The sequence below is a fragment of the Bactrocera tryoni genome, chromosome 5 (genome assembly GCF_016617805.1).
Source record: "Bactrocera tryoni isolate S06 chromosome 5, CSIRO_BtryS06_freeze2, whole genome shotgun sequence".
Lineage (NCBI taxonomy): Eukaryota > Metazoa > Arthropoda > Insecta > Diptera > Tephritidae > Bactrocera > Bactrocera tryoni.
Genome location: NC_052503.1, coordinates 1,247,827 through 1,353,599, shown reverse-complemented (window position 1 = coordinate 1,353,599; position 105,773 = coordinate 1,247,827). Strand labels below are relative to the sequence as shown.

The following is a 105,773-nucleotide window of genomic DNA, read 5'->3' as shown; positions in this document are numbered from 1 at the left end:
AATGGTATCAAGTATATTTGCAATGGAAATCCATTTTTTGCAGCTTTATTTTCTCCATGAAAAAATGAGATCAAAATGCCGATGGGAATTTTATTAAGTAATGCCTCTGTGGTAGATATATTAAATAAGTTGGCATTTTTTAAATTCATCCTAAAGAACAGTAAAGCGTTGATAAAAAAATAACTTTAATTCGCTTAACCTGTGCAGCTGAAACCAGAGTATAGACTACTGATATTATCAAAAGGAAACAGAAAGTCGAATTATTTGTCTTAACGATCACCATTGACAATTAAGTTAGCTCCAACATTCAGTTGAAAAAATGTGGACCACTAACGTCTTAAACATGATATCTACATCAGATAGCACCTCTTTCTTGATATAAAGGTGCGTTGAAGGCCTCATCAGCCTTATTTGCATATACTTGTAGTCGGAAATGTACTTTATTACTAAAGATATAAAGATTTGATTCAACTTCGGATTAATTTCCCTTTTCATTGACGTTCGTCTCGTTCGATGGTCCGGTGAGTGTAATTCCAGCATCACATGGCTACCTAATCAAAATTAACCCCACAAAAAAGCAAATAATTGACATATTAAGATCAACCTACATACGAACATACATAAAATAAGAGGGTGCCAATTTATGAAACAATTTTTGAAACGATCTCTTGTTCTTTAATTGACACATTTTTTATCATATTTCGCATGAACAAACACTTTCATCTAAATATATTAGAAGTATTGCCATATGAATAAAAAGGAATTCCTTATTGCATCTGTGAGAATATTGAATCTACTACTAAAAAATGTTGCAATTGATAAAACGAAGAGGCTGCTAGAAAATGGAGACGATTATTCTATGAAGATGTGACTCTTACATTTCAAGTTCCTTTATTCCATACCCAAGTTGTATTATTCCTTACAACAACACAAATAGCTTATAATATCTAATGAAATATATTTGAATGATCTACAAATATTTAAATACCTGAAGATATGTATACCCGTATATGCCTTAAATGAAATCAATTGTCATATTATGGTATATCATATCAATATGGCATTTATTTGTAAACAATAACTTGTATAGCTAAACAACAAGCTTACCCACAACAATACGTGCAGCATGTAAAAGCTATTCGGAACATTGAAGTCGGGATTAAGTGTGTTTACATACTGCCACGTAGTCATATTTAGGACCTATGTATGTGGATCTACACCCGTTCATTGATGCGAATTACAAAGCAATAAATAAGCGCAGCAGCTTAAAACCAACATTTAAGGTGGCTGAAGGCATCTTCAGAAGCCCCTGTGCCTACAATCCCCCACCGCTCTCCCGTCTGGTTCGCAAAAGTACACAAGAAGCAGTTCAGGGGCATAGCGCAGCAATCGACGCATTACCACTTGATGAAGATGTTAACATTTCCGATTAAATGCACCCTCGAGCGTGCAATTCACACGTTGAGCAGCACAAACGGAGCTTGAAAAGCAAAGGTACAGCGTGCACACACAAATATTGCCATCTAAGTACAAGCTTACACACCCAAATACAAATGAGTGTGTGTGCGTCTATATTGGTTTATGAATTCACCCACTAGCAGTTGTTGATATCAAGCTTCAGCGCTCACTGAGCCGCAAAATTCTCGAGGGTGTGTTCAATTGTGTCAATTTAACGCCTGCCGCACACGGCCTGAAAATACACATACACACATTCAGACATATAATGCACACCCTGCCACTACAGAGGCTTATGATGAGCGCAACTGGCAGCGTTTGCCACAGCCGTCGGCAGTCTGTCACAACATCAACTACAGCAATAAAATCAACAGCAACAATTACGAGGGCTGAGCTATTGTTCACAGCTCGGATATATAAATACAACCTCCATATTTGCGCATATATACTTGCATACTGCCCTCACGGCACCCCTCAATCCACCCACTTCCTGCCATCCTTTAATTCACATTGCACCCGCAGCAATGCAATGGCATCAGCCTACACACCAAGGTATACGACATGCATACATATAGCAGATGTGTGTATGTTCGTTTGTATGTATACAGCATATTTACATATTTGCTCATGACACTCTTTGCCTTTTGGCAAGCCGAGAATATTAATTGCAACATGCGTGCAACATTCGGAAAGTGTTTAATTTTCTTGATTTAAGTCGGCTTAAAAGGGGTTAATTACAATACAACATCGCTGACTATTTGCCGCTGCGCTATTTGCATTTTATTGCTGAAATACGCCGTCAAATTAAGACAGTTTCATATTTCAAAGCGGCTATGCAAAGAATTGCTTCGCATTTAATTTGGCTGCAAAAATTTTCATACGAAATTTGAGCTACTGTTTTTGTTCTGGCAAGCTTTAGCCGCAAACTTTATTCATAAGACTTCCAATTGACAAAATCTAATGAAGGTCACATCTCATGTGTTGGTCAAGTCCTTGGTTGCTAAAAAGCATTCTTTAATGCAGAGGAAGCCTCTTCTTCTGCTACAACCAACTATTTTTATTTTTCACACTCAATGTATGAACTCTCTGAGACAGACGAGTCACTGCAATATATGTATTTTGTACCATGTTTATACCTTCATAAAGTTCATATAGCGCATTTTTCGAGTCAGGGTTGTCAAACATCGTCCCGAATGCGATGCCTAGGAGAGTTCATACCGGTTCGGATGGAGTTGGTGATATATAGTATACCACAAGTTCTGCAAAGACACCGAATTGTTAAAAACCTCTAAAAGCTGTTTTATACCCTGAAAATTTTGCCACAAAGTTTGTAACCTAAAAGGAAATGCCAGAGATCCTATAAAGCCTACATGTAAATGATCAGCGTGACGAGCTGAGTCGATATGTTCGTGTAGTTCCTCCGTTTATGACATATCTACTATATATCTGTACTTTTACACAAATCCTTTTCTCTCAAGCTGCTAATTTTTTGAAACCATCGACATCGGACCACTATAAAACTCAGGTTCTTGTAGGAAACCATTTTTTATTTGACAAATTAACTTCACGAAATATCATTTATTCAGATCGGATCTTTACAGCATATAGCTTCAAAATATTTTTCCGTATCTTTCTTAAATACGAAACTATTAAATATTCAAAGAGGCTTTCAGAACACTGAAAATGTGTTATATAATCCACTCTCATGAATGCACATATATAGAACATATAAAGGTTACTTCTTGCACAAATTCTTCACACGACTTCGCTTTAAAACCTCTTAACTTTCCCATAAAAGCTACTAAAAGCGTAAATTATAAGCCATTAACAATTTAATCAAATACTCCGGTCCAGAACTGACAGCTACTCAATTTGTCGCCACAATCAACTGGACGAGCAGATATCTGTATTTACATAAATGTTTCTGAAGCTATCAATAAAGAGGCAAAAGCGTACAGTGGCAGATGAAAAAATATGGACAGAACGCATGAAAAAATATGACAATGGAGTAAAATAACTGATTCTACGATATGTTGGCCGATATATAACTAGTTTTAGTTATCTGATAGTGATTGGTATTTGAATTCTACTTACACCATTATCAGAGCCAATCAGAATGTAACATCATTCAAATGGCCTCCACGACTTCTTTTGCAGGAACGAATTCGATGAACCTAATCTTCGAGTATTTTTTCGACTAAATCAAGTCGTATGTTATGAAGAGCAAGTTCAATATTGACTTCTAGGGCTTGAAAAAGTCTGGTTTATTGCTAAAAACCAATGACTTCAAACAATCCCACAAAAAGTAGTCTAATGGTTAACAGTCTCAATTCTTGGGATCGTCTTGGAATCCGCAAATTGCGGTCTTCAGCAATACTTGCCTAAAAGGCAGCAATATTTTCATTACTTCGAGTGGTTCTTTGTCTTATTAGCACTTGCATATTATGTAAAGGAAATGTAAGCTCGAAATTTTTAGCAATTCGACGACGGCGGACGCTTCACACGAGTCGTGCATTCACCTCAGTCAATGCTGACTCGTACCAAAAGATCTTAATCCTTTGCTAAAACGATGTGTTGTAGAGGCCGGAAATAGAAGTTGAGGACCCTACATTCATCAAACTCATCATTACCGGTGACGAGACGTGGATTTATAGGAAAGACGATGTAACCATCCAAAAATCTAGAGAATGGCGTTCCAAAAATGAACCGGAACCGAAAAACTTTAAATTTGCTTAAGGCACTGAAGATTATAACAAGTGTATAGGAAATTGTATTAAGCTTTGGAATGCTTGCATTGTCTCAGAATTTTAAATACGATAATAAAGATTTGTATTAAATCACGCGAAAATACATTTTTGTTCTGTCAGTCCGGATAAAATTCGATGTAACATATTTCTATGGACGTTACTGTATGCAAAGCACGTATCACATAAAGAACCGAACAGCAATAAAATTCGATATAAGAAGCTCGGCACAATGCAAACTTGGTGAAAAGTTGCAAGTGTAGTGAATGGAAACGGCTTGTTTTTGTGTTATGATAAATTTACTTTTTAAAAACCAATTTACACGTAACTATAAAAATGTGCAATAAATCCTGCCGCGGCCGCTGAAAGCCACCATAAAACGCTGCAGTTGCAGGAGATATGCATGTCGCCGTGCAGAAAGAGCTGTTGCGATCAAAAAGCAACAAAAACACAGGTAAAAAACCAAATCGCGATCGTAAAATGCCAATATAACCGACAACAATAAAAACAATAAAGCAACATGCAGCCGAAATGGGTAGCAGCGAGTAGCAGCAGTGGCATCACACTTTCGCAAGCGCCAAAATAAAACAACCATTATAAAGACAAAGGCTGAAATAGCTGGCGTTGTGGCAGCAACATTCGTGGCACCTAATTGATTGTTTTTCTGGCCGAACGCTGCCACACTATGCGTCTGCGTCCAGTGGCACGACAGCATCCAGCTTTGGGCGCAAACAAAGTTGTTGGCGGATTAACAATATTGAATATTTATAAAAAAGATTAAAAAAATTAAAACAATATATTGTTGTTTTTATTGCGCAAACCAAAGCTAAAGTTGAAGATGAAGACCTCAGGGCCGAGTTATGCGTTCGATTGACTTCTTGTTATCATTGGGCGTATTTTATTAACTTTTAAGAATTGCAACATCCAGTCGCAACAACACAACACGCTCTTACAAACACATTTATTAACGTTTACCACAACAACGCGTAATAATGCAACCGCGTACGTTGCAACAGGAGTTGCGCTGCACGACAACCATTGACGCGCTATTTGAGTAGCAATAAAAGTGGCGAGGCCTTCTGTGTGTTGCCACCAACACCACAGCGTTGCGCCAGCAGCTGTTGCCGACCATTGTGGCAACACGCCGATCAACTCATTGCCGCCACCAACGGGCGATCCGTACACATTGTTATGGCCGCAAGCGCAAAAAGTCAAGTCAGAAGTCAATTAAAAATGCTTCTTCATTGTGGCTCTACGTTCTGCAATCGCTTCATCGAGAAAGTATGCAATGTTTGCTGCTTTATGATCTTTATTATCGGGAATATACAGGTATGCTTTTGAGTATGAAGTTGGTGTGGTTGCATTATTATTTTGCCAACTTTCAATAGTGGGAAGTTGACAGCTTTGTAAGCAGATTGTAATGGAATTGAATTTACGATTTTGTATGTAAATACAACGTATTGAAATTAAAACACGCTTGTCATAACTGACATGTCGACAAAACGTGATAATGTGAAAAATCCAAATTTTATGGGACAAAATTTTTAAAACTGACCTTCTATAATCTGGTAAATAATTGATCGTAGGTCTGTGTTTGGATTTTTTTATTGTTTATTTATATATATTTAAGAGGTTATATTCATTTATGCTTTTCAAAAAATCGATCTGTGTATTTATTTGAGAATATTGTCTGAACATTTTAAGCTTACCCGGGAAATAGTTTCGGAGATATGAGTGTATTTGTAAAAAACTGTTTAACTTTGGAGCCTATAATCGGCTCAAAACTCTGTTTTCACAATCGGTGAGGATATTTCATTGTTCAGAAAATGTTTAATTTTCCATTACTCTACCAACCGGATAATCTTACTAAGACCCTCAAGCGTACATTACGAATTAAAGCAATCGAATGATTTATACCTCAAGCGCCCTAATAAAGTATAGTCAGAATTATTTGAATTGCATTGTAAGTACATTGAATTAATTTCTATAACACTCGACCAAAGCGAGGTGACAAGTGCTCTAAGGCGGCTTAAGAACACGAGAGCCCCAGGGGCCGATGGATTACCGGCAGATCTGATTAAAGTCGGTAGCGAGAAGCTGAAAATGCCACATCGACAGATCCCGCGCATCTTAGGAACTCATCCCTGTTGGCAGTATAAATTTTAAAAAGTTAAGCTAATCTCGGAAGCAGGATAGATTTCACCAATATTCTAAGCCTGGAGATCAAGAGCAAAATAACTCTTGCCAACAGGTGTATGGTGTGACTTCTTCAACCTGCTGCTGGAGAAAATAATTCGAGCTGCAAAACTTAATCGAGCAGGTACAATCTTTTATAAGAGTGTACAGCTGCTGGCGTATGCCGATGATATTGATATCATCGGCCTCAACACCCGCACCGTTAGTTCTGCTTTCTCCAGACTGGACAAGGAAGCAAAGCAAATGGGTCTGGCAGTGAACGAGGGCAAGACGAAATATCTCCTCTCATCAAACAAACAGTCGTCGCACTCGCGACTTGGCACTCCCGTCACTGTTGACAGTCATAACTTTAAAGTTGTAGATAGTTTCGATTATTTGGGAACCAGTGTAAACACCACCAACAATGTCAGCCTGGAAATCCAACGCAGAATAACTCTTGCCAACAGGTGCTACTTCGGACTGAGTAGGCGATTGAGAAGCAAAGTCCTCTCTCGACAAACAAAAACCAAACTCTATAAATCACTCATAATTCCCGTCCTGCTATATGGTGCAGAGGCTTGAACGATGACAACATCTGATGAGTCGAGGCTACGAGTTTTCGAGAGAAAAGTTCTGTGAAAGATTTATGGTGCTTTGCGCGTTGGTCACGGCGAATATCGCATTCGATGGAACGATGAGCTGTATGAGATATATTACGACAGTGACATAGTTCAGCGAATTAAAAGACAGCGGCTACACTGGCTAGGTCATGTTGTCCGAATGGACGAAAACACTCCAGCTCTGAAAGTATTCGACGCAGTACCCGCCGGGGGAAACAGAGGAAGAGTTAGACCTCCACTCCGTTGGAAGGACCAAGTGGAGAAGGACCTGGCTACACTTGGAATATCCAATTGGCGCCACGAAGCGAAAAGAAGAATGACTGGCGCACTGTTGTTAACCCGGCTATAATCGCTTAAGCGGTCTCTACGCCAATTAAGAAGAAGAAGAACAGGTGTTATTTTGAGATCGATAGCCAATTGTGAAACAGATTCCTCACTCGACGCGCAAAATCATTATCCCCATCTTTTTATACGGCGCAGGAACATGGATGATGACGATCCGAGATGAGAGGAAAAAGAAACAACTTGAAGCATTCAAGAGAAATGTGTTTCGCAAGATCTTTGGAGCCGTACACGTGAGTGAAGAAACAAAGATACTGGAACCGCAAACTGTAAGAGCTATGCGGTAAGGCCATGTCGTTAGTATGAAAGATACTCCAGCAAAGAAATCCAATGACTCAAGACTCATGGATATACACCGGAAGCAAAGGCGCCCACGCATACAATATTAAGACCAAGTACATGGCTGCTTGCCTGCCTTGCCTTTAGTGTTCTCGGCTCAGACCAACCCACGTTTGTCCCTACTTTTTTAAATCTACTTGATCCCTTAATTCAAATATTTAAATGCACTCTTTTCCGCTTTTAACCCAGCATGTTCAGTACATCCTTCAAATTACTACAAGTCCTTCGCTAAAGCACCCACTGTGTGCCATTTGCTCCCGACCAATTGATTTGCACCCATAACTAGAACGATATTACAGCTGCCGCAGTTGCCACTACATTTGCTGCCGTTTGAGGGCGTTTCTTGGCTCTGCACATGCTGCAACAAAAAAATTCAACTGCAATTACAACAACATAAACTGCACTTGCATTGCGATAATTTATTGCCGATCAATGTTGCAGTTTTTGCAACACATAAAATACTCGCACAAACGAAATGTCTTCATGCGAAAGCATTCATGTTGCAAGCACATATCGAAGTGTTTGTTAGTTTGTGCCCGTAAGTAGTACCACTTGGCTTCTTGGCCTCCACCTCCAATTGGAATTTAATGGAAAAAGTTTTTTGTTTATTTTTTTCCTCCACTCAATCAGCCACAAAGCAACTTCATTTCATCGCTTGCTACATGCAACATGCAACATTGGATCAATTTTTATTGAAGAACAGTATTGCCGAAAGTGTTCTGCTGTGGCGGTTGGGGGAGGGAGTTGTTAGGTTGCAGCAGCATGGCTTTGAGGGTATTAAACGTTTACAAATTGATTGCCTTTAAGTAGCTTGTGGAAAGGCGAGGCAGTTGGGAGAGGCATATTTGCGCTCAAGCACTCTACTCTTCTCCTTTTCCTTCACAACGTACATTTGTAAAAGACAATTGCAATATGAACCGCTGAAACAGAAGCAATGCTATAAATATATGACGTTATTGCTGTAGGTGTTGCTTCCTTTTGATTAAAATGCGCTAGTGATCTTATAATAATCCCAAACGTAGAGTAATCGGTTCGAAATGAAACCAATTTCGTCTGTTATAGAAAATGGAATACTTAGGTTTATGTAATAGAAATAGTGTAATGGTTGAAATTATATATCGCCTAGTCAAATCAGGTTCGGATTTTGCCATTTAAATGATCATGGAGTGAGGATCGTTTTCAGACTCGTACTTATGAAACCCTAAAAATAATATAATTTCAGGCATATTTTTACAAAAGAAGCGGTCCCGACTAAGTTTATTAGTTATCTTGGCATTTCGAACCTTCAAAAAGGCTCCTTCGTTTATAATATCTCGGCGATCCTATTTGGACTGTTAAAACACCGATATTCTGTGATGTCCTTCTTGGTATAAGTCCAAGGTTTTTTTCTTTGACTGATGAAAGCTGGAAAATGGAGAAGAAAGTGTCGAAATGTCAAATGTTTCTTCCAGACATTTTTTTCACTTGATGTACTATATATGCCTCTTGGGCAGCATCCGGTTAGAACCCCTACAACTACGGTAGGAAAAACCCTGCTTTGAGCAAGTAGTTTAATGGACCTCTATCGTTCAATTCTAGGTGATTTCCAGCCAAGCCAGTGATTGTTGTGGACCAGTGCTCAATAAACTCACCCGAATACCAGTCCCATGTACGAGATCGAAAAGGAAATCGAAGGCTAAAGCATTGGCTAAAGATATTGGACAAATGTCCATAAAATGGTACTATCGAAAAAATTTGATGTCGAAGAGAAAACCCGTTTCTAAGGGATATCTTTATAATACTGATAGCTATAGCCCGTTCTAAATCCGTAAAGTAGTAATTTATATGACTTCACAGCATTGTGTTAAAGAAAAGAAAAGAAAAGAGCTTCACTTAAGCAAAAATATGTATAACTAACTTTGAAAAGCAATATTTATAATAAATTTCAACAGTAATACTTTAGCAAAATATCCATCCCATCCCATAATCGCTGCACCGATTACTTCTTAAACTTCCTGAAAGCATCATTGCATAAGTATATTTCCACACAAACACAGATGTAAAACGGACAAACAAGCATCGTTTTACCAAAATGACATATCAATGCACACCTCCGAGGCATCAATACACGCTGACAGTATTCAACCGGAATGCGGTTGCAAATCGGGCCTCGCCTCTACTTTTGTAACATGAAACGTTGCGTATAAAAATTTTTCATTTCGAATTTTACATGTTATTACAAAATTGTTGCACTTGCGGATAACAAGAAGATGCAGCTAAATTGCTTAAAGAGAGGACTAAAAGTCATCTGGTTGTATAACCCGATTTCCATGTTGCTCGCGATAATCGATGCCGCGAGTAAACGATTTGTTTATACCTTGGCGATGTTTGCTCAATTTGTTTGGTTTCCTTTTTAATTTAAAAGGAATTATCTACGTATGTCAATCGATTCCATTTAGTTTTGGTGTTGTTATTCTTCATACATTCCTTTTTAATTACTTACTGCTCGAAATCATCTTGTTACTGCGAATTTATTGGATTACTTAATCAAGAGTTTAATTTACACGTTTAAAGACTGGAAGTAACTGCAATGCTGAGCCTGAATTGGAATGCGATTGTGAATATTTAGTGAAGTTGCTTGGTATATAGTAGCGCGTTCCGATAATGGTGTCTTATCTAGAATAGCTTTGCATTTGGAAGCTCATCTTAAAACCTCTACAGAAACGTAGTTGGACTTGATACTCTGAAACCAAAAAGAAGGTAGAAATGGTTCGAAATATGTCAAAAGTAAAGAATAAGTCGGAGACCCTATAAGGTATATATAAATGATCAACGTAAAGCCATATGCATGTGTCAGAATATACGTGAACTAATCCCTCAGTTTTTTAGGTTTCGAACTGAAATTTTTCACACGTCTTTTTCTCTGCAGGCTGAAAGAAAAAAAAGAAAAGGCTGAAAAAATAAAAGATCTTCATATAATCTTTTTTTCTTATTAAGTAATCTTAATTCTTGACAGTTCATCAAGTCAATCAATGTGGCTAGAAATAACAAAACATTTCATTACAAGGCCAATGAACTGTTTATGAATATAGGGCACACTCTATTTCTTAACTTTGGGACAGCGGATTCGTTATTGATACTTGTCTCTTAGAACTTCTTCAGCCATACAATTGAAATTCTTCTTCTTCTTCGTCTTTATTGACTTAGACACCGCTTACGCGATTATAGCCGAGTTAACAACAACGCGCCAGTCGTTTCTTCTTTTCGATACGTGGCGCCAATTGGATATTCCAAGCGAAGCCAGGTCCTTCTCCACTTGGTCCTTCCAACGGAGTGGAGTTCTTCCTCTTCCTCTGTTTCCCCCGGCGGGTACTGCGTCGAATACTTTCAGAGCTGGAGTGTTTTCGTCCATTCGGACAAAATGACCTAGCCAGTGTAGCCACTGTCTTTTATCTCGCTGAACTATGTCAATGTCGTCATATATCTCATACAGCACATAGTTCCATCGAATGTGATATTCGCCGTGGCCAACTCGCAAAGCACCATAAATCTTTCGCAGAACTTTTCTCTCGAAAACTCGCAACGTCGACTCATCAGTTGTTATCATCGTCCAAGCCTCTGCACCATATAGCAGGACGGGAATTATGAGTGACTTATAGAGCTTGGTTTATGTTTGTCGAGAGAGGACTTTACATCTCAATGGCCTACTCAGTCCGAAGTAGCAACTGTTGGCAAGAGTTATCCGTTGGATTCCAGGCTGACATTGTTGGTGGTGTTTACACTGGTTCCCAAATAATCGAAACTATCTACAACTTTAAAGTTATGACTGTCAACAGTGACGTGAAAGCCAAGTCGCGTGTGCGACGACTGTTTGTTTGATGAGAGGAGATATTTCGTCCTGCCCTCGTTCACTGCCTGACCCATTTGCTTTGCTTCCTTGTCCAGTCTGGAGAAAGCAGAACTAACGGCGCGGGTGTTGATGCCGATGATATCAATATCATCGGCATACGCCAACAGCTGTACACTCTTATAGAAGATGGTACCTTCTCTATTTAGTTCTGCAGCTCGAACTATTTTCTCCAGAAGCAGGTTGAAGAAGTCGCACGATAGGGAGTCGCCTTGTCGGAAACCTCGTTTGGTATCGAACAGCTCGAAGAGGTCTTTCTCAATCCTGACGGATCTTTTGGTGTTACTCAATGTCAGTTTACAGCCGTATTAGTTTTGCGGGGATACCAAATTCAGACATCGCGGCATAAAGGCAGTTCCTTTTCGTGCTGTCCAAAGCAGCTTTGAAATCGACGAAGAGGTGGTGTGTGTCGATTCTCCTTTCACGGGTCTTTTCCAAGATTTGGCGCATGGTGAATATCTGGTCGATTGTTGATTTTCCAGGTCTAAAGCCACACTGATAAGGTCCAATCAGTTTGTTGACGGTGGGCTTTAATCTTTCACACAATACGCTCGATAGAACCTTATATGCGATGTTGAGGAGGCTAATCCCACGGTAGTTGGCGCAGATTGTGGGGTCTCCTTTTTTATGGATTGGGCATAGCACATTTAAATTCCAATCGTTGGGCATGCTTTCGTCCGACCATATTTTACAAAGAAGCTGATGCATGCTTCATATCAGTTCTTCGCCGCCGTGTTTGAATAGCTCGGCCGGCAATCCATCGGCCCCGCCGCTTTGTTGTTCTTCAGGCGGGTAATTGCTATTCGAACTTCTTCATGGTCGGGCAATGGGACTTCTGCTCCATCGTCATCGATTGGGGAATCGGGTTCGCCTTCTCCTGGCGTTGTGCATTCTCTGCCATTCAGCAGGCTGGAGAAGTGTTCCCTCCATAATTTAAGTATGCTCTGGGCATCGTTCACTAGATCACCTTTGGGGGTTCTACAAGAGTACGCTCCGGTCTTGAAACCTTCTGTAAGCCGCCGCATTTTTTCGTAGAATTTTCGAGCATTACCCCTGTCGGCCAGCTTATCAAGCTCTTCATACTCACGCATTTCGGCCTCTTTCTTTTTCTGTCTGCATATGCGTCTCGCTTCCCTCTTCAATTCTCGGTATCTATCCCATCACGCACGTGTTGTGGTCGATCGTAACATTGCGAGGTAGGCAGCCTGTTTTCTCTCCGCTGCGGCGCGGCACTCCTCGTCGTACCAGTTGTTCTTTTGCACTTTCCGAAAACCAAGGGTTTCGGATGCAGCTGTACGTAAGGAGTTTGAAATGCCGTCCCACAGTTCCCTTATACCGAGTTGTTGACGAGTGCTCTCAGAGAGCAGGAGTGCAAGCCGAGCAGAAAATCGTTCGGCTGTCTGTTGTGATTGCAGCTTCTCGAAGTCGAACCTTCCTTGTATTTCTTAGCGTGCGTTTTTTGCTGCACAAAGGCGGGTGCGAATCTTGGCTGCAACAAGATAGTGGTCTGAGTCGATGTTAGGACCTCGGAGCGCACGCACATCTAAAACACTGGAACGTGTCTTCCGTCCATCACAACATGATCGATCTGGTTGGTAGTTTTTCGATCCGGAGACAGCCAGGTAGCTTGATGTATTTTCTTGTGCTGGAATCTAGTACTACAGATAACCATATTTCGGGCCTCGGCGAAGTCGATCAGCCTCAACCCATTTGGGGATGTCTCGTCGTGGAGGCTGAATTTACCGACCGTCGTGCCGAAGATACCTTCTTTGCCCACCCTGGCGTTAAAGTCGCCAAGCACGATTTTGACATCGTGGAGGGGGCAGCTCTCATAAGTGCGCTCCAAGCGCTCATAGAAGGCATCTTTGGTCACATCATCTTTCTCTTCCGTCGGGGCGTGGGCGCAAATCAGCGATATGTTGAAGAACATCTCTTTGATGCGGATTGTGGCTAGACGTTCATTCACCGGAGTTAATTATAGTACTCGGTGACGGAGTCTCTCTCCCACCACGAATCCCACACCAAACTTGCGCGTCTTTATATGGCCACTTTAGTAAATGCCACAAGGATCTACTCGTCTCTGTCCTTGTCCCGTCCATCGCATTTCTTGGACGGCCGTGATGTCAGCCTTTATTTTTACAAGAACATCAACCAGCTGGGCAGCGGCACCTTCCCAATTAGGGGACCGGACATTCCAGGTGCATGCCCTCAATTCATAGTCCTTATTTCGTTTGCCATGGCCGTCATCAAAAGGAGGGTCTCTCATCCGAGGCTGATTGTTAATTTTTATTGGTAAGATTTTTTACGTGGCGGGTCCCAAACCCAACGCACAACCCTGCGGAGGGGATGTTTCGCCTTCTCACTTTAACTCGCCTTCAAACGGATGTTCTTAGGCTACCCAGAGGATACTTGGTCAAAGACCGGAAGTCGTGAGCTGCTTGTAAAAGAATCGTTTCTGGCCACTCCCAAGTGAATGGCGATCAGAGAACTTTCCTCACTTGCGTGAACTTCTACACATGACTTCGATTGAAATTACACGAATAATATTAGAATGGGCTACACCATCCGATAGAAATAGCTTCCATTTCAAAAGAAAATAGACTTTCGGGTCACCCTATGCCTGAAAGCGTTATTAGAAAATCGTGATTTTTGTACCCATTAGTAAATATGTTACAAGGTGTCGGCTCTCCCACTTCCGATACAATATTTTTAGAAACCATCAGTTGTAAAATTTAGAAAATTTAGTTTCCATTTATTGAAATCTTCTAATATAATATATCCTTAAGGTTAAGAGTAAATTTACAAAGAGCTACCTGTACTTAACTTCTCTATATTTCCTCTAATTTTTATTATTAAGTCGTCGCATGACGTAATATTCGCAAGAGCTTTCCAGCCCTTCGTGTCATTCTCAAAGGAAAGCTTCAAAGCGAATATTTACACAAAATATAAGTGATGAAGAATGCGATAAACAAAGATAGAAATCACAACAACGAAAACAAACATAAACAAACACGCGACAGAGTACAAACATAAGTGAAAGCACAGAGAAAGCTTTACTGAGATAACCAAAAAGTGTAACGCGCATGTCCTCAACCACAATGAAAAACACAACAACAAACCAATCTAGCGAACGTCAGATAATACAAAAACTGTCAAGTGGTGGAATTTAGCAAAATAATATTACGCATACGACACGTTGATTCAGACTTCGTGCCACGTACACGACGGCAGCGCGGGGTTAGACGGCCACAGTGGATTCATTCAGAAAAGCTACAGTCGTGCAATGAAAGCAAAAGTTTTTTATAACACTGAAAATTCTAATGGCAGTGAATATGTTGTAACTGTAAAGTGCTCGTACACTCATCGTTAGTATCCGACAAACATTCACGTTGAAGCAAACGCCAGTGAAAACAGAGCTCGACGCATTAACGGTTTCTGAACGTGGGCGGCCTTAAATGAACGCACACATTGAGCCTTAAGACGTTGAACAAAAGAAACCAACTTAAAGAGTAAAGTGTCACGTCGTCGTCGCAGCCTTGCAGCAACAGCAATTAATTAAGTGCATCACCGCCACAAAGGCAGCCGTCTTCGGTCTTCGGACATCGGTCAAAGCGGCTGGCAGCAACCTGGCAGGGGCGGGCTGAATGGTCAACAGTCACTCTACCACGTAGAGCCGTTATATCGATTTAATACGAGCTGTGCGGCGCGGGCTGTGCGGAAGTTGTGCGGGGCATAATTAAGGCAGCGCAACATCACACAAGACTGCAATGTACGCCGCGACAACGGTAGTCGACAACAATACAGCAGCGACCACTAGCAATCGTGCAAAAATCAATTATAATTGAGTAATCCAATTTGGAGGTTTTGCAAAAATACGCCGGAAAGTAATTATATTCATCTAGTTTATTCGCTTGGTGTGGACTTTAAAGAACTCTCGCAGAAGCAATTAAAATGTTGCTGCCCCAGAAGTCGCCCGCTGCCCATTGGCGCTCCTTTGTGGACCTAATGATGGCACCAGTGTCGCCGAAAAATCTTCGTCTGTCGGCCATACTGATTGGCATTTACCAACTGGTGAGTGTTCCTTCCAAAAACAAACTCAATGAAAGTTACATAGACATATGATCCTTTAGCTAAAATATTTAGTAGTTGTTAAAGTTCTAAAAATATGCAGACTAGCATATACCAAAGCTAGTTAGTAGTTATGAGTGTGTATGTGTATGTGCGGTGCAACACAGTGGCACTCCCATGTAATTTGATAGCGAGTTTGTCACTGCAATTGCCACCAAGAAACTTTGACTCAAGTTGACTCAGTCAAATGGGACTAATTGCAGGTGAAATTAATGGACAAGCACTACGAACAAATATTGTAACTTAGTTCTATGCTTTTGTGTAAGATAGTACGCACTTAACTGTTTAGCTTGAAAATCGATTATTATATTAATGACAATGAAATGTAACCATTATTTGTTAATGATATAAATAATTTCATAACTAGCCAAAACTATAACTGCCATCACTAAAACGGTATCTAATTCCCGAGCGCACTTGAGCAAAGAATATACAAATAATTTTCAAAAAGTTATTGATATTAATGATGCTCTCTTCGACGTAATCTTCCGTAAATTTGTATGTAGGTTAGGTTAGTTGGCTGATCCCTCAGAATGCACGGTCCTTTGTGAAGCCCCACGAAAAACCCCTGCATTTAGATATCAGCTAGCGGCAAAAAGCCCTGAATCACAAATCTACTTAGGGTTTTTATACCCTGAACAGGGTATATTAAGTTTGTCACGAAGTTTGTAACACCCAGAAGGAAGCGTCGGAGACCCTATAAAGTATATATATAAATGATCAGTATGTTGAGCTGAGTCGATTTAGCCATGTCCGTCTGTCTGTCTGTCCGTCCGTCCGTCCGTCCGTCCATCCGTATGTCTGTATATATACGAACTAGTCCCTCAGTTTTTAAGATATTGTTTTGCAATTTTGTAAACGTCATTTTCTCTTCAAGAAGCTGCTCATTTGTCGGAACGGCCGATATCGGACAACTATAACATATAGCTGCCATACAAACTGAACGATCGGAATCAAGTTCTTGTATGGAAAACTTTCACATTTAAAAATGTATCTTCACAAAAGTTGGCACAAGTTATTTTCTAAGATAATTATGTAATATACGAAGAAATTGTTTAGTTCCGCTTACTATAGCATATAGCTGCCATACAAACCGAACGATCGGAATCAAGTTCTTATATGGAAAACTTTTGCATTTGACAATATCTATTCACGAAATTTGGTATGCATTATTTTCTAAAGCAACAATGTAATCTCCGAAAATAGTGTTCAGATCGGCTAACTATAGCATATAGCTGCCATATAAACTGAATGATCGGAATCAAATGCTTGCATGGGAAACTTTCGCATTTGACGTGGTATCTTCACGAAATTTGGCATGGATTACTGCTTAAGGTAACAATATAATCCTATTAGCTTCGGTGCAGCCGAAGTCAACGTTTTTTCTTGCTTTTTTTTTCTAGTTCACCTAAATATCTATAAGTATGAGATCCGAGGTGTTTTTGCCTTGATCTGGCAAAGCCATGATTCTATCTCATCTTTTTCTAGACAGCTTATGCAAATGGCATCCGGTAAGATGTTCATCTTTCCGCGTAAATCCCGATCAGACAGTCTCCAGTTGTCCACCTACCCGTTCCCATTCTACAGTTATTGAAACTGAAGTACCTTTCATAGCAAGCTCGTCAGCCTTACAGTTTCTTGCAATACCACTGCGGCCTGACACCCATACCAGTATAATCGTAAAATAACTCGATGCTAGAGATAAGGGGTCTAAACATCCCTTCACTAGTCTTCACAATCATCCAAATCAAGGCTAGTATCGCTGCCCTATCGGAGTGGATGGTCATCACTCTGAAGGGATGGCAGTGTACACCTCCACCAACAGCCATAGAGCTTTTTGTTACAGTCTTGATAACTTCGAACAATGCTTCTGCTTTGTGGCAGAAAACATCCATCTTTTCAAATTAAAAGGGACCGGGTAAGATGACTCAGACATCATTATGTTGTTATTTTTCATCCATTTGACAAAGCAAAGGTTATGTGGACAGAAAAAAGAGTGAAGAATCACAATGCATCAGCCTTGAATTATTTTCAACAACTCAAGCACTTCACAAAAAAGAATAAATTGAGATAATGCTCTTTAGTGCCCGGATGACCTTGTAACCCTAAATCAATCTCACCATAAAATATCATTGAGTCGACTCTTCTCCAGGACTAATTTCTTTCCCTCTACAACATTCTTACTGTTAAATATACCATATTTTGACTAAGAGTAAAGGCATTGTAAACTAATGTTTCAAGCTTCTGAGTCACCAAAATACATCTTGCTATAATACTTATTTCATTCTTAACAAATACAAAATACTTATATAAGTTACTTGTGTGTTATTTATAAAAAATGTTCTTTCATAAAATTTCCAGCTTGTCGCCCATTTGTTACTCTTCCTGGTGCTTTTGGGTCTGGCTCATGCCGAACAAATGAAAACTATGCTCGCAATGGATATTGAGGATCAAAAGGATAATGGCTTTTATGACATGTCACCGTTTCGCAATCAACTGCGTCTGCGCACCGCCTCCCAGCTCGTTTCCGTTACCGAAATGCTGCTCTACATACTGACGGCAGTGGCTTCGGTTTATCTGCTCAGCACGATTGCTCTTTTTGCAGGCATATTTAAGAATCGGTCGGAATTCGTACTTCCGTGGTTGGTGGTTGAGTTTATTTTCATTGTATCGGCTGCGGTGTTGGTATTTTGGTTACAGAATGAGAAGTTTGTCGATATCATTGGAGGCAAAATATATTACTGTGAGTAAGAAATTGTATTTTATTAAGAATAAATTAAATTGGATTAAATTTGTAATCACTAATACTTTGCAGTTATTATATGCTTCACGGTACTGTCTTTCGATTGTTTGATGTGGTATATCATACATTCTTTTTATCAAAGGCTACGGACCATGAACAAATTGCGTGAGATTGCCACTGTCGCAATACCCTGCCCGCCACCTGGATCGGTGAGTACATAAAAACCGTGTTACAAACATTTCAGTATGAAATAATTACTGGATCCCCAATCATTATGACAATGTCGAAATTGACCCACAATTTGTTTTCCGCTGCTGATCTCGTTACTATATCCATCACTATATATAATTGCAGTCCGTTCCAGAGAAGCGGATGGACGACTCGTATGAGGCAAGTTTTCGAGGACTTCCCGACCTTCACGAATCCTTTGTGCCGTTCAAATACGTGTGCCATAATTCAATAAACTCCCTGAAACATTTCTGTAACGTTTTCAACTATTCCGTAGCCTTGATCCCATTGAAAACACAAAAACACGTTGTTCAATTTTTTATTTTCATGGTAAAAATTGCGAACAATCTTTTTACGTCGTAAACACACACTATTGGTTTAACTAAACATATGGATTTAGGAAAAAAATGATCGATGATCGACAGGTCCGGGTCCGATTTGATCAGATGGTATTTTTCCAATAAAATCACTTTTTGATATCCGGATATCCATTGTTTGATTGTATTAGATGAAATATCATCTGCGGTTATCTGAATATTCGATCTATCATGTGCGGATAGCTGAAAAATTTTTGAGGAGACTACCTTAAAAATTACTTAAAATTCCAAACAATTTGCTTTTATATTTAAATATTATAACTAAAAATATTTATTATTCCAAATATTCCCCCTCTTTCAGATACCCTTCCACTTCCGGCGCGAGAACATGTATCTTGGCAGCAACGGCTATAAGCATATACTCTCTGAATCCCCCGATGGAAATTATTAAAATAAATGTTGAATAAAAAGCAATTGCAACTCAAAGAGATTTAAGAAAGTAAACACGAAATCTACAGCACCTGACACTCTATAAAATCCCGTGATTCCTTCGGCATGCGCGATTTCTTTACGACACGCTTCACAGCTTATTTGTACCAGCAACTCAGTGGAAAAAGAGAAATTTTAATAGAAAATAGAAAGTAAAAAATAATAAAACAAAAACTACATGCAATATACTCGGCCTTATTACGTATTACTATTATTATTGTTGTTGCTGTTATTGTGATATTTTGCTGGGAGCTAGGAGAAAGCTTTAATATACATACATACCATATGTACAATTACTTATATAAATTAACAGCTTTAATTGTATATTATTTATTTTTTGTTTTTTTTTTTTTTGAATTTTTTAAGAAATTTCTTAAAGCAAAATAGTAGAAGAATAGTGTCTTCAAGTTTTTTCTTCAAATGCTTGCTTTAATAAGGCTTTTTCAACTTCCATTTGTATTTTAAAAATTCTCACCTAGTAATCATGTTAGATAAGCTATTTTATAAGCAACTACAATCTATGTACACACATACATATATATTCTTATATGTACATGGAGTGAGTAGTACATGCTATTACATGCATAAATACATACCAAAGTATATGAAACCAATATTTTTAATCTCAGTGCAAAATTTGTACGGAATGATACACGTAACTGTAATTAAATACGATTAAATACGAATGTTTTTGCAAATACATACATATGTATGTATGTGCATATGTACATGTGGTAAGAGGAGTGATATGTATTGTGGCATGTGTATTCATTTGGTGAATGAAAAATTATGCTAAAATAAAGGAGCAGCAAACATATGTACACATAATAATTGTAATAATAATGTTATTAAGTCAAACGCATGTAAATGCTTGGTTAACGCTATTTTATTCAATTAAACCCAATAAAGTCATGGAGACGAAATTATGTCGGTTTATGTGTGTTATTTGAATTATTTAAATGAATAATGAAAGAGCGGAAGAAAGTGTGGAAATGGAAGTATAATAGGCTACAGTAGTCCGATCTGAACAATTTCTCCATCCATGACTAAATTCCTGAAGATACTTTGTCAAACAAAGCAATTTTTCATACAAGGACTTGATTTTTATCGATAAGGGCGCTATACTCTATAATGGTCCTATATTGGCGACTCCGACAAATGCGTAACTTCTTGGGGCAGAAAAATGCAAAATTGATATCTGGAAAAGTGGGGCGGTGGCTGCCTTTTAAAGGGTATGTGTTAATTCGTTAGCCTATTTGAGTTTCAGCCTGGCTTATAAGGCTCTAAGTGGCGTTGTAGTGAAGCGTTTTTTTTGAAATCAGTAAAAATAATGCCTGGGATATTCTTTACATCATCATTCCTACTAAATTTATGTTTCTGTATCTTTTATGAATTTATATGTTAAGAAAAATAAAATTTAAATGAAAAATATTGTATTCCTCTCCATGCTGTCTAGGCGGTCTCCCCCTTAAAATATCATTCTAAAATTAATCACAAAGAGCACCTCTGTCAAAACCAACCAAAGTATAGGCTGGACATATAGTGGAGAAGACACAGAGTGAAGAACTAGAAATATTGTGTATTAAGATTTTCCAACGAATAATAAATTTTTAAAATAACTAAATAGACTTCTCTTCCAAAATTGTGTGAGAAGAAGAAAAAAATGTATTTCAAGCACTTGCACTCTGTGCAGTATTTTGCAAAATAACACAAATCAAATGTTAGTTCAAAAAACATTAAGCATTGCTTTTTGAGGGAATAAGGGAAAACACTTTTGGACCGTTTTTATACAATAAAGCCTTAAATTTACAAAAAAAACGGCGGAAGCAAAGTTGTAATACAATTGGAGAAATTCAAGCCGAGATTGGGAGCGTTTCAATTGTTCAGTCCAGCAATAATTTTGCTTTTATTAATTATTTACTTGATAATGAAACAACAACGTTTTAGAACCACCCTTTTCAGCAGAAGCACCTCAATATGCAGTGCAATGCCATAAGTTATAGCCTACTTTTAGGAGAGCGTTCTTGCTGCAATTGCAAAGTACTCACAACAGAGAACATGAAACAAACTCTGCTTCGCGTGCTCTCTAGCATGCGCATAGCTCAACTACTGAGCTCATATACGTACACTGTACATAAGATGATAAGCGGTTCCATGGTGTAATGGTTAGCACTCTGGACTCTGAATCCAGCGATCCGAGTTCAAATCTCGGTGGAACCTAAGATTGTATTTTTACATACATATGTATATTTTATTTTTCTTTCTTCTAAATTACCATATTGTCCAAAATTAAATTATTCATTGACCACTAAATATGTTGTTGCTTTATTTTCCAAATCCTACTTTATTCAATATTTCCCATAAAATGTATTCCTTATATCAAAATCTCTAATAATATTGTTAGAATATCAAAAATATCGTTTCAAATTCTTTATCCCTTCCTGCCACGTGCCGGCGGTGGCATCTTAGTCGTTGTGGTTGTTGTTGTCGATGTTGTACTGGTGGTAGTTAATTCGACCTCAGCACTTTCCAGCATCATGTCGGTGGCTAACTCGGCCACCGAAACGTTCATGTGCCGACCCGTGTCGGTGGGGATGCTGATTTGGAACTGCAGCAAGACAACTAGATAAGTGACCATGGTGGTGAGCAGCTGCAGGATAAATTCCATTAGTTCATATTATACCATTCTAAAGAAACGTTTCCACTCACGCCTTTGAAAAGATTTCTGTTCACATCGAAGAATCCACCACAATTGATATTCGACGGATTCATTTCCGTAGCGCGTATGAACATATTTATCTCCGTTTGCGCGTCCGAGTTCATCCAATTCAGTTCGACCATCAGCAGCTTTTTCTGGAAATTCGTGCGCACATTGAAGGAGGCGTAATGAGCTTTATCGCAAATGTAGAAAAGCAAAAAAACATTCCAAATAGCCGTTATAGCCAAACCGATATCCTTAATGCCAAAGCCTTCAGAGAGCTGTGACATGAGTCCGTAAACGGAGAGTGTGATGATGAAAAAGAGATACAAATTGATAAAAGTGAAAGTGTAGCAGGTCGCATTGCCGGTATCGCGTGTCAGTTTGCTCAAACGTAACCACAAGGCGCGATAATCGGCGACCATGGCGGCGGGACCTATGTGACGGAGTGCCTATATCACATAAAGGAGGCGGGTTTTCGGAAACTCAATTTATAAAAGCCGTCTTTTGCAAAACCTTTTTTTTCTGACTTACCCTTTGAAAGCGTTCGCCCAGTATATTGGCCGTCATGCTGAGACTTTCGCATATTATGAACCACCAAGCTCCTAGCATGGCAGACAAGTTGTCTAAGATGCAGTATGGAATTACCTATAATTATTGATGCAACAAAAATTTTTATTTTTATTTAGCTATTAAAATCAATTCTGTTGTTATTAGGGATAACCTTAAAAGTTGGGTGAGACTAATAATCAGAAAGCTACTTGACCAACATGGGTGATACGGAACTACTTATGTATTATGTATCTAGAACAGGAATAAATTTATCAAAATTAAGCAGAGATTAAGGTTATGTGAAAAAATTAACAGTCCCCGAGGAGAAACTGAGCTTTTTTCGGTGGGGTCAGAGAGTATGAAAACGATCACAACCTCATCAACGTATGAAACGTTCAAGATACATTAGTATTAGTATTATTTCTTCTCTCCCTTATGTTCAAGTACTGTCTTCTAAGACTCATTCGATGGTTTCTGAGGTAGAGATTCTTCAAAAAAATAAAAATCCTAATAATAAATGATGCGATTTCCACTCCCTTGACAAGTATCTGGTGCTAAACTAGGAAATATTATTCAGTTTTAGATTCTTCTGAGTATATAAAAGAATTCATAGGAAAATATATTTTCGAGGAAAAACATTTAATTATGATAATATAAGTTTTAACACTTCTTCGAAGTGTGAATGAATGAAACTTACTTGAATTATTTGAAAATCCGCCATCGTTATATGCGTTATGACGACCGATAAAATGGATAAAATCGGCAAAACCACCGCAATCATAGTTGTTTTGCGACGCAAATTCAAGGGCATGCTGTGACCTGATATTTGATAATACAAAATCTAAAAATTCAAACAAGAAGCAAACGAGTTTTTGGGGTTTTCTTTAAGCCTAAATTTATAGTTCAATCAAATTTACCTCAAAGTCGTCCCAATCATTCCACAACTTAGCGATTTTACGCGCCTCCCACCATAATATTGGAATCAATATTAGCGGTAAAATATTTACGAGAAATAAATAGGCAATTACGGCTTCCTCAAAAGGTCCACTCAGTGACGCCACAATACTTATACGATTTTTAGCAACATAAGTAACAAAAACCTGAGCAATTGAAAAAAATTGTGAATATCCAGATTTTTCTAAAATTTTATGATTAAAACTTACCGATAGAAGTATAAAGAAAGCAAACGAATAGCCGAATGCAATGGAATTTATGCGAAATTTGGCCTTACCAGGCTCCCGACGCGTTATGGGTAAAACTCCGAGCATATGCAAAAACCATTGAATTGGCGCAATATTATTGTAAAAAATATTCTAGATAAAATAAATTTGAAATTGAAGTTAGGCTATGTTGGGTTCGGTGATAGGTTATACCACTGTTTGAAAAATGGATAAGATATCTCAAGTATCTCAGGAAATTTTTTTAGCTTTATTTCCTATTCTTCAAATAATTTAGTTCCACTTACGGCCCGGAAATTTTCATTCAATGTGGTTATAGTTCCGACCGATGCTCGACTAGCACTGCTACTATTCACATCGTAAAACGGATTGTCCTCCTTATCCAGCAAACCAGTTGAGTACTTCCGTAGACCGTTACCCTGACTGTTAAAAGTGGGCTTGACATTTAAGAAGACGGTATCATGCTTTTTCCGACGATTATAACTGTTAAACATTATTTTGAAAAATAATTCCTAGTTTTTAACTTAAGTGCGACAGTAGTACTAAAAAACGTAAACCTTTCCGATTAATCACCAAAATCGTACTATGTCCTTGTTCATTGTTGTCTGACATTAGGAAAACTTGTTCCCTGAAAGAGGCGGTCAAGTGTGGACATAAAAAATGTATAACTTTTATTAGTGTTGGTATTTGTATTTTATACTTTTATTTACATTTGGCTCGTTAAACATCAACACAGTATAAATTTCATAGCCAGACACGAACGGTGACGCGAAGACGTTGCAGAAAGGACATTGAAAATTTCTTGGCGTGCAGCCGCTTGACCTTAACTCAGAATTGCATACAAACGCATATCCTAACGTTGAATAAAAATATAAGTATATGTATATTAAGGTTAGTGCATCTGAATGTAGGCACATACATATGTTAGTACCTACTAGCTTTCCTAAATGGTTTAATTAGGTAAATACTAAACAAAATTAGCCCATGTTATTTATTTATTTCACGTAGAATCAAAACTCATTCGGAAAGGCAACTTAAACCATTCGTGTCAGTTCATATACCGACTGGAGTCAAATCCGGAGTTGTAGAAGCTACATCGATATACCAAAGCTTTCAGTTCACTCCTCAGGAAAAAAACGTTTTTCATAAAATCTATTCGCTTGCTTAGCTATCTTTAAGTTTGTAGGACCCTCTATTTAATTTGCAAAATAACAACAATGATCTGCATTTTACTTCAATTATTTGGTAAATTACAAAAATCTTTCTTAAATGAGTTATTTGTCCTTTCAAAATACCAAAATAACATAAAGTAGATTATAATTGTTTATTAAAAAACATGTATCATTAATAATTTAGTGATATTTTTAACTTATACTTTTATCTCAATCTAAACATGTCCCACCCTGTGTTGGGATGTGCCATCAAAAATTCCTCTGGTCCCTCTTTAAAATACCCATATTACTATCTGTCATTCGTTATTTTCTTTTGACTTACATTCAAAATTTTAGCATAAATGTCAAAAGAAAATTCTAGTAAATTCAGCGGTAGAGGAAAAATTGAGAATTTCGTACAAAGTATTTGTTTGCGAATAATTTAGTTATAGAAGATAGAAAAATAACTCAAGTTCAACTATGGTAGACTACAGTAAATGGAAGAATATTGAAGTGAGTAGAGAGCACAAAAAATCATTACAAAAACTGGTTACTATTTCGTATGAATTTGTCAAATATTTCGAACAGATTTCCGATGATGAGGATGACACACATCCCAACATCGACACTCCTTCATTGTTTCGTTGGCGTCATCAGGCCCGTGTCGAACGCATGGCTGAAATGGAACGCGAAAAGGACGAGTTCAAAAAGAAGAAGCAGTCATATCAGGCTCGTTTGATGGATGTCAAAGAACGCATACAAAAGAAGGAAGGTGACGAAGCGGAACTTAAGGTAAAACATTTATTTTTTTAATTTTTGCCAAAAGCATGTCACTGATCTTGTCTGGCACCTTTTAGAAAGAGTTGGAAAAAATTGAAAAGGAGGGCAAAGAAATCGATCGGCAGGAGGATGAACTGATCAATAAAGAGAAGAAGGCGCCTTGGAATGTGGATACAATCAGCAAACCTGGGTTCGAAAAAACTGTTTTAAATAAACAGGCTCTAAGGAAACCTGATGAGAATCTCTCGGAAGAGGAGAAAGAGGCGAGAATGAAAAAATTTGTAAAGGAAAACGAAAAATTATGCAAGCAATATGGTATGCTACGGAAGTACGATGATTCCAAACGTTTCCTACAGCAACATCTCGACCTTGTTTGTGAGGAGACTGCAAATTACCTAGTCATTTGGTCCATAAATTTAGAAATGGAAGAAAAGCACGAACTTATGGCGCATGTGGCGCATCAGTGCATTTGTATGCAATACATATTAGAGCTTGCGAAGCAATTAGATATTGATCCACGTGCCTGTGTTAGTTCATTCTTCTCCAAAATTCAAAATTGTGTGCCAGAGTACAAGGAACAGTTCGAAAGTGAAATTAAAGGTTTCAAAGATCGCATAACAAAAAGAGCGCAAGAAAAAATCAAGGAAGCTTTAGCCGAAGCAGAGGAGGAGGAGAAAGCAGCGCGACTTGGACCTGGTGGACTGGATCCTGCAGAAGTATTTGAAACACTACCTGAAGTAAGTAAACAATCAAATTTTAAAAATGCAGAATTGTATTGAGATTTATTTTTGTTTAGAGCCTTCAAAAATGTTTTGAATCGCGTGATATTGAATTGCTACAAAAAACAATAACCGAAATGCCTGTTGAGGAAGCCAAATACCATATGAAACGTTGCGTGGATTCTGGCCTCTGGGTGCCAAATGCGGGAGATGCTGAAATTGGCGAAACTGAAGAGAAGGATTCCGATTCAGTAAACAAAGAAGCAGGGGATGTTAAAAGTAAAAGTGAATCCGGCGATGATAAGCTGGATAAAACGGAGGACGAGCCTATCTATACGGGCGTTAGTACCAATGATTTGGATTGATTGTTCGTTGAAGCCGTAAACTAACAATTTTTTTGAACAAATTGAAGCACTTTTGATTGGAAGTAGATGAGAGTTACATCATACAAAAATGTACAAGATAAATAAACAAAACAACAGATGTTAGAGAAAATGTTGGTCATGTCAAATATATGCATACATACACATTATTACATTTACAGCGGTTTTCCTAAATGTCTTGTGCTGTTCAAATTAACTTAAAAAGAAATTCGAAAAATCAAAATATTAAAGGCAAATATAGGTGTGTGTTATCAACTTAACCGCAATGATGCTGCTACATTGAACTCATTACAGAAACGTATAGCTTACCAAGAGCACGATTGATGGAATTTTTGTTCTCCAATCAAGACATTGTTTCAATTTTAGTATTGATACACAATAGATAACATTTAGTTATTATTTGTAAAAATTCATATAAAATGTTCAGAATGTGAGTAGACTTACATTATTTGTTTTTATTATTTTATATGTAAAAAAAACATTAACTACCATTCATTTCTTCATCTTTGTACGTACATATATTTAAGTTCCTTTTGAAAACGCTCTCAATAAATAAAAGTTGACCTTAACTAGCGAGATATTTATACTACCATAGCAAAAAGTGGAATATAAACAATATGAAGTGTGTCAGAAGGCAGACTTCCATTGGGTTTTAAAAGTTAAAGTCAATTGTGTTACCAGCTATCCATTCCCACAACAGTCGGGTTTACTTAGACAGAACGAACCCAGATTTTTATCCGGCTCAGAACTCTCAACTCGAAATGATTTCAGAAATAATTTCTGCCGCTTCAACAACAACAATCTATCGCGGCTTATTTCTGTACATCAATCACGACAACGTGTTGGATACGTAACATCTTATGCTTCTAGGTATTGATTGGTATTGATTACTTTGCTAAAAAAGTATAATTTCATTTGCCAAAAAAAAAAGAGTTTGGTCACAGCGACTATTAATCAATCAACATCTTCGAATTGTGTTATCGACCATGACGAATGTGAAAACAAAAACAAAAAAAAAGTTGACAAAATAGTGTTTAGATATTTTTGTTTATTTGTTTATTCAAATTTCAATTATTTTGAAAAACTAAGCTAGTCTAAATATTTGTTTATTACGCATGTTAATAGTGATTTATTGAATTTCGTTCCATGTCTTATACATCTGCAACTCTATTAGATTGTTATAAATATTTTTGAATTACATTAAAATGCGCGCTTTTCTCCTTCAACGCATGGAGCGTTGGCGTATAGTTAATTTGGTTATAGGTTCTACCACTTCTACTACAGCTTTGTATTTTTCATACATACATACATATGTATATGTATGTAAATTTTGTTATTATTTAATAAATGTATTAACATACTATTTAGCTTTAATTCTTCCATCTTTCGATTAAATTTCACAAATATCAATATAAAGTGTGTAACGAAATTTAAATATGTATGTGTATATGTAGTTTTTATATTTATAATTTTATAAGTATATTAATAATAACTTGTATTATCTATTACTGCTCAATTTTCTGCTATTTTTCATAAAGTTTTTTGGTTACATTTCTGTTACACGGTATTATTATAATTTTTTCGGAAATTATGTGTTTACAAACGCCTCTGTCATTAGTTTTAAAAATGTACTTTTATATTTAATTAGTTACAAAAAATATTATATCGAATACAGCAAAGGAGAAACAGATTGAAGTGAATAATTTTATATGCAAATCCACATAGCAATCCACTTCATGCTTGTCTACATTGCCAACTGCAGCTAGGGAAATCTGAAACACAGGTATTACTGCCAAGAAAACGTCAAGTAAAAAAACATATACATATATACATCTATTGCGAAATTTCCAGTTTTAATGAATTAGTGCATATTTTATCATAGTATATTTTGAGGCCCCGTGTTCCACCCATGAACTTTGGGAAAATTTATTATTATAGTATATATGTACGCATAACTTAGCTGTAGGATTATCGAATTAAAAATTAAAAGTATTTTTATCGTTCTTTTTTTATATATTTTATGTATTTAACATCAATATTTTCGTTTGTGTAAAATTTCGAAATATCGTTTGTGAGAAAATCATTAGGCTTATAATTACATGAAAGACAAGTAATTAAAAAGTCTTAAGAAAAAAAATACACGCAAAATATACAAAAGAATTATACTGAGAACGTAAATACATTAAACTAAAATCTTTAGAATACACATTAAAAAAAACAGAGTTACACGGCTGGGTAAGTAGGTGAGAAAATTAAATAGATAAACAGATATTATTTAAGGGGAACAATACAAAATTCAAATATAAGTATTTGTTTTATGCGTTCAAATTTAAATGCAACAAAGGGTGCTAGACAATATCTCATGTACTGGAAAGTGTTGCAATGTTTACAAAAATTATAGTTAAGAAAAGAATGTGCAGGAAATGAGTATGAGTTCCTTTTTTCCATTCGTATTAATTATTGGTTATAACTAACAAATTACAATTATGCAGCTCTCTAGTAATTAATGTATTTTCTTTACCAATTTACATGTCATTTTTTGTTTTAATTTTTTTATAAGCAAAAGTATGCAAATGCATGTTTAGATTTCTATTGCAAACTCACCAAGCAGTTGGTTCTTTCATAAGCTGTCACGCTTACACCAAAGTGGAGTCGAACTAAGTTTAGAATAAATGCAAAGCGTGGTACATATTTATTATTTTTTAGCCAATATCCAACAAAGATTTGTATCTGCGAATTTGTTGGGAAGCTAACTTTGCTCTGATTGTTTGTTTACTGTAATGTTACCGCGGTTATGCTAATTTACAATTTGCCTACATATGTGTAATAATTCGAATCTTGTATAATATATGTAAGGAAATCTTCAAAAGATTTTTGATATACATTTCTGGAGCTCCACTTTGGTAACGCTGTAAGCTGCTTCTGTGTTATACTACTGCATTTAATGCTTTTACCTACATATTTTTTTTTAACAAATACACATACAACACGTACGCACGCACATACATACACACCGTCCACACTCAACGGCTAATCTTTAACAAACGGACCCAGTGGCGTAGCGTCTTATCTATTGCCTTTTATTGGTGCTGGTATCGTTATTGCTGCAACTGCCGTCGATCTTCATCCACAACTTCATCAGTAGCCATCTACGTGCGACGCAATCATGACGATGAAGCTGATGAGTTTTTCGTTGAACTGCCACCCCCGCTGTTGCTGCGCTGTTTATCAATGTAAACGTTTAGCAAACGCACTTTGCTTGGATTCAACACCGACAATTTCGGCTTCACCCTTTCTTCGCCCATCACTATATAAAGTTTTACGATACAAAAAACGGCGGCCTTTCGCACCATGGATTCGCTATCGTCGGTGAGACGTGCCAAATTAGGGAATATACTGTCTAAGTGTAATTCGGTCAATTCGCCGCCGTGACGATCTGCCAACTCAGTGAGTAATTTCACAGCGCACAAGTTCAACGGATAACAACTAGTCGCAATAACAGGATTTACAATATTGATGGTGGCGTTCAGCGGCAATGATGATACGATGCGTGGTATAATCAAATCGATTTCGCGAGCCGTTTCCTTACTATGCTGGTAACAGTTTATTATTCGCAGCAATATCAGCTCGAGGAAATTGATCCAGGTTTCCTTCATTTTGGTGCTACGCACAATCTTTCCGAGCACGCTTATAACGGCGATCATTACATCGGCGGTTTGCGAGTCCAGCAGTCCCAGCAGCATTTTCATTATAGCACGAAAATGTTTGTTGGGGAGTTCGCAATTTCCTCCTTTAATGCAAATTTCCAAATTAGCGAGAGCCTGTTGAATCTGCTCTACCGACATATCGGCTTTCAATGCACATGCCACTCGTATAATTTCGCTTTCAGTTAAGCCGTTTTCGAGCAAAAGCTCACCGTTCGATGCGACGGTGTAATTACAACGCGAAGCGTGGTTTGCAGTGCCACCTACGACTGCTGTGTTGGCATTGGGTGTTGCTGTTGTTAGCACAATATTAGTGGTCATGCGTTGATGTTGCTCCAACAAGTTGGCATCTAATCGCATTGTGGTGCTTTCAGGTGTGTTCGATTCGGTTGTAGTGGCGGACTGTGTCTTTGAATTGGAAGAAGCGCACGAATCTTGCTGATCATGCAGATAGCCATTGTAGCCATTGGCATTGGAGAGCGAATGGTATTGCCTGGTATTGTTGGATGTTGCCTCCATGCCGACACCAACACCAACACCAAAGCAATTTCGGATTTCTTCCGATGTTTTGTGTATATTATGCTGCACATCTGCCTCCGAATAGAGTTCATGGTCCACGGAGGATTGCCTTGAGCGTGGACTGGTGGTATTGTATTGTGGCTGTAGCGAAGAGAAGGGTCCAAGCGATGGACTTTGCAATGGTTTGGGACTGGCACTTGAATGAGGTGAAGATGGCGAATTTGTGCCAGAAGTGCTGTTGCGTCGCAAATGCGACTGTATAATGGCTTTGGCGGTGTCTTGATAGCCCTTTGGAAGGCTAGACAGCAACTTAGTCATCTGTGGTGTGTTGCGATTGTAGAGTGCAATGAGACACTTACGCGCTTGATCACGTAGATCTTTGCTTTTTGGATCACCAGCTTGTTGAACAATTTTCAGCACAGCCTTATCAACTGCTAATGGTCCATCGTCAGATGGAAAGTCGGTGGACTTGCAATAACTGGTTGCCAAGTCTGTGAGGAATTTCAATATGGCTATCTTTGTTTTGGTGCAGGGTGTTTGTGCCGTGTCGGCGAGTATACGGAAGACATCCTTAAGCTGTTGGTCGGTTGGAAAATATTCGTGTACAACTTGTAATGTCTTACCGATTTTGATGTGCATTGAATTGAGCAGTTCTGTGCCAAGTTTATTAAATAGTCGCGTCAGCAATACGAAAAGCCAGTCCTGCAAATCGTTGGCATGCGCAAGAATCAATTCAGTAACTGCATCAAGAAACAGAGAATACACCTTTGTGTGTGGATCCATAAATAATTTACGGAACATGTCCAAGACAGCCTGTAGTTGTTGTGATGTTAGCTGATTACCATCGGCAAGGTATTGAGTTAAGCTGATAACTCCATCCTTGCGATCCGACCAATGCGTCGAGGCGCAGTACTGTATGATAGTGTCGATGTCATCGAACGGTGCGCGCGTGCAACTCCAATCTAATCTATTTCGTGAGCCTGACAACGAATAATTCGAATTGTTGCCTCGCGTCATTGACGAATCAAACGACCGCTCCGAACACACCGACGATGCCTCGGAGTCGTCGGACTCGTCGCGCGACAACAATTTACGACCCATTCGTAAGCCAGCTGTATACCCGCGCGAATACTCGCCATAATCAATAACTCTCTCTGCTTCTGGGGAAAGAGCATCGGCTAACGCCGTTTCCGCCTCACGACTTTGTTGTAAAATACGTGCTGCCGCTAGGGAACGCGAATTGCTACGATCAGGTGTTCTTCTTGCGGAGCTGGCCGAACTATTTGTGGCATAAATACTCCGTTTCATGGCGACACGGGTGGGACTCGTTTCGCGTGAACTGGTCAATGAACGAGGTATGCCCGAAGCTTTCTTCGGTATGGTTCCAGTTATTGGCCTATAGCCGTATTGTTCTCGCAGCTTGGAACTTGGTGAAGTGGAACGAGAACCAGGTTGTGACTGTGAAACTCCAGCTCGACCTCGTGTTCGTGGAGAAACGCCGGCAGCTAGCTGTCCTCCAGTGTTCGACGTTGACGTTGCTCCACCTCCCATATACCTTGGACGCGGTAAAGAACCGGTGGCAGCTGAAGTTGTTGTTCCAGAATTGGCTGACGCAGCAGCAGTGTTAACTGTACTTAACTTTTTTCGCGGATAGAACGAGTATTGGGCGCGAGCTTTGGCACGTTGAGCAGCTGCAGTATCCACAGCCGACACGCTACGCATTCCTGCCGCAGGCTTTTGTAGTGAACCTGGCGAACGTTGAAATCGAGTGGTTGCCGCTGCAGAGCGACGTTCCACTTCCATAGTACCATTGCCACCATCACGCTCCCGTTCTAGTGCACGTTGTGCTGCAATATCTAGTGTGGTGTAGATTTGATCAGCAAGATCAGGAAAGTGCCGTCGAAATTTCCAATAAGCACGACGAGAATGACGTCGTGCTTCATTATCTGCGTCACTTATTGAGCGTTTGAGCACATCACGTAGTTGTTGAGAACAGCGCTCCATCGTTTTTGTTTGCCACTCATCGAACATCAGGCAAAGCATTTCGCACAAAGTGGCACGAATGTCCTTGGATTTGGATTGTTGCAATGTTTCAGTAATGAGTTTAATCATTTTCGGCGAATGGGAATACTTTATAATATATTTGAGTGCAATAATCGATGAAGATGCAATAACTTTAGCCGAATTCTGAATCAAATTAATAAGCGCCTCTAGGATAGCCAAGCAGAATGGTTCGAGTTTGTTACGTAGTGTTTTCGACATGTAGGCTATTGTAATACATGCCTCCCGTATGACTTGCGAGCGTAGCTCCTCCTTGAGTATGTCAAGGAATGGTATTGAAAGATCTTTCAGCTGCGCAACAAACTGTGGTTGTGATTGTATATTCAGCATTAGTAATGAACGAACTTTCTTTAACGAATCTATGCGTTTCTCCCAATCAGCATTTTTATCGCTAATCACAACAATAATATTTCGATAAATATCATCCATGTCTTTTGGGTGAAAAATAGTTAATTGTGGCACAACTTCGAATGTAGACTCAAATATATCCATAGTTACGGCGCCAGCATCCCCACCAGCACTAGAATCTGAAGAATTTGGTTTTGCTCGCATCGACGCAGACACAGTACGTTTAACAATTTTTGTTGGCCGATCTCGCACACTGACGTTATCCGATTCATCGTGGCCATTGTTCGCCGACGCTGTGGTTTGCAATGCCGACTTCAGTAAAAGCCCCTCCGCTTTAATTTGATCGAATTTCTGCTCAAGCGAAGCTAACTTTGACGCAGGAACATCATCCATCTTTCGTAGATCTGCCCGCAAACGGTCACCTACATGCTTGTATATTTCTACAAGTGTTTGTATAGCTGCATCGCGTACGGTTGCTGTAGGATCGCCAAGCAGTGCACTAATAGGTTGTATGTAAGTGCGAACACTCAACTGTGAGGTGCCATATTCGTTCAATGTATTTACAATAGTTTGCAAAAACTCCTCACGAACTTTAGAATTCTTATGTTTAAAGCAAGATGTCGCTAATTTGTCGATTGTCGCTTGTGGGGTCAACACTTTGTACTCCATAACAACTTGTAATAACAATTGGGCTTTCTCACGCACAGTATCCTTGCTGTCGCCAAGACGGTCTATAACATGTGGGAGCACAGTTGCACTGTAAGCATTAAAATCAGGTCCAAGCCTTTTTATCAGTTCGGAAAATGCTTCCAGCGATTTTTGTGCAATTTTGAAATGACTACCGGTAAGCCAAGGCATGAGGCCATCGACAAGCATTCCCATGTCCATGCAAACAATTGAATTCGTCTCATCACTTAGGAATGTGACCAAGTCTTCGGCCAGAAGAGCTTTAACTCTCATATCCGCCTTGGGCATCATTTGAATGAAGCCATCCAAATCGTTTGGTTTGCGATACGCCATAATGCCGATTTTTGGAGTGTTGAAATTCTATAGACTAATCAGTAGTGCACGGCCACGGCAAATTGCCGCGTTGTTCAATCTGTATCGGTGCTGAAAATAATATAGGTGAAAATTCATATTAGAGTGACGCGATCAAATATGTATGTATGTATATGTAATATTTAACAAGAAAACAAAAAACTATGTTAATGTATTTTCTGTAATAGAAACAAAACTTTATTTCCTATGCCGTCATTTTTTTAATTCAGTTAACTTGTAATTTTAGTTGAAGCAGCAAGGTTTTCTTTATTATCTTAACATTTTTACACTCGAAATTTTTAAAAACCTTATGTTTTAAATATGTACTCAATGAGTATTCAAACCACTGACCGGGCGCCATTATTATTTATTTTATGTTAAAAATAAAACTAAAGATGCTGTTAATCACAATTTCCAATCAGAACGATTTATAATTCAAGCAGTTGAAAAACAGTATTTATGATTATTGCACTGAATATGCGCAACTGCTTCTATGTACAACCTGAAGCACTTGGAGCCAAATAAATTGTTATACGTTTTTATTTTATTTTTCACAGCACAGATAATAATTACCGTAGCTGACATCGACCCACCAAATTGTGCACCTTATGATAGGAGTGTGGGAGCGGATGATTTCGCCGAGTGAATCATCTTTTATCGCCTTATAGCGAAAAGTAAAGAAAACAGAATAAAAAGAGAACCACCGGCTGTGAGCACCGGTTGTTTCCCTTAGTTAATATATGTATGTACGTCACTATTATAGAAATAGTTACAAGGTGTGTACGGTCTAACCAGCTTTGATTATTTCCATTAACTACATATATGAAAATTAAAATCTTTTCTTTTCTACATCTTCTGCTGCTCGCGCACTTCACTATACTTTATTGTTTATCAAATCCCTTATTTGGTGAGTTTATAATTATTTAAAAAATGTGGGTATGGCGTTACTTTCCAACAACATGTACTTTCGTGTGTTTCAATATTTCTTCTTCTTTAATTTTATGGAAAATTATGTGAGCTTCTTTATCGAGAATCAAAAGACTGAGAATCATATGAACATTACATATATACATATGTATCTTCAAATGTTATATATATTTTCTTCCTAATCAACAAATTCTTACATTACCAAGCAACGAATTATTGCGTATACATATATACATAAATAGAAAATTGTATATACATTTATTTGATGTCATATTTAATGGAACTTAGTTTCATAAGTCTTTAAAAAAAAGTATAAGAAAAATAAATGAGGTAAGGCCTCAAGAAACATTTGCCGTCGTCATCGACGTTGACTGCGATCAACACCGCAACGTCGAATTTATTGCATACGCAATGTTCTATTTATAATCCAATTTTTTTGAATGTTGTGTACTTTAATTGAAAAAAAATGGCAATCGTTGCCGGTAATGTATTCCACCAACGGTAGTGTTGACACCGCACGCGCTGTATTGACAATTGGTCAAAGAAATGTCAAAGTAATTGTAAATTGGCTTCAATTGAACGAGAAATGAATAGCGAAAAGTGTTGTAGCCGCCACTGAGAAAAGCAATTGTATGCTTTTTAGCGCCTAAAGATAGAGTAATGTTCATATTCACTCCTTTATTTATGCCAAGTCCCATCATTGCTACGAGGTATCGAAGTCTTACCACATGTTTTTTCGGTTTCTAAATCATATTTTCCATATTATTAAATTATGTGGAAGCTGACACTTTGCGTCACTTTCTATACATATGATCTCATATCACAACATTCTAATAAAAATAAAACTCACCGAACAATAAAAAATATCTAGTATTATTAATGATAACGAATTAACAGCTGTGCCCCTTTAGTTGATTTGTGTATTTGTTACCGCTGTTTTTGCAACAACCCAATGATACTTTTTGATCCTTTAACACAAACAAGAAGTAGGTGAAATTGATTTTCCAGCAGGGCCTCTGCTTGTGACTTTCGCGCAATCAGGAACTTGCAGGGCGTTTGCTCTCTCCTTGATTGATACTTTGCCAATTCGTCGCCTTTTTAGTTTCGGAAAGGAATGCCTAACATTTATTTTTGTTTACTCTCTAACTTCTCACTTCTAAATATATAGAAATTTAGCCGACAAATAAAGGACGATTTTAAACATATTGTTTAATTAGATAAAGAAATTTCTCTATTATTTTTATGATTTTATGTATCATTATTTGACGTGCCCTATGTTCAAGACATCCGCTGTTGCTTTTACGGTATGTACTCACATTTAACAAATTCCAATGTCTCTTCTTCTCTTTTTTTAAGCGCTACGTTTCTTTCCTTCGCCTTCTACTCTTTTAAACTTCTGCTATGCGCTGTAAATTCTGCTGCTTCCTGTTTTTTTTTACTATACTTAATAAATATTCAGTTTATAGCCTTTTCAACAATTCTCTTGACTTTTTTACGGTAACTTTAAAATGCTCACTAAACAAAAAACACGCACTTACATTTACACAATATATGTTTATTTATTCTATTACTCTATTCGCGTTTTTCGTTTCTGCTTCACTCCCGTTTTCCAATAAGTGACGCAGTTGCGGCGGCTTCACCTTTTCCAAATTTCTACCTTTATCTTCAACGATACACTCTTTTGATACAATTATTATTTCTTCACTTTACAATTGGGAATAAATAATTTTTATCTAATTCCTCACAACTTGCCATAACTTTTTCACATATTTTCGATTCGTTTATGTTTTATTTTTTATTTTAAAATCGCAGTTTTCGCAGTTTTCGCAGCCACACATATAATTGTTGGATATTTGCTAGCTCTTCGTAAAATTATGTCATTTTCAGTTTCGTCCGTCAAAATGCTTGAAGACGAACCAGAGATTTGATAAATGTCATGAGTAAGATAAGTAAAATATACTTTTCTTTTTTGGCTGTTTTTAAAGGGTGAAAATATATTAGGGGTATTCGCTTGCTCTTGCAAGATTGCAGATTGCAAAAATACTATACCAAAATATACAAGGGCACGAGTGCACCCATTCCAAAATCTAGTAAATTGTTGTGAATGACTATTAAGCATGGCTATTGTGAATTGGCGCACCTTCTGCATACATTTTTAAGAAAAAAAACTGTAACAAATCTTTATATTTTAAATAGAAATAATAAAATCTATTTAAAACTTACCTTCCTCAACAATTTAACGACGTAATATGTCTTTATGTAAAATGACAGCTAAAACAGGGTTGCAATTATATTTTTACGTGACATTGCATGAAAATATAAATAGGTTTTGTCTGACATATTTTACAGCCATTGCAAATAATTTTCTGCGTGTATTTGTTGTTGTGCCGGTGCACCAAGACGAAATATATGCAATTCTTGCACCGTGCAAGGGTTTTGCAAGAGCAAGAGAATAACCCTATTGACTTCAATAATTTATTTGATAACTGAAAAATGAAAAAGAATTAATATTATTCCAAGCATAGACGTATATTCATATCTGGCACGAACTTAATTTTTGATAAATTTGGGAAAAGGTTTTAGAAATTAACTGCTTTGCGTCAATTAAGGATATGGAGGTCACCCTGTGTTCATGGGTAAGGATACATGTATTTAAAAGCAAATTAGAGCTAGCATCAATAAAAAAATTTAATAATTCCTGAATTTTTATTAATATCAATTGATAATAAGATGAAAAATACTATGAATCCAATTTTAGTGTCTTAACTTTGGCATTATATTTGTGTGTATATGTATGTTTAAATCCATTCCAATAATAGTCGAGCCTACGTAGCCGGAACTGCTAAAAGCTAAACAAAACTTATATCCGGCCAAGGACTGTCAGCTTGCCGGCATAATTCCTACCACTACAACAACTTAAACTTAAATTTTAATATTGATAAATATTCTTATAACCTACGATCCTACGTAGCCGGAACTGCTAAAAACTAAACAAAACTTATATCCGGCCAAGGACTGTCAGCTTGGTAGCATATTTGCTACCACTGCAACAACTTAAACTTAAGTTTTAATATTGATAAATATTCTTATAACCGACGAACCGGCTCCACTGAATGCCAAACAACTCTGCAGGATTATTCAAAAACGTTTGGGGCACGCTTTAAGTCGCATCAATAACATAGTCATGCACAGTCTGATCACCAGAAGTAACCACGATATTCAGTTCTTTGCAAATAGTTAAATTAATTTCTAATTAATTTAGAAAAAAGCAGTGAAAAAACTCTCATGAGAATGGTAATACATATATGAACACTTAATGTACAATCATAAAAGATTAAATTGAATTAAATTGAGTTATTATTCTAGAGAAAGGAAAGGAATATACATACATACATATATATGTGTATGCACACATGTACACATATGCACACAAGAACTTTCTTTTCTAATGACTGGAAAAATCTACTGCGATTTATAATATTATTTATTATCTTACCTTAATATTATACATATATGCATAGGCGTGAGTCCCCGGTAATAATTCAGCACTGCACACGGAAAAATGGATTAATATTGTTGAAGCGAGGCTGTTCTCAAAAAGACGTAGACATTAGAGAAAATTCCAAAACATGCTTCACTTTTGTTTTTTCCTACTTTTACTTTTAGCAAGAGCCATTAAACTCGAACGTCCTGTGCATATGAACATATTTCCACTTACTAAGCCAGAAAATATTCCTTATCTTCTTATTTTTTAAGACCTATACTTAAACACTTAATCATTTTAAATTTTGATTTTATTTGCCTGTTATTATGTCGTATTACTTTTTATATATAGCAAAAAATTACTTAGTGGGTACTTAAGCATAAGTTCAAATAAACCTTATATACATACATATGTATGTACATACTACATCTGGAAGTACAGATTTATGTATTTTCTTGTTGTAAATATAATAATGAATGAAATTATTCAAAACAACTAAAAAGTTTTGCAGTCGTCGAGACGACTACAGATAACAGTCTTCAAGCCTCTTCACTCACACTCACTGATGAACTTGATGAACAGCTTGAGCACGGCCAGATGGGTCTTCGGGACATCCCCAATCCAAACGTGGCACCCAACGCGTCACAGTTTCTGCTGCTGCTGTACCTGGGAACAACTCTTCGAAAATTGTACGATAATAATAGGCTTCCTTAGTAGTTGGTGTGTTAATAGGGAAACGTAAGGTAGCTGTAGCAAACTGTTCATCAGTTATATGTGAGGTCGCCACGCGACGTATGCTATCAATCCAGTCGTAGCCGACACCATCAGAAAATTGTTCCTTTTGCCGCCAAAGTACTTCGTTGGGTAGGTAATTATTGGCAAATGCAGCGCGTAGGATGTGCTTTTCAATACGGTATTTTTGCATATTATCTAAGCAGTTAAGATTGCCAGGTATCTTATCCTCCGGTCTGACTGACATCACATAGTTAACAAAGGCTGTGTCTAGGAAAGGCACTCGCAACTCCAGACCTTTGGCCATTGTGACTTTATTGGCTCGCAGGCAATCGGATACATTAATTAGTTCGACTCGCTTTACTAATTCTTTGTGGAACTCTACTGGACTTGGCGCTTTGAAAAAGTATAAGTAACCACCAAATATTTCATCGGCACCTTCGCCAGACAAAATCATCTTAATACCTGTGCTTTTAATATAACGAGCCAATAACAACATTGGCAGACTACAACGTACCGTTGTTACATCGTATGTTTCCAAGTGGTAGATAATATCACGTATGCCATCCAAAGCATCGTCTATTTCAAAAACTATTTCGGTGTGATCACTGTTTATATAGTCAGAAACTAGTTTCGCCGCTTTGAAATCAGGTGCATTCCGCAGGCCCACTGAAAACGTTTTTAATCGGAATGTAGGAACACATTCACGGCGCAATTTTGTCGCAATTGAAGCTACTAGACTAGAATCAACACCGCCTGAGAGCAGCGCACCAAAGGGAACATCACACTGCAGATGGGAACGTACAGCTGATTCTAATTTCGAGCGCAGAATTGTCAAATCCACCTCTTGGGTGGGTATATGTTCAATCCACTCCTCTTTGAAATATTTCTTACGCTGTAAATTATTGGCCGGACCTACTCGTAGCTCGCCGGGCTTAAAAAGCTCCAAATTGGGACAAAATTCAACAAGGCACTTCATTTCTGAAGAAACCCATACATTGCCATCTGAATCTTCACCAATATATAACGGTATTATCCCAAAAGGGTCACGAGCAATCAAAATATTCTTCGAGCGTTTGTCATAGAGCACAAAGGCAAACATACCAGTGATATATTTCAAGAGTTGCTCGCCATACTCTTCGTAAAGCTCAACAATGACATTGCAATCACTTTTGGGTTTGTAATGTCCACGCTTCTTTGCGATTTCCGCCGACTGTTCAAGGTAGTTGTAAATTTCACCGTTTGCTACTAACAACACATCACCGTTTTCCGAAACCAAAGGCTGATGCCCTGATTTTACGCAAATAACCGATAGACGCTCATGTATCAATACTACACCATGATCCGGCAGCACCTTTACGCCCGTGTCATCTGGACCTCGATGCCGTTGTTTACCACTTTGACGATAACCAATTTCTCGCAAAGTATGCATACTACCATGGAAGACTCTTGGTGCTATGGGCTCGCCATTTTTTGAAAATATTGCGAATATGCCACACATTTTTAATGAAATTTAATTTCTTTATGGTTTCTTCAATATAAACTTTTTGAATGCCCACATATGTTTGGTGCGGTAAGCTTTAAATGCGAATGAAATACATATCATGTTTGTATGCCCCTTTTATAATGTTTATAAAGACGCTCTTATGCCAGCTGTGCTTTGCATTGCATATACGGGGTTGTATTAGTGATTGATAATTCTCACATATTGCATCATACGCTGCTAACACTTTAAGTGCTGCACACAATGACGGCGACAGACTGCAGCAGCACGAAAATGAACTGAAAATGGCGTTGTGCATTTGGGAGAAGGCAGCGACATAACAATGGCCGCCATGTACACAAAACATCGCAGTTGTCCATTTTGTATGTACATACATAATTTCGTTGTGGCCATACTAATACCTTGCACTTCAATGAAATTTTAATATTTTGTTCAAAGTGAAATTTTTTATGCAAAAAATAAGTAAATAGGTAAATATTTGTGCTTTAAATTATCAATTGTTATTACAAATGACATAATAGAGCTATAATAGAGCTATTTAATGCTTTTATTTGTAAAATAGCGTCAAGTTTGTTAGAGCTGTGAATGATTTTACATTTTACATATTAGTGGCATCACCACTCTACCCCCTCTTTCTATCTTCCATTCTACTGTCAACTTTACTGTCGTCCTACTGTCCTTGACAAATATAGGAGGATATTGAAGTTAGCGAGAACGACAACTGTCGTCCTGCGGTCGTGTAGTCGTGCAGCTGTCAAAATAACTGTGCCCGTAAGAACGTGTGTATTTTAATATTTGACAGCTGTCGTTTGCAGTCTGTCGCCGTCATTGTGTTCAGCACTTTACCATCGAGCGCTATTTCCCTTTTGATTTGGCGCTCACAAAATCGCATATTAGAAAGCTGAGAGAAATCAAGTAGATTTTAGATTTTTCTTCTTTATCGCCGCCTATTGCCTATTACGAACAAGACATTTATTTATGTATGTTAATAGCACATTGATGAAGCAAGTGGCGATGCCACTTTAATTCAATTGAAACAAATTGGGTTGATTTTTTGTACTATTAATTAGAATAGGTGTATGGGTTCGGAAACATTATAATATTCTTATTTTCGTTTGCAAAAATGTACCTGAAAAAGAGATCGGAACAGGTTCTTCTTATCAATTAAAGGTCAGGTAAATCTAATTTAAAGTAAGATGTTCTGATGCATTAATTAAAGGAGTTTGATAAGGTACTTATTGTTGGATTTGGTAGGAAAAATTATGTTGTGGCGGCAACGCTATCAGTGCAGGTACTCACGAGTACCTCTCTTCAAGAGGGCCTGCTGAGCAGAATGTACATATATTGATACAGTGAAATACTAATACTTTGAACATATGTACATATGTATATCTATAAAGAACTGAATTTTTGGCACTTAGTTGAGCACATTTTAAGAAATAACTAAATGAAAATGTGTGATAATTAATCTATTTCACCTATTGTAAGTTATACATATATTCATTGAAAAAGCAAGGGTTTGACTTCAATATATTGACATACAATGCAATTCGAACTCTGTACAGTTAAAACTTATTGGCCACTCTTATAATTACATATGTACATATGTATGTATTATCGTATTAAGAACTTTCAAACACATAAAATTGGTAATGGCCAAGGGGCATTATGTAGTAAATTAAAAAAAGTTCAAAAATAGCTTTGAAAAATACATCATTATTTCTTTAAATTAATAATTTTTATGTATTATTTCTATATAAAAAAATTCCAGAAATTATTCTTTTTAATGCATATTATAAATAAGCTATCAATTTAAGATAGTAGTTAATAAGACATAATTTCATAAATGATTACATTTCTATTGCTTTATTTATGGTGAAAATTTGAGTTGAAGGTTACGTTACTTCAAGAACAGTTATCATAAATTCACCCTATGCAAAATGTGACCATCAATAATTTATAAGGAGCTATTAACCAGGTACTTAGATGTGATTAAAATTCGTCTGCAATCTAAAGTTTTTAATTATAGTCTACACGCGAACAATATTACAGATATTAGTATCAGATTTTACAGGTAAATGGTTAAATGTCTGGCGCATTTCTGTTTGCCAGAATATACATACATACATATTATGCCAGTATTAAGTTCGGTGAACTCTCTCCAAAGTAATCTTATTAAACTTAAGAACCTTACTGATATAAAAACCTGATATTAAATAAATTTATCGTTATCAATTTATTGTTGTTAAAATAGATTGTCATTCCGATCTTTCCCAACTTTGCTGAGAACCACTTTCGTATGATATTTACTATAACAGTAAAATACATATGTATATTCAAATATGTTTATTTGAAGAGGACAGAACTCAATAATCGTAATTGCGAAAATTATCACTAAACTTGTATAGTTCCACTCTTGCTTGCTTTCAGAAAAAATGCGAAATTTTTTTTTCTACAAAGATACCAATGGAAAACTCTAAGATTAATTACAAACGCGCCTTGGTTCATAACAAATAAAGCCATTCATTCAGATCTGAATATACCTTTTGTTAAAGATGAAATTATTTATATCCTTTGGCAGTCATGTTATTAGATGATAGTAATGAAACTATTAGACTCAAAAGACCAAATGTTCTAGATCTAGCATTTAGGAAATAAGTAAATCTTTAATTATATGTGTTACTACGATATTAAATGTATAATTAAAATTTTTATATAAACATTTGTATTTAGAACATATTGTTATATTGTATATTATTTTTGATCTCATGGGAGACCAAAAATATAAGTCAAAATATGGTTTTGTTATAAAATTTGCTTATTATTTACTAAAATAGATTGCAAATAAAATGTATTTAACAAAAAAACGAAAAAAAGGTGCGTAAATGAAGGAATTTTGACTCGGAAAGTAGTTCTGTCTCTTCGTTGCGGAAGGGAATATGCAGCGTAACCATCTCCCTTTTGTACTCTTCGAATTGGGTTGTCATATTATAATTTGTATATCTTATATCATGGTGTTTAGTCAATTTCTTGTGTTCATTATTGGCGTTGCATTTGTATTGCGCACAAAACTGGGCCAAAGTAAAATGAATTTTCTTTATATTTTTCTTTGCAGTTTTTCAATAAATTTAAATAAGTTTCTTAATAAATTTAAATAAGTTTTTTAATAAATTTAAATAAATTTAAGGAAATTTACATGTATTTTCATTTATATTCAATTATCAATAAATTTTTTTAAAATTTATTTTATTTATTTTTTATTTTATAAAAGCTTACATAATAATACAATTATTATACAAACGGCTATCGGCCGACTGGTTATGTTATATGCGTCGAAGAAGGTCGCTGTCTTTCAAAAAGTTGTAGATTTTCGAAATGTTGTTGCTTGAGGGATCCATCAATAAAATTATTGGATCAGTATTATTGAAGTTTGACAGTCTATGAGTTTGAAGTGCTGGACAATGTTGCAGAAGATGCAATAGATTTAAATCTGAATCACAAAATGGGCATTGGTTGATCTGAGTGCCATTTAGTATGTGAGCGTGTGTGATAATGGAGTGGCCAATGCGAAGTCTGATATATGGAATGATATAATTAGATGAAAGCGATGACGGAAAGGATGGTTTGATACGATTTGAATTTATTCTAGAGTAGTGGTGTCTGTAATTCATCCAATCAAGCGCCAATTTAGTGGATCTTTGTTGAATAATAAGCCGTTTTATATCACTCTTAACAAACAAGGCAGATGTAGTTGTTGGAGTGATGCACACCTCCTTAGCCACCGAGTCCGCAAAAGTATTTCCAATGATTCCAGAGTGACCGGGTATCCACATTATTTTTTGTCTATGTGCTAACGAAAACAACAGCGATCTAATGCCAATAATGACGTCATTGTAGTTACTGCGGTTTTTTAAAGCTTGAAAAAACGATAGACTATCTGTACAGATGATGAATTTACCAAGGTTTTGTTGGGCATACTGGACAGCTTTGAGAATACCCGTAGCTTCAGCGATAAAAATTGAACAAAATGGAAATAATAAACCATACGATATTCTTTGTTGGTTATCATCAACTACAGCAAAAGATGTATGCGACGATTTGGAGCCATCAGTATATATAAACTGCCAACCAAAAGATTTGAAGTGCGCAGATAATTCCAAAAATCGAGATTTATACACAGTGCTTGGAGTGATGGATTTGCGAAGAAAAGTAAGATCACTAATGAAAGAAGATTCATTTACTTTCCACGGTGGAATATATTTACTGCAAGGCAGCAATATTTTAAGCGGCAACTCATTGGTTTTAGCAAACAAAGCACTTTTAAAAATAGAAGACGGTATTTTAGGAGACCTCTTTCTGCAAAGTGATGATTGAAAGTCCTTTTTTATAGTAAAGTTCGTGCTGAGTATGAGTTTTGAATAAAGCTTATTTAAGCTATCTTCCACTGCATCTTTTAGAGAAGGTAGGCCAGCTTCCGTCAGTATGTTTTTAATTGGCGATGTTGGAAACACTCGAAGAGAACAACGAACTGAAGAATGATAGGGCGCAGCAAGCATCTTTAGATGATTCTTAGAATGATGTCCATAAATTTCCAAGCCATAATTAATTACAGATGAGATGAGGGCTTTAGTGACGTTGACCAGTAAAGCCGAGCCGATGAGTGAGCGCTTACATGAGAGGTATTTAATAATATTTAAATTAACAAAAAGTCTTTTTCTTATATACTGACAATGTTTCTTAAATGTATACTTAGAGTCTAATACAATACCAAGGAACTTAATACTATCTGTACACAAAATGTTTGTATTATCAAATGTGAGCGTTGGGATAGTACATTGATGTTTTTTACAAATATGAAAAAGTTTCGATTTAGGAAAAGATATTGATGTGCCTGAAGTAGAGGACCAACGAGAAAGACGCAATAAAATTTCAGAGAAAGTAATTGTTACTGAAGTCAAATTTGAAGTTTTTGAGAATAAAATTAAATCATCAGCATAAATCTGATGCCGGATAGTAACAAAATCTGATAGGAATCGAGAGCGGTGACCCTTGTGGGGTACCATTATCTAATGGTAGAACAGAGGATGAAACATTGGATATGATAACACTTAATTTACGGTTGGATAGGAAAGATTTGACAAAGTTAAAAATACGAGAACCCACTCTCCACCTACTAAGCTGTCTTAACACTACATGAATCCCAATCCTGTCAAATGCTTTTAGGAAATCTAAAGAAAGAATAGAAACATGATTTTTGTGGGACAGAGTATCAGAGATAAAGTGATCAAGGTGCAGGAGAGCATCCAACGTACCCTGCCCCCTCTTGAACGCAACTTGGTTGTGCGAAATGAGATTATTAGATTGAGCATACCAGGCGAGTCTAGTAGCAATAATCTTTTCAATCAATTTACCAAGGCAAGGAAGAAGGGAAATGGGACGATAACTGCTGACCACACCAGGAGGTTTACCAGGTTTTAAAATAGGAATAATCGCGCTAGTCTTCCAGAGGACAGGGTAGTTGCCACTGAGAAAAATACTATTGTAAAGTTTGACTAGACGGGATATAAGGAATGGAGGAAGGTGCTTGATGATAAGGTAAGAGATTTTATCAATGCCAGGAGTTTTGCCCTTGACTGACGAGAGGGCTAAATTAAAATCAAGTTCAGATATATCGGCATCTAAATATTCAGCTGATTGAGATAAGGTGGAAGGAGGAAGGTAAGGAGAGCAAAGAGAAGAAAGTTTACTAGAGGAAAAATCAGAAGAGAAATTGGAGTCCAAAGAAATATTGGAAAAGTGGGTGGCAAACTCTAAGGCTATATCTTTGGGATATAGTAGAGTGCCCCGAGGAGTATTTAAATAAGTGATAGGAGAAGAAGGTGATAAACCAGCCAGTCTTTTCATATCAGTCCAGATTTTTCTAGAATCCGAAGAAGAAGTGATATTATTCGTAAATTCTTGGAAACAATGAACCTTAGCAGCCTTAGCTTTATGGCGAAAAAGTGCATTGGATTTTTTGTAAGCTATTAAGTTTGCACTAGAACGTAAACGTTTAAATTGATGCCATGCGATCTGTTTCAGATTTCTTAGTGCAGAAAGCTCATTATTCCACCAAAGAGGAGCAAGCTTGACTGGTTTAGAAGAAGAAAGGGGAAAAGAATAGTTAGAAGCAGAACGTATAATTTTTTGGATTCTAGAAGCCTCTTGATTTATATTGGAAGAAAAGGGGAAATAACGTGAATGCGAAAAACAGGCTTTTTCAATCCTATCCCAATCAGCCGAATCAGTTTTAAACCGAATCCTGGGCTTAAAAAATTAATGAGGGCGAGAAGTAGATATTTTGGAAAGGATGGGAAAATGATCACTGCCATGGAGATCATCAATACAACACCAGGATATTTTTGAGGAGAGGGAGGCAGAACATATGGAAAGATCAATATTAGTGAAGGTAGAGTGAGTGGAAAAATGGGTGGGGGAACCATCATTTAAAACAATGCAGTTGGATCTTAGTAAGGCATCCTCAATGCTACGTCCCTTGGAGTTAGCCGAAGCAGAGCCCCAAAGGGGACTCCAAGCATTGAAGTCACCACACAAGATAAAAGGATTTGAACCGGAAGGAATAAGATTTAAAAATTCAGTAGTAGAAAATGATTGATCAGGAGGGGAATAAGCACAGATGATTGAAATTTTATAGGGGGCGAGGATCTCAATAGCTACAGAAGAAAAAATTGAAAGGGGTATGGGAAGTAATACGTGAGGTAGATTTCTTTTAACTAGGATGGCAACTCCCTGCTTGTTGGTGGTGCTATGTGGGAGATTAATAAAATATCCCACATAAGCCCTAGGGGTAAAAGCTGAGGCATTATAAGATAGGTGAGTTTCATTCAACAGGATAATAGATGGATTGTACGATCCCATAAGTAACTCTAAGTTAATATAATTATTAACATAACCGTTAATGTTCCATTGAAGAAGTGTAATCATATCATATGTAAACTTATAAAAGAAAAAAGTTAAGCTACGAATATTTTATTTAAACTAAATGTCTTCATTGTAAGAAGGAAAATTGGGTAATGCAAGAGGATCTTGCGAGCAGGAGAGGGTGGGGGAGGGTGTGATAGGACAGGAGGAAAGGATATTGAGAGGAGAGTCAGAGATGGATAAAGGGGGAAAAGAGAGGGGAAGGAGAAGTGACAGAAGAGGAGGTAGGATGGGTTGGAAGGGATTGTTTAGATGAATTGATGTCTGTAGTTGTTGTTAGATTAGTTTTGGTAGGATTGTTGGATTTGTTATTAGGTGTTGTTTCATTATTGATTTGATTAGTATTGTTAGAAATTTTAGCTATAGAGACAAAAGAGTTTGCATTAGAAGTTGTATGAGAAAATTGAATTTTATACTTGGTAACAGCTTCACGCATACTACATTTATAAATAGTTTTAATTTTTAATATTTCTTTGGATTGTTGATATTTAGGGCAAGTATTAGATGATGCCGGGTGGTCGCCCGAGCAATTTGCACACATTATTCTCTTACATTCAGTAGGTGGGGTATGATCGGAAGGGAGGTTGCATGAGACACAAGAAGGTGAATTACGGCAGTATTTTGCTGTGTGGCCAATTAATTGACATTGCTTACAACGCATAGGATTAGAGTAATACGGACGGACAGTGAGGTTCCTCCAGGCAACATCAATTCTTTCAGGAAGTTTGTATTTATCAAAAGTTAATAAAACTACACCCGTAGGATTACGGGAGCCGTCAGCAATTCGTGAAAACTTATGTACAGCAGAAACACCCTGCTCCTTTAGACCATCAACAATATCTTCTTCTGATAAGTTATTCAGGAAAGGGGCGTATATGGTGCCTTTAACCGTATTCAAAGTATTATGAAGCTTGACATTGATATGACCTCCGCCAGGTAACATTTTTGCAGAAAGAAATTTGCTAGCTGTTTTGTTGTTATTTACAAAGAGCAGTAGGCTACCATCACGTAGCTCAGTAACTTTACTTACTTCCTTACTGATTGCTTGAATACCTTTATACGTAGCGAAGCATGATAACGAATTAAGTGGCTTGTTGTCGTCCAGCGATGACATGACCAAAAATTTTGGATCATCCGTGTTTGAGACTGGTAATTCTGGAAATTGGTCTAACGGGATCGGATTTGGTTTTTTTCTTTTCTTTTTCATTATTGGAGATAATAGGGAAAACCTATTATCCCCTAATTTGGTGGCCCCAGGGGCCATAGTAAACGCGAATTTTAGTTTAACAAATTAAGAAATTAAGTGATTGAAAAGATATAAAACGATAAAAAATTAATTCACAAACAAAGCACGAGCGTAATATAAACGCAGAACAAACCGTTATACCGTTTTAACAAACTCAATAAGCACAGAGCGAAAAGCAACCGGTTACGATGACAGTTCGACGGTGTATGTTTTTTAAAATTATTTGCCCTAATTGTCCATTTTATTTTCTCATGCATTTCAGACGATTTTTGTATAGAAATTTGACCGGCGTAGAAGCAAAATGCGAAACAATCATACATATATTTTGTCGTTTGCACATTTGTCTGTATGTTTGCGAAAGCAAATGTTCTACAAAAGCATATTTCTATACTTAATCAAAATTATTTGAACCATCGTATATTTCTTACATGCATAACCAAACCATACTTAAGACAACGCCACGAAAGTGTCAATGGTGGTGTTGGTGGTAAGCACATGAGAAGTCACAATGTGAACGCAGGTTCGAATCTCGACGGACTTAGTCTTTAATTTTTGCATTTTAACCTCGTATACTATACTAATAAATATTTTTCTTACTAATAGAAATTAAATTTATCACAGCAATATACCTAATATACATATAAGTACATAATACTTAATATACATACATATAAGTACATGTATGAGTTGTACCAACTGATTGGATGAAAATCAAATTTTTTTGATATTTTGTCAAGTTGGTTGTGTTAGTTGGATCGTGTTTGGATTGGTCGTGCGATTTCAAACGATTTTGCCATTTTATTTCGGCTGTCGAAGAGAGCGCGTCTTATATAATAAGTAAAGCAACAACTTCCGAAATCATGTTTAAGCAACGAAGGGAATATTCAAATTTGTATTAAAAGTTGTGTCGTATGTAGCGACAAGGGCAATTTCTAGCCCAACTCAATCAACCAACTAATTGTTGTGTGTATGCCTTCCATAACAAAGTTGTGTGTGACATATACTTACACATATTTTTAAAAATTATACCCCTAAAAAACTTTGGAATAAAATTTAGACTAATGGCAATCCATCGATCAGCTGATATCTATTTGTTATGTTTTTTTACATATGTATTAATTATAAATTCCACTAAACCGGTTTTGCTGTTAAAGAATGTACCAAAGCTATGTAACTTGAATTTGTGTAATGATTTAGAGAGAGAATTAGTGGAAAAGAGAGAAGTAAGTAAATAGTAAACAAACAGAAATTGGTATTAAAAAAATCACATACAACAGCTTACCTGCGTGAGCTTTCCACTAAATTAACCACAACGACGACTTGAGTTTCATTTCTCAACGGGTAAAGCTTATAATCAGACGTTGGTCCATTCCGTACAGGTGGTGTTTTATTTTGTAGTGCAATATTCTACTATAATCAAATACGTTTTTTTTTGGAAAACATAACATAAATTATAAATACAATACGCAATGTGGAAGCAAATAGTAACAGAAACCAACAGGCAATGGGCTTCATTAGGTAAATATCAGACGCGTTTATGGCCTTTTGCACCTGCAGCAACTTTCACTTTTGCACAACAACCAACTGCTCGCAAGCTGACGTCAACGTCAGCAGCAAAGCCAACACCTCCGAAGCACGACTGGAATCGCGCTGTCAGTGAGGCAGAACGGATTGTTGGCTATCCCACTTCATTCCTCAGTCTACGGTGGCTACTTAGTGATGAGATTGCTAATGTCGCTTTGCATCTACGAAAATTAGTTGGAAGCAATCATCCTTTACTCAAAACGGCAAAGTAATAAGATAGTTTCTTTTGCTAGATTTAAAAAAATAATATTAATATGTTAATTTGTAGACATTTGCTTTATAATGGCAAAAATACAATGCAAGCTTGGGGTCTAATTGTATTGCTGATTTCAAAAGCCGCTGGACATGCACCTTCAGTACCGGATATGGAACAAGATAAAAGCGCCGGTGTATTGCACTCTCAACGTGCATTGGCAGAAGTTACCGAAATGATTAGAATATCTCATTTAGTACACAATGTATGTTTATTTTGTAATGTTATAATTTGTGCCTTTAGAATCCTTAAAATTACAGAGTATAGTAAATCTACAACCAACATCCGAGGCTGGAAAGGACACAGCTTCTTATGAGGATATGGCTTTTGGAAACAAAATTGGATTATTAACTGGTGATTACCTTCTTGGTCACTCCAGCGCTGAATTAGCTAATTTACGTAATCAAGAAGTCGTCGAATTAATTTCATCAGCTGTTCGCGATTTTTCTGAATCGCAATTTATTGGTGACCGTGATGAACAAAATAATCCACTACCCACAAAACCCGGATCTGAACCTCCCGAAACAAACGGTACAGCAACAACAGAAAGCATCGATTTCGATGTCAACGACGTGATGATACCTATGAATGTCTTGAAAGCTATGGGTAATCCTGAAAAAGAATGGGAATGTCGCAATATTTTAAATGCAGGATCTCTGCTCGGGAAAGCGTGTCAGGGCGCGTTAAAATTAGCAGGGCAAGATGAGGACATGCAGCGGCAAGCATATCTTTTTGGTAAACATTTGTCATTGGCATGGCAGGCTTGCTTGGATGCCGAGCCATTTCAAATCACTACACTCCCTTTAGGTAAATAAGTGTCTTCAAAATATATTGCTCACTTCATGTTATATACATATTTGATTTACAGATACAACATTTAGTTTGGTAAGTGCGCCAGTTCTCTATCATCTAGAATACGATCCTTCATTATACGATGAAATTGAAAAGGGTAAAGTCTCTGTAGAGAAAATTGACTACGTGAAAATTCACAAAGCAATTCTCGGTGGGCCAGGCTTGGAAAAGACCAAAGAATTGCAACGTAAACATACTACCGCAGCAATAGGAGTGCTTGAAAAGTTCCCTGCTACTGATGCCCGCACAGCTCTTGAGAATATTATTCTCGCAATGCAGGATTTGTAATTAAGGGTTAATATATGTAGTAGTTATAGTTCATTAATTACAATCAAATTTTTAAGGATTTTCTTTTAGTACTTTTGTGTATAGTTTTATATTTATTTATAATAGTCGGGTTTGCTGTTTCATAATGACTTTTTATATTAAGTAAAGCTAATAAATACTTAATCTTATAAATAAAATTTATTTGCCATAAGTTACTTTTAACAAAACTAAATGTCTGGAGCGATCATATTCAAAATATTGTGGAAAACTGTTTGTGTCGATATACTCAAATAGCCATGGTTTATGGATAGTTTGTTTTAAAAAATATTCAAACATTGGTGCTGTTGTGTCCAAATCCGAAAGTGTGAAAACGTAACGTTTCTCCAATGCTATTAAAACCGTTTTATTTTTACCAGATAATCTTCCACGTTCAAAAAGCACATCTATAACATGTATAAATGCATTAGTTAAGTCATCATCATAAATCACATCAGCTGCCACTACAATATCACAATTATCAATAGCTTTTAAGAGATCAGGAGCATACTCTTCAACAGGCTTTAGAAAATCTAGCTCCAATACATCAATTTTATTGCGATTTTGAAGCAATTTGAAGTTATGTTTTACATTTTCACGTATTAAGTCTAATATTCCACCGACATTCACGTCCGTACATACGACCTGCTGCGTATAGAAAGCTGCAGCAATACTTGTCAACCCAACGCCTGCACCCAACTCCAAAATAAATTTATCACAAAATTCGGTACGTTTATAAAAGATATAGTCAGCTAATAGCAGCGCACCTCTCCAGACTTGCAGTCCTACCAGACGTAATTCTGTGGCTTCGGAGTGTTCAATGGCAATCACACCATCTAGTGTCGACCCTCTTTTTCTTTGCACTGTTAGGTCACCGTCTTTATCAACAAGCATACCGTTTTGGGCTACTATATTCTCATCTTGTGGATATTTGAATTTGAATTTGGAAAGTACCCTTCCATTGTCACCTTTGACTGAGTTATAGTTAGTTTCACCATAGATTTCACTGGTCACTTTATACATATTTTCTCTGCTTATATAATATTCTGTTTCACCCACAGCAAACCCTTATTAAACGGCCAACATCTATATTTTGCACATAGTTTTAAGTGCCCAGTGATTTGTTATGATATCGTTAAAAATAGACAAACTCTGAACTTGACCATCAAACAACCCTACTTAGTTTTATTAACTAAGTTCAAAATATATCGATAATAATCGAGATACACTATTTCAATATTTCCTATATATTTCTCTTAGAACAAACTCAAAGTAATATAAACTAAAAAAATTTGAAATATACACAAATTGTCAAAATAACAATAAGCTAAGTTGTATTCTTTTGTAAAATTTGTATACCTTTAAAAGGATAAAATCGAATCACTGCAATCGCAATTTTATAGGAAATTGACAGTTCTTTTTAAAGTGTGTGGAAAGAACACAAAAATGCCATAGCGAATGGGAATGTAGGAAGAGATGAAATAGTGAACTGTCAAACGTGAAAACTTTGCAGAGAAACGAAATATTTCGCCGTGGCGACATTTAGTTGCAAATTTCCTAATGAAGCCGAAATAAAATAGTTAAAAACTCTAAAAAGAACATTAGGCAATCACTCGAAAGTCATAATTAACATCGTTGACCAAACTGTTGGGTGAGTTACTGAGTTAATGATCGTCGAATCTGTGAGGATACTTTCATAGTTTGTCGCGTGGACATGACCTCACAGAAATAAATGTGTAGCAGTTTTTCGCTCTTAATTAAAACCTGGATTAATTAGATATCATCAAGGGATAAGAATAATGCATATTTGGTAATTGTTAGTTAAAAAAGCAGACATTTTTGTTGAAGTTAAAATATTCGAACATTTTGTTGGCATAATGGAATCAACTAGAGATGTGTATTTGGCCAGTGATAAATATGTGGTTACTCGTACTTTGGGTTAAAAATTCAAGTTTTTCAATTTATTGTGATATGTGCGGTTAGCTGTGTTATGATATTGTGTTTTTCCATAGGTATCTGCATTATTGTATAATTTTGTAAATAAACGCGGAAAATATGAAACCCGGTAGCTGACATACAATATAAATATGAGCAACAAGTAAGCCTATTTATACGTCACTAAATTTCGCTGATTTTATAGCTGAAGTAATAGAGAAAAGCGTTTTAATGTGTATGAAGGAGAACGGGATTTATAGCGCTGTTGTCATTCCTTCTTTTTTTTTTTGCTTTTAACCTGAGCTGTCAAATGAAAAGTGGAAAATTTTTCATCAGTTGAACGGACAAATAAATCGCAATATAAATCATTGAGAACTTCTATTTTTATTTAACAACCTACTAGGAAATTGATAAGAAATTTAAGCAGAGTGAATTGCAAAATAATGGGAACTTAAATACGCGAGTGATGATGCACCAAATGTATGTAAAAGATATACAGAAGAGAAGGGCAGGTGAAAAGTCGAAGCACAAATTTTAGAAATAAAACGCCTTTAATATGTTATATTTATATACACATATTTTATAATTGAATTATAAAATTGATAATATCTTTTAGAATTGTGCCAGACGTGTGAAACAATAACAATTATTAAAACAGAATAGAACAGAATCATTTTGGAAGAAACAAAAAAATAGAGTTGGAGTATCAACAATTTAACAAACGACGTAGAAAATTTAAAGTACGTGCATAAAGGTGAATAAAAAATGTTTTGGGACAAAAGCTACACACCGTCACAGAATATAGAGGCGCTATTGGAGAAAGAGGTGAGTGTATATACGTATATACGTTTTATGGGCTTAGAAGAGAGTTAAAGATATTGTTTCCGTGCTGTTGCATACTACGGCAACATTGCAACAAATATATCTTCATTACCTGTGCTAAAATAATGCTTCAGTTTTGCGGCATCTACTACTCAAATATAAATATATAATTCTGTATACCTTTTGTATATAACTTTTGTAGAATGCTACTGTTGAGGAATTTCTGGACGATGATGATATCCTATTGGAGTGTCGATCACAAAAAAAATCTATTGTTATTTAGTAAGTTAATTTTGAGTGAGCTTGAATTTCTTGTGTGAACATTTATAATTAAGCCAAATAAATTCATTATAGTTTCACTCGCACTGATGTAATCAGACGCCTTGTTGAACTCATTACGACAGAACCTTCTGAGGATCTACCCTTGGCCCAAAGATATCGCCATGCGCATATGGCTTGTGAGATTTTAACACTGTAAGCATCAAAAAATAACTTTGCCAATTTTATTTTTATACTTACATATATTGTATTTTGTTTGTTTTTTAAATTCCAGCGGTTTGCCGTCCTTAGATGAAAAGCTTTTGTCTGATGAACATATATTAGAAACCCTATATTCATATCTGGAAAATGAACCACCGTTAAATCCTTTGCTATCGTCATTTTTTAGCAAAACGTTTAGTATGCTCTTCACAAAAAAGGCTGAACAAGATTGGTTTTTGAATCAACAAATGTGCCTAAAACTTTTGGAATACATTAAGTCGCAAAATAATTTTTTGGATTTAATTTGTAAGCATTTTTCCACACCCGTTATACCCGATTTGATAATGCAAATGATGCGGGAGGTAGAAGGTCAAATGAAACGGAATTTATATGAAGTAAGTTGTAGTATCAGTTGTAATTACTATGTACATAATTTTACTAACAATTTATATTTTAGTGGCTCACTGAAGATAAACTTGTAGAGAGACTGATTGAATTAATTGGCAATCCTCAAGAAATTGACAAGCATGCAAATGTGGCGGAATTCCTCTGTGATTTAATACAACAAGGTCGTTCTATGCGTTATACCGAGCAGGAGAATGACACGTTTGAGCCCACATTCGACGGTTCAAATCCAATCTTGAAATGTATCGAAAGTGAGCGCAATGTTGAAGCCTTGTTGAATGTGATTTTAGAACCAAACGCGCAAGAAAGCGCAGTCGTATCAGGAATATCGGTTGTACTTATGCTTTTAAAACCAGTTGTTTTTACGTAAGTTCTAATAGTAGTAGTTACATCATAAAAAGACGAACTCTTATTGATGTTTTACCTTTACAGTGATGAACCTAATTCCGATCGTATGAAATTTATACAAAATCGTGAAAAAGAGATTCGTGAACAAATACTCTCTACTGTGATTAGTGTCATTGCACCGCGTCTTAAAGATTTCAATGAGTTACTTAGAAACCCGCCTAATGTAAGTGCATAAATATATACATATGTATGTATGTACATATAAAAATCATTAAATTGTTTTATTTTTTTTTTATTTTTTTTTATTTTTTTTTAGAAACCAGAATTAGTGACTACAGCAGCTAAGTTATCACAGCCGTTTGGCATGACTCGTTTGCAAATCTGCCGTATTTTTACAGTATTATTGCAGACTAAAAACGAAACAATTTCAAAAGCGTAAGCATAATAACTTATTATACTAAAGACATACTAATACTATTCACATTTTGTTTGTCGTAGTGTCTGTGAAACGGATTTCTTCGAAACCTTATTAATCCTCTTCAAGCAATATTGTTGGAATAATTTTTTGCATAGCGAAGTTGAAAAGTGTCTTCAATTAGTATTTTATACAAAACTATCAAATAACAATAATTCAATGCAAGGCAGTACAATTGTGAATGATGGGTCATTCAATAAAACGGGAAACAATGTGGAAAATACATCGTTTTTCGATTTCATTTTCAAGTCTGATAATAGTAAAGATGAAAATTTTGAAGTTAATGAGGCAAACAAAAATGTTGAAAAAGAAGAAAAATCATCCGTCGAAAAAGAAGACGTCGAAATGAAAACGGATGAACAAATTGGCGAAGGCAAAGGCGAAATAGCAACGGAAGAAAAATCTGAAAGTAATGAAACCGCTGCAAATGCTAACGCCATGGAAACAGATGAAGGTACTGTAGAAAAGGTGACAGAAAACGCAGAAGCGCCAACTACTTCAGATGTTGATGAGGAACGTAAGGAAGATGAGATTAACGAGCAGAACAAAACCAAAGCGCAAACCGACAGTGTTCCGTCCGCATTGCAAATACACGTACGTATTGATTTTCATTAATTTTGATTAATTTTGAAGAAGTTTAGGAAAAAATAATAAATGAAAAATATGTTTGCATTTTAGGTAATTGAAAAGTGTAAGCTGATTTCGAAATTAATTGACTGTTGGAAATATAACACAGAGATGGAGTAAGTAAATTTCTTGCTTTTGTTGCGTAAAATCTCTAGTTGGTTTTAATTTTGCTTTATTTACTAAATAGGTCAGCCGAAAAAGGTCGTCGTCTCGGTTATATGGGACATTTAATAAAAATATTCAAACATATTACGAATAGTATATCAGAATCTGAACATATCGGTGCCTTAATTGAGAGTAGTTTAAGTGATGAGTTTGAGTTAAAATTGTGGCAATCAATAATAAATCCAACCGATGGTGATCTAACAAAGGCCTTAGCCACACAAAATAAAATGTTAGCGAATTGTAATGCCCATGAGGCGGGTGACTACAGTCCACATTTATCAAAAGATTTTGATAACAGCACTTGGGATTATATTATGTCATCGAATATGATGTAAGTTAGCTGCGAAGAATGTCCTATATTACCACTACCAATTTAATAATTTGTAAAATTCAATTTTTAGCAGTAATCTTGGCTTCAATGATTCCGGTTCAAACGTAAGTTTTATCTAATTGATGCAAATGTCATGTAGACAAACACTGCAAAAGATAATTTTTTAATGTAACTTAAAAGAAAAAAAATAGTCATTGAAATTGTATAAAAATAATTTTGTAACTGCATTGCATATTTATGTATGTCGCAAATTACTGCTTTATATGCATTTCTGAACAGTGCTGCCTAATTCACAAATAAATTTAAATTATCTTGGAGAGTAACGTAACACAAATCACATGTGTGGGTATTGTTATTTTGCCATAAACAATACTATTTGCCACATAATGTATGCAATGCATTCAATTTTTGTAAATTTGTAATATTTTTAGTGAAGTTAGTTTTGTAATTATGCACAGGCACAGATAACACTTATTAACATTTCGTTTCATTTTCATTTCATTTTGTAATATCACCCTAAACACTTTTCACCACACGCTTTGCAAATAGACAATAAACACATTTAAATACTTACGAAAAAATCCGCTTGTTACCATTTAAAAAGCTACTTATTCTCAAAACTCACACGCAAGGGTGTCGAGTAGGAGAAAAAGTATTTTATACCATTCGCAATCACTGTAGTTCTATTTATGTATGTAGTCCTTTGTATACATCTCACTATCATTTCACTATCTGCTATCTTTGTCTATTTGTTGTGTCCTGAACGCAATGCGAAAATGTATGCCAACCACCATCACCAAATCGACAGGACATAGTTTTTGCGCTTGAACATGACATCTATCGCAATAATCTGCTCGAAAACGATGATAACGCCGAAAACGACCTTAATTTGTTTCAGTTCGGTCGCAATATTGACGACGACGATGACGAGGACGATGAAAACAACGCTGGCGGTGCTGGCAGTGGCGGTGGCGGAACCGGCTCTTCTCTCTTCGGCAAAAATGCTGTTTCCACATCAGCTCTACAAGCGTTCGGCGTAACCAACAATCCATGGGATGATATGGATCCGTTCAGCGATCTAACTGCGAATAGCAATGCAACACCGTGGACAGCTGATTTCAATTCGGATAATTTTGCTGATTTCGATTCGCATTTCAGTTCGTTCGCCAACGATTTGGGCGAGAGTTTAGTGAGTGCGGCATCTACAACACCTGAAAATGCTGCCGGTAAAGAGAACAGCAATAACGGTGATGGCAGTACCGCTGCTACTGTTAGCAACCAAGTGCAACGAAACACCACCGATAACGGTGCAATTTTGAGTGACATCAGCCGTACTATCGCGCCAGCTTTCACCAGTAGCAAGGCCGAAACTGGTTATGATAATAATGCAAATGTTGAGAAGAGTATAACGCTGGTAACGCAAGAGATTGGTGAGTTTGCGGATGGCACCGACGTCGCAGATGATTTGGATGTGTCGAGTGAGAAGGCTTTGGCCACTTCGTTGGTGCGTACACTACAGTCGGTGATGCAGGATTCTGAAGATGACTATGAGGATGATGAGGGCATGTGGACAAAACCGCTGGGCGGCAGAGCAGTGGATGCGCACGATGATGAAAGTGATGACAGCGATCAGAAGTCCAATGAGCTGAGTTTCACCAACGGCCCGAGCAGCCAAGAAGTTCACGCAAATGATAATACACATAAATTGTAAGCGCTTCTTTCGTCTCCTAATTTCACTTTCTTCGAATGCTCTATCATTGAACGCAACAATGCCTGTGCCAACTCCAACTATACAAGTATATTCAATAACACATGCACTCGTTGCCTTACAAGATTAGATCATTGAGTGTATTTAGGCGCTTATCTATCGCAGAGGTAAAGCGTAGTTCCAAATAACTATTCTAGTTTAACTATATGGCAAAAATTGTATGCTATGGGAATTCAAAAAAGTTTTAAGTGTGTATTTTTATTTTTAAAATGCTTTAGAAATCTTTTTTGCGGCAATTTTTGAAATTTTAAATAACATCAACATAGAGGGGAAAAGGGAATCCTCGTTTCCGAAAAAAAAAATTTGTATTCTAATATTTAAAGCTAAAGTTCATATTAAATTTTTATTATAAATAATTAACGCTAGATAATATTTCGTAAATTTTTATTCTTTTGTGTGTTAATAATTTGGGCTGTTGTATATACTTAGTGATGCCATTTGGTTTTTAAGATTTGGACTTGGAAAGTCAAAGTTAGCCATTCTATTATTTTTCTTCGTTTAATTTCATTTACGTGGTTTTATTTTGAGTTTATTATATTTATTTCCCTTTGTAAAAATATTTGTTATAATAGCTAATGTTTGGTTTTCTCTCTAAATTTTATTTTTGTTTAATATTTGTTTTTGTTTTTTAATTTTTTTCATTTTGTGACCTACATATTTATTTTTTTATTACTTTATTTTACACTTACATACATTGTTTAAATTTTTTATTTTTATATTATTTTTTACTCTATTATATTTGTTTATATATATTTTTTTCTTTTTAAATATTTTTTTTATATATCTTTTCAATCAATTGTTTTGCTTTCAATTTAATTTAATACTTTTCAGTTTTTTTTTAAATTTTTAAATTATTTTTATATCAACTTTTTTTATTTAATTTTTTTATTTCTTGTTTATTATTGTTTATTTTATATATACTTATTTTTATTTCTTTTTTAATATTATTGTTAAATTTTATTATATATTTTTATTTTTTAAATTTCTTTTTATGTTTTATTTTTGGTTTCTAATTTTGTTTTATATATTTTAAGCTTTTAATAACATACATATGTACATAAATGCAAATATTTAGCTGTAAAGTAAAAATTTGGCAGATACGTCCCTCTTAATTACTTCATAAATTAAGCTTTAGGAGCTCAGGGATATCGAGCTGCCATTGAATATAAAATGAAGAAATTCCAAAATATGCGAAAGAAAAAATGTGGCCTACCCCTGCATTTAGAAATTGCTATGGTTATAATTAGTACTTTACCATATATTTTTTTGTCTGTCGCTAGAGCTAAAATTAATTTGAGAAAGATAATTGGAACTACTGCTTTGTCTCTCGGCTGGTTTTCAAAGGTGTCTAACATAAACTATTTGCATTCGCTGTTTTCAGAAACAAAACTGATGATGATGACTCCAGCACAATTGCAGCGGCGCACATAAATGAGAATGCAGGCAGTGAAAACGTTCAAGTTGCCGCTACAATTAGCGATGCGAAACGCACAAGCAGTTCCATATCTCTAGACACCATCGCAGATGTGGGTTGCAATGCCACTGCCGTGGCTAAGGCATCATCGACTAGTAATGCTGTTGAAATTGCTCCAACAACAACATAAATGAAATTGTGCTGGCACGCAAACATATATAAAGAGAAAAATGTACATGCGTATATATGTGTGTGTGGCATACGCAGCCACTTACATATATGAACTTATACATATGCAGATATACTATAAAAAATAACAAAAATCGCTCAAAGACATGCAAATACACTGCAGCAAATTGATAAACTTTTGATGCGTCCAATGACGCTTCACGCCAAAGGTTGAGGTACCGCCCATGTATAAACTTAAAACTTACTAATTATATCAACGTACATACATACATACAAATAAACATACTCAAAAACCATGCACGCAAATGTGCATATGTCTACATTGACGCTGCACAAAGGTATTCTTAAAATAGTAAAAACAAATAGTCATATGTAAGAAACAAAAAAAAAAAAAAAACACTAACCCAAACACCTGTAAACTGAAATATGTAGTAGTGAAAGTAAAATCGAAGAAAAACAGCAACACTGTCAAAGTCCATGGTAGAGCGCTTGTGCAACGACTATGCGGAGATGAACCAAGTTTCATCAAAAAAAAACTGAACACAGTACATTTCGCATCGAGTTCGTCTGAAATTATCCACTGTGGTGATCTAAAAACTTTATAATATTTACAAAAACAAAAAAAAAAATATTGTAATGTACATAATTATGAAAAAGAGCAGTAATGAAAACGAAAAATCATAACGAACTTACAAACTTTTACCTAAACATAAACGATTATATGTACATTAGTGCAATTATGGTTAGTAATGGTATTGTTTACCTAAATATTACTTAATTTTTTTCTGCATAAGATCAGACTAACGATAGTATGTATGCACATTCAAGTAAAAGTTGAGGTTGTGTGCAGTAGTAATAAATATTAATAAGCATTGTAAATCAATAATAATTTTTCTAAACATTGTGCTGGCAAAATAGCTCAAAACATAACCTAAAAACTAGTTAACTAAATAACGAGCTACGTAGTAATGCGCAAACGGTAAATGACACAAACAATGTTACTAACAGCTATATGTGCAAATAATATTGGTTGCATGATGCAATAAATAATGATTAGGCGTACAAAATTAAGTATATTAAAAGCATTAAAAAGTAACAATGATAAAAATTGGCCATAAAAATAATAAGATATATAGACTGGTTTGTATTTTCTTAAAAAAAAAAAGAGCTTTAGGCCAAATTGTAATGGGAAACTGACTTGAGTAAAGTTGTACCAAATTTTGTTTTTATTTTTTATTTTTGTTTTAATTTTTCGTCACAACTAATAGCTAGCTCATATATGCTAAGAGAATTTAGTATGGTCGCGCTTTATGACTACTGCATACACCTTCAGTGCACTTGAATAATGTTGTTGTGTCGTTACTATTATTAGTATAGTAGAATTAACACCAAATTAAAAGAAAGAAGAAAAAAAAACACAAAAAAACTTACCCGCCCAAATAAATCAATGTATGTATGTACTATTACTGCAGCAAAATCTAGTTACTTAAGAAATATAAAACAATAAAGGACAAACAACGAACGGACTGCTCAAAACGTACAGACTACCATATGATAAATGCATACATATTTATAATACAATTTATGAAATAAACTTCAAAGAAACACATATGAAAAGTGCTTAAGAAAAGCCTATGAATATAAGAAAATTTAAAAAAAAATTATCTGAGCAACTCACGCCTAGCACACTTATACAAAACATACAAACACACACACATGCTGAGACCAAACACCCTCGCTCGTTATGCCAATTATATAGTTATGTTCTTACATTTTATTATCTACACTACCACTATTTTAACAAGAATTGTATTCTTTCAAATGTGCTATTTTACTAAATCTTATATATCTTATGCTTTTATCATACATAGTACATGCATACATGCTATTCACTATTTCTATACTTTAAAGCAAATGAACCAAGTGCAAAAATTAAGTAAAGAAAAACAAAAGCTATTTTATAGAACAAAAAATAAAAAACAATGTTAAATTAGTTTTTCAAATACAAACAAAAAAAAAAAAAAACAATTATATACATATATAAAAAAAAAACTTAAAAAATATAAAAATATGAAAATCGAAAACGAAAACTAAGGCATTGAAACAAATATAAGGGTCACGAAAATACTTAAATGCCAAATAATGTATTCCAATTTGCTTGAAAATTATGACATATGTCTTTGCGGTAAGCTGTTTTTGCCTCAAATCGCAAAGTAAAATTCACATTGAGATTAAAAGTTATAATAGTTTACATAAAAAAAAAATTGGAGAGTTGACGCAATTCTTTTTAAGCAGCCAGCTCTAAAGTGTGCACATAACTTATTTGGCAATTCACTTAATATTGTTTGATTCATTTATATAACGAGTGCTGTGTAGGGAATATGAACTGTCTGTGACAGAGAAGCAACCTTATATAAACGCATACATATCGCACACTGACTACAAGAAAGTGCGATTCGTCGATTTGTAAGCCATATCAAATTTGTAAATCAAAAATGTATAACTTTAAAAAATTATTTACAGTCAATCAAAACAATATCTTACCAATCATATTCAAGCACATACAAGTGCACATATAGTTTACATATGTATGTGTAATTTTTAATCGGTGATTTTTGTTTCCAACAGCCGCTATCGCTTGCAAGCGAGTCTAAATAATTTTATTTCATGGCTTGGATTCTTTGCACAATTTTTTGTATATATTTACCTAATATTTACCCTTAGTGACAGCCAAACCAAATCTGCGTGCATTTTCCCTATCGCCAAATGGAAGGATTGACTTTTCTAAACGAATTTGTAATCATTTATGTATATGCTTATGAATTACGAGAATGTTTATATGAAACGAAATAAAGTTTGTCAAAAAGTACAAAATCACCACATTCAAATGCAATTTAAGTAATAATACAAATCAGTTAATACTATTTTAGAATTTATTTAACACAAAAGATTAAAATAATATTAAATGCAAAAATGTATAATATTAAATTTAAAGTAATCATAAAGGCTCACTGAAAGACCTTCCGCAGAAGACATTTTCTTTCGTTATTTACTTGCCCTTAAGTGCTAATGCTAGCGTATATTTTTCACTGGCAACTAACTTTTTTTTAAGTTAAATTTATATATATTTATAAATGTGTTTTATGGAGGTGCGTGTAATTATGTGTAGTTTTTTCCTTCTTACTCATCATTCTCTTCGCTAATTCCTGCTGTAAACGCAAAGTGTTCCAAATAAATACGTATGTATTTTTCGTAATTATAAATAGATACATACTTATGTAAATACATACATACATACATACATGCATGAAATGCCATGATGCCCTATATGCAATGTGTTATACTCTTATACTCAATATATAACTATGTATTATTTGTTTGTACTCTAGACAAAAAAAAAAGAAATAAAAATAAATTAAACTATGTTTATATATTTATGCGTTGAATATTCAAGAATTGCTTGTACGCATTGAAATAAATGTAAAACGGTATAACTGTTTGAAAATTTCTTCCCCTCAAGTAATACTGAAGCGTAGAACATCACATAACAAGTAAATATAAAAGGAAATAAAATGAAAATAAAAATATAAATATAAATACATAAATAATATGAAAACATGTTAAAACTTTATTAACACAGTCAGATTATAATTACAATGGTTTGTGAATACATGTTTTTCGATTTTCAAAAATGGTTTTTGGCAATAGTTTCTACTTATAAGCGTGTTAAATGACGATTATTTCATTCAATTGTTAGCTTTAGTATTAGCGACTCAAAGCAAAAAAACAAAAAAATAATAAACTGTAAATTTTAGCCTCCAAATCAATTCTAAAGAATTGTATGAACTTGTGAAACACAATCTAATGAGTTTGTAAAGATGTTCAATCAAAAAATTTTATAACATAAACAAAAAAATTAAAAAAAATTTGTTTTATTTTCATTCCACTCTTAGTTTACAGGTGCAGAAGCTTTGATTATTAATTAAATTTTTTACTTCTTAGTTTTTTATGTGCAGATTTTGTTTAAATAAAAATTTTGATCAATAAGGATTTTGCTGTTGTATTCCGGCATTATTAACGGTAGAATATGAATTTAATGTTATGAACAAAATTTAAATGAATGGCAATTTTTTTTTAAGAATAACCGATGTTAAATTTTATACTTGAAGCTTCAAAACTTTGTCTTGCAAATTTTTATGATTTATTGTTTTTGTATATTAAATAAATATTTCTAGTTAACGATACAACTTTTTATACAGATTTTATTTTTATTTTATTAAATTGTTAAAGTGACTTAAACTAAAGTTCTGAGGTTTCCTAAGCGTTTCAAAAAATAATTAGTAACAATTCAACAGTGTATTGGAAAAAGTGCCGATTGAAAATTCTTCTTCAAAAAATTAATTAAATAACTCTGACTTTTAATTCCAAATATGTTGTTATTAAATATTTACTAAGCACAAAAATACTGAAACTTTAAATAATCAAAATTAAAGTTAATAAATAAATAAAAAAAAAAATAATAATTTGCACTTTTCTTTATAAATACTTTCGACAATAAATATTTTTATTTAGTTTTGTATGTCTATTTCTTATCTCTTTTATTTCGTTTCTAAAATTTGTTATTTATGATTTTAAATTTTCTTATTATGTAATTTTTAATTTTTTGTTATTGCTTTAATCTTTTATTTTTTGCTTTAAATTTTTTAACTCGTAACTTTCTTATTTTTTTATTTTTATTTTGTGTTAATATTTAACATTTTTTTTATTATTTCATTTTACTACTTATGGAAATGCTTTTACACAGTTACATTTTTTATTAAAAATTAATTAAAAATACAAAAGGAAAGTTTTTTCTAAAAATGTATTAAACAAAAATGCTGACACAATTACATACAACTAAGTATAAATCAGCAATAATATTTTAGTTCACTATGTGTGTATGTATGTATGTACATATGAAAAATATAATAATTTTCGATTTTTGCCTCATTCAAATTAAAAAAAAATTATCTATTAAATCTGTGATATTAACTGAAGTTGCAGGGTATTTCATAAATAAATTAAAATAAACCAAAATATGGTGATGAAAACAAAAGCAAAAAAATTAATGAAATTGCGAGATAAATATTTTTTCAATATAAACAAGTGCATTACAACAGCAAAAACACAAAAGTTTGAATTACATTACATCTCATATATGTAGATACTTGCATAAGTATGAAACACACATACCGTTATATGAATTGAACTGGGAAGTAATTTTGCCAAGGAAAAGCATGAGCTCACTGGATACCCACCCAAAACAGCAAAAAGAACAATGCGGCAAGACATACATACACACATACATATGTATAGTATGTGTCACACGCTATTCTACCTTTCTGCCTTCAATTGAAGCTTGTAATGAAAGGCATAAACTACAGTCTTACATACCAGATGGGCAAAAAACCGATTTGCACAGAAGAGCATTTGAAATATCTACCGATACGTAGCCAAGCAACCAATGCAGATGGCACTTCCAATGGGGAACCAACGCCGAGTTACTAATGTAACAACTAAAAACAACAAAAACAGAAAAATTTTAAAAATCATTAGTATACATACATACATATGTATATGGCACATAAACGCAAACATCGCATAGAAAACAGGTTACAATTTTAAAATACACTTAATGTATACAGAGTACATTTGTAAATATTCACACATTCATACATACGTACTTATGTATATGAGCATATACGTAGATATGTTTACCAAGCGTTCTTACATATGTGCAATTAGTAATATGAATAATAATCAGAAGCAATATAAATGCAATGCAATGAAGAAACTAACGAAAGCTGAAAATCGAACGATTTTTCGAAAAAAAGCACTTACATACTTACATAATTGTCTTAAAACTTTACAATATGCAACTTATAAGCTCTAAATAGTAAAACATGCACAAGTTTTAAACCAAAATAATTATGTACCCACACATTTAAAAATAGGATGTAATTAGCTTGTACATAGTTCGAAACTCAATTAAAGCTGACACAATGTAAGCAGGTCTCCAGTTTCAAATCAAGCAGTTCTCTAACAAAGGTTTCCCTAAATTATTGCCTGCGTACTTTTTGCAGACTTCAAATCACACACATTCAAGCCAAATGATTTCGGTCTCAAAAATAGAACTTAATTAACTTCAAAATCATTCAAATATTTATTTGCGTAGCTTTGAAATGCGCTGTAATTATTGTATTGTAACGTTTTACAACTTAAAAAAATGGTCACGCACTTCCTCCACGATTCCGGCTGTTTGGCTTATTTGAAGCAAAAAAATTAGTGGTGTTTTACTTTTTTTTCGCGATAAAAAATCGAAATTTAATGCGTTTACATGTGCTGAGTGTACCCCACCCATTTGAGTTCATTCGTTCAAGCCGTTTTTGAGATACCATGGAACAAAGTTTGAAAAACACTGATTTATAAAAATCGCATTTAAAGTTTCAAGTCCGCTTAAACAACAGCTTAACAGCTCCTTCTTCTAATTGCTGTATCTATTAGCCGACTTCGAATTTTTAAAAATTCCAGACATGCAAGGAGACATGTTAAGAAAGCAATTTATAAAAATAAGAAATAAATTTTTTGAGGCCATCACGTGGGATAAATTTTAAAAATCTAAAATTTTTCTTACGATTTTCGCCAAACTGTCTTTCCAAAACGATAACTACGATTTCTCAGATTCAACTTGACCGACTTAGCCGACATTTTAAGTGAGTCTTCTTTATAGACTTGTCAATGTTCGGAACTAGAGATATTACGAAATTTATTTTTTTTTCAGGCAGTCGCCATTTCGTTAAAATTTTTTTTCTAATTTTACCATTGTTCTAGACATTTCGATATTATTCTAGATTAATAATTTTTTTGTTTTTGGGGTTCAGATTACTAGAAGGGCTGAAATCGTGGATATGGTCACGTGCTAATTTTTTTGGATTCCACGCTTCATCAGCTGCTAATTTTTGAAATTTTTAATGTTTTACCGAATTTTTGCAATATTAATAAATAATTAATAATAAAATGGGTAGAAAACATGTTTATGGACTAGAATACCCACTTAAAAAATAATCTAAAATTTAAATATTTTGTTTTATCGAAAATCTTAATTAATTAATTTTTAATTCCAAATACCACATTTCAAAATTAAAAAAAATATTACTTCTGTTTATAATTAAAAATTAAAAAAAAAAGGTTTTAGAACTTAAATTTTTTGCAATTCCGTATTTCTTTTTTTATATCCGAAAATTTTTAATTAAAAATTAAATTTTCAATTATTGCACATTATTATTATTTAACAACTTCGTAACCTTGCGTTTATACAAATTAAGGTGCAATGTTTGAAACTGAATTTCTGCATAATAAGCAAAAGACAGATCCGTTTTCAAAACCATTGGCAACTCACATGGCATAAAAGCGCACAATATATCCGTTCTGCTTCTTACATATAAATTTATATCAATTTATATATAAAAATGTTTTTCTTACAATAAACACACACCTCACCATATCACAATTTACATAGGGACACATTTATAGGCGTCTTATGAAACTCTCAAACACCAACCCCCCAAAAAAGTCTTCCCTACTGAGTTTCGGTTTAGCGGATTTTCAATTCTAATGCTCATCAACTCCTAGCCAATTTACTATTATGTGAAAACTCTACACTTAACACAAACATATTATATATTATATAGTATATAAATTGAAAATATGTGAAAAGTAGTTATAATTACGGCATAAAATGTTATATAAGTTAAGAACAAAAACAGAGAAAAGTACATGAGTTTAAGCAAAGATACAGCTTTAATTTAAGCGCCCATAAATAAACAATCGGAGTCTTACTGTTATAGTGGTAATTAAATAAGTATGATTACACGTGTGTCTTGTAATTAATAAGCTCCTAAGTACACGAATACAGTGCTCCCTCCCTACAACATAACCTTCCTTGGCACAGTCAATGCACATGTGTGCTCCTGTACATTCGGCTGTAGTAATCATAAGAGAAATTCAGCATATTCAATAAAAAAAAAACGAATAACTGATAAATGAAAAATGAAAAATTGAAAAAGAATACCTATAATCAAATTTGCATTAATGAAAATTCATTCGCCACAATATTGTTTGGCGAACTGTTAACGCAAACGAAAGGATGTATTAAAGTGTAATTAAAAGCGTATGTGTTAATCAAAAACAGTGAAAACACGTTCGGCATAATACCTTGTTCGCAGTTTACTAGCATTGAATTAAAATAAATAAATAAAATTAAATTTAAATATTATAAAAAGAGAATATTAAGAGAAAAATGAAAGATGCTTAAGCTTTAAACTTTATTTCTAAGCGAAAGTAAAATACAGTTTAGTTGAATTGAATTATTGTTCAATTGACAAGTGTAATACTACCATGAAAAAAAGAGAACAAAAACCATTAATAATACTTATAATAAGCATGAAATAATGTAAAACCTGAAACGTCCAATTTGTTTGCATTACATTGAAAATCATAAGTGAGATTTAGTATAATAAATTCAAGATATTTTTTACATCGTAATTTAAAGCAGTAAAACGTCTGTATGTAATTACAAAAATTAAATAAAATTTAAATAAAAATGAGCAAATATAAGTGTATGTTGTATTTGTTGTTATTGTTTTACTTTGTTTTGGAGTTGATAATAAAATTTGAGAGAAAATTCTGCTTTAAAGCGCGCTGTACAAATTGAATTAAACTTAAATAACAATGATTTTAGCATAAGTGCTTTATGTATGTAGTAAGGTAATAACAAATATATTTTTCTTGGAGGTTGTATACATACATACTTATGTAGAAGCAGAAAGATTTGCGCGTTTAATTTCTTAAAAATAAAAAAGAAAAATACAAAAAGTCTAAAATTATAAATTAAGTTCAGTAAACATAATAAACACAAGCACATCAGAAACTATTTGTTAGAATGTTTGTCAATGTATGTACAATTATTATACATGAGTTCAAAACAGACAGTGTTCAATTACAGTATTCCAATGAAGCCAAAAATTAAAAATATATATACATATATTAAACGCTAAAATGAGTGGAAATCTTCAAATTGTCAAAAACACTTAATTGCAACAAGCAGAGACGCTTCAAAATTTAATAAAATCTTTAGTGCGCTTACAACCACACCAGTAGCAAATACCAACAGATGTGTTAAAAGTGTAAAGTTTTCTAAACCGCTTAAATTAATGAAGTATCCGTATAAGCTCTGCTCAACTTATGTTTTTAATATCAAGGGTCTACAATTATTTAATAATTTTTTATTCTTATAAGGACTAGACGTTGCAGTCTCTATTTAAAATTCGTCGTTGGCTATATTTCGTTTTTCTTCGACGTGACAAAGAAATAGTAAAATTCGAATATATTTTTTGGGATTTATTTTTGGGAAAATGAAAAAGGTGTAATCAATTGTGATTGATATCAAATATTTATTTTTAATAAATAAAATTAAAATTTAATTTTAATAAATAAAATTACATTGTGGAAAATAAGAAAATAATTTATTTTGACTTTAAGGGCCAAATTCTAAATTCTGCCTATGCAACCATGAAAGAATTTCAAAATGGAAAGGAATGCCGCATCACGTAGCAGCGAGTTGTTATGGAAAAGAATACAAAGCGTGCCAACCGAGAACCAGCGGCATGGTCTCTTCGACTTTCCTCGTCGTTCCCTCGCCTACGAAAACCGGTTGGGTCGGCAAAAAAAAGTCCAGCGGTTAAAGATATTATTAAAAATCAAACATTTTCATTGAAATTGATTTTTCAAAAAAAAATTGACTTTTTACAAAAAATTCTATTGATTTTAAAAGTCGGTCGGCTTGGCGCCAATAGCATTCAAGTGTTATATCTTCCACTATTTTTAAGATCGGGGTTTGAAATGATTAGGAAAATAAAAAAAATGATTTATTTTTATTTTTGGGTATTTCTGCGCTTAAGTTATTTAAATTCAGAAATAATGATTATAAATTTAATGAAAAATCAAATCTCCAATTTTTCGCTTATAAATTCTTCTACGCCATTTTTTCCAGTTATATACATAAGTCTTAAATTTTTCCATTAGCCACTAGGTTGCACCAAGCTTTCTAGGCATTTAAGTATCATTTTTTCGTATGTACAATCATAGGCTTATTCGAGGGAAAATTTAGAATATTGACTGATGTTAGGACTGAACTGGCGAAAAACTGGTTGAGACATTGGTAAAATTCTAAGGAGAACAATTACATTACAGCGACGCTATTCACTGGATTCGATATTTTAATAGTTATTCTGCTATTCGGGGCGGTGCTGAACTCAACAAATCAGAGGCATTGTCATACTTATATAGATTATCCACCAAAATAATCATATTTGATAGATATTTTAGTAGCTCGGTACCCTGAGAGGTATCGTAAGAGTTTCGTGAGTTAAAAATATTATTTCAAGCATACATATATTACTGTCTAAAAAGGTTTAATTGCTTTTACTTTAATAAATTTTCTAATAAAAATCAACTTAAACATGGCATATTGGTGTTTTTTTTTAATTATTTGTTAAAAACTGCGCATATCTGTGCAAAGTGCTAATATGTAAAAAAGTACTTCAAAACCATTGAAAAGAAACTGAAAACTACCTTATTGGGAGAAACAACGATTGTAATAATTAAAACTGTAATATGAGATGTACACTTTTTGAAAAATAAAAACGTAAAATAGTATAAAAGTATAAAATCCTAATTAAAAACCATTGCTAAAAAAAAAAAAAAAAAGAGACATACATACATATTTTGTTCTAAGCAAAGGATATAAGACCAAAATGAAAAAAATAAAAATGAAAGTTAATAAATCCTGAAAACTATTAAATAAATGTAGTAGTAAACCAACCCAAGTGTGCTTCAAGTGGAATTTATGTTATATAAAATATAAAAAAAATAAGATACGCATGTGCGTGCATATTACATATGAAAATCGAAATAAAAATATTAAGCAGTCACAGAAGTTATGAAATGAACTAAACTAGATTTAAGCTTTTCACAGATCAACATATGAGTATAAATGTTAAAATGAAAATTTGAACAACAATCAACAATGTTAACTTTATTATTGGTGTCTATTTAAACATCTACGTGAATGAAACAAAGAAAAACACAAAAAATAAACAAAAATTAGAAAATCTAAAATTTTTCCCTAATAACTACCTTTAAACAATTTATATGTGTACCAATTTTTAGATAATATACATACATACAGAATATACATATATAAGCATAATTGCGTACAAACATACATACTTATTCATACATATGTATGTATAACCAATGTGTTACTTGAAGACCGGATCAAATGTAATAGAGGTCACACATACATACATAGTTGCAGCTCAAACGTATACTTGATTAAACGCCTAAATGTAGTAATTACTTACATACATACAGACAACTTGGTAACAAATTTGAAAGACTTTCGCAAAGAAAACACTAATATCCACGAATACATATTTTCTTCGAATAAAACAAAAAAAAGTAATGTTAAATATAAAACTGTAATAATTATTTTAATTCACGCAACTATAGACAGATCTGAAAATTTGTAAGCATATACTTAAGTCTAAATATTACCTGCAATTAATACAAGTATTTAATGGGAATATAAAAGTTGTTTAGCATTATCGGGAGTGTCAAGTGAGAATTAGCTTTAAACGAATGCATATTTAGCCGCCTTTTTTTAGACAGAATCTTGAGCATCACCATCATCATACGCAGTCACATAAATCAATTACCTACATACATACATATTCATACACAAACATATATACGTACTGTAACACTAAGATTAAAGAACTGTGTGTGTTAAGCTTTTAGGGAATATTTTCGTAAAATATATAATATAACTATGAGTTCTGCAAATGTGCAAATAATTATGTGCTTATGTATCTGTGCGAGTGAAGATAATAATTCTCAATTTTTTATTATACCCGTTATATAAATGAAATAATATTTTTTCTATATTTGGAAGTTATAACAGTATTGTAGTACAACAAACTTCTACATCAGTCAAATTTTTTCGTTTGTATCCGATCGACAAGCCCAGTGTTTGTAAGTAGTGTTTAACATTAAATGAAGAATATATTCAAGTTTATGATCAACTATTATTCTTCTTCATACTCGTATATCTAAAAAGTTGTGTTGTGTAAGTAGCGATTAATATAAATCTCGAGCTTGTGGGCGAACTTGAGGGTACTATAAATTGATTTCTATATTAGTTCTTTGATTGTGGTTGATATCTCATTGTCATTAATTTATTTCGGTAGTTTTGAAAATTATCATGAAATCTTCATTTCGTATTGAAAATCACGGCCTTAAGGGGCTATACCAGTGTGACGCATGAAAAATTAGGCGATTTTCGTGAATTTTTTTAAAAGAAAGTACTAGATTGAATGTTTCGACGTTCTACGGACGTACTAAAGTATATTTTTAGCTATATTTAAAATTTTTTTTTACAAAAATATTTGAGCAATTCACAACCTGTCGTAAAGCATCGTAAAATCGTAAAATTTAAAAAAAAAACAAGTGTAAAAATTTATAATTTTACGATTTTACGATGCTATACGACAGGTTGTGAATTGAACAATTGAAAAATAACGGAGTTATGTGCTGTCTGCGGAAGTGCCGAAAAAAAGTCCCTCATCTGCTGGCATGATTCCGGTCGAATGAGTAGCTGAAACAAAAAAAATTCAAAATGTTTATTAAACTTAACATACAGTGAACTACAATCTTTGAAAAATATCAAAAATTAAGAAAATGGCGTAATTTTGAAAAAAAAAATCGTTTACGAAAAAATGGTAGTTTTTTTAATGCCAAATTGGCAATTTTCAACCAATCAAAAAGATCGTAGCACATTGTATAGCAAATGTATTCAACTATGTCGTTTCGAGAAAAACGCGTTTAAAGTTTCACTTATATATGTTTGCACCTCTGAGCGGTCGCTGTTTAGAACGCTGCCATTCAAAAACTATTCAAGATACGACCTTGCCGATTTCACAGGATATTTTTGAATATATAAACTATCGAAAAAGCAAAAAAAGAATTTTTTTTGAAAGTGTCACACTGGTATAGCCCCTTAAGTGAAGTCATATTGGTACTTGAGTAACCTGGTTTTCTGCAGTTACATATTTATTTTGGTACAAGCACACATATTTAAGTACATAATTATAAGCATATGTAGTCATAAAATTCATATTAAGATGTATGTGAAACAAATTTTCTGGATGAAGTGCCTTATTCTGCAATACAAAAAACCGCAATCTAAATTTCAATTTCCTATAAATAATACATACTACTACACATACAGAGACACATCTACATGCACATGTTCATGTATGTGTAAATATGCAAATACACACAAACAATATGCTCATTCAAACAAATCAAACACATAGCTACTTGATACAACAGTTACTCAGCCTTGAAGCTGAAACAAACTAAACTACCGTCTACTAAAGTTCTTCGTTAAAAAATAAATTCAATAAAATAATTGAAGTAATATCGAAAAAAGTTTTATATGCTTAAATATACATACATATATATACATTTTTGTGAAGCGGACAGAAATTCAGAATAAGTCACAAGCAAATGATGAATTCATTTTAATGAAAAATATACTAAATAACATGAAGTACATTTTTATAATGTACTGAGCAATGAGAGCAAAGATACAAAGAATATAAAATCAAATTATGATAAAACAACGTTATAATATTTAAAAAAGATATAATATAATATTTAATACAAAAAACTTGTATTATTAATTTTGCAAACACTTATTAACAATTTTATAAATATGATAATAATTATACATACCGATATATGTACATTGCTTAAAATATGTTTAAATCTGCTCAAATTTCGAATTTTGAACTGAGTATATTTTTTTAAATATTTGTGTAGTAATAATATTTAATCAGAAAAATTAACTATTTTATTGAGTATTTTTTCAAAAGGTTTTTGTTATATCATTTGAGCAAATCTGAACCGGACTGGCCCATCTAAACTGCCCCCGGAAACCGATAAATTTTTTCCCAAATTGTTACAACTTTTGTTTTACACATTTTTATTAATGTTTTGGGTAAAAGTGTGGTGATACTGGACTTGTTCCAAAAGACCTGAATCGGTCGCAAAACAGATGCTTAAGAAATCAGGTGATGAGACTTAGATTTCTGAATATGACATCGAAACTGTTCAACAATCTAGCGAATGGCGCTTCAAAAATTAAACGAAACGGATAAAACCAAAAAACGCTGAAGACACTCTAGGTCATTTCTGCCGAAGCTAATAGCAAGGATATAGAAAAATTGATTGATCCTTTGCATACTTTAGGCATTTTTAATAAAATATGTGAAAATGTTTTTATGACAGTCCGAGTCAAATTTGATCTGATGAATTATTTTACAATCTAGATTACTTTACATACATACACAGACTACATTGAGTTTAATATTTTAAGAAACGTTTCCTTTTTAATAGCTGGTAGGCACAACTTAAAGCCAGCAAGCGGATACAATTACAAGCAACATATACTATTTGTACATACTTAACTTACTTCTAAATGTCAGTGTTTCAAATATTTTTGCTCAATCTCTATTGTAACTCTCCTACTATTTATTAAAAACAGAATAGTATGCAAATATAAAGATATATCAAACTAACTACATAAGCAAGTAATAAGTGAAAAGAACACCTTAACTACCTAAAACTTACTTGACTAAGTAGTTAAAACCGTACAACGCAAAATAAATTGTCAATGAAAGTGTAATTATATATCTACACATAGTTGTGCCATATATTGCTGAGACATTACACATTCTGCAGCCAGCAAAATAGATAGGTATGAGTACGTACTATAATTATATAAATATGACTAAATACCATATGCAGATGAACATGCCAAGACGGTCTCAAATACACACAAACATACTCACATTAATATTCATAATATATATGCACATATGTATATGTATATACTTGAAGCAATTGAAAACGAAACAGACAAGTTGTCCATTTTTCTGTAGCGGGCAGTGGCTACTAGTAATAAAAGTGAAAAACACACCTACACATGATTCCATAAAGCTAATAAATATTAAAAATTAAAATTAAAAAAAAATAAATGTGATTATTTACAGTGTTTTTCTTCAACAAACTTATTGTCTGTGTTTAATTTTCATGAAATCATTGTTACAAGAAAAGGCGGCGATGCTCGAAACGAATGGTGGTTTAAACTAAAAAAAATAAAAATAAATTATACACCCATAATTACTTAGATACATATGTTCAAGAAAAAAACAAAAACAGAACAACAATATAAAATGAGATATTATTACTTATAAAATGAATGTGGAATTTGTATTAGAAATTATTATAATCTAATGTAAATTACATACCTTCATACATATTACTATTAATAAACATGAATTCAATTAATAAAAATCACTTGAAGTTGTTTTAGAGATACTCTAAGTTTAGTAAATTAAATGACGTACTAATTCCGTACTAATGATTAAATTATGTGATGTGTTAATTGACTAAATTAGGCGGCGGTTATATAGCGCTTATTATTTGCTTTATGATCTATTTCTAAAGCCATCAAGTATTGTTGAAGGAGCTTTAATATTGTAGTACGTTGTCAAACATATTTCTTACCAATATGGTCATGAAGTCAAAAGAGAATAGCTTTATTACACCAAATTATGTGAATCCTGTTTTTTGTTCTTTAACCATACAAATTTTCTCTTTCCATTTCATCATCTTCTATACAATTTGTGTTCAACAAGATCTTCAGCCTTACCGCATGAATGGGACAATCTCCAGTAATAACTGATTCGATTGCGGCAAGTTGAACCATGCTAATAGTAAGTAGTTCAGTAGATTTCCTGCGCTCTACTTTATGTCAAAAGGATCTCGCAGTCTCAGAGAAGTTGGTCGTGAACAGTGCCGGATTAGCCACATAGCAAGAGTAGCAAATGCTATATCTTAATATCACTAGATTTTTTATGCTTCATAGCCGTCAAAAGAAAATAAGTATAGTTATTAAATTTTTACAATATCTTTACAATATTTTTATTGAAAATAATTGTTTAGCGATATTCTTGTGAACTTCCATATTATAAAAAAAACATTATTTTGTATCATAAAACACGGTAACTAAAATGTTCTATGTAGTTATTTCTTTTTCCACGCCGACGCTGACCTCTTAACAGCGCAAAAATTTTTAGTTCAGCCCAGCCTATACATTTTTCTACTTATCGATGGGGTCGTCTTACGAATGCACTTAAAGATTCTAATTCAAAAATTCCGATTTTGAAACGGTTATCGGACACTAGGTCGTCAGTTCGAGCTGATGTTACGAAGGCACTTTTATGTGGTTTTATCACTATTAAGCAAGTATTGGAAGACATTTTCAATAACGTGGATCAAAAAGCGGAGTGCCGTAATAAAGTTTACGGACTACTTTCAACGACGAATAAGTTAGAAACGGGAATAATGACAATTACGTGGAACGGGATCCTAGTGCTTCGCTGCAGTCGTCTGATCAAGAGTTAATTCAGGATACGCCCTTTATGAATCATTATATGGCTACGTCCAAGCAATGCGATCTACTTTTTCAGATATTGAGGCAAGAGACAAAGATCTGACCTACTGTGAAGAATATAAGCAACAGACATCACGACGAATCAAGCGAAATGCAAAGTACGACCATTTCATCGGCTCTACTACACTCGACGACTTTGTTGAAAATCAAACACCTGAACAACGTTTCGAATTTGAGCTGTTTATTGTCATTATTGCTAACGTCTGTCTTGTTTAACTAAACGTATGAAAGCATATCATAAAAGTACTAGTGTTTTTCGACATTTCGACAGCTGAAATCTCTTACAACAGAAGGTATTTTGGAAAAATCCTCTAGTATGGTCAATGCTTACGAAGATGATTTGGACAACAGCTAAGCGGCGAATTAGTGCAGTTCGCAGAGCTGCTGAAAAGAGATGTGGCTACTGTTATTGACAGCAAGAAACAGGGGCCTCTGGAACAGCAGTATTATACACTTTTATTAAATAATTCTTTATTATCGTGTTTCCGAAACTTAGAAATTGATTTGCGAATTTACTTACCTCTCGTGATCACTAACTGCAGTGGCGAACGTTCTTTTTCAACATTACAACGTATTGAAAATGAATTGAGGAACACGATAGGCAAAGAACGTCTGAATCACATCACTTTGTTGAATAAAGAGTATGACTTGCTTAAAGAAGTCGATATTGAAAATATTATATCTAAATTTGCGCATAATAAATCCAGAAAACTTTATTTGTAACAATTTTGTTTTATTTAGTTAATACCCTAAACTTGAGAACCAAGGGCCCCTTGACAGAATTTGCTACAGGACCCGCTCTAGCTTAATCCGGCACTGGTCGTGGACCACCGCCTGCTAAGCGCACCAGAGGTCTTAAGGGTCAGTGTTAGAACGCAAGATGACAACCAAGATCCTACTGATAGCTCATCGGCTTTTTAGATTCCAGCGATTCCGCTTTGATCAGTGACCCAAAGAAGTTTGATAATGAATTAGCTTGATGCTATTTATAGTGAGGACAGACACTACTTGACTTACGTTGAGCGCACAGTTAGTGAGGTCAACGCGAGTATTGCCGCTGTGCTGTTGAAGTGAATGATCTCATTCATTAGCAACGGTAAATTAAATGTAGAACAAGTGGATTAGGAATAGAATGGTCAGCCAGATAGAAGTGTTACATCTTCAGGGCTGTCTGCGTTGAACCAGTTCTTCATAGAGGCGTAATACTACAGCTGCCCCCTCAATCAGCATCAGGTGCAACTGTCTTTAGTGGTCAAGCAAACTCTCAGATTTCAGGAAAAAGATACGAAGGTTTTTCAATAAGGAAAAAACGTAAAGGGAACTGGGAGGAATACAAATATAACCTAACCTTCTATAACAAGGATATTAGGGCTGCAAAACAGAATAGCTTTAGAAACTGCTGCGAAAACGTCACCTCTACACCGGAAGCAGCTTAGGCAAGACTAACACAGCATTAGCAATAGAAAAATGTGACGTGACATATACGACCAGTGCAGAAGAAAGAGCTATGACACTTTTGCTTACGTATTTCCTGGAAACAATTCCGGTAGACTTGTGTCAATCGGTTATCGAATACAAGCCATCTAGCTCTGATTGGATTGTCGCAATAGAACTGTTAATGTGGGCTCGACTAGGTCGGTTATGGCCTCGTTAGCGAAATTTAAATCTCCTGGTGGAGATGGCATCTTTCCAGCACTTCTGCAACACGACCCCCCTTGTTCGGCTGATGATAGATAACCTAGTGCTCGAAGAAGGAAATACTACTCATGCTCACTAGCGGATGCTAGGACTCATTTCGGACTTGATCATAGTCAATCGACTTGCCGGGAAATCGTAGTGCTGCAACCCAAGGATAGTCAGCTGAATGTACACCATGATCGTAATGCCGATTATTACTTATGATCCAGTAGCATGGGCCTCAAAAGCTTCGCAAACTTTGATAGGACTTAAACTCGATGCTCCAACGATTTGCCTGCATCTGCGCATCGGACGCAATGCGTTCCTCCCCGACAGCAGCACTGAAAGGTGCTGGATCTCACACCGTTATACGTAGCAGTCAATCAAGCAGCTAAATATAACGCTTCAAATGACAGAAGAATGGTTTGGCAGAGAGAAGGTATGAAGAAGAAAACCCTAAGTGATGAAATACAACTGGCTCTTCTTCCAAGGGACACCATTACCAAAACAGTAAACATTAAAACATATAAGTGAAAATTCGGAAACAATTATCTTCATAAGAGTATAGTATTTCAATATTTCTTAAACAATTTATTACTACTATCACAAATTTTTTAAGCTTTCTAAGCCAACCCCAAAGACTGTGCATTGAATTGCTATATCAGGAGCTGCCCCCATCGCCGGAGTGCCGCGATTCAATATGACGCTGGAGATCGCGCCTTCTTGCCAATGTTTTGTTGCACAGCGTGCATTTGTACCCCTCAACTGGCGCATTGCTTACGTTGGATTGCAGATGTAAGCGAACGTGTTTATTCAAGTTACTTGGATCACCGAAGGGGCGCAGACAGAACTTACACTTGAGCGGCTTGAAGCCTGTATGTGTGCGAATATGAATTTTCAGACCATACTTCCGAGAATATACTTTGCCGCAGTAGATGCAGAGATGACCCTGTTTCGAGGCGCCCATATTGCTAACGATCGCTTCGATTTGTGCAGCAGCATTTAGAGAATTTGTGGGGCCCATGCCTATACTGCTACTCGGCTGTAGTAGGCGCATATGGGACAAAGTACCACCAACAGAGGCGATCGGTGGCAGGTACGACAGTGCTGTGCTGGGGCTCACAGCAGTGCTGGTGTGTGAGTGTGGGTTGCTAAAGGAGCTCGTCGATACGGCGGCGGTGAATGCTATGGATGGAGGGACGGGTTTAAAGGCAGACAAACGTTGTACTTGTGGTTGATGTTGTGGCTGGGCCTGCGCTGTGGTTGGCTGTGCCAGCGATGCGGGTTGTGGCGATGACGCGGGTGAGATTGACGAAGTGCTCGAAGGAGCGGCACTTGGCGAGTGCTTTAAGAGCGGCGTTTGGGTTGCACTTAGTGTCGTCGAGGTTGCGAATAACTGTCGATGATGTTGTGTATAGCTAGTTGCTTTCAGCGCGTAGTGTAAGCGTATCCAGAGTATGTCCATGGAGTGGCGACCGCAGCCGAGAGCCAAATGAATCTTTAACGGATTGGGTGTTTCAAAAGTTAGTTGACAGAGATGACAAGTGTAGCGTTTATTGCCTTAAAGAGGTTATGAACAAGTTTAAGTTAGCCTTTTTGATACTTTTTCAATTTTGTTTTTCTAAAGAGAATATGTTGCAGCAACACCTACCTTGAATATTTAGCGGCGTCAGAAATGGTATGGACATCAGCAGAGCAATCTCTTCGCCAAACCACGCCACGAGTTCCTCATCACGCGCCACATCGCGCACGGTACGCACATGCACCGCACCACCCGGTTGCAATTCGAACAGCGCATTATAACTATGTATGTCCTCCGAGAGCTTTATGCGTCGCAAGAGTTCCGGACTCATGCGCAACACACCTTCAGAGAGCGTGCAATATGCCATAACGGGCTGCTCACTGCCCGTCATGTTACCAGCGCTCATCAGCGCATATGTTGGTATGGCCTCGGATAACGTATCCTTCGGCGTGAATAGTGACAGGAGCACACCGTTACAAGTAGCTCGTTGCTTGGCACGCTTGGCGGTAGTTGTGGTGGAAGTGCTGCTGGTAGCGCCAGTGGATATCGTGTATGTCGGTGACTGTCGATCACTCATTAGATGTTCGCTTGAAGTAGGTACATTGGGTGGTGGTCCGCGACTGGTGCTTGGCAGCAGGTGTTCGATGCGAAATATCATGCTGGCGCTGCGTTTGTTGGAGCGTTGCTGTTGCTGCTGCTGTTGAGAGTGCTCCAATGCTTGTTGTTGCTGCTGTTGATGTGATGCGCTGTTGTTGTTATCCAAATGTAGTTGATGTGCACTATTGCTCGATAACGCTGGCAACATTTTTCTCACGAAAATTTTAGTTAAGAATATTTTTTTCGAAACGCGAAAATAAATGAAATCAAAAATTTCTAAACTTTATAAGAGATCCGAGAAGGACTATCGTGCATGCTGTTTGCGTTCTGATTTGATTCTGCGTTCCAATTGGGAATGTCCTTGGCTTTTATATCAATGCGTTTCCGCTGCGCTGCTAGCTGCTCATTTCTCCTGCCGACCACGTGTTCGACAACACATTTGCGCGACCCTTGGCAGCTTGCAGAATCACTAAATGCCCGGCAATTGCCCTTATCCTATGCACCATAGCTATCAAAGTTTCTTGCTTAGAATTACGATATTAGGATGTTTCGTGTTCGCTTTGCGGCGCTCCGTTCTGCCGCGGCTAGCGGTCTGCGCATCACTTTAGTTCCGCAGTTGGTGACAAGTGCAAGAATTCCCAACATTTGACTGCTTGCTACGGCATGCCCTAACAGCCAACATCCGAATTCAAGTCGCACAACAACTACATGCGCAACAACAACAAAATCCGCAGAATCAAACAACACCAAACACTGACTGCCAACAGTCAGTCAAACGGTTTCATCCGCACCGAAACATGGTTCGGCGGTGGTTGTTTGGCAGCAAGCAGCAAGTGCAACATCATGTCGTGCCACGCGCTAAGCCATAGAGCAAGTGTTGCACGCCTCTACTCAACAATGTCCACTCACCCATTCATTCACGCGTTCACTATCTGCAACACACAATCATTTGTCGCTACTTATGTATGTATGCACGTAGTTTTGTTGTTGTTCTTGCTTGCCACTCTTGTTGTTCTTGCGCCACGTACTTGGAAGGTTGAGCATTTTGGCTTTTCGCAATTGGTGTTATCCCGGCCGTTCCTCCCCTGCTTATCATTTTGCGAAGCGCTTTGTTTCGAGCGTAAAGAGGTTTCTAATTGAAATTAAACGATCGAGTGTCAATGTTATTGCAATGTTTTGCTTTCATTTTAACGTGTGTGTGTGTGTGTACAATGCATGGGTTTTGTTGTTTTCATAATATGCTTAGCTATGCTGTACAAATCGCATCCACTGCACATACTTTCATACATGAGTCTACACTACAACCCCTCCCCGCATACATAATCAATCTAATGCCTTTATTTTCGCATTTGTTTGCGGTTGAGTTTAGGGTTGGTCGTGATTTCCAGGAACGGAGCCAAGATAACCGGTACCGGGGGTAAGTCACTTCACATTCATCCAGTTTCATATTTTTAGATAGAAGAGTATTCCTCTGGCTCTCAAATTGTTCACTAGAATTTTCGATTTTATATTCGGTTCCCTTTTACTTTCCTTATATTCTATGAGTAATGACTTATTCTATAAGACTAAAATGGTATGTATCTTCGAAATAATATTGGGTTGTAGGAGAAGAATTTTTACTGAAGAGCAACGCAAAGGAGTTTGTGGTAGTCTGGTGAGGAAGAGACTTTGACTAGAAACTGGGCAAATTTTTGTGATAACTAAATTCTTAATATTTTCGAATGCCCGAACTGTGGATTTACTTTAAAAATCGACAGTCAGCTTACGATAGCCGAAAGTCTATATACCGCAACAGTTATACATCGGGAAAATAAATTTCTGAATAATACCCATAAACGCAAAACAACTAAAAACCTATCGATAAACGGAAGTCTTAAAGTATACGATTTCTTCCTGTCGAAATTGATTATATGACTCTGTATTAAATTAGCTTTTCTTGGGAGGATGTGATGTACGCAAAAAAAAATTAAGTTATTATGAGGAAGGATATTGTAATTGAAGGAATATATTTCTTTAAAAAAGTTCGATATGTTGTGGAAGGCGCTATTTTCTACCGCCTATGCCCGTCAGTGATATCGACCGCCCCTGTATTGTAAACAAGCCTTGGCTTCACCTCATTGCAAGCACGTTTTCATAACACATCTAATAATGAACCGCCTCCTCTATCATTGTGTTGTTGTACGCACGAACTATCTACTAGTCTCGCAAAACTTTTCATGCAGCCGAAGTCAATCGAGCCGGCGCTATTGCAACCACTGCGACCGCAATAGTCATAAGTGACATATCGTTTTGAAGGCCACGCAACGGCCATCAACCAAGCAGGGAGACAGCAACAAAATTCATTTCCATTCAAATCACTGTATCGTCGATGGCTCGTGCCCTTTTCGTTGTCATTCAAGTTGTGTTGTTGCTGTGCGTAAATCTGCAAATCCCGAAAAACATGTGTTTCAGGTCACACCGCACGCGCCACTCGCTTTCCAAAAATGCCTATCACTTTTGTGTGTAGCCCGCGCTTTGATATAATACTCGTAAGCATGCTTGTAGGGTTGGTATGTGGTGGATTGGGTTGGTTGTGATTGTTTTGGTGTTTGCTTGTTTTATAATATTTTTGTTGGGTTAAAAATTACTTTAGCATTACGAGTACATCTGGTTGCGTTATTTAGGTTTTTAATTAAGTACTTAAAGGGTTTTGATGGTTTGCAGGTGGAAGATTGTGTGGTGCGCATCATTGGTGGCGCTGGTGAACTCATTTAGCATCAGTTTATCTATTTTGAATGAAAAACTTAATACTAATGATGCAGCTGCATGTTTTGAGGTAACCAGAAAGTGGTCAGTAGAAAGAGTGCTAATTTGGACTTTAGTACCATGGAAAACCATTAAAAGCCTATGATATTTGATTTGGCAAAGTCCTAGTTCTACTTTTTTCATCTTAGTTATTCAAAGTTATGATTTTTATTATATTTATGGAGGATATCTTAGTCTTTCAGGAAATGATTTGTCAGAAATACCGGCGTTAAGTCTTGATTTGGGAGACTCCTTCAAAAAATTAGATCGATTATCTTCAAGTTTAGGGTTTTTAGTGTTTTTAGACATAAAAATAGCATCTTTACATAGAACTTTCTACAATGACTACAATAATATTTTAAAATCTTTAAAATATTTTTTATATAAAAGTGTTCAATGGAAACTGTCGATTCTCGATAAAAATAAACCGGTTATGTAAGAATGTACTTTCTCTACTTAACGAAAAACGAAAAGTTAGGTGTGAAAACTTTGAGAAGCTTCCTGACAAGAATGACATCGGAAACAAGGTACTCGCAGAAGGTTTAAGATCGGAGTGTTAACTGATGTCGTGGACACGTAAACGCAAAGAAACTTCCATCTGAGAATTGCTGCTCAATAGGAAAGATATCGATTCGTTTCTAAAGTGGATGGTCGTTGTTATTGTAGAATCGCAGTGAGCCGGCGCAAGCGGTGGTCAACCCAGGATTGACGGTTAGAAAGATTGTGCGTTGTATTTTGGGTAGGATTTGCAGAAAATCATCTCGTTCTTTGTACGGGCCTGCATTGCCAACAATTGGACCGTTTGAAGGAAGCAATAGCTCAGAAGCCAGAAACAGTGTTCGACCAGGACAATGCCAGGCCACACAGATTGATAGTGACTTGCCAGAAGCTCCCGGAGATTGGTTGGAAGGTTTTTATGCATCCGTCTTTTAGTCCGAACATGGAATCAAATAGTTACTACCTGTCCCCGTCTATAGCGAATGATTTTATTTTTGAAAAAATCGGCTCAAGAGAATCGTATGTAAATCAACGGCTCCAGTTTTTGGGATCAGTGAAACCAAACGCACCAACTTTCTAAGTAACGGGTGCGAGAAATCGAGGAATGAAAAGGTTCTTTTATGGATCCAGAAAAACATGTTGGAAGTAAATCAATACGCAATGCAAGGTATAAAAAGATTAATCTCTGTCTCATCTATTCACCCAGCTAGTTGGTTCGGCGATTTTCTATCTGATGGAACACTAATGAGATGAATGTTCAAATACATAAACATATGTGCATTTATTGCACTACAGTAACGAGCGGGCGAACTGATGAAGCTGAGTGCATCATGAGCAAAAAAAATTAAATTAATTTATCAGCAAACGATATCAGCAGAATAAAGTCGAAAAATCCACTTCGTATGCTAATCACTTTTTGTTGCTAAATCTAAAGCATTTTCATTCTAAGCATTTGGTTTCGATGTAGAATTGATCGTTATCAAGACGCTACTGCTTGACAAACATGTTGGCCAGCACAGTTGTTGCTTTTCACAAGCTGTTGCAGGCGCTGCGGGCTGGACTACACCTACTCCATGCTAAACCCTATGTATTTGCGCTTAACGCATATTGTGTTTGTCAGCGCTTGCTTTGAGGGTGTCACCGGGCTAATTTATCATTTTTCACATCTAATAGTTTAATAAACGGACACACACAAACACATATGCACCGGTCGTCCGTATGCATGTTTGTGTGTGGATATGAGCGCGCCAAGTGTATTTGCTGGCCTTTGTTTATTTAGCAACAACTTAATCTATTCGCAACCACAATCATAACCATAAATGTACACCCGTGCGCCGTGCACCCTCGACAAGCATCAGAATGCACCCTTCGCTATAGCCAACGAGCATTAGCCCACTCAGCGCTGCTTTTGGGCGGCGAAGCTAATACGTATCGAATTTGCTTTCATATTTAATGCGTGCAAATACACTTCATAATGGCCTTTTCATAAAATTTCAGCAAAATTCAAAAACTATACAAATTTAGAACAACAAAAACAATCTGCTCTGCTGTGGCAAGCGAAATATGACAGCTTGTGCGGCGGCGCAACGAGTGCGTGCAAAATTTTCGAAATGAATTTTCAGGACCAACAATTGTTGGTTTCTCGGCCGGTGATGTTGGTGCGTGGCAAGTGTACAAACACCGACTACACCATTCTGTTGAGGGTGTTTACTAGTTTTGCCTTTCGTTTGGGATGACTTGTACACTGTTGATGTTGTTGTTCGGGTGGCGGTGTTGGTGTTGGTGTTGGTGTTGCAAGGTACTTGCTGGGTGGTGCGTCAGATGCTTAGTGTGGTTAGTTAAGGGGTTAGATGTATGTCCACGTAAAGTGCGTAACAAAGTTTTGCAATGACAGGGCAGCAGGACGTCAGTTGGACGAATTCCCGTGACGATTAGCAGTTTAAGATAGCGTTGACATCGTTTAGCACTGTTTCAAGCGGTGTTGAAAAAAATAGTCAAGTTGATGATGAATCAAAAAATTATAAAAAACTGTAATTTTTTGTAGATGCTGACTTAGAAATGTTAGCTGTATTAAAAGTTATAATTTGCACTAGTCATATGCCATATTGGTCATACATCGTTGTGAAAAGAATGGAAACTAAGTAAATAAGAATCGGGAAGAATAAGGATTGAAGTAGGATAAACGTTTTTACTTTTGATGGTGTCGTAAATAACAGAGGTGAGGCACTGAATGATTCAAGCTACCCATTTACTTGTGTTCGTGATAAAGTAGACTTCTCGAAACCCTTCGGCAACATTTTCAACAATTCCGTAGTCGTGATTTCAATGGAAACACACAATTTTTCATGGTGAAAATTCTAAAATACTAAGCTATGGGGTTATATACCAAATTGAAAGGTGAATTTTGTCCATTTCATCTCCAACAAATTTTCCAGCCATCATAGCACTTGAAAAAATCCTCCGTCGTGATCAGGTCAGCGCCTTTTTCGATTCAGCTTTTATATTCTCAATTGTGCCAAAACGGTGTCATCGGAGTGGTCATTTGAATTTGTTAAATAGCCAGAACTTACAAGAAGGTAAATCAGGCGAATGCGATGGTTGCGGCACGATATTAGTTGAAAATGTGGCGAAATGATCACGAATAACCAATGCAGCATGAGATGGCGCATTATCGCACTTCTTTGTTCAATAAATTCAGACATATGTAGTAAAAATGGAGGAATTCACTTTTAGAGCCTCACAAAACGACGCATATCTCAAATACTAATCAATATTTTGACGTGAAATTTAGCATAAATGTCACTAACACTACAAACTTTAAAAATTTACCGAAAAACACGCGAAGTATTAATTAAAAAGTAAATTAAAATTCCCCTTTCAATTTGATCACAGAAGTATGTATATATAAATGATCAGGATGACGAGACGAGTTGAAATCCGGGTGACTGTCTGTCTGTCCGTCCGTGCGAGTTGTAACTTGAGTAAAAATTGAGATATCTTGATGAAACTTGGTATGTGGGTTCCTTAGTGCACAAAAAAATTACCAGTTCGTAGATGGGCGTAATTGGATCACTACCACGCCCACAAAACGCCATTAACCGAAAACTTATAAAGTGCCATAACTAAGCACTAAAGCTAAACCTAAAATTAAATTTGGTTGACCATATAACTAAAATCAGGATTTTCGAACATCCGGTTCACTTTACTCCCGAAACGTTTTCACTAAGTATAGACCTGATGTTTGAACAATAACGACCAGGTTGGTTCAGCGGTTAGAGAGATTTTTATAGGTGCTATGTAAAAGATTCGTGGAATATTAACTCCGTTCACAGCCAAATTATTTGAGAACTAATCGCTGGTTATGACAATAATCAGGTATATGAATTTGTGAATACGAATTTCTTTCACCAAAAATCATTTTTTATCGGTATCATATTAGTGATAATCCTTTTGTATAAAATTGTTCTGCTAAAATTCAACGCTATTATTTTCTTCTTGCGAATTTCAAGATATCACAAAATAGCGACGGATCTCAAAGATGTCTAGTATCGCGAAAATTGAACTTAAATTGCCTGTTTTCAAAAGAAACTACTGGAACTAATTATTTACATTTTATATTCTGTATTATATGAAATATTAATCCAAATCTTTAATTCACTATACACATATAATGAAAATATAAGTATTTCTCAATGTCTTTAAAAAACATAATATTTTTTTGAAAATATTTAATAAACTTTTTATAAACCCACACCTTCAGAGGTAAGTCTACATTTTACGTTTTTCCAAAATAAATAAAAAAAACATTTAAGTTATCGACATTTTTTTGTAACTACCACCATCATCGACTAGCTAATCTTAATATCTGCCCTGCGGTAAGCTGGGAAAACGCCAACTGTTTCCTTGTGATACAAGTAAGTAGGACAAGTTCGTCATGTCATCATTATTTCGACTCACTGAGCTTCTTTGCCGTTTTACGCTCTACGCTCTACGCACTTACGCAAACACACCAACAAATGCGATTTCAAATTGCCCATCTAAATGTTGGATATGTACTTGCTGCTTTCGAACGCATGAAGAAAACTCGCAGAATGGAGTTGGGAAAGGACTTGGCGCCACACATTGACATGCTGGCAGAAAGTTAATAGATGTTCATTGGCTTAAAACGTGTATGTAAGGACTCCAAGTCTAAGCTACAGGACAGCGAACAGGCGTAGAAATTACACTCATTGTGCATTAGCGATACGCATTGCATACCGTGGGCTGCAGAAGGGAGCGAGTTGTTGTTTTGTTGATCGTATGGTGGTTATTCGGTTATACGGCATATTCAGAGGGGCACGTACGTGCTGTGTTGAGCTTGCTGACAGTAGAAAGGTATACAATGCTGGGTTGCAGGTGCTGCTGATGTAGACTGATTGCTTTGACTGATGATGTAGACTTGCCACCTTTTTATTTATATTTAACTAACATTTCATCATTTTTAAAGTTTTTAGACTTTAAATAAAAGTGGACAATTGATTTGATCCATATATTATAGTAAATGTAATTAGAGAAGAATTCAAATACTTTAGACCTCAGTTTCGAAATTTACTTTCAATTTAGTTTCAAAATACTTATACATTCCTTTGTTTTCTTAAAGGTCAAAAAATATTTAGTAAATGAAAAAAATTTCCATGCCAAAACTTGACTTTAATCGACTCAGTTTCTCATGCTGATCATATATACGATATATCTTGCAGAGTTTCCGACGTTTCCTTCTGAACTTAATAATGGTTTGTCAAAAAAGTCTTGCGGTATTTTTTATTGATTTTTTTTTTTTATTGAAATTGAAATGAATTTCTGATGACTCATTCCCAGCTCTTGACCGATGCTACGGCTGCTACTATGCCGGTCTCTTTCGACCAATTCAGCGATTTTATCGCAATTTTCGACGACAGGCCTTCCGGAGCACCTCTACACCAGAACGAAAACGTTGAAACCATCGTTGTGCGGTGGAAATGGAAACTGTATCGTGTCCATAAACTGCACAATTTTTATTGGCGGCTTGAGATGCATTTTTGCCTTTATCGTAGTACTACTGTAAAATATGCCGTATTTTCTCTTTATTTTGCTCCATGTTTGCGACGCTATAACTCGCGAAGGACTTAAAAGACACGACAATCAATCAAACACGTGTTAGCGCGTGAAATGAGCTTTCCAAAAAGGTATAGCATGACCCTATGCGATGAATAAAACTAGAACTACGCGCTTTCAGCGCAAGACTTTTCGACAACGTATTATAAATGGCTCAATATGTAATTAGATTGTTAGGTTACGTTGTATACAAACAACATTTCACAAACCTGAAGAGAATTGGTGACTAGTACTATAAGCGAAAGAAAAATAATATTGCAGTATAAAATTTCATCCTTTCAAAGGCCAATGTTAAGAAATATTAATATGCTAAGAAATTTTTGAAAATAAATGTTTAAAATATTTTTGCAATGCCCAGTGTTTGTTAATTTTTTTATCTGGCAACACTAAAAATTAGCCAACTAAATGCGTTACTTTAAATGGTTTTTAATTAAATTTGAGAGTTGCTAGTGGCGCAGTGGGTATTGTTGCTTTAAGCGATTAACTGAGGCGAGCATTAGAAAAAAATGGGGTGAGTTGATGTACCGTTGAAAGGGTAGGATCATTTGCATGGCTAGCTATTTATCATTTGTTAGAATTAGTGACTGTCGATTTTTAATTACAATGAATACATAATTCGCGTAATTTGCCACGTGGTATGTGCTACATAAGTTAAAGAGTATTTCTCTCAATCTCTTTCAAACTAAATTCTTTTAATTAATTATATTTTACCATAATCGTTAGAAATAGAAATTTAGCAATTGATTTTCGTTTTTATTTTACCTTAAGACACATCCTTGATGAATTTTCCAGATTTCCACAGTGAAGGTAGACGCGCAGTCAAACAGCAATCAAAGACACAAGCGCGTGCATCTATTTTTTGTGCGAATTTGAAGCTCTATTTTCAAGGCAGACAAATTAATGTAATCACTTAGTGTATGTATTTGAAGCGCATCGTAATATCGGTCGGTTTCATATCGTTCACGCATGCTCACTTTGATGATTGTAAATGTGGCGTGCTAGAAGAGTGTCGAAGAGTATGCTTTGATAATCATTGTATTACTTCATCTGTATTCTGGTTCATTTATATATATATGTATATATATATATTTCATCATAATCTGTTAAACAACCATAATACACTGAGAGGAATATTTATATAATATGCTTGCTCGATTTTCACATAAAGTTTTAAATCGAATTAAAATTTTTTCCGAAACATTAATCGGAGCAACGATTTCTTGCGGAAATAGGAAAATTTCGAAGTGACTAAAATCTTGTGAATAAAGTGTAGAATGTCACCAAAAGATCTCACAATGCAACATTGTTCTTAACTATCCAAATGGATCCTGTTTTCATCTATTATAACGTTTTAAACTGATCCAGAAAAGATGTTTAGAGCCTCAGCTATACTTATAATTACGAACTGTGGAGGTCAACTTCTTCCCTATTTTTTATGTTATGAGCTTTAAGAGGATTTCCCAACTATGAAAAAACTCACAACCATAACTGAATGACTTAGGATACAATAAATAGGATTATTCGGAGTGTTAAACTGAGACGATCCCTTAACTAAATGCAAACTCATCAAGAAACTATGCAAAAAATAATTAACTTCATGAGATGACCAATAAGACAACTTTGCCACCAAAAGCTAAAACATCACTGATTTCGAACCGTTTAGAAGTCTTTTGATAATCTTGATAAAAACATAATTTTCTCAGTGTTAATGTCTTTACCAGTTTCCGAACTTCTTCGTCTGCTTTACTAGCCTCCAGCTGACCTTTGGTGCGTGAGGATCAATCAATCGGTGTAATTCATCTAAAGCATAAAAGTGTGGCTGGGGTGTCTTAGTTTATAAAATCAAATCCCCACTAGTTGCTCAAGTCAGTGCAATTTCGGTAGTTGGCAGCGGTGCGACTTTTCATAACTCTTTTTTCAGCAAAATAGATAAACAGAGCAAGGAGCTCTTCAATAAGTATGCCAAGCGTGCAGGTGTGTTTGTTGTAAAAAATAGTGATACTTTTGGTGTTATAGTAATAGTAAATTTTTTCTTAAATCTGCGTTATAGTTGACAGTTGTGATTTGTTGCTTTTTCGGGAGCGCTTTGGCGGTACCACGTGGTTATCCAAAAGGTGGTCCACCGGCACCGCCACCAAGACCACCAGCACCACCTAGTGGAGGCTATTCGTATCCGCCGCCGAGCGGTGGTGGTGGTTCTTTTGGTGGCGGTGGTGGTGGTGGTGCACCCGGTGCTGGTTCTGAGATACCAATCATCAAATTGGAGTCCAAAGTTAACATCGACGGTTCATATCAAGTAAACACGGCAAATTAGAGCTTCAAAAATAATTGTGAATTAATTTTCAAATTATAATTGTAGTACGAATATGAAACCGGTAACGGCATTAATGCACAGGAGTCCGGTTATGTGAAAAACGCCGATGATCCTTGTAATGCAGTTTTAACTGCGGAGGGCTCCTTCTCCTACACCAGCCCGGAGGGTCAATCATTCCTTGTCACCTACACAGCCGATGAGAATGGGTTTCAACCGCAAGGCGATCATTTGCCCACACCACCACCGATACCGCCAGAGATACAAGATGCATTGGATAAGATTGCTGCTGGTGGCGGACATCCTGGTGATGGTGGTGATAGCGGTAGCGGTTGTCCTAATGGCGGTGGCGGTGGCTGTCCTTCTAGCTGCAATGGAGGTGGTGGCCCACCTGCTCCAAATCCTGGTTATCTTTATTAGGATTTCAATTTTGTTCATATAAATAAATAAGTAGTTAACAGTTATTATACGTTCATAAGGTGATGATTACATGAAATTTAGTATACCTTCGTTTGATCACTTTTTTTTAGTAACGATAATAAAAAAAATAATGATTTAAATAATAAAGTAAAAAACTTTTAATTAAATGTTGAGTTAAAAAAAAAGTTTTTCTTTATAAAACGTAGTTTTCGTGCAAAAAGGTGTATGACAAATATAATCCGTGCCTAAAGTGTTTCCCATCGTAATACGTAGGTTGCTTTTTATATTTGCGGAGAGAGAACAAAAGCAAATTTTATTGATTGATAATCTCTTCAGAACTACGGTGTACGACTCATGAAATTGATGTTTTGAGTATTCGAAAATGCAGTTGTTTCAGTTGATGTATGAGCGCTCTCAATTTCGTGGTGAAGAGAAATCCGTCTTCGGTTTACTGTTATGAATTGTTCTAGTGGTATGGTTGCGATATATTCAGTTTTTCTGAAAAAACAGGCAACGGTTTGCTGTAAATGCTTCGTGCGCGAACACCTTTTTTTGAATTCGGCTCATTATGAACTGACATCTATATAGTCCACTAATGTTTACTTTCGGGCTCTTCTTCTTCTTCTTAACTATGTCAATGTCGTCGTATATCTCGTACAGTTCATCGTTCCATCGATTGCGATATTCCCCGTGGCCAATGCGCAAAGGACCATAAATCTTTCGCAGAATTTTTCTCTCGAAAACTCGTAACGTCGACTCATTGGTTGTTGTCATCGCCCAAGCCTCTGCACCATACAGCAGGACGGGAATTATGAGCGACTTATACAGTTTAGCTTTTGTTCGTCGAGAGAGGACTTTACTTTTCAATTGCCTACTCAGTCCGAAGTAGCACCTGTTGGCAAGAGCAATCCTGCGTTGGATTTCCAGGCTGACATTGTTGGTGGTGTTATCTACACTTTCAAAGTTATGACTGTCAGCAGTGGCGTGAGAGCCAAGTCGCGAGTGCGACGACTGTTTGTTTGATGACAGGAGATATTTCGTTTTGCCCTCGTTCACTGCCAGACCCATTTTCTGTGCTTCCTTGTCCAGTCTGGAGAAAGCAGAACTAACGGCGCGGGTGTTGAGGCCGATGATATCAATATCATTAGCATACGCCAGCAGCTGTACACTCTTATAGAAGATGGTACCTTCTCTATTTAGTTCTGCAGCTCGAACTATTTTCTCCAGAAGCAGGTTGAAGAAGTCGCACGATAGGGAGTCGCCTTGTCGGAAACCTCGAACAGCTCGAAGAGGTCTTTCCCAATCCTGACGGAGCTTTTGGTGTTACTCAACGTCAGTTTACACAGCCGTATTAGTTTTGCGGGGATACCAAATTCAGACATCGCGGCATAAAGGCAGCTCTTTTTCGTGCTGTCGAAAGCAGCTTTGAAATCGACGAATAGGTGGTGTGTGTCGATTCTTCTTTCACGGGTCTTTTCCAAGATTTGGCGCATGGTGAATATCTGGTCGGTTGTTGATTTTCCAGGTCTGCAGCTACACTGATAAGGTCCAATCAGTTTGTTGACGGTGGGCTTTAATCTTTCACACAATACGCTCGATAGAACCTTATATGCGATGTTTAGGAGGCTAATCCCACGGTAGTTGGCGCAGATTGTGGGGTCTCCTTTTTTATGGATTGGGCATAGTACACTTAAATTCCAATCGTTGGGCATGCTTTCGTCCGACCATATTTTACAAAGAAGCTGATGCATGCTCCTTACCAGTTCTTCGCCTCCGTGTTTGAATAGCTCGGCCGGCAATCCGTCGGCCTCTGCCGCTTTGTTGTTCTTCAGGCGGGCAATTGCTATTCGAACTTCTTCATGGTCGGGCAATGGAACGTCTGCTCCAACGTCATCGATTGGGGAATCGGGTTCTCCTTCTCCTGTAGTTGTGCGTTCACTGCCATTCAGCAGGCTGGAGTAGTGTTCCCTCCATAATTTAAGTATACTCTGGGCATCGGTCACTAGATCACCTTTGGGGGTTCTACAAGAGTATGCTCCGGTCTTGAAATCTTTTGTAAGCCGCCGCATTTTTTCGTACAATTTTCGAGCATTACCCCTGTCTACAAATGCGTCTCGCTTCCCTCTTCAACTTTCGGTATCTATCCCATCCCTCACGTGTTGTGGTCGGTCCTAACGTTGCGAGGTAGGTAGTCTGTTTTCTCTCCGCTGCGACACGGCACCTCGTCGTAGCAGCTGTTCTTTTGCACTTTCCGGAAACCAATGGTTTGGTTGCAGCTGTAAGGAGTTTGAAATGGCGTCTCACAGTTCCCTTATACCGAGTTGTTGACAATTGCTCTCAGAGAGCAGGAGTGCAAGCTGAGTAGAAAATCGACTGTCTGTTGTGATTGCAGTTTTTCGATGTCGAACCTTCCTTGTGTTTGTTGACGTGCGTTTTTTGCTGCACAGAGGCGGGTGCAAATCTTGGCTGCAACAAGATAGTGGTCCGAGTCGATGTTAAGACCTCGGAGCGTACGCACGTCTAGAATACTGGAGACGTGTCTTCCGTCTATCACAACATGATCGATCTGGTTGGTGGCTTTTCGATTCGGAGACAGCCAGTTAGCTTGATGTATTTTCTTGTGCTGGAATCTAGTAGTACAGATAATCATATTTCGGGCCCCGGCGAAGTCGATCAGCCTCAACCCATTTGGGGAGTCTCTATCCCACCACGAATCCCACACCAAACTTGCGCTCCTTTATATGGCAAGCTGGGCAGCGGCACCTTCCCAATTAAGGGACCGGACATTCCAGGTGCATGCCCTTATTTCGTTTGCCATGGTCGTCATCAAAAGGGGGGTCACTCATCCGAGGCTGATTGTTAATTTTTATTGGTAAGATTTTTTACGTGGCGGGTCCCAAACCCATCGCACAACCCTGCGGTGGGGATGTTTCGCCTTCTCACTTTAACTCGCCTTCAAACGGATGTTCTTAGGCTACCCAGAGGATACTTGGTCAAAGACCGGAAGTCGTGAGCTGCTTGAGTCATATGTAAAAGAATCGTTTCTGGCCACTCCCAAGTGAATGGCAGAATGGCATCAGAGAACTTTCCTCACTTGCGTGAACTTCTGCACATGATTCCATCCTCCACGTATGCTGCTTGCAAATATATATATTCGTCTTTTCCAACTATATTTAGATCTAAGTAAGCGGAACAGACTAGCTTTTTTATCGGACCAACAACGGTCAACTCAAAAGCACCTATCGACATAACACAACAGGCTTTCTTAATGGTCTCTGCTTCCGAAATTTAGGAGATATGTATTTGATTATATTTTGCAGGATATTTATGTTCAATTGTAAAAAGGAAGAAAAAACAAGAAAAACGTTAACTAAATACCCTTCACAAATACAAGAGATTCCTTACAAAAACTTTCATCGGACAGCTTGTAAGGTAGCTACATGCTCTAATGATTCTATCTGAACAATTTCTTCAGAGATTGCACCGTTGCCTTGGTCAATAGCCCATGCAAAATTTCTCGAATGGGGTTGGTATGATATAGTGGTCCGATATCGGCGGTTCCGAAGAGTAAAGAACATGTTCAAAATTTTAGATCGATATCTGGGACTATTTCGTAGATATACAGACGGACAGGGTTAAATCGACTCAGCTCGTCACGAGGATTTATATATATATTTGTTAGGGTTTCCGATACAGATTTTCGTGACAAATTTGTATACCCAGTTTAGGGTAAAAATATTAAAAACGTCCATATATTGAGTTGAATTCTCTTTTATTTTCATGAACCAATATATGTAGATTCTCTCACTTGCTTTTCACACGCTTTCAACGCCAAAAGGTTAATCAATTTGTTTGTGAATAGACGCTCAGTTAAGTTAAAATAATTAATTGATTTTCCAATATTAGACAATACGAAAATGCCACAAATAAGAGTAGTTGCGCTTCAACAATCAATTTACGCAATAACGACGCCATAAGTCAGTCGTTGATAAACGAATTTCTGTACACATTTGTTCAATATTCGATTTGGACATAAATTAGCAGATTTAACGAAAACAAACAAATGAAAACAATAAATTTTAACGTAAGTAAATACCAACATTTACTTTTACAAATATAAATAAATAGTAAGAAAAATGTCTATCAATAAGCGAACACAATAGTTTACTCGTACGATGTGGAAGTATGGTGAGACTCGAAAATTAATGAGCAATTATTTAGTCGCTTCAATAAACGTATGATATTTACTAAAATATTTACATATCTGAAACATTCGGGGAGTTTTGACTTTGTCTGATGAGAATTTGTTCATTGACCTTGTAAAATATTAAATAACCATGTAATTTATATTATAGATCATTTTAAAAATAATAACTTATTTGAAATAAGTTTTATGCAGTTTTGTTATCTTCAATGGGAGATCAAACTGCCATAATCCGTCATATATCAAAATAAATTGTATAAGTGGAGTCCTTCTAATGAAAGTGTACGAAAAGTAAGTTGAGACAATTTCTTAAGAAACACATAGAGAATTTAATGGGAAATAATAATAACGATTTCTAAACTCTCTTGAAATACACCACCGATTTTCAATGACATTTTGATATTATTTCATTTTATTGTTTTGGGATGAAATTTCGTCACCCTAATGCTTGAGCCAATAAATGTATTGTTTTCAGTTCTCAGACACATTGTAAGCAATTGTATTTACAAACGGGAAACTTCAAACACAATTGGCATTTCGCAAATCTTTTGTTTTCTTTCTATGCTCTTGAAAAATGTGTGGATGATCATTTGAATTTGTTGTTTCTTGTATTATCTTTTTCTCTGTTTGCGAATCTCTCCGCCTCTACATGTATTGTGGCCAGTCTGGAGAAACTTGTCCAATAAATAATGACGTAATCTATTATTATTGTATTTCGCCGGTTTAAATGATCCATCCATTGGTAGCTTATGCTCTTGCTCATTAGCATAAGCTCTAAGTGAAGTCAAAACAAAAGAAAAGACACACATACACAACACAATCATACGAACACATTTCTTAAGAAAAGGCAAATATTTAAGCGGTATTTTGTACGATTATGTGTGTGTGCGTATAAAAAAGTTGAGAACGCAAGTTTACCTGTCTAACACTTTTTAGAGTCGCTTAATGAAACGAACTAGTTTAGTTTGATTGCAAAACTTAAGGAGAACACATCATTCAAGCGCATTTCTTCAGAGTGAAGTGCTTAAAAGTGCTGATCGATAAAAACAAGGAATAGTGATCAGAAGTTCTCAGAGATTTACTGTATATTTTGAGAAAAAAAATTTAATTTTGATTAAATTTTACGTGAAAATGAAGGTCCAAATGGTAAGTAAAAACAAAAAACGTTTTAATAATAGTACAATTTATAAATGGGAATTAGTGAAGACATAGGTCAGCCTTTTTATTCCCACCATCCAGGCATCAATAAAAAATTTGGCAAACTAACTAAACAAATAGATTTATGGGCTTAGTTCCATGCCAAATCTTTGACATATGTTTCTGAAAGACAACATTAAATAGGTCTTGTAAAAAGAAATCTACTATTTCTCCAATAGATGGCTTTAGGAATCTACATTTCGTGGAGTACCAAAAAAACTTTTTAGAAAGTTTCGTGTTTTCTTGAATCGGTATTCTCCGAGCACGTATCAAAGATGAACATCAGCAAACAACGGTTTCGATTTCGTTTCGGTAATTTTGAAGTTAAGGGATAAGTTATTATGGGTACCACGCTGTTTTCGAAGAAACATGGACCGATAATTCATTTGCGAATCGCTGCTGAACCGGAACGAATTCACTTTTAAGACACATGTTTACTGGTAATAAGAGAGGGTCACTTACGAAACGAAAATGGCGTACGGAAAGCATACAAAGAGCTGTTAGTATTTGCATCAGAGGTATTAGAATAACGGCAAGTCAGGCACTAAACTAATTGAACTTAAATTCGGTCCCCAATATTGCGTTCTTTTCCAGAAAAGAGTGTGAAAGGGATGATGTGGACAGGGACGCAGGGATAAGCATATACAGATATGGGTTCAAACTTTATGATCAATCGGGAAGTGGTGTCTTTTTAGCTTTATTTACCAAAATCGCAATTCGTCTGCCAGACCACTACAGTGTCTTCCAAGCGGAGATAATAGCAATTAAAGAAAGTCTTCTTGTCTTAACAAAGAGTTTGCTCACAACAAGGGATACTATATATTTATATATGAAGATAGCCAGGCGTTTGGGAAATCTCTCTTAGAGTTTCATCAAAGTTAGTGAAAGATTGATTGCATGCCGACTTGTAAAATTCAAAAGGAATGATATAAGAATTCTAGTAGGAGTGCGAACAGATCACTGTCTTATTGGCAGATACGCCAGTAGGCTAGGAGCACCATATAAGGCGAATGCGAATTTGGGAATGCAAAGCTTTTTATAGGAAAAGAATCGCATCTATTGGCCGAAGGTTTCCCGACGACGTTTTGAAAATTGCACTGTTAAAACATTTTGTACTGATGAACTTTATCAGAAGAACAGGGGAGGGTATTTTAGTCCCAGTGGTTTCAAAATGGGGCATTTAATGACCTTGGTGTGTCGTCAGACAGCTACTTTACCTACCTATCCAACAAAATGATGCATGTTTAACCTAAAGCATGTTAATCTGACAATGTCAAATGACGATGATATAATTTATTTAATTGGAAAAAATTATATCAAAACTGAAGTGTTAAACATCAGTGGCATACTTAAAATTGCGTTTTGGTGTGTAAATTACCCACCAAAGAATTAATATTTCTTAACAAAGCCGTTACTAATTAGTTAAGTTAAAAACAACGTACTTCACTTTCTGCAAAACCCGTTCATTTGGTCAATAGGATTGCCATTATATAATTAACCTTCATACGAAAAATATTTTCAAAAATTTATGTTATAACCAGTAATCAAATTCTTAAAAGCATATTCCTATTAAAGACTAAAAATGGATTAATAAAGCGTAATTAAGATGTCACAGGAAACTAAACAAATAAGCAATCCCAGTTTTTGTTGCGCAATTAAACAACAAAGCGAAATGACTCACTCGAATTTCAGATGAGAATAAAAAGTTACTGACAATGAGATTTTTTCTTTTATCACAGATCTACATCATTGCCCTGATTTTGATCGCGCAAACCCTGCATGCGATGGTCATCGAAAGTCGGGAAAATGGCGAACAGTTATTGCATTTCGGGTGAGTGTACATAAAAAATCAGGCGAGCAAAAACAACAACTTATTAAAGCAAATAAATCAGTTCATTAAGAATTCTTGCTTTCTTTCTTATCAAGCATTGGCTGTGTGCCTTTCTTTCTTTTATGCAAATTATTTTCGCTCTATATGAAATGTTTGTTTATATTCGGATTATGATATCATTTTGCTGGATAGCGACAAACACAAATTAACAGACTTCTTAAATTAATTTTGGAAATTCACTAGAAATATTTCGCTTATAGAATTATGATTTATATAGAAAAAACTAACGGGTTGCTACTTTCATCTCCTCTCTCTCTGTCTTAAATATGGTTTACAGTTTCCAAACAGAGAATGGCCAATCGCGCACCGAAGACATTAAATACAACAACACCCAAAATGTGATAAGTGACAATCGTGAGGAGGCGAGCGATAAGGTTGTAGCGACCGTGAAACCGGTGGAATATCGTGGTGGTTACAGTTTCATCTCTGCCGATGGCTACGAGTACACCGTGCTCTACAAAGCGAACAAGAATGGCTTCCAACCCTACGTAACTGCACGCAAGATACATAACGATAAAGTTTGAGCAGAAAAAGAAATCTTATAAAAGAAGCTATATGAATATAATTTAAATCTTTTGCGAGTATTCGTATTATTTTTTAGTGCTACTGTAAAGTTTACTTGTGTACACGTATTTTAAGTTGTGATAATGAAATACATTTAGGTTGTTGTATTGTATATTGCGGAATTATGGCGCATGTTAATACTTGTATGTGGATTACAGTTATAAATTTATGTTTTATGATAAAATATATTCCGTTAACTTTAGTTTTTCTTCTAAATAATATTGGTATTGAAATTTTAGCATGTTTTCAATAGGTTGATATGAGTTTATATATTTTCTCGTTGCCTTATTTTTGAAGACTGAAATCCCCTTAGTTCTTATCACCTCTTTGAATCTGCTTGTTCTCCCGACGAAATTAATCAATGCAAATAGTTTTATCTGCACAGCTTTCGAAGCATCGTCAAAAGCGATAGTTGCGATTCATTTCCCATACAAATCTTCGTGTTGAGGGTTTCTATTATACAATTCCTTCAGTATATCTGCCAATTGAGCATATTCTATTCATGATACGTTGGCGTTCTTCTAAGAGCTCCACTGATGCATATAGTATACTAGCTGCACTTTCCATTATTGGCTACCGTTCAAAATAGCGTATGTCATGATCGGACTTACAACTGCTGTGTAGAGCGTTATTCCCTATCTAGGCCACCCCATCTTTTTACAGGTTTAAAGTGCTGTAGCTGTTTTCTTAACTCTTTTCGTCTAAGTTTGGTTTCCATCGAAGCTCCCTATCTAAAATGAGTCCGAAGTGGCTTGCTTTATAATGCTTTGGTAAGTATTATGAATATTGGCTATGATCCCAATGGAAAATTTCATGACCGAAAACCTTCAAAATGTTTTGACTCACTAGATACTTCGAGTCATGTCGCACAGTTAATTAGTAGTATTTATGTACTTAAAGTCATACCACGAGTTGTAAAACGTCAATTGGTTCCTAAAAGCACTGGCAGAAACACGAGCTGTCAAACAGCTACGATCGATCGAAGGATTCTGAAATTATCTATCACAGCTATAACTGATTTTTTTTTATATACAGAAGTGGAAATTTTAGGATAACTATTCTCGCAATTTTTTGAATTGGGATGCCTTGCTTGCTCTTTTTCAGATATTTTCTGAAGAAAAGTATTGGGTAATATAATAAAAATTTGTAGCTGAGAAGGAAACATCAGATTTTAGCGTTTAATTATTTTATTTAATTGTTTTAGTGATTTATTTAAGTTGCTGCAGAGTAACTAAAAGCTTAAATTAGGTTTCGGAACCAGCTGAATGAAACTGATCAAAGCTTAAATAAGCTCAGTAATAGCGGTTCGTGCTTTTGCTTATGCATTTGATGATTGTGATTGTGAATAGATAAATGCTTCGGTAGCATATCACTGTCTGTAGGAAGGCGCGGTTTACTTGCTCTTCATTATGCGGTATTTGTAGGCCAAATCAATTAAAATCTTATCCTTTAGAAACAGAAAAGAATATGGATTTGAATTAGAAATTAAGTTAATTACTTGGTCTTGGGTCTTTATTTTTTTAATCTACAGATCCTGAATACTACTGCTATACTTCGTTGAATGAAAAATTGATATTAAAAATACTTTCTTCTCTAGTACACATTAGGAAATATTTAAATTACGGTCATTTCAGATTAAATTAAAAACTATAAATAAACCATAGAATTAAAAGTGAAATATATACATATTTCAAGAGAAGGTGAACATCTCAAAGGAATGTTACAGTATTATGTTGAAATTTCAATGTTTAAAAGTATTGCAGTTAGTACTTCTTAGAATGGAAAATTGATATTAAAAATTAAAATATTTTTCTTCAAAGTTTTGCATTTACTATTACACTAAAAAATTTTACTTTCGATACAAATATTTATATAGTTGTTTTGTGGAAAGAAAATCTATATATGTTAAGCGTTTAATGAAATCAATTTTCTGAAATCAGTATTTTTATTGGCAAAATATTAAATTTTTTCGTTTATTTAAAAACCGCTGCCACCAGAATACACAGATAATTTGGTCAGTGTCAAACAGATTAATGCATATTTTTATAATTGTTACAATGAAATATGTCAAACTTTTATCTCAATAAGCTGAATATTTGACATTGAGTTGTCAATAGTAAATACCAATAATGCAAAGAGGAAGAGCTTCATTAAAATGTCTTGTAATTATACATACATTGAAATACGCTCAAAGCACGTACTGTTTGTATGTAAGTGTTGTACTACGCATAAAGCAAAAAAGAAATTCCCTCGAACGCGATGAACTTTCTTGAACGGCATTGACTTATGCACGGCATATTAAAAATATCTGCGTATGTGATGGATTTTCGGCGGTTTTCAAATTAAATCGCTACAAGTACCGGCGATCAGCTGTGGCGATGGTCAACGACAAGACCACGGAACAAAGTACTTGACAAATTGTACAGTTACGACATGTCTGCATATGCATACACATATATATCTACAAATTAACCACAAACACGAGCAATGAAGTAGCAACATACATATTTACATGCTTGCATGCAGCTTGTGTACAATTTTAATATACATAATATGCAGTAAAAACAAACACTCCAACCAGAAAATAAGCTCAAGTGGCGTCAGTCAATTGCAGTGCTGCTTTGTAGTTTACACGTTTCACGCACAAATTTCGCGCCTTGTCTGATTGATTGGCATTCGAGACGAAATCAAGCCAAAGGCGTTGAGCCAAAACCAAAGACTTAAGCAACGAACTTGCATGCACAATTAAACGCCAAATGAGCAAATGTAATATGAAAACTTTGCAGCAACTCAATCAACAGTTGCGAGCCATAATCAAATGGTAAATTACTAACAACATTCACAAAAAAGCCAAAAAGCACTTCGGTTTTTCTCGACGCTGTATTGAGTGCCTCTCAGGGCAATGCAGGAGCGCACAGGCAGCAGCTGTTATTGTTTTGGTTGTCTACTGCTGCCAATTTGCTGAGTTGTTATCTATAGTTTTTCGGTTATTTCTTTTTTGTTTTTGCTTGATTGCCTTTTGTGCTGACAAGCAAACGAATGTGACTACTCATACATGTATTAGGCGGACGATTGTTCGGCTATTTGGCTGTGCGATTTGGCTACAATAAAAATTTGTGCTGCAAATTGTAATCATTTTGTTTGTGGCAGCGCAGAGGAACAGTTGCAATTGTTGGCAATATGATTGATACAAAAATTGTAAGTAGCAAGTAGGAAGTGAAGTCAAGAAAAAGCATGATGGAAACGATTGATTTTACAGTTTCGCTAAAAAACGCATTGGAAATGAGTTATTTGTTTTTTAATTAAAATTTTTACAGTTGCAGTTCTTGGCGTTGATCGCATTCGTAGTGGTGGGCAGTGAGGCGCATTATCCTTATGGTCGCCAATACTACAACAACCACCATGGCGGTTACAACAATCAAAATGGCAATTTCAACAATTACAACAACAACAATAATAATGAGTACAATAACAACAATAACAATGTGAATAGCAATTACAACAACATCAATAACCATAACAATTTAAACAGCAATTACAATCCCAATAATCTTCGAAACAACAACAATAATAATCAGAACGATAACAACAACAGACGCAATGCACACAACAACAATCCGTTGTTGGCAATAAATTTGCCAAAAATCTACTTGGGCGATTTCGAGTATATGCCTACGCCCGACGGTTATCGCTACTCGTAAGTAATCGATGCCATTGCGCATATTCCATTACATAATCAGCACTGTCAATTCTGCGAATGAAAGGATTTTCGCAAAAAACACATACACCCTTACATACAATCAAATACATGTGAACACATTGTGAAATAAACTCACATTTTCGCTTTTACAGTTACCAACTGGCCGATGGTACACGGCGCACTGAGGTCGGCCAAATACCCAACATCGCCGCCAATTCTGGTATCTACATGTCAGACGAGCGTGCCACAGCTGAACGTACGGCCCTACGCATGCGTGCAAGAGCCAATTCGAAGAATCGTAAATTATCACCGAAATCACTGCAATCGCTGGCGGGCTGATTGCTCGAGCTGCATGGGTGCAGGGGCAGAGGGTACGGTGTAGAGACAGCTATTATCTTTACTAGCGTGAATCGTTCACTCACAGAGGTGTAGTATGTAGCTTGTGCGCATGCGCGTACAAACCATGTCAGGCGGTCGTGACAGCGCGTTGCTGCGAGCAATAGCGAGCAATAGTAATGGTCAGCACGTCAGTTATGTTGACCTCTTGACATTCTTTCGTACGATTTGTGCTAAAACAATGCAAAAGTATTTTTTCTATCCACTTTTTGGAATAAGTGTATTTAACTATATTCATTTACCTTTGGCATATGAGTCTGAAAGTATTTTTTGTGTATGAGCGTTTTGGTTGTTGTGCGTGTATGTATTTTGGATATTTTAGTACTATAATCATTATTGTTGTTTTTGTTGTTGCTAAATTTTTAGTGCTATAATTAGGTATGATTAGAAAGCCTGGGGGAAATCCACTATTTCCTCAAAGTATTTAAACAATAAAATCGAAATGCTTACATAATATCGCTTCTATTTCTTTGCACTCCGTGGGGAACTTTTGTATGTGCTTTTGTTTTCTGGAATTTTATTAAGTTTGGCGCTTACTTCCTACAATCTCTTTTAAATAATTTGAAATTCTTCTAATAATACGCTACTGACTATTCAAATACTGGTTTCGTTTAGAAACTCGAATGAATAACACAAACAAAAAATCATTTAAAATTTGGAACTTAATAGTAGCAATAAAAGAGACCAAGAGCCTTAAGCAAAAAAAGGCTAGAGTCAAATACATTTGAATAAACACCTGTGCATAACTTTGGTTAGATAAATCAAATCAATATTTT

The 105,773-nt window shown here is 35.7% G+C and overlaps 12 protein-coding genes and 1 non-coding gene across 25 annotated transcripts; 8 read left to right on the top strand and 5 right to left on the bottom strand.

The window, feature by feature from the left end:
• The first annotated feature begins 15,512 nt into the window (after positions 1 to 15,512).
• LOC120777993 lies at positions 15,513 to 20,402 on the top strand. Its single transcript, XM_040109643.1, has 4 exons — positions 15,513 to 15,632; positions 18,051 to 18,432; positions 18,505 to 18,641; positions 19,339 to 20,402. Exons 1-4 carry the CDS (start codon positions 15,513 to 15,515, stop codon positions 19,426 to 19,428), a joined length of 729 nt encoding a protein of 242 aa, XP_039965577.1. The 3' UTR covers positions 19,429 to 20,402.
• A 1,212-nt stretch (positions 20,403 to 21,614) lies between these two features.
• On the top strand, positions 21,615 to 21,686 carry Trnaq-cug. The gene has a single exon. It is a non-coding gene; the product is annotated as a tRNA-Gln (tRNA).
• Positions 21,687 to 21,767: 81 nt separating this feature from the next.
• On the bottom strand, positions 21,768 to 24,388 carry LOC120777317 (gustatory and odorant receptor 63a). Its single transcript, XM_040108554.1, has 7 exons — positions 24,182 to 24,388; positions 23,880 to 24,029; positions 23,634 to 23,816; positions 23,414 to 23,557; positions 22,699 to 22,812; positions 22,176 to 22,616; positions 21,768 to 22,116 (listed from the first exon to the last, which is right to left on the bottom strand). The coding sequence occupies exons 1-7, from the start codon at positions 24,386 to 24,388 to the stop codon at positions 21,898 to 21,900; spliced, it is 1,458 nt and encodes a 485-aa protein (XP_039964488.1). The 3' UTR covers positions 21,768 to 21,897.
• A 1,031-nt stretch (positions 24,389 to 25,419) lies between these two features.
• On the top strand, positions 25,420 to 27,081 carry LOC120778860 (hsp90 co-chaperone Cdc37). Its single transcript, XM_040110893.1, has 4 exons — positions 25,420 to 25,558; positions 25,634 to 25,837; positions 25,903 to 26,562; positions 26,622 to 27,081. The coding sequence occupies exons 1-4, from the start codon at positions 25,526 to 25,528 to the stop codon at positions 26,907 to 26,909; spliced, it is 1,185 nt and encodes a 394-aa protein (XP_039966827.1). The 5' UTR covers positions 25,420 to 25,525; the 3' UTR covers positions 26,910 to 27,081.
• Positions 27,082 to 28,755: 1,674 nt separating this feature from the next.
• Positions 28,756 to 37,357, bottom strand: LOC120778859 (CLIP-associating protein). Of its 4 annotated transcripts, none has more exons than XM_040110889.1 (2): positions 36,841 to 37,357; positions 28,756 to 34,669 (listed from the first exon to the last, which is right to left on the bottom strand). In XM_040110889.1, the coding sequence occupies exon 2, from the start codon at positions 34,577 to 34,579 to the stop codon at positions 30,092 to 30,094; it is 4,488 nt and encodes a 1,495-aa protein (XP_039966823.1). In that variant the 5' UTR covers positions 34,580 to 34,669; positions 36,841 to 37,357; the 3' UTR covers positions 28,756 to 30,091. The 4 variants fall into 4 exon arrangements, with proteins under 4 accessions (XP_039966823.1, XP_039966824.1, XP_039966825.1 ...); XM_040110890.1 differs by having other exon boundaries at positions 37,063 to 37,357; XM_040110891.1 differs by lacking the exon at positions 36,841 to 37,357 and adding an exon at positions 36,375 to 36,705.
• A 1,943-nt stretch (positions 37,358 to 39,300) lies between these two features.
• LOC120778474 (asparagine synthetase [glutamine-hydrolyzing] 1) lies at positions 39,301 to 41,338 on the bottom strand. Its single transcript, XM_040110289.1, has one exon. The coding sequence runs from the start codon at positions 41,239 to 41,241 to the stop codon at positions 39,568 to 39,570; it is 1,674 nt and encodes a 557-aa protein (XP_039966223.1). The 5' UTR covers positions 41,242 to 41,338; the 3' UTR covers positions 39,301 to 39,567.
• Positions 41,339 to 50,580: 9,242 nt separating this feature from the next.
• LOC120777772 (all trans-polyprenyl-diphosphate synthase PDSS2) lies at positions 50,581 to 52,581 on the top strand. Of its 3 annotated transcripts, none has more exons than XM_040109288.1 (5): positions 50,582 to 50,694; positions 50,851 to 51,263; positions 51,324 to 51,513; positions 51,569 to 52,115; positions 52,177 to 52,581. In XM_040109288.1, the coding sequence occupies exons 2-5, from the start codon at positions 50,941 to 50,943 to the stop codon at positions 52,446 to 52,448; spliced, it is 1,332 nt and encodes a 443-aa protein (XP_039965222.1). In that variant the 5' UTR covers positions 50,582 to 50,694; positions 50,851 to 50,940; the 3' UTR covers positions 52,449 to 52,581. The 3 variants fall into 3 exon arrangements, with proteins under 3 accessions (XP_039965221.1, XP_039965222.1, XP_039965220.1); XM_040109286.1 differs by having other exon boundaries at positions 50,749 to 51,263; XM_040109287.1 differs by having other exon boundaries at positions 50,581 to 51,263.
• LOC120777773 (methyltransferase-like protein 22) lies at positions 52,533 to 53,716 on the bottom strand. Of its 2 annotated transcripts, XM_040109291.1 has the most exons (2): positions 53,231 to 53,716; positions 52,533 to 53,164 (listed from the first exon to the last, which is right to left on the bottom strand). In XM_040109291.1, exons 1-2 carry the CDS (start codon positions 53,484 to 53,486, stop codon positions 52,626 to 52,628), a joined length of 795 nt encoding a protein of 264 aa, XP_039965225.1. In that variant the 5' UTR covers positions 53,487 to 53,716; the 3' UTR covers positions 52,533 to 52,625. The 2 variants fall into 2 exon arrangements, with proteins under 2 accessions (XP_039965225.1, XP_039965224.1); XM_040109290.1 differs by having other exon boundaries at positions 52,533 to 53,712.
• Positions 53,717 to 53,970: 254 nt separating this feature from the next.
• On the top strand, positions 53,971 to 61,772 carry LOC120779087 (serine/threonine-protein phosphatase 6 regulatory subunit 3). Of its 7 annotated transcripts, none has more exons than XM_040111245.1 (14): positions 53,971 to 54,114; positions 55,015 to 55,223; positions 55,423 to 55,502; positions 55,575 to 55,694; positions 55,774 to 56,095; positions 56,158 to 56,471; positions 56,538 to 56,676; positions 56,770 to 56,888; positions 56,952 to 57,522; positions 57,607 to 57,671; positions 57,743 to 58,051; positions 58,125 to 58,155; positions 58,950 to 59,758; positions 61,201 to 61,772. In XM_040111245.1, exons 2-14 carry the CDS (start codon positions 55,164 to 55,166, stop codon positions 61,421 to 61,423), a joined length of 3,162 nt encoding a protein of 1,053 aa, XP_039967179.1. In that variant the 5' UTR covers positions 53,971 to 54,114; positions 55,015 to 55,163; the 3' UTR covers positions 61,424 to 61,772. The 7 variants fall into 7 exon arrangements, with proteins under 7 accessions (XP_039967179.1, XP_039967176.1, XP_039967177.1 ...); XM_040111242.1 differs by having other exon boundaries at positions 58,860 to 59,758; XM_040111243.1 differs by having other exon boundaries at positions 58,122 to 58,155.
• Positions 61,773 to 80,441: 18,669 nt separating this feature from the next.
• Positions 80,442 to 82,107, bottom strand: LOC120776894 (protein snail). Its single transcript, XM_040107956.1, has 2 exons — positions 81,432 to 82,107; positions 80,442 to 81,340 (listed from the first exon to the last, which is right to left on the bottom strand). The coding sequence occupies exons 1-2, from the start codon at positions 82,105 to 82,107 to the stop codon at positions 80,442 to 80,444; spliced, it is 1,575 nt and encodes a 524-aa protein (XP_039963890.1).
• Positions 82,108 to 92,273: 10,166 nt separating this feature from the next.
• LOC120776891 (endocuticle structural glycoprotein SgAbd-8) lies at positions 92,274 to 93,045 on the top strand. Its single transcript, XM_040107948.1, has 3 exons — positions 92,274 to 92,288; positions 92,365 to 92,610; positions 92,674 to 93,045. Exons 1-3 carry the CDS (start codon positions 92,274 to 92,276, stop codon positions 93,043 to 93,045), a joined length of 633 nt encoding a protein of 210 aa, XP_039963882.1.
• Positions 93,046 to 98,234: 5,189 nt separating this feature from the next.
• LOC120778194 (endocuticle structural glycoprotein SgAbd-5) lies at positions 98,235 to 101,047 on the top strand. Its single transcript, XM_040109938.1, has 3 exons — positions 98,235 to 98,395; positions 100,186 to 100,277; positions 100,615 to 101,047. Exons 1-3 carry the CDS (start codon positions 98,381 to 98,383, stop codon positions 100,859 to 100,861), a joined length of 354 nt encoding a protein of 117 aa, XP_039965872.1. The 5' UTR covers positions 98,235 to 98,380; the 3' UTR covers positions 100,862 to 101,047.
• A 3,034-nt stretch (positions 101,048 to 104,081) lies between these two features.
• Positions 104,082 to 104,940, top strand: LOC120776590 (putative uncharacterized protein DDB_G0272516). The gene is made up of 3 exons (XM_040107358.1): positions 104,082 to 104,099; positions 104,219 to 104,598; positions 104,754 to 104,940. Exons 1-3 carry the CDS (start codon positions 104,082 to 104,084, stop codon positions 104,938 to 104,940), a joined length of 585 nt encoding a protein of 194 aa, XP_039963292.1.
• Positions 104,941 to 105,773: the final 833 nt, after the last annotated feature.

Coding starts and splice junctions, on each gene's coding strand:
- LOC120779087 (XM_040111238.1), top strand. CDS start 55,164: ATGTTTTGGGACAAAAGCTACACACCGTCACAGAATATAGAGGCGCTA. Junction 58,052..58,121: donor ATTATGTCATCGAATATGAT/GTAAGTTAGCTG, acceptor TTCAATTTTTAG/CAGTAATCTTGGCTTCAATG. Junction 58,156..58,859: donor TCAATGATTCCGGTTCAAAC/GTAAGTTTTATC, acceptor CCAAATCGACAG/GACATAGTTTTTGCGCTTGA.
- LOC120777993 (XM_040109643.1), top strand. CDS start 15,513: ATGTTGCTGCCCCAGAAGTCGCCCGCTGCCCATTGGCGCTCCTTTGTG. Junction 15,633..18,050: donor TGATTGGCATTTACCAACTG/GTGAGTGTTCCT, acceptor TAAAATTTCCAG/CTTGTCGCCCATTTGTTACT. Junction 18,642..19,338: donor CCTGCCCGCCACCTGGATCG/GTGAGTACATAA, acceptor CCCCTCTTTCAG/ATACCCTTCCACTTCCGGCG.
- LOC120777772 (XM_040109287.1), top strand. CDS start 50,941: ATGTGGAAGCAAATAGTAACAGAAACCAACAGGCAATGGGCTTCATTA. Junction 51,264..51,323: donor CCTTTACTCAAAACGGCAAA/GTAATAAGATAG, acceptor GTTAATTTGTAG/ACATTTGCTTTATAATGGCA. Junction 51,514..51,568: donor TATCTCATTTAGTACACAAT/GTATGTTTATTT, acceptor TTAAAATTACAG/AGTATAGTAAATCTACAACC.
- LOC120777773 (XM_040109290.1), bottom strand. CDS start 53,486: ATGTATAAAGTGACCAGTGAAATCTATGGTGAAACTAACTATAACTCA.
- LOC120778474 (XM_040110289.1), bottom strand. CDS start 41,241: ATGTGTGGCATATTCGCAATATTTTCAAAAAATGGCGAGCCCATAGCA.
- LOC120778194 (XM_040109938.1), top strand. Junction 100,278..100,614: donor GAACAGTTATTGCATTTCGG/GTGAGTGTACAT, acceptor TATGGTTTACAG/TTTCCAAACAGAGAATGGCC.
- LOC120776894 (XM_040107956.1), bottom strand. CDS start 82,107: ATGTTGCCAGCGTTATCGAGCAATAGTGCACATCAACTACATTTGGAT. Junction 81,341..81,431: donor GACGCCGCTAAATATTCAAG/GTAGGTGTTGCT, acceptor AACCTCTTTAAG/GCAATAAACGCTACACTTGT.
- LOC120776590 (XM_040107358.1), top strand. Junction 104,599..104,753: donor CCCGACGGTTATCGCTACTC/GTAAGTAATCGA, acceptor TCGCTTTTACAG/TTACCAACTGGCCGATGGTA.
- LOC120778860 (XM_040110893.1), top strand. CDS start 25,526: ATGGTAGACTACAGTAAATGGAAGAATATTGAA. Junction 25,838..25,902: donor GTGACGAAGCGGAACTTAAG/GTAAAACATTTA, acceptor GGCACCTTTTAG/AAAGAGTTGGAAAAAATTGA. Junction 26,563..26,621: donor TATTTGAAACACTACCTGAA/GTAAGTAAACAA, acceptor ATTTTTGTTTAG/AGCCTTCAAAAATGTTTTGA.
- LOC120777317 (XM_040108554.1), bottom strand. CDS start 24,388: ATGTTTAACAGTTATAATCGTCGGAAAAAGCATGATACCGTCTTCTTA. Junction 24,030..24,181: donor TGAATGAAAATTTCCGGGCC/GTAAGTGGAACT, acceptor TATTTTATCTAG/AATATTTTTTACAATAATAT. Junction 23,817..23,879: donor CTTTCTTTATACTTCTATCG/GTAAGTTTTAAT, acceptor TCAATTGCTCAG/GTTTTTGTTACTTATGTTGC.
- LOC120776891 (XM_040107948.1), top strand. Junction 92,611..92,673: donor ACATCGACGGTTCATATCAA/GTAAACACGGCA, acceptor TTATAATTGTAG/TACGAATATGAAACCGGTAA.
- LOC120778859 (XM_040110889.1), bottom strand. CDS start 34,579: ATGGCGTATCGCAAACCAAACGATTTGGATGGCTTCATTCAAATGATG.